We start from the raw sequence: 144,179 nt of genomic DNA on the forward strand, positions 1-144,179 counted from the left end.
GTGTGGGGATCGAAACACAAAGTTTTTTCATGCTACGGCGAGCAATAGACGTAGGAGAAATAGGATTGAAGGCCTTTATGATTGTGAAGGCAGGTGGAAGGAGGATAAAGAAGAAGTGGAAGGCATAATTCTGAATTATTTTCAGGAAATTTTCAGTACTAGCCACCCTGTTGAGTTCGGCTGTAGTCTTGGAGCAATAGAAAGGAGGGTATCAGATGATATGAATGATGATCTCCTTCAAGAGTTCCGAGAAGAGGAGGTTAGGTGTGCCTTGAAGCAAATGCATCCGACAAAGTCTCCAGGACCGGACGGTATGTCCCCTGTCTTCTTTCAATCTTATTGGGATGTGGTGGGTCCCCAGGTGGTAGATTGTGTTCTTAATACTATTAAAACCGGTGTTATGCCAAATGGTTTAAATGATACATTTATCTGCTTAATCCCTAAAGTTAATTGTCCCCAAAAGATGTCGGAATTTCGTCCGATTAGTTTATGTAATGTTATATATAAAATGGTTTCAAAAGTGTTAGCTAATAGGTTAAAGAAAGTCCTTCCAGCAGTTATTAGTGAGGCCCAAAGTGCGTTTGTACCAGGGCGGCAGATTACAGACAATGTCCTGGTGGCTTTCGAAACCATGCACTACATAAATCAAAAAAGAATGGGAAAGAAGGGGTTGATGGCAATAAAACTGGATATGAGCAAGGCTTATGACCGGGTTGAATGGGCATACTTAGAGGCGATAATGCGCCGTTTGGGTTTTCAAGAAAGATGGATCTCTTTGATGATGATGTGTGTGAATTCTGTGTCATACTCTGTGCTCTTGAATGGGGAGCCAAAGGGCAGAATCCTTCCTACTCGAGGCCTAAGACAAGGGGATCCTATTTCCCCGTACCTCTTTCTGTTGTGTGCTGAGGGCCTCTCGACCATGCTTCGTGTGGGTGAAGTTAGGGGAATACCAAGAGGCATTGCGGTATGTAGGCAAGCTCCAGTGGTCTCTCATTTGCTAGTTGCAGATGACTGTATAGTCTTTTGCAATGCGTCTATAGAGGAAGGAGCTAGAGTAACGAAAATTCTTGAGGAGTATGAGAGGGAGTCAGGGCAGAAGCTAAATAGAGAGAAGACTTCCCTCTTTTCCAGCAAGAATACAAGCGAGGAGGTTAAAGAGGAAGTTAAGGACATGTTTGGGGCCCAGGTCATCCACCAACATGAGCGCTACTTGGGGCTGCCCCCTCTGGTGGGGAGGGGAAAAAAGAAAGCTTTCCAGCGTATTCTGGACCAGGTTGGTCGTAAAGTTGCGGGTTGGAAGGGGAAGTTACTAACTATGGCTGGTCGGGAAATTCTAATTAAGGCGGTTGCCCAAGCTACTCCTATGTACACTATGAATTGTTTTAAACTCCCGGATGCTTTATGTAATGAGATCAATTCCTTGATTAGAAACTTTTGGTGGGGTCAACGGGACAAAGAAAGAAAACTAGCTTGGCTAGCATGGGAGAAGATGTGTACTCCCAAAGCTGAGGGGGGGATGGGCTTCAAGGATCTTAAAGCTTTTAACCTTGCTTTGCTCGCAAAACAAGGGTGGAGGCTCATTCAAAACACGGAGTCCCTTGCACATAGAGTTTTGAAAGCTAAGTATTTTCCAAACTCCAATTTTCTAGAGGCCCAAATTGGTAAGAAACCGTCGTATACTTGGAGGAGTTTGATGGATGCAAAAGAAGTTCTTCGAAGAGGATGGAAATGGAATATTGGGAATGGGCAAAAAACAAAAATATGGGCAGATAGGTGGATCCCAATTCCAAATTCCTTCATGGTTGTTAGCCCTAAACCCCAAAACTTTGAGGGCGAGCTAGTGGAGACCCTCATTGACCGGGAAGTAGGGGGCTGGGATATCAATGCTGTGAAGAATATTTTCTTACCTCATGAAGCGGAGGCAATCTTAAGTATTCCAATAAGTCCTAGTTTCCCGGAGGATGCTTTGATATGGGCTTGGTCGAAAAAAGGTAACTTCCTGGTTAAAAGTGCTTACCAGGTAGCGTTAAGGTGGCTGATTGAAAACAGAGGTAGGGGAGCAGGGGGTGAGGTGTCAAATCCGAGGAGAAAGAAGGAGTTTTGGAAGTCTATTTGGGGCTTAAACTGTCCAAACAAAGTTAAACACTTTATGTGGAGGGCATGTAAAAACATACTACCTACAAACTACTGTCTTTGGAGGCGAAAGGTGACTACGGAGGATAAATGTATTTTCTGTGGCCTGAGTGAATCTTCGGGACATGCTCTTTGGGATTGTTGGGTAGCAGAAGCTGTTTGGAAGGAATCAATGCTATCTTTGCCAAAGGTGAGTCACCCTAATAAAGACTTTATTGATATAATATGGAAGTTTTGGGTGGAAGGGAAGGAGATAGAGTGGGAACGATTAGCGTGCACAGCATGGGGTATATGGAAGAATAGAAATGCTGCAAAGTTTGAAGGCAAGACTAGGCAAGCAAAGGAAATAGTCGCTGAAGTAAGTGTGCTGGTTGAGGAGTTTAAGGGGCTGCAGGATGTTCCAAGACAGAGAGCACAGCTGAGATTAGTAGGATGGAGTCCTCCTTGTGAAGGATGGTTTAAAGTAAATGTTGACGGAGCGGTGTTTAAAGAGTTGGGCAGTTGCGGAATAGGGGTTGTGATAAGAAATGAAAGGGGTCTTCTAATGGGAGCTATGAGCAAGAAGCTGGATTTACCCTTGGGAGCGCTGGAAGTGGAGGCGAAGGCCTTTGAAGAGGGCATTCAGCTAGCAGGTGATCTCGGTTTGAGGAACATTATAGTGGAAGGCGACGCGAAGACAGTGACAGATGCTCTGGCTGGTCGCTGTGCCCCTCCAAGCTCGATTCAGATGATTATTGAAGGATCTTGGAGGGGGAGTCATAATGTCCAGGAGTGGCAGATTTCTCATGTTTGTAGGGCCGGCAACTGTGCTGCCCATTTGATGGCAAGAAATGCTAAATTTGTAAATGACAGCATTGTGTGGGTGGAGGATACTCCACCCATCCTAGAATGTCAGTTGTTCAAAGATGTATCTGGTTTGGACTTATTGTCCTTTTAATGAAAGTTTGCTGAAAGTTGGATTATCAAAAAAAAAAAAAAAAAAAAAAAATTGTGTCCCTTATACATATTTTGTAACTATTTTGTAAGGGTCCAGTTTACGCGTGAGGAATTTTGCTTGGAAAGACTCAGATAATTTTGGTTTCACTAGTAAATTTCCATGATATTGCAATGTAAGAAGTGCAATTAATTGGCCATAGTTCACACATAAAGCAAGACTACGTTAAAATCTCCTCTCGCTTGTATTCACTTATGACCAGCAAAGTAACATTTGAAACAAATAACCTTCTTCTTCTTTTTTTTTTTTTTTTTTTTTTTTTTTTTTTTTTTTTTCACATTTTGGGACGTTACAAGTTTCCTCCCATTATTTTATTATTAATGAAAAATTAACTCTCTATTTGCCCTAAATCTGTACATACATGACTCAAAACACCATTGTTTCTTAATACATTACAACAGTGGCGACTCCAGGAATTTTTTTCAGGGTGTTCCTCAATAAGCATAAATTAAACAATCTAATAAAAAGAAAATTTTCTATATTGACAACAACAACAATAAAAAAACACGCAAATACATAAAGTTTACAATTGTCTTTTACGTGGTTTTCTTATCAAATATTTATCCATAATTCTAGTAAAAGAATAAACGATAAATTATAAGTTCATTTGAAATATTAATAAAATTATTAATTATTGTTGTTTAGTTGTTTCATTAATTTGTTTGTCTTTTATAAACTATAATTTGTTATATTGTTGTTTCATTAATTATAAAATTATTAATTATTGTTTAGCCTAACATAATTTAATTTGTTTATCTTTTATAATGTATTGTTTCATTATTGTTTAGCCTAACATAATTTAGTTGTGTAATTTGTTTATTAATTGTCTTCTATAATTTGTTATGTGTTTAATTAATATGTATAATGTAATTAAAAATTGAGTGGGCCAATCAAGTGATAAACCCAAGCCTTAAATTATACCCATGTCATAACCCAAACCATAAACCAAGGCCCACCCTTTAATTTAATTTAATTTTTAATAACTTTTTTTTCCATTTTCCTTTGTTTTCTCCATCAGGTCTTATTTTAACTTATGTGTCATTTTTGCTTTAACCTTTTTCTCTTATTCACATGTGCTTTACATCTTATCTCTATCCTATCTCTTCTAGATTTTTCTTCAGATCTACTTTCCTCTTTTCTTTCTTCATTCTTATTTCTTAGTCACAGCTTTTCTTCGTCCTCAAGCATCATTTTACGCCGCCACCATGCTTCTTTCAACAAGCATTGTTCATCCCTAATAGAACCTCCATGCCCCTCTCTCAAGCCGCCTCTACCCAGCACAACGTCTCCTCACCTCCATTACTGATCTATATCTGTTTTGTTTGGATTATAGGTTTATATTTTCATTATTTTGTATGGGAAATCAAGAGTTTTTGTTTCGGCCGGGAATCCCTTTTTGGTTGAGGGTATTCCTAATTTTTTTTTTTTAAGAGTAAACAAATAAAAAAATTTTAATTATTATATATAATTTTTTTTTTCAAGTCAGGGTGTTCCTAGGGACACCTGGGCTTGAACGTGGCGTCGCCACTGCATTACAATGCAGTCACTTATAAAAAGGGAATTTAACATCTTTTAAATCCTTGAAAGTATTTATAATTGAATCTAAACTAAATGTTGAAATTGTTGTCCCTTTCAATGTATAACATCAAAGACTAAAAAATAAAAATAAAATAAGAATTATGTTTATTATCTTACAAAAGAAGCAATTGTTATTTCTGAGTAAAAGCGAATACAAGAATGTGGGTGATATGCATGATGCATCAATTATAAATTTAAACTTCTCAATTTATAGATTTATTCATAAATTTATCTTAGTTCAAAATAATAGTTAAAGCATTATGATGTGCGACATTTTTATTTTATGATGTATTTGTTTATCTCTCTATATTGGTTTTTGTGATTTGTCTTTTAATTTATTACTATTTTTTTTTTGTCTCAAAAATGATATCAATAGCATATTAAATTTTCAACTTATACACATTGTTGCCCCACTAACACCACTATCAATTTATTATCCTCTGCCAGCACTATCAATCTGATGCCCTCCCTTTTTATACTTGAATCAAAGAGATGAATTTGGGCTAAAATAGTGGTTTGTTAGGCTGGGTTGTAATTTATAAAAATGGCTGAAGATTGTTGTTTGGGCTGGGTTTTTTTTTGGGACTGATAATTAGTGTTGTTTTGACTGGATTATGACCTTGTTTGGGTTTAATGTTGTTATTTGGGCTGGGTTAAGATTTTAGTGTTGAAGGGGGGCAAGCCTTTTGAAGCAAGGGGACCCAACTAAAAAAAAAAAAAAAAAAACTCTTCTAATGAAATTTGGTTTCAAGAGCTTTGATCATGCTCAAGACGACTTCTAATGAAATTTACAATACATTACTTCACATGCTCCACAATGCAAATCTCATCAGTACGAACTCCTCAAAAGTCAAAAGGATTATCAAAATTACAAATCAAACAAATGGCACTTGAATTTTAGCTGCACTAGCTAGCCATTTAGGCTTTTTGATCATTTGATTACATTTACAGGTCCACACAAAAGCGCAACATATGTGAACAACATAAATATATATAAACAACCTGCTTCTGAAGCCACCTTGTTGATTTGACCTTTAACAAACTGGCTGATTCAAGATTATTAAGACTCCATTGCGTCTTTCAGTTACAATGTTTCATATTTGGTTATTCATGGTCAGAAAAATGAAATTTGACAGAAGTATAGCTTGACATCCATGGCATGTACATTCACGATGTAGACTGGAGCTTCATCTTCAAGCATTTTTGCTTCACGGAGGAGAGAAAGGGAGCTTTGTTGTTCTACAATAATGAGCTTTGCCATTCTGCCTATGAAGCTCTCTCATTTAGCTATCTTGCACCGGAACACAAGACATGAAGGTGCATCCTTGCTTAACAATTTTCACCAGTATAGACTGCTTCTCCGATAGGTTTAGAGTGCATTAGTTTAACAAACGAAGTCATTGATTTAGGATGAAGAGGAGAAAAATGAAAAGCTTATGAGTAAAACTTGAGAATTAAAAAGTTTCAACTACAGGTTTATTACGGCGAATATAATGAAATTTTTTACTTTAGAAATCAAAATGATTCTATCAATTGACAATAAAGAGAAAACTTCTCTTCTATTTCCCTTTTCTATAAAAGAACAATTATACTTGCAATTTTTAAGCTCTTCTAACCTCCAACCATCCAAAGATCATTCTGGTGTTTGATTCCCAACCCATCGATTCTAACAAATTCTCAATAAGAAGTACAGCATATTGACAATTCATGTTTCTGTATGCTGGATATAACTTATAAGACCATTCTTTCAATTAAACATTGTATGTAGACAAAATTTAATCTGAACCTTGTATAAAGAAATCTTGGACTAGCCCTCTTAATTCCCTGCAAATCGCAACTTATTTACTATGATTTTAAACTCACATGGACACAGCAGATTTACAATTTTACATTGACCAATACTTGTGGTAATAAATAAAATTTATATTGACAATTACATATTTATATTGCTCTCCTTCTATAGATAATATGAAAAAGCTAACAGGAAGCACCTTAGTATGAGAAAAGGAGGAAGAAGAAATAGGTACCTGTAGTAGATGAGATATGCAGAACCAGTCTACCAGAACCCAGAGTTTATATGGTTCACGTTCTTTGAAAAATTCATGGTCAATAACACATATGCCAGACAAAAACAAAGGAAAAAAAATACAAAAATCAGAGAAGCAAGTGAGAGTTGCTATTTCAATTGAAGCTACTGTTGTATGTTAAGAGTACAAAAAAGTTGATGAAAAAAGTACATAACTCTCAATATATCCTTCTTTTAACTTCAATTCTCTTACCAAGAACACCGATGCTACAACTGCTTGGCAATTGTTATATCATAGAGGTCATATTAAGCCCCCTTCTAAATATATGTTCAAGTCAAGGGAAAAAAAAAAGAATTCAAACCTTCCTGATGGTGGGGAGAAAACAGAGGGCATAAAGGCTGCAAAGAATGAAATTGGGGGTCAATCTTTCAAATCATCATCACTATAAAACTCACTACTCTAGTGCACCATTCTCCATGCTTAATTATAACTTTAAGCGCGAGTTGTTTTACTACGTAAATGACCCTTGTCTATGGTTTAAATCACATGTAGTCTATACAAGAAATCTGTAATTAGTAATTACACTTAGATACTTCTTTACAGTAAATGAAGTTGAACCTTTGTGTCACTTCCAGTGTGGCTATTCCATTTCCATTCCTAGAAGTGTTTGTTATTGTCTAATAAAGTGGTTTCAACAGTCATGCACTAATTGCCTCATTGGTTATATCAAATATTATTGAATATATAATATATGGTCTTAACTTGGCAAACTATGAAATGGGAACACGATCGTATTGTAGAGTTTGTCTCTTTGGTCAGTTGGTGTAGAGTTTGTGTTTATTGCTAACAGCCTACCACTACAGAAGTATAGATCACATCTCATGCACCGCATGACTTATTGTCTAGATTCATTTTAGTTGTACTATACATATTTAATTTATTCTGTTTCTCACCAAAAAAAAAAAGAAAAAAAAATTCTAAACTTTAGAGTTAGTTTATAATAGCCTTTTTTTGGATAGAATGTAATAGCCCAAGGTTAGTCTATATATGTATACCCCCGATTGTCTCGTTGTATATATAATACATATCGCAAATAGTAAATATGTAACATCAAGAGACCTTTTGCTCATTCTCAAAAAAAGAAAAAAGAAAAAAAAGAGAGACCTTTCGCTATGGATGTAAGCTTCTAAATCCATACCACGTTAATTATGCTCTCTCTCTGTGTGCCCATAAATTATAATTACTAGATATCAAAAAGTGGTTATCACAGTTTGAAGGAATATTGGAGAAGAACTGTGATGCAACAGTTGTGAAGACTATAACACGTTTTAATTAAGCTCTAGTTTTGAGGGATTTCCAAGGAAATTTGGTGGGAGCGGCTGAGGTAGAACTGTAGAAGCAATCAGATGGGCAGTTACTCGGAAAAGTAGGAAGAATATTGGCCGATTGCTATCACAAGTGATTCAAAGAATTGTGTATGTACGTTTTATCTAGCCAAGAATCACCAAATGTATCATATTTTGGTACAATTCAAATTAATGTCTTAGAATTTTGTTAATTGCTCCTTTGGTTTTGGTTTATACTTTACAGTGGAGCTAATAGAGCTACCCATAAGCTATGCAAGTGAGCACTAAAAAATGTTGTTGGGATATATGTTTGTAAACTTGGAGTCTCTCTCCTTGTATTTATAAGGTCTCTATGAGAATAAGGTATCTCTCGTGCCCACTTCAGAGAGCAGGCCTTTGGCAAGTTTATTGTAGCATGGAGCTCATAAATATGTGAGAGTACGAGGGACCCATTACATGAAAATGACTTATGAGATATTTTTGGTTGATGGTGGATACATAATTGTTATTTTGTTTAGATTTTAATGTTACTTTTCATTCGAGAGGGAAAAAAAAAAAATCCATTTTTCTCATTTTAAAGTTGGTATATATGGAAACTTTTTTAAAAAAATAAATTAAAATTTTATTATTTTTATTTATTTATTTTTGTTATTTTTTTTTGAGGAAATACGTTGTCTAATTATGATAAAGCTATTGTTTTGAGTTACAGCAACGTTTTTTTAAAAATGTCGCTAAAATGGAAAAGGATTAAAGAATTGGCATCGTCGTATGGTTGAATCGTGCCCTCTAGGTCATCGTCATTGAAGGCAATAGGCTCCCGAGTGTACTTCAACTTCTTTTTGGAGGGTTGCTCACCCGTGCAACTTTCCGCCAATACCATAGCCACCACCCCCTTCCTCTTGGACACCTGAGTGCCCCTTGGAGCTACATGGATGACTTCTATTACTCCCAATGGGGGTGGAAGAGGATTCCCCCGAGGCTGAGTACCCTGCTCGGCCTCTTGATTCCTTGGGTCCACTATGAACTCTTTCAAATACCCCGCCTTCACCAACTGCTCTAGATGGTCTTTTAACACTCTGCACTGTTCAGTGGTATGCCCTTTATCCCTATGATAAATACAGTACATGTTTTGATTCCTCCTTGAAGGGTCACCCCCCATCTTGTTTGACCACCAGAAGTACGGCTCATTCTTGATTCTATCCACAATCTTGTGCACCGGCTCCTTGAACGTTACATTCACCTCCCCCATCTGTGGCCCTGGCTCTCGAATCCTCAAGTCCTTCCGGGGCCTTGACTAGAAACCGTTTTGCCGACGATGATTTATGACCAGGGCCTTACCACTACTTTGCAACTGGTCATCCTCTAACCATTTATATTCTTCAATACGCCTTATCAACTGCCTCATATCCTTGGGAAGCCTCCTTGTTAAGGACTCTCGCAATTCAGAATCCTCGGGCAATCCCAATTGAAAGGTACTTGCCATGATTTTTTCGTTACCTCTGCCAATCTCGTTGTACAGTTCCTAATACCAATTAGCGTAGCTATGGAGGGTTTCCCCAGCCCCCATTTTCATTAATAGTAGGGCATCCACGGGTTGCGAAACTTAGCTGCAAGTCATAAACTAGACTCCAAACTCTTGAATCAGCTTGGAGAAACTGTGAATTGAGCCTTTCCTTAATCCATTGAACCACCTTGGAGCGGTGGGCTTGAAACTCGAAGGGAATACCTTACACATTAGTGCATCGTTATGAGTGTGCAAAGACATCATTTGAATATAATGGCTTACGTGCTCTACCGAGTCCGTCTTTCCATCATAAGAATTGAATGGCAGTCGTGTGAATCTGCTCGGCATTGGGGCCTATTCAATGTTCCTCGAGAATCGTGATCAGGCAGCTCTGCACAATGCACGACTCATAGTGTCCATGGCAACATTCCGGGGTTGTCGCTCCTCTAGGGAGATCGAGTCCTGATCTGTATATTCCCGTGAGCGATCTCGGTGTCGGTGAGATTTTAACTGATGGGACCTTACTCCATAGCGACCTCCCGCACTTGTCGACCCTTCTTCACGTTCTTCGTGGTCTCTTCTCCGACGCCTACCTCTTGCTTCAAACTCCAAATCCTTTACCAACCTATGCAAACACTCAAGTTCCTCGTCCCTCCTTTCACTTTCCTTGTCCCTTCTATCAAAACGACTGCGCTCCGAAGCGCCGAACATCATTCGGTATGTTTGAAATGACTCTTTTCTATGGCCGAACTGACCTTTCTCTTGCTCATACTCCTTATCTTCGCGTCTCTTCTGTCTCCTCTCCCACCAAGTAGACCCCGGAAAAGATCTCCTGGAACCACTTTCAACATAACTCCCTGCTTGACTTTCGGACATTTCCCCTGTACGTGTCTCGGCAGAATCACAGCTACGTAGGAGATTTCCCACAGACGGCGCCAATTGTGTTCAATCAAAATATGGCTAACGAAGTCAACCTATATTTGGGCTCACAATCTATTTATATAATGGGTTTCATGTTTCCTACTATGGGTAATCCTTTGCTCGGAGACCCAGTTGCGCACTCGTTTTCGTAAACCCTCTTTTTCTCTTGATATAGTCACTCTTATTCTCTCTATTTTCTCTCTGGAGTTGCCAACCCCTCTTCTCAATCTATTCTCCTATTTATAGCTTGAAGCAAGTGGAGGTGTCATGATTACTTCATTACTTGTGCAAAGGGGGGTCCAATCTTATCGTTTCTAAATTGATGTTTAGTCGGGAAAGGTGGTAATGGCATTGGAATTGATTCTCACCTTCAAAAGACTGCTCGGCAGTGATATTCCCTAAGGCACTTCCGAGTAGCCGAGTACAGGGCGTCTCCAAGCTATGATACTCCCGACCAGGTTACCCAAGACAGCGCAATCTCATTTCAGCTATTGGGCCCGGATTGGGCCCCAAGGTGTCCGGATCGAGGTGATAGGTCCAAAAAGGGACGAGGTGGCGTATTGGGCCGCCAATAGTGATCAAGTTGATTGTGACCCCAAAATGTGTGGACCAAAATAGTATTTTCTTCAAAAATTATAATATAAAACACTATCTAAATAATATTTTAAGTGATATCTACTAATTATATAAAAAGTGTCAAGAGTGAGAGACCAAAACAAAGATATGGAGGCATTTCTACAGTGCTTTTGGTTTAGTTAATTGGACTATAAGTTTAATCAAAATTATTTTCAAGTCTTTAACATTACTTTCTTTCATTTCAGTCCTTTAAGTTTCAAGCTTATTCAATTAAGGTCTCCCCATCAACTTTTGTTAAATGTTGCGGTTAATTGTCTAAATATTTTCCTTCAAATTTTTTAAATTGAAAAAAAATCCAATTTATGATTGAAAAATATTTCCATAATTTTTTTAATTTATTTATAAATTTTAATGGAAGTTGATGGAGAGGTCTTAATTGAATAAACTTGAAACTTAAAGGATTGAAATGAACGAAAGTAAAGTTAGAGTATTGAAATGAATTTTGATGAAACTTAGAGTGTGAGTTTTGCATTTTTGTTTTTTTTTTAATTTAAAATTTTTTAAAAAATCCACATGTATTTGTGTTAAAAATCACCATTCATACCAGTTTGCTTTGAGCTTATTTTTTTTTTTAAACATTTATATGTAGTGATATATATATATATATATATATATAGCATTTTAGTTTAGGAGGTGTTATACTAACACAACAAATTGTCATAATATTTTCACAATTATTGAGATGCCAGTTCTTTATAGGTCAAAATAAAATATACTCCATCCATCCCAAATTGTTGGTCATGTTTAGAAAGTATAGCTTTTTAAGGGAATATCATTTAATGTATCGTTTGTTAGGTAAAAATGTAATAAATTTCCAAAACTACCATCATTAATTTAAACTATAGAGAAATAATTGTATTGATTTTTTAAATAAATTAAAGGGTAGAAAAGAATTCTATTCATTTTGGGATAGAGAGGATAATAAAGTAATAAACTATCAGAGTGTGACCAACCAACTGAAACTTTTGGGAAAATGTTATGACATTTTAGTGTTATCACAATATTTTTTACAATTTCTTAGGTGTCAATCGAACATAGATCAAAATAAAATAATAAAATATCATACCAGGTGTGAGGAACCGCGCCCCTGGCCATAATCTAAAAATTTGTAGGTTTTGGCTATGTTTCACGCTGTTGAGGGCCATTTGTGAGAATCCAGATGGAAAGAAAGAAAGCCCAATAACAAGGGCAACAAAGAATTGACAAAGCAGACAGCAAAACCATTAGGCCCAAGCGGCAAAAATAATAGATTACAGGCCCAAGAAATAAACAAATGGGTCTTGAAGAGGCAAGTGGGCTCAAAGAAGCTCGGAAAGAGAGAAATAGCATCCCATGGGCAGTGTATGAGGTAGAAAAGCGAGAAAGAGCCGCCGCAGGCCCAAAGTAATGCAAACTAAGAAAGTAAGGGGTTTATGGTAGGCCCATAAACCCCAAGGATGAGAATAAGGTTATTTGACCAGGGAAGCCCAATGAAGTTAGTAAAAAGCCCATGGGAATGTAGAATTAGCAAAAGGACCGAGGAAGCTCAAAGAAAGCAAACGGGCCGAGGATGCCCAAAGGAAAGCCAAAAGGGACATAGGAGCCCATAAATAAAAGCAAACCAGTGGCCATGCCAAGCTACTGAGAGAAGGAATAAACGGCTAACCTAAAAGAGGCCCAGCAGGATTAAGTTATTACAGTAGGAATAACAGAACAACATTGCAAGAAATAAAGGAAACCAAGGAATGGACTAAAGAAATGTAAGACCCATCATCAAATAAAGCCCAGCTCCTGAGAGGAATGGGAAAACAAAAAGCAGCCCACATAAGAGGTCAAAAAACACGGACGGCGAGCCTCCAGACCATGGCAGACGAATGGGCAGCAGGCAAGTTTTGGATACATATGGAATGAAGGCATGTGCAAGGCGCCTAGGCACCACCAGCCTGTACCCAACCAATACAAAGCATGGTAAGGTCGAGGGGTCAGAGGATCAGAAGGCATGGTTTGGTGGTGGGGAGAGGGGAAAAATCTATTTTTATGGTTCTGGCTCAGGCTCTTTCGGGGAGGTGTCCTGCTGGGATGACTTACTACCCAAAAGAGGCAAACTGAGTTGGAACCATTAGATGCATGCCATGAGGGATAGGGAGAGAGAAATAACCTAGACCGTAGCAGGAAAGGGTGCCACGACAGAATAGCAAACAAAATACTCTTCCTTGTCTGGCGATGGGAGGGTGACACACAGACGGAACAGTGATGGTCGGCCAGTACACCCAGACCAGACAAAGGGAGTTAAGGGTTAAAACAGTAAAATCAGGTCACGGTAGGCACTATAAAAGGAGGGTCTTGCCGTGAATAGAAGAAGGGGGAACAACAGGAACTTTGACTAAGAAATAGAAAACTTAAAAGAAATAGCAAAGAAAACGAAGTGAGAAGAAAGAAAGAAATAGTGAGAATTAGAAAGGTGGGCATGCACTGGTAGATTGGTCCCTTCTCTCCCTCATGAAATCCAGCCCTATGTAAGAAAACTCGAGAGTATCTACGTAAAAAACCACTCAGACCCGTTTCTCTCAGGGCAGTTAACTTCTATAGTAGGACTCTTTCCTGAGAGATTGACTGCTTTGAGGAGGAACGTTCTTCCTTTTGTGGTTCTACTCCTGCGGATTGGATTTCCAGTCGATTTCTTCTAATATTTCGACTAACCCATGCTTATTAACATTTGATGTCCTCTGTTATGCCTTTTTTTTCTCTTCTGTAAAAAAAGAAAACAATTAGTATTGTTGTTGTAATTGATTTTAAGAGCTATTTGGTCAATTCCCCATTAAAATGGCTAGATATTTTCTGTTTATTTTATTATTATTATGTCTGCCTGCCCCGATTTGTCTAAAACAGTTACAACTGCCGTGAACACGTCTCTGGCAAACTTGGCCTAGTTTGCGCACAAGCCGGACCAACTTAAACTGAAGCTGGGCCGATCCCGACTCTCTTATCCAGAAAACTTGGGCTTAGTGTAGCAGGAGGTAGCCCAACACCACTAGCACAACCCACCCCCTTACACACGCGAATAGGTGGAGTTGTGTTATTGCCTTTCAAGAGACAGTGAAGAGAATCCTACAACTGTTATTCTCCCTCCTAGGTAAAAGATTTTACAATAGAATTGCCATGTATTTAATTGGAAAATAAGAAAACCAAATTGAAAAGTGTATCATTCTTATTGATGAATTGAAAAAGGTACATCTCTTTGATAATAACTAGAAAATTACATGGTTTTGGTCCTAGATACAATCTAAAATAAAGCTACATTGCTTTGATTCTTAGTTACAATCTAAAAAAGAGAAAATTACAAGGATGAGCCTAATTTACTAACCCTTGATCCAAGTTAGGAGGCTAAGTTACAAGATTGAGAAGGTGTTAGACACACAACCTACTCAGTGAAATTGGTCTTTTAGACTTTGGTGGTCAATAATCATATCACATCATTCAAACAGTTATAGCATCCAAGACCAAGTAATTGAAGGGTGAAACAAACATTGATAAGCATGATGAAATCCTAGTCTAGGCATGCAATTAATTGATATTGAAAGACATGGTGAATATGTGTGTGATGCATGATACACCCTAATCTAGAACAAGTGAACATGCTATTGAGTTCTTACACCTAGAATTAAATTAGAGACTAAGGTGGAGTTTGGATAGCGTTTTCAGCGCTTGCGTTCCGCTTTGCATCTGTCAGTGGGTCTAGTGCATTGTTCACAGGATCCACAAACCTCTTTTTTCAGCAAAATTTTCATTAAAAATGGGTCTCACCGCACTATTTACACATTTAAAAATTATTTTGCTACAATGTTTTTAGTTTTCAGCAATAAGCGATATCCAAACAGACCTTAAGATTATTTCATAGATCCAAATTGATTTTGAAAACAAACTTTAATTTGAAAAGAATCTTGAGATTTGCGAAGAGATTCATTTTAGGAAAGAAGATTTGGTTTTGAAACATATTTCATTCTTGAAAACAAGTTTGAGAATTTTAGATCAAAAAAAGATATTCTCGGATCTTTTTAGCAAATTGGATCTATGAACCAAACCTTAAGCAACAAAAAAATACCAAATCTAGGATGCAAGAACATGTGATTCTAGTATTATAAATCAAAATCGTGGAAACATATTTGCAATTAAAAGAAACCCTAATCCTAAACATGTGAACATAATATTTGAATTAAAAACCCTAAAGCCATAGAAAATATGAAAAATTAAGAAAAACCTATATCTAGTATAATGAACAAACAAGAACAAAGAGCATAAAAATAAAACATGCTTGAATCTAAAACTAGGGCATAATAAAAAATGAGAAGGTTAGAAACCTTACCTACACGCACAATACTCTGTGTTGAACAACACCTTAAGAGGGAGAGAGAGAATTATCAATTTGCTAGGAAATTTTGAGTTTTTGGGGTTGTTTTGAACTGAGGGTGAAGGAAGGGGGGATATTTATACTAGGACTAGGAGTAGGGGAGGTAGGATTAGCTCTCTAGGGAATGTTGGACTCTATAGAATATTGTTTTATGAAGGAAAAACATAGGGGTCAAAGTTAAACTGAGTGAGGAGCAAGCCGAACTTGAAGTGGAAGGAATTTTGGAAGGTTCTTATCCAAGTGCTGATCAGAACTTCGTTCTAGGTCCTCCAAATTCTTCACTTTTTCTTTTCAACTGTTTCTGTTTTCAATTCAAACCTAATTTCCTCCAAATTTTAACTTCTATTTCTAATTTTCTTGGTCCTCAAGGTCAGCAAATTAATAATAAAAATGTCTGACCAATTGATTAATTATTTAATTAACCAATTTTCAATTAATTGGTTTGAAAACTCACTTAGTGCATAAAACACTTGTGAATGTTTAGACCTCCAAATACAAATTATCCAATACAAGCTTATATTCAAACAATGTATGTGCGGAATATGAAATATAAGCAATACCTAAATATGCAAACTACTCTAAGCCATATTTTAATCACAACTCAGCAGCAATTAAAAGCAAAGAGTAAGGGATAGAAAGAAGCAAACACAAGATAACGCTGGCATGTGTTATCGAAGAGGAAACCGAAGAACTTGGCGAAAAACCTCTCCACCGCCCTCAAGTGGTAAAATGATCAACTAGAAAATTAGTTGGGATACATGAATAGCAAAAGACCCTCCAAGCCTAATCTACCTGATGCACCTAAGCCCTTCAAGCTTTTTGCTCTAACAAGGTTACGCCTAACCGTGTCTTTTCTAACTTACCGGATCTCGCAATTAGCCCATTGCATCAACCAATATGAATTGGTTCTCTCTTGAACTGCTTCCCAAACACCAAGAACCTTCTCACTACTCTGAATTTGGTGAGGTTAGGATTTGGCTTAAGATCCTCTAATAGGTATGACAATGGAGAGGGTGAGAGTAGAGGAATTTGGAGAATCAAATGTATAAGATTGTGGATGAATTAATCATGCTGTTCTCTAGGGTTTTTTCTCTCAAAATTCTCTGCGGAAGCTCTCTACATTTCGTGGATATAAGGGTATTTATAGTAGGGTATGAAATGGAATGTGAAAAGTCAGTTTTCAGCAAAACAGGGTGCACTAGTGACTCACTTCGCGACTGGGATGAGTCGCAAGTTCCAATCGCTAGTTACCAAACTGGTTAGACTGTACTTTTTGTTTTGTAATGATTCAGCTGTTCTGACCCTTCAATTTCCTGCATGCTTCACACGTGTGTTACATTTTGGCAAGTCACCACTCGCAAGTTAGTCGCAAGTTCCAGTCGTGAGTCACTTCTTGTTACACACTCTTGATCAAATCTTCACACTCTCTCACACACAACCCTTACATTATTCCCATATAAATACAGGGTTTCTAAATGCTAAATTACAAGTAAATTTGGTACGGAATAAAGTCAACACATAGTTGAATAAATATTCAACTTTACAATTAATTGGTTAATAAATTAACCAATTAATTTATTTAATCAATCTAAAATTGTGCACGATTTGTGCAATGTAGGCATATTTTGTTACTGAGTAGATGGTTAGAACCAAATTAACTACAAGTTAAAAATAAAAAGGCCAAATTGACTCCTACTAAAATGTAAGGATTAAATTAACTATGATCTCAAAATGTAGGGACCAAAATTATGTTATTTTCATAAAAAAAAAATTATAATATATAAAACACTAGCTAAATATTATTTTAAGTAATAATTAAATATAAAAATGTTCATTTAAAGTTAACGCATCTGGCCTCCAAATGTGTTTAGCCGGCCTGCTATAGTGATTGTAGTATTTCGAGTTATCATAAAAAAGAACTTTTAAGTCCTCTAAACTTCTTTTTGGAATGATGTCTGTTTACAACTTACAAAACAAAAAATAATAAACACATAATCTAGTGAGCTAATGAAAATGGATAATTCATAATTGTGAATGTACAAATCTTATATCCTACTTTTTGTGTTTAAGTTTCCAATACATGCTTTACCAATTACAACTTGTCAAATATAACAACTTTCTCCAAACCTTCAAGAAAAGCATGAAATTTCCTAATTAAATGTTATACACTGAAGAGTTTCATATTTATTGGCAAACTAAAGTCCACCAATTGTTTCTTTCTATATTCCATTACAAGTTCTTAATGTGGAGAATGGTTATTGGTAAGTAAAAAAGTGATTTTAATGGTAGGTGCAAATAAGAACCCATAAAAAATTTCCACATCAATAGTTTGTAAAAAAATCCAACAGGATTATAAACTTCAATGCAAAACAAATTTTAAGGATAGTAAGCCAGATCAGTAATAAGCTATAGGGTTGGTGCACCTATCCCATCTTCATCTATAAATATATAGATTAGAAGCTGATTAACACATATCCTTGTATCCCATCATCCCAAAGATTAGACTACATATATCTTTTATTCAAATTCCTTTCCCACAAAGACAAAATGGTATCTACAAAGTCTCAAGTAGCAACCATATCCATCGAGTGCAATTCTGATGATAAATGCTCGTTGGCCTCAGCTAATGGCACAAGGACTTCCAGTCTTAGCTCTTCAGACTCGGTTCTCAATCTTAGTTTGTAAGTCTTAATTATCACCCTTAATTTGCTTCAATCCAGTTCGTTCTATTACAATGAAGCCTTTGATTTCATGAAAATTATTGGAGTGCAGTGTCGTCAATGAGCATACTCCCAAGTGGTTTGGTGGGTGGAGGTACATGCTAGGGTTGAATCCCATAATTGGTAATACCCTCGTGGTAGAGATAAAACTAGGAATTTAGTGGACCTAGCATAAACTTAAAATTTTTCATAATTCAAGAATTAAAAAAAATATTATGATTAAGAATAAATATAATATGAAAAATAAAACTGGTATTCATTCAACATTAACAAAATATAAATAAAACAAAAGATACAAAATAATTTCTTCTTAATACATTTTAAATCAATTGTTTATAAAAAAACGGAATTCGACGTTTTTTAAATCCTCAAATAATCATTGAATATGCACAAATTCATAGTAAATTCTTCTTTAGTGTACAAAGTCAACTGTCATTTAGAAAATCATATTCTTTTTTGCTGCAAGCATGTGGGTTTGAGAACAAAAAATGAAAACAAGTTTTTGTGTTTGATTTAGCAAAAATTAGTTCAGTGGAATTTTTGTAAAAATCTCAACTCAAGTGGGGCCGAGTACCAACAATTCTCTCTCTCTCTCTCTCTCAACAATGGTGTCGGCGCCTCTGTTTTTTTGGACTAAGCCGATTAAGTTGTAAAAGAAAATGTCTCTAACATTACTTATTGTTAGATGTATTGTGGCTAAAGCGGCTTGTACCAATTGTATGTCCATATATTTATAGAACAAACAACTTACGTTTGGGTTAGCATATAATTAGTCTCGGATTAGTCAAGCTCTCTCTAATATACAAACCCTGCATAGATTGGGTTCATTGTGACACAAGTTATTAATAGAATATGTAGTTGTTTATAGTGTGAACTTTTTATTTGTAGACGTAAGCCATCAAGTTAAACCACATAAATTTTCATGTTCACTCCCTTTTTCATACTTTCGCTCATCATTCAATAATCACACAAAATCTTAACACTCATATTGTCCCAAACTATTCTTTGCCACTACAATTAGCAGGGTTAGTCTCCTTACAAGTACTAGTTTTAAAACTATCATGCAACTGAAATATTTTGATTTTCTCTTAGAAGTGCACGGTATTGAGTTATTACTTATATTGATTTTTTTCTCTCTAATATGAAAGGGGTGATCCAATGATGTTTGAGCCATTCTGGAAAAAGATGAGTGATAAGTATAATGTGACAATTGGTGGGGGTGACTTGATGAGCTATTTCAGTGATGGTAACAATGTATGCTGGTTTTTGGAGCCTGAACTGGGCGCAGCAATAAGGAGATTGCATGGTGTGGTGGGAAATGCAGTGACTGATGATAGGTACATTGTGGTAGGGACAGGATCATCACAGCTCTTCCAAGCTTTGCTTTACGCTTTCACGACTCCTGGTGGCCCTGAGCCAGTCAGTGTAGTGTCTTCTGCTCCTTACTACTCGGTTAGACCCCCATTGCTTAACATCTTAATTTGATGCAATTATTTGTGTTATTTTTGCTAGACTAATTAATAACTGATATATTACTTACATTGAAAAAGGAAAAACATTAATATTAAAGGGGTTTAATGATAGATCTTATATGTTGCTGCTTCAATATTTTTGTGACGTGTCTCTAACCTTCTTGGGAAAATAGTGTTAATACCTTAGCAGTTACCAATATGATTTCTTGGCATTGTTAACTGTAACTGAATTTAGTATGATACTTGAAATGGTAACTAATTATTGGTTGTAGGCATATGCTGAAGTGGTAGGTTTCCTAAGGTCAGAGCTGTACAAATGGGAGGGTGATGCATATAAGTTTAACAAGAAAGGAGCATACATAGAGGTGGTGAATTCACCAAACAACCCAGATGGAACTCTTAGAGAAGCTGTGGTGATGAACCGTACTGGCAATGGAAATGGAAAACTAATCTATGACTTTGCTTACTACTGGCCACAGTTCACAGCTATTACTGGCGCAGCTGATTATGATAACATGCTCTTTACGATTTCCAAATGCACAGGACATGCTGGTTCCCGCATTGGGTGAGCATCTTAATCTTAAGTGTATAAGTCAGTTTTAAAATTTTTTTAACAAAGAGAAAAGTATTCACTACAAATTTATAGGTCTTTATTATTTATTTATTTTTGATAGATTTTTATATACGTCTTTATTGATGTTTACAAATGTTTTTCCACAAAATAATCTTGAACTTTTCCCCCCTTAGGACATTTCAAATTTGGTTGGAATTTGAAACTAATAAGTTGAATAAAAAAAAAAAAAAACATTCTATTTAAGATTTGTACTTGAGTGCTTCTATCTTTTGAGAATTTTTTTAATATAAAAAATGGCAAATTATAATTTTTCTCCAAAATTTGGTGGGTTTGATTTTGTCACATCATTTATTTTTTCTTTTTATGTGACTATTGGGATATTAAGACGTCTCATTGAGGAACCAAATCAAATGACCACATATATAAGCTAGGTAACAAAATTGAACCAACCCTATGCTTTGGGACCAAAATTGAACTTTATAAATTTAGGCTAAAATATTGTTTTCACCCCAAAAGTTTAAATTGATTTTGCTTTTTCTCCCTATTAAAAATGTTATATTTTCAATCCTTAAAATTAAAAAATAGAATTCTTTTTTCATCAAACTTTTGAGAAAATTTAGTTTTTACTTAGTCCCTATTTTTGCCTCTAAACTAATGAAATAGAAGGCTTTAATTAAAAAGTTTAGAGACAAAAAAACAAACTTTTTAAAATTTAGGGACAAAAAACCGTAATTCATGCAAACTATAAGGATAGAAACAATACTTTAACATTTAATTTATATGATCAAAATCCAGCTTATTCCCAATTTTAGAAACCAAACCTATAATTTAGACTAATTAAATAGAGATAGTTGTATTATATTTCGGTGGTACTACCTCAATTGTTAACTAATTAATGCTTTGCCATTTCTTTGTATTAAAGTTGGGCTCTTGTTAAGGATAAAGATATTGCTAAGAAGATGACTGAATACATAACGATCAGCTCAATCGGCGTATCAAAAGAATCACAGTTCAGGGCTGCAAAAATCATAGAAGTAGTTTGTAATGGCAGCCAAAAAGTTGGGTCTGTCAAATCAGAGAACTTCTTTGAATATGGGCGAAAAATACTATCTGAAAGATGGGAAAAATTAAGGGAAACTATTCAAAATAGTGAATATCTGATTTTGTCCAAGTATCCACAAGAGCACTGCCTCTTCAGTGGCAAGCTTGCTGAAACATTGTCCGGTACGTATATATGTTATGTTCAATTTATATGAAAATGCAGCATATAATATATTCAATTCAAGCATTCTTTCCAATTTTGTTAAAAAAATTTCATAAAAAGTATTATTTTCATATAAAAAATTGTATAAAATTAATAAAAATATTTTGTGAATTTTTTATTTGAGAATTTATTTTTTCAAAAAATATTTTTTTCATTATTTAATTGCATAATTGAATAAATTTGAAACTAATAGAACAAAATTGAATGAAAGTGAAGTTATAGGATTGAAATGAATTTTAGTCAACCTTAGAAGGTGCAATTTGCATTTTAGCCTAATTTTTACAAAATAAACATTAAAAAAAATCAAAAAAAGAAAAAGAAAAAGATTAAAGCTAAGCTACTATGAATTTTATTGCAAAATACTTATAAATTGATGTAACAATAATGTGATTAGTTCCATATCTACAACACAATAAATTAATTTTTAATTAATTTTTTTTTATTTTAAAAATTGATGAATTAGTTTATAAAGACATGTAAAATGTAGCTATGGCATCATTCGTTCAAACTAATTTATTATATTTTTGAAGTGACAACAATCATATTCATTTTCATTTATAGGTATTTTATAATAAAATAGATAGTAATTTTTAGCATTTTCCTTTTTTTCCCTTTTTATAAGAAAACATAGAGAAAAGGCATATCTTCTAACATAATTGTTTTCTTGTTTCTCCAACAGCCTATGCATGGTTGGAGAGTAAAGATGACACAAAGGATTGTAACGAATTTTTTAGAGGATTAAAGATCGTTGGAAAAAGTGGGAAGATTTGCGGTGCCCATCAAAAGTTTGCAAGGGTTAACTTGATGTGCAGGGAAGAGGAGTTTAACCAATTCATAGAAAGACTATCGGCCACTAGGGGCAAGGAGGTTATCAATGGACATTAGAGCTTAAAATGCTAATTTGAATTCTTATAGTTGTTATGGAAATAAATTATAAGACCCTCTACTCTAAGGGCACGTTTGGTACATTGTAATAGTGATTGCATAAGAATAGAAATTAGTATCACAATAAATACAAAAAGTTATAATATAATAATTTTTCCTTTATTCATTAGTTTGGTGACAACACATAAATAGAACTTGAATTGTATTCCAGAGTTTGGTTTAACATAATAATATGATGGAGTGGAATTTCAATCAAAGTTCTTAATATTGGTAAGCATAATTTTTTTTTTTTTTTAAAGAGAATTTCAATCATAACGTCTACTCTTGATGAGAACTCTTTATCATCTAACCAAGATATTTAATTAATTTTTGGTATAAGCAAGGATCGCCACATATCTCTTATTTGACTATAAGAATTTTACAGTTAAGCTAATTAACTGGAATCTACTATTTGTTAAGCATAATAATAAAGGCGTTTGGGATTAAATATTGATTGTTGTTTCATAACAATAAAGACATTTAATAAAATTGAAGTTCAACAAAATATTATTACAATTATAAAGTATTAATATACCTTAACAAGAGTTATATCTTTTAATTAGAAAATTGAAAGAAAGCAGCCAATACTTGGTTGGATACCTTGCTTTACTATTGTTGCAATTTCCAAAATTAAAATTCTTTTTGACAAAATTGAGAGAGAGAGAGAGAGAGAGAGAGAGAGAGAGAGAGAGAGAGAAAGGTGAATAGTTGCATCAGTTGGGATATAAATACCAACAATTCAAAAGTCACTTCAAATTTTTTTTTTCAAGAATGGGGATTCAATATGGGAGAGACTAGATAGAAATCTAGCAAATAATGAGTGGTTAATCAAGTTTGGAGGATCCTTGGTGCACCATCTGAATTGCAGCACCTCTAACCACTCCCCTTTATGGATTTTACCCAAAATCCTAGACCCAACAATTCAAGAAAAACCGTTTTGGTTTGAAGAGATGTGGCTTGCCGAGAAGGGATGTATAGATACTGTTAAAACCAAATGGGATAAGCACAAAATTCACAACAATGCAGTAGGTATTGTTTCTAAAATTGAGAGCTATGGTTCGGCCCTAAACAGAAGGAGTAGGAGAAATTTTGGTAGCATCCGAAGAGAGTTACAACAAAAACAGAAACTTCTACTAATAGGGGTTAATTTCCATGCAAGAATGCTTAGAAGTGAGGTGAATGACCTCCTAGATAAGGAGACAAGGATGTGGTTTCAACGATCTCGCTCTCTATGGGCCATGTTTGGAGACAAAAATTCCAAATACTTCCATAGTAGAGCCACTCAACGTTATCGGAGAAACAAAATTGAAGGAATAAGGGGTAGTGAGGGGTAGTGGAAGTTGGACCCGAAAGGAATAGCTAAAGAGTTCCTAAGATTTTGCACCAGTTTGTTCTCCACTTCAAATGATTGTCAACCCAAGTTGGCATTGGACTCAATCCAAAGCTTAGTGACGGAAGACATGAACAGAAAATTGATTGCAGACTTCACTAAGGATGAGGTAAAGGTGGCTCTAAATCAAATGGTACCTCTAAAATCTCCGGGTCCAGATGGGATGCTGCCACTTTTTTTTCCAACACTATTGGTATTTGGTGGGTAAGGATATCACAACTTTTGTTCTATCCTTTTTAAATTAAGCTTCACTTTCTGAAAATTTAAATCACACATTCATCACTTTGATACCGAAAGCAAAAAATCCTATATTGGTTTCTGAATTTCGCCCCATCAGTTTGTGCAATGTATTGTATAAAATCTTCTCTAAAGTTCTAGCTAACAAGTTGAAGAAAATCCTCCCACATATCATAACTGAGCACCAAAGTGTTTTTACAAAGGACCGTCTAATTTCCGACAATATCCTTATAGCTTTTGAGTCTCTCCACTATTTGCACCACCACAAGTCCTCTAAGGAGGGTTTCATGGCTTTCAAACTTGATATGAGTAAGGCCTACGATGGTGTGGAATGGGTTTTCCTCGAAAAAATTATGAGGAAATTGGGGTTCAATGAAAAATGGATTACACTCATGACGCTTTGTGTGTCAACAGTCTCCTATTCAATCCTCATAAATGGTGCACCAAATGGTTTTATTCGACCAACAAGAGGCATAAGACAAGGCGACCCCCTTTCCCCATTTTTGTTCCTTCTATGCTCCGAAGGACTCCATGGCATACTCACACAATCAGCCTTGAGAGGAGACATTCACGGTTTCTCTATCAGCAAGAGAAGTCCCACACTAACTCATCTCCTATTTATGCAGATGATAGCTTGTTGTTTTGCAGGTCTAATGCCAAGGAATGTGAGAAGGTATTAGAAGTTTTACAAATATATTGAAAGAGTTCAAGCCAGCAAATAAATAAGGCAAAGACCATAGTGTTCTTTAGCAAATCCACTACAGAGGAGAAAAGACAAAAGATTAAAAATATCTTGGGGGTAGAGGAAATCCAAAGCTATGAAAAATACTTGGGGTTGCCATCACTAGTTAGAAAAAATAAAAAAGCTAGCTTCAATTATATAGAGGAGAGAGTGTGGGGGAAGTTGCAAGGGTGGGAGGAAAAATTACTATCTCAAGCGAGTTGAGAAATCCTTATCAAAGCGGTTGCACAAGCAATCCCTACCTATACCATGAATTGTTTCAAGCTTCCTTTGGGTTTATGCAACGACATTGAAGGTCTAATTCAAAGATTTTGGAGGGGACAAAGAGGTGAGAGGAGGAAAATCCATTGGGTAAGATGGGGGGGGGGGGGAGCTTTGTAAACCCAAAGGTGAAGGAGGAATGGGCTTCAAAGACCTAGCTTTATTCAACAATGCTCTTTTGGCAAAACAGGCATGGAGGTTACTCCAAAACAAGAACTCTCTTTTCTATAGAGTTTTCAAGTCTAAATTTTTTCCCCATTGTTCACTTATGGAGGCAGCAAAGTCACCAAGTGGGTCTTATACTTGGAAAAGTATTTTAATGGGAAGAGAAGTGCCTATGGAAGGGATGAGATGGAGGATGGGAGATGGGACAGCCATTCGGGTATTGTCAAACCCGTGGCTGCCCTCCAATTTCCTCCCATTTGTCTCTACACTAATAGTCCAAGGGATGGAAGATACTCTAGTGTCCTCGCTAATTGACACAGCTTCGAATAGGTGAAACTCCGAAATTCTATAGAACATTTTTCTTCCAAGAGATGTTGAGATGATTGAATCAATTCCTTTGATTACCATTCCAACAGAAGACAAATTGATTTGGCCCTTTACTCCATCGAGTTCTTATTCAGTAAAATTTGGGTATAGCTTTCTGTACAGGTCCCAGAGTTTTGACACTAATGAATACCATCCAGAGAGCAACAAAATGTGGAAAAAGGTATGGGGATTGGAGGTTCAACCAAAAATTAGAAATTTTTTATGGCGAGCCATAAGAAATTCGATACCAACCAAGGTCAATCTCAGGCATAGGTAGATTATCACAAATGACACTTGTGAGCACTGCCAAATTGAGCCTGAAGACGTGGTGCATGCCCTGTGGTCTTGTCCGTTGTTGTCACCGATGTGGAACCAGGATTCAGAGTGGAGCTTTCGATCAACTTTGCATGTCGTTAGTTTCAGGGAGGTTGTGGAGCATATCATGGAGGTAGGAGCGGACTTGGCTCTCTTTCCTACCATTATTTGGACTGTTTGGTCCCATAGGAATACCATTCGGACAAGCTCTCGACTGTTCCCTGTCCAGCAGATTATGCAAGAAGCTCGGTTTACTAGAACGGCCCATCTCCGAGCCACCCCTCAAAAACCACCAAATAGGACCACCAACGACTGTCGAAACATCAGATGGAAACTACCACCTTGGCCGAACCTCAAAGTTAACTTCGATGGCTCTGTCTTTCGAGATGGAAAACAAGCAGGGGTGGGAGTCATTATCCGAGATTGGAATGGCAAGGTGGTTGCTTCCATGGCAGAAGTATTCCCATTTTAGTCAACCTTAGAGGGTGCAATTTGCATTTTAGCCTAATTTTTACAAAATAAACATTAAAAAAATATCAAAAAAAAAAAGAAAAAGAAAAAGATTAAAGCTAAGCTACAAAGAATTTTATTGCAAAATACTTATAAATTGATGTATCAATAATGTGACTGGTTCTGTAAGGACTCAATTTGTAACGATCCCAAAATGATATTGGGTTCGCACGTTAAGGGCCCAAACAATATAATTTGTAGAGCGTGGGTTTGAAAGGCTAGGCTTTGGTCACCGAACGGTGGTTAGTCATGGTACTCATACAGTAACAAACCATGTTCGCTCGAGAAGTCTTTCTCCACGACACGGCCTGAGAGGCTCTAGTTCTCGAGCGAACATAGTTTGTTACTGTATGAGTACCATGACTAACCACCGTTCGGTGACCAAAGCCTAACCTTTCAAACCCACGCTCTACAAATTATATTGTTTGGGCCCTTAACATGCGAACCCAATATCATTTTGGGATCGTTACAAATTGAGTCCTTACAGGTTCCATATCTACAACACAATAATTTTTTTTTTAATTTTTTTTTTCATATTTTAAAAATTGATAAATCAGTTTATAAAGACATGTAAAATGTAGCTATGACATCATTCGTTCAAACTAATTTATTATATTGTTGAAGTGACAACAATCATAATCATTGTCATTTATAGGTATTTTATAATAAAATAGATAGTAATTTTTAGCATTTTCCTTTTTTTCCCTTTTTATAAGAAAATATAGAGAAAAGGCATATCTTCTAACATAATTGTTTTCTTGTTTCTCCAACAGCCTATGCATGGTTGGAGAGTAAAGATGACACAAAGGATTGTAACGAATTTTTAAGAGGATTAAAGATCGTTGGAAAAAGTGGGAAGATTTGCGGTGCCCATCAAAAGTTTGCAAGGGTTAACTTGATGTGCAGGGAAGAGGAGTTTAACCAATTCATAGAAAGACTATCGGCCACTAAGGGCAAGGGGGTTATCAATGGAAATTGGAGCTTAAAATGCTAATTTGAATCCTTATAGCTATTTCGGAAATAAATTATAAGACCCTCTACTCTAAGGGCACGTTTGATACACTGTAATGGTGATTGCATAAGAATGGAAATTAGTATCACAATAAATACAAAAAGTTATAATATAATAATTTTTCCTTTATTTATTAGTTTGGTGACAACACATGAATAGACTTGAATTGTATTCCAGAGTTTGGTTTAACATAATAATATGATGGAGTGGAATTTCAATCAAAGTTCTCAATATTGGTAAGCATAATTTTTTTTTTTTTTTTTTGGAAGAGAATTTCAATCTATAATGTCTACTCTTGATGAAAGCTATTTATCATCTAACCAAGACATTTAATTGATTTTTGGTGTAAGCGGGGATCACCACATATCTCTTATTTGACTATAAGAATTTTACAGTTAAGCTAATTAACTGGAATCTACTATTTGTTAAGCATAATAATAAAGGCGTTTGGGATTAAATATTGATTGTTGTTTCATAACAATAAAGACATTTAATAAAATTGAAGTTCAACAAAATATTATTACAATTATAAAGTATTAATATACCTTATCAAGAGTTATATCTTTTAATTAGAAAATTGAAAGAAAGCAGCCAATACTTGGTTGGATACCTTGCTTTACTATTGTTGCAATTTCCAAAATTAAAATTCTTTTTGACAAAATTAAGAGAGAGAGAGAGAGAGGTGAATAGTTGCATCAGTTGGGATATAAATACCAACAATTCAAAAGTCACTTCGAAATTTTTTTTCAAGAATGGGGATTCAATATGGGAGAGACTAGATAGAAGTCTAGCAAATAATGAGTGGTTAATCAAGTTTGGAGGATCCTCGGTGCACCATCTGAATTGCAACACCTCTGACCACTCCCCTCTATGGATTTTACCAGAAATCCTAGACCCAACAATTCATGAAAAACCGTTCTGGTTTGAAGAGATATGGCTTGCTGAGAAGGGATGTATAGATACTGTTAAAACGAAATGGGATAAGCACAGAATTGACAACAATGCAGCAGGTATTGTTCCTAAAATTAAGAGCTATGGTTTGGCCCTAAAGAGAGGGAGTAGTAGAAATTTTGGTAGCATCTGAAGAGAGTTACAACAAAAACAAAAACTTCTAGCTAAGGCAGAATTGAAGGCATTACTGACAGGGGTTAATTTCCATGCAAGAATGCTCAGACGTGAGGTGAATGACCTCCTAGATAAGGAGACAAGGTGTGGTTTCAACGATCTCACTCTTTATAGGGCATGTTTGGAGACAAAAATTCCAAATACTTCCATAGTAGAGCCACTCAACGTTATCAGAGAAACCAAATGAAGGAATAAGGGGGAGTGAGGGGTAGTGGAAGTTGGACCTGAAAGGCATAGCCGAAGAGTTCCTAAGATTTTACACCAGTTTGTTCTCCACTTCAAATGATTGTCAACCTAAGTTGGCATTGGACTCAATCCAAAGCTTAGTGATGGAAGACATGAACAAACAATTGATTACAGACTTCACTAAGGATGAGGTAAAGGTGGCTCTATATCAAATGGTACCTCTAAAATCTCCGGGTCCAAATGGGATGCCGCCACTTTTTTTTTCCAACACTATTGGGATTTGGTGGGTAAGGATATCACAACTTTTGTTCTATCCTTTTTAAATTCAACTTCACTTCCTGAAAATTCAAATCACACATTCATCACTTTGATACCAAAAGCAAAAAATCCTATATTGGTTTCTGAATTTCGGCCCATCAATTTATGCAATGTATTGTATAAAATCTTCTCTAAAGTGCTAGCTAACAGGTTGAAGAAAATTCTCCCACATATCATAACTGAGCACCAAAGTGCTTTTACAAAGGGCCGTCTAATTTCTGTCAATATCCTTATAGCTTTTGAGTCGTTCCACTGTTTGCACCACCACAAGTCCTCTAAGGAGGGTTTCATGGCTTTCAAACTTGATATGGGTAAGGCCTACGATCATGTGGAATGGGTTTTCCTCGAAAAAATTATGAGGAAACTGGGGTTTAATGAAAAATGGATTACCCTCATAATGCTTTGTGTGTCAACAGTCTCCTATTCAATCCTCATAAATGGTGCACCAAATGGTTTTATTCGACCAACAAGAGGCATAAGACAAAGTGACCCCATTTCCCCATTTTTGTTCCTTTTATGCTCTGAGGGACTCCATGGCTTACTCACACAATCAGCCTTAAGAAGAGACATTCATGGTTTCTCTGTCAGCAAGATAAGTCCCACACTAACTCATCTCCTATTTGCAGATAATAGCTTGTTGTTTTACAGGTCTAATGCCAAGGAATGTGAGAAGGTATTAGAAGTTTTACAAATATATGAAAAGAGTTTAGGCCAGCAAATAAATAAGGCAAAGACCATAGTGTTCTTTAGCAAATCCACTACAGAGGAGAAGAGACAAATGATTAAAAATATCTTGGGGGTAGAGGAAATCCAAAGCTATGAAAAATACTTGGGGTTGCCTCACTAGTTGGAAAAAATAAAAAAGCTAGCTTCAATTATATAAAGGAGAGACTGTGGGGGAAATTGCAAGGGTGAGAGGAAAAGTTACTATCTCAAGCGGGTAGAGAAATCCTTATCAAAGCGGTTGCACAAGCAATCCCTACCTATACCATGAATTGTTTCAAGCTTCCTTTGGGTTTATGCAACGACATTGAAGGTCTAATTCGAAGATTTTTGTGGGGACAAAGAGGTGAGAGGAGGAAAATCCATTAGGTAAGATGGGGGGAGCTTTGTAAACAAAGGTGAAGGAGGAATGGGCTTCAAACACCTAGCTTTATTCAGCAATGCTCTTTTGGCAAAACAGGCATGGAGGTTACTCCAAAACAAGAACTCTCTTTTCTATAGAGTTTTCAAGCCTAAATTTTTTTCCCCATTGTTCACTTATGGAGGCGGCAAAGTCACCAAGTGGGTCTTATGCTTGGAAAAGCATTTTAATGGGAAGAGAAGTGCTTAAGGAAGGGATGAGATTGAGGGTGGGAGATGGGACAGCCGTTCAGGTATGGTCAAACCCATGGCTGCCCTCCAATTTCCTCTCATTTGTCTCTACACCAATAGTCCAAGGGATGGAAGATACTCTAGTGTCCTCACTAATTGACACAGCTTCGAATAGGTGAAACTCCGAAATTTTGTAGAATATTTTTCTTCCAAGAGATGTTGAGATGATTGAATCAATTCCTTTGATTACCATTCCAACAGAAGACAAATTGATTTGGCCTTTCACTCCATCGAATTCTTATTCAATAAAATCTGGGTATAGCTTTCTATACAAGTCCCAAAGTTTTGACACTAATGAATACCATCCATAGAACAAAAAAATGTGTAAAAAGGTATGAGGATTGGAGGTTCAATTAAAAAGTAGAAAGATTTTATGGCGAGCCATAAGAAATTCGATACCAACCAAGGTCAATCTTAGGCATAGGAAGATGATCACAAATGACATTTGTAAGCACTGCCAAATTGAGCATAAAGATGTGGTGCATGCCCTGTGGTCTTGTCTGTTGTTGTCACCGATGTGGAACCAAGATTCAGAGTGGAGCTTTCGATCAACTTTGCATGTCGTTAGTTTCAGGGAGGTTGTGGAGCATATCATGGAGGTAGGAGCGAACTTGGCTCTCTTTGCTACCATTATTTGGACTATTTGGTCCTGCAGGAATACCATTCGGACAAGCTCTCAATTGTTCCCTCTCCAGCAGATTATGCAAGAAGCTCAGTTTACTAGAACGGCCCATCTCCGAGCCACCCCTCCAAAACCACCAGATAGGACCACCAATGACCGTCAAAACATCATATGGAAACTACCATCTTGGCCGAACCTCAAAGTTAACTTCGATGGCTCTATCTTTTGTGTACGTTTTTAAACCCCTTAAAACACAATCAGATTAACCTAGTCAATTAGCCAAGTGATTACTTAGTCAAATTAATCAAATCTAGGTTAACACAAATATATCATATCATTGAAACAGTGTGGGAAATAAATAACACAACGATATGATAACCCAGAAAAACCAAACCGATAAAAAACCTGGGAGAATTTAACCTAGCTATCATCAAGGTAAAACAAATCCACTATGAAAGAATTAAAGTTTATACAATAGTGACTTAGACCACTAACATCATATTGCTACCTCGAGTAGGAAACTTACTATCACGACCACGTGACAGCTCCGAGTCCATAGACTTCTTCTTTCTTAGATTCACAGCAAGCACAAGTACTCCCACTTGTATATCTTTAAGCTCTTTATGCAGCAACCAAACTGATCATCAAGTTCTTGATATAATCTTGATTCTTGATAACCCTAAGTATATGTGAAGGCAAACACCTCTAGATCTCACAAGAGAGTCACATACACAACATAAACAACAACACTAAAACGTGGCTAGGGTTTTTCCTTTTATACTAAAGGCAAAACATAAAATCCTACACGTTAAACGGGCTTGGGCTAAGTTGGAAAATTCTGTAGAAGAACAATCTGCACAAGTTTCGATCGATCAAGTCTAATTCTAGATCGATCAAGCTAGGCAGATTTACATAGTAAATCCTGCAATACACTTGATTCAAACTTTATACATAAACATACTTTGAGCAAGTCTAAAACAAGACTAAACGTTCTAATACATATAAACCTAAAGTCTTAGAACCCAACATTTCGAGATGGAAAACAAGTAGGGGTGGGAGTCATTATCCAAGATTGGAATGGCAAGGTGGTTGCTTCCATGGCAGAAGTATTCCCATTACCTTTCTCGATCATAGCAATGGAGTCATAGCAACTTCTAAAGTGCTCAGACTCGCACGTGACCTGGGCTTGTCATCCATTGTGCTAGAAGGAGACTCCAAGACTACTATTGATGCCCTTTTGTGCGAAAGCCCTTCCCTGACAGACTATGGACACTTGATTGACAAAGCAAAGGAGTTAGCTAAGGAGTTTACAAATATTGAGTTCAGTTATGTGTTGAGACAAGATAATAGTGCAACCCATATCATTGCTAGACATACAAGACATGTTAGCAAGTATTCAGTGTAGATGAAGGATGTTTCTCCACATCTATTATTTGTAATTCAAGTTGATTCAGCTCACTTTCAATAAAATTAAAGTGTTGTTTCTATTAAAAAAAAGGTATATTGCATACCAGTCAACAGTACCAGACATAGAAGATGTGAAATATTATTGAAAAATATTTTATCCTAATTATTTATCAACCTGTTGAATAATTATGTTATGTCTAGCCACACTTATTTTGAATAGTACTTGTTAATATTCTAGGTAAATTTTGGTTTAGTTTATTAAACATGTCATTAATTTTTTCATGTCTACTTTAATGAATCCTAATCCTATGTAATTAAGGGAAAAAATGATAAAATTTGGCAACAAACTTCGTTGTAAGCTAATGCTACAACTTCCTTTAAAAAAAAAAAAATAATAACATTGCTACAGATTTAAAAAATTAATTGTTAGATTGTATATTCTTTAAACTCTGACTTAACACACATCAAATTTTTTGTCAACTGAATTTTATATACAAGATTTTAGACTACAAAAGTTTGCAATTTAAACAATTAATTGATGACATAACTATTGATCTTATACTTTTTGGAAATTTTGCAAACATATAGGATATAAAAAGAAAATACAATCCAATGGTAGATTTTTCAAAATTTAAATCTAATTAAAAGATAGTAAGTGAAGTTGTAACTTTAGGCTACAATCAAATTTGTAGCCAAACTTTGTTTGAAAAAAAAAATAGACAACGTATTTTATTGCTCTGTAAGTGTAACTGCTAATAGTTGCGCTTACGAGACCTTGGTCATAAAGTGCTTTTGGGAAACACATCACGTAATATCCCTCGGGAGATTTTGCTTATTTTGAACAGAATATAATTGCAGCCTCGAGTTGATAGAATGGCATGAAAGACTCATGAAAAAAATAAAAAAAGACTGCATCGTATCCATAGAGAAGAGGAAAATAACTACTACTAAAAAACCAAAATTGATGTTACATATTACTATCTATCATCCATCGATGAACTCCTCTGCATGTATTTATTGGAAGTTCTATAAACAGAATGCAGAGTCAAAATCCTCAAGTAATGGGATTGGACCATAAACAATAAATAATTTTTTTTTTTTTTAGCACAAACTGGAATATCATTGCCAAAAAGAAAAGGGAGTACAACAAAGCACAAGAAAAGAAGCACAACACAATACAATCTAAGTACAATCTGCCTGGATAATGTGAGACACCATAGGAGGACATGAGAAACTTCATTCTGCCTTGCATACTGCGCAAGCTCATGAGCTGCTCTGTTGTATTCTTTTTTCACATGGTTGATTCTCCAGCTGCTAAAAGAAGAAAGCAAATTAAGAATTCCTTTATACACATGACCAAGACTGCCATTTGTTTTAGCTGTTGTGACTCTATTAACAGCTGTTAAGGCATCAGATTCCAAAATGATTTGAGGTAGCTTTTGCTCTCTGATAAGAATTAGACCACAATCCATAGCTAGCGCTTCGCCTGCCTCCACCGAGTACTGTCCCTGAAGATATTTATAGCAAGCAACATGAACTATACCAGTTGCATCTCCTATAACAACTCCCACACTTGAGTTCCTTTCATTTTCAAACGTTGCACCATCAACATTGATCTTGAACACCCCCAGAGGAGGCGCTGTCCACTTCTCTTCTATCAGAGTCAAGTGTTGAGAGCAAGCTATTGAGGCACTCTTGAATTCTTGTATATATCTCTTAGCAAAGCTCCAAATATGTTTGGGAAGCTAACTTGAGGATTCGTGCACTATTTTGTTCCTATTATACCAAATTGCCCATGCAACTCCAAAGAAAATCTCCAGGTCTCTTGACGTACCAGACTCATATATTTGCGTTGCAATGTCTATAACTTCCATGTTTACATTCAGTAAGTCAATGGGACCATCCACCCAACATCTCCACACTCTCTTAGCCACTTCACACCTAGCTAGAGCATGGAGAATTGATTTTGGCTCCTTCCCACAAGCCGGACAGATTTCACATAGATTAATTCATCTTCTTTGCAAGTTCACAAGTGTTGGAAGAGAATTCATACACATTTTCCAAGCAAAGATTCACATCTTGGATGGAATGTTTAAGTACCATAGCTCTTTCATAGAGGACTCCTTGGATCACCCGAAGAACTTTCACCTTCCTCCATTGTATCTAGTACCCCAACAGCTATGTAATAGGCACTCTTCACAGTGAATTCTCCCTTTTTATTACCCACCCATATGATTTGGTCTTCTAGAAGGTTGTGGTTGAGAGGAATATTCAGAATAGTCCTTAATTCAAAAGGCAAAAATAAAGATCTTACTACATCAGCTTTCCACCTCCTCGTATCTCTGTCAATTAGTGCCGAGACCCCAGGATAATCATGAAAGGGTTTTCGGGGGGAGATTATTTTGTACGTTGTTGGAGTAGGCAGTCACTTATCTCCCAAATATGTATCCTATTGCAATTGCCAACTCGCCACTAGGTACCTCTCTTCACAACTTCCAACCCATTCAAGATGCTTCTCCAAGCATAAGAAGGGCTGGACCCAAGTTTTGCTCTAAAAATATCACAATGCGGATAATATCTATCTTTGTAAATTTGGGCCACCAAAAAGTTAGGATTCGAGATTAACCTCCAACCTTGCTTAGCTAGCATAGCAAGGTTGACAGCCTGTAAATTTCGAAAACCCACTCCTCCATTCAACTTTGACTTACACATTTTCTTCTAGCTAACCCAAGCAATTTTTGATTCTTGACCCCTTTGACCCCAACAAAATTTTCTCATCATACCTTCAATCTCGTCACAAAGACTTTTTGGGATCTGGAAACAACTCATAGTGTATGTTGGAATTGCTTGGGCAACATCTTTAATAAGGATCTCTCGACCACCCACTGATAGAATTTTCTCCTTCCACCCCGATAGTTTTTTCCCCACCCTCTCTTTAATTTCTGCAAATATTTCAACTTTTGACTTACCAATGATTGAGGGTAGGCCTAGTTTTTTTTTTTTTTTTTTTTTTTTTTTTGTCGGGTATCCTGCATTGGACCCAACATATCCAACACTTCACATCTTCTATTATCTGGGCTATTGTTACTAAAAAAGACTAAAGACTTATCCGCATTGATTTTCTGACCCAAGGCAGCTTCGTATAGCTGGAGAATATCAATAAGATTTTGGCATTCTTGGAGGTTTGCTTTACAAAACAATAGGCTGTCATCTGCGAAGAACAAATGTGTGATCTTGGGACTGCCTTTACATATTGATACTCAACTAATTCTTTGATTTGCATCATTAATAAGGGAAGAAAAATCATCTGCACACAATAGAAAGATATAAGGTGAAATTGGGTCTCCTTGGCAAAGACCCCTAGTGGGAATTATACTATCATAAGCAACACCATTAATTAGATACCAAGTTCTTCTTTGGGTCTAATTTATGTATTGTAGCCACTATTCATTGGCAAATTTTTTTATATTAATGTCACTCCCTCTCACAGTCTCTTTCTTCAATTCTTGCATAGCTCTCTCCTTAAAAAGTAGTAGAGAAAAAAAATTAATAATTAAATAAAATAGTTATAGAGTATCAAGGCTGATATAGTACTTAAAATTTAGCAGGATATATTGTTTTGCTTTTGTTACAATTTCGAAATTCAAAATTCCTTTTTACAAAATTAAGAGAGAGAGAGAAAAAGAAGAAGAAGAAGAAGAAGAAGAAGAAGAAAGCAGTGAATAGGTGCAATAGTCGGGATATAAATACCAACAATTCAAAAGTCACATATTCAGAAAACCAGTATTGGATAAGATATGATAGTTTTGAGATTTTGGTCAAGATTGTACAATGAATGAAGTATATTGCATACTGGCTCACAGAACGAGACATAGCTAATGTGAAATGTAATTGAAAAATATTTAATCCTAATTATTTATCAACCCGCTGAATAACTATATTATGTCCAGTAACACTTATTCTGGAATATTACATTTTTTAAAAATAAAAACAAAAACATTTTAATATTTCAGGTCTATTTTGGTTTAGTTTACTTAAGATATCATTAATTTTTTCATGTTTGCTTTAAGGAATCCTAATCCTGTATTATCTATATATAAAAAGTGCGTAAAGCTACAGTGGTAACTACAGTTTTATTTTTATTTTTTTGCACTGTTCACTGGCCTTCCTCTTTTTTTTTTTTTTTCCTCGTGAATATCCCCGTTCAACTCTTTTTTGTTGTTTAATATATATATATATATATATATATATATATATATATATATATGAGTTGTTAGTTACCCTGTTTATATATATATATACATTAACACAATAAATTATCACAATATTTTCACAATTGTTGAGGTGTTAATTCCTTATAGGTCAAAGTAAAATATCATATTGAAACCAACCACAACTAAAATTAAAGGTATTGTGAAAAAAGAAGTACAACATCCATAATATTTTTTACAACACTTTCATAACAAATCATAAGTGGTAATAAATTGTTATTGGTTCTAATTTAAACTTACCAATGAAATTACTTTTTTGCCTACCAATAACAACTCGTAACAACCTACTAATTATAATTTATTATGAAAATATTGTAAACATAGTACTTTTCTTGAGAAAATGTTAAGACATCTTGTTGTCATCATAATATTTTTACAACTGCTAAAGTGTCAATTCTTTATAGGTCAAAATAAACTATAACAAAAATATAAAAATGTTATGAAAATGTTGTACCATTCTGTTGTGTTTCTAGAAATTTTTTTGGTTTAATTAGTCAACTTTGTTGAGTAAAAGTTTATTGTTTCACATACAGTTTTCTTAGATTGATTTTTTGCATTTTTTGTTTGTATTTTTATTTTCAAGCACCATTTTAAGTAAAAACACATAGTTTTACACACACCAAAAAAAAACTTAGGATAAAAACACTTTTCATCCTTAGTATTTGTTTGGATATGCGTTGCGTCTGTGCGTCTATGTTTCCTGCATTTTCATCTTTTTCTTTTTTTTTTTTCTTTTTTTTTCTTTTTTTCTGCAGCAGCACTCATTTCAGGGGACAACGACTACTATTCATGCACTGTTTATGAACAATAACTGTAACTTTTGACTTTTTTAACCCGCAAATCTCACTTTTCAACAACTTTTTTATTAAAAATGGGCCCCACAGCACTATTCACACATTTAAAAATTATTTTGCTACAATGTTTTCAGTTTTCAGTTTCAGCAAAATAAGTTCTATCCAAACAGACCCTTAATGTTTGGGGTAGATCGCAATTCCTTATTAAATTTTAAAATCAAGTAATTTTTCCCTTAATATTTTGATAATTAGCAAATATGTCATATTATTATTCTCTCAGTTAAACCCTAATAAAAGCTTACATTCTTAAAATATTTCATTGTGTAATGTCTAAAATACTCCCTCTAAATTTTAACATCCCAAAAATTTTCTTAATGTATTTTGAGTTTTAGATGGTAGTAATTCTTAGAAAGTTGGAATTGTGATATAAGGAGTTTTATTTATTACCTAGAGAACATTGATTTTTTAGGTTTAAATCTTCGAAACTTATAATCTATATATATATATATATATATATATATATATATATATATATATATAATAGGTGAAGCTGAGAGAAACTCAAATTAGAATTCCAAATTAGAGTTCCAATTTTATGCCATGTGTCCTAAATTATTTATTCTTAAAGAGTTTTATTTCTTAATTTTAAAATCAAATGTGGGACCATATCATAAATATTCATCCAAGTGAGTTATTAAGTACAAAAACCAAAAAGTCTAGAATAAATGAATCGTAAAAAAAAAAAAAAAAAAAAAAAAAAGTGCTTCATAATAATTTTTTAAAACAAACATGGACAATTTGATAGGCAAAAAACGTATTGACCCCTTGTGATGAATTAATTGATTAATTAGCCAAATTTATTAATTAATCAAATTAACATGCAAATGCGTGGTAGTACAAACAAATCACCAATTAAACTAAGTGCAGCAGAAAATAAATTGACACGGTGATTTGTTTACGAATAGGGAAAACCAACACGGCAAAAACCCCATCAAGTGATTTTAAGGTCACCACTCCCGAGAATTCACTATTATCAAAACAAGCGGTTACAAGTAAAGGAATCCCAATATCTTATACCTACCTACAGTTGAACCCTTACCCCAATACTCAATTGGACTTGTTCTATAGTGACAATCTCTCCTTTTGATGCATGGCTCCCAGTACGTGACTAACTAATTGCGCGGATCCTAGTATGCAACTTCAGTCACCAACTAGAGAAGGTTGTTGGCTGCAAAGTTCTTCAGTTCATCCAGACGATGAAGATCGAGAAGATACTTGGTCACAAAACCCTATAGTGCACAAACACAGCAGCTTCTTCACAAGAGAGATGAATTATGGCAAATTCTGTCTCCAATCACAATTTGCTTGAACAAACTTTGCTCAACACTTGTGCAACTTTTGTCATCTTTGACGGCCCATAAAATAATCCTTTTATATGTCTAGGGTTGTGAGAAAAGAAAGCTCAAACACATAATCACGGATTGGAGTCAAAACAGAATTGAAACTCTGTTTTTCATAAACCTCGACAAATAGCTATCTGTTGAGCTGCTATCAAGCCACGGGACTGGAACAACTCTTAAAACTCGATAGATACTAGCTGTCGAGATTTAATGACAGGCACTTTCTTAGCTTGAATCTTGGACAAACTTGCATGACTTTAACACTTGATCTTGAAACAAGGTTTCTTGAAGTATTAAACACATTCTAGATCTACCCAAATACAAGTAAAGTGCATTTTGTCAAATGATTAACCAATTACATAAAGTAGTGACATATGTTCCTAGCAAGTGACTCACATATGTCCTAACACAATTTACATTTTATATCTAATAATATCCTTACAAAATTTTTAAAAGAGTTAACAAGATATAAAAATGACTATCAGTAGTATTTAAATTATATATATAGGAATTATATTATACATCTTATTATAAATCTTTAACTGTATCCATGCATATGCATGGAGTTACTAATTAGTTTATCTAACGGAAAAGCCTTATAATTACCTAGAGAACATTGATATTTTTTTTCAGGCCTAAAATGAGTGTTCATTAAAAAACTAAGTTAAACATTGCACCTCGACTCATGTAGAATGGTAAAGAAGAAAGTATGAATGACAAAATTTTCATTGTATATGGTTGAAGGTATTTGATGAAGAGTTTCAATTGTAGCATATGACATTATTCATTACGAAAATTTAAATATTGTGACAATGTCTTAGCAAAAACTAGTTGCTTATTGTTGGAAGATGATGATATTCATTATCATTCTTAAAAGTTTTTAGTGAGTGGATATTACCTTTAGCAAATAAGTTATAAAAAATCTATTATAGTAAAATAAATATTTATATGTCAAATAGTTACCATTTATGTTAAATAGCTACCATAACTTTGTATGACATACATTTTTTATGTATAAAGTTTCAAACTTCTTAAAATAAAAATTTTATCTTAATTTTCTCACTCAAAAGATAGCATGTGCCACCCTAACTAGTTAGGAAAAAAAATTCAATTTTGATCATCATAATTAGACAACGTATTTCCTCAAAAAAAAAAAAAAAAAATGACAACGTCTTTTATTGCTCTGTAACTGCTAATAGTTGTACTCATAAAGCACTTTTGGGAGACACATCACTTAACGGATAAAATTTAGATACAAACTTGGTTGTAACTTAAGTTATAACTTTCCTTAAAAAACCTAACACTACTACATATTTTGAAAATCCAACTGTTAGATTGCATATTCTTTACACTTTTAACATAAATGCCAAATTTTGTGTTAATTGGACATTGTTTACAATGTGATCTGTAAACATATTTTTCACGCATAATTTTAGACTACAAAATCTTGCAAATTAATCAATTGATTGATGACAAAACTATTGATTTGATCTATTGAAAATTTTACAAGCATAGTAGAAGATAAGAAAAAAAAATGTGATCCAATGGTAGAATTGACAAAATTCACATTCAATAAAACGATATTGAGAGTTGTAACCTTATGTCACAACTAAGTTTGTAGCTAAACTTTGTCCTCACGTAATGTAACGTAACATTTCTGCTTCATTTTGAACAAATTATTGAAAAGAATATAGTTGCTGCCTCGAGTTGACGGAATAGGATGAATGGCTCATGAAAAAAAAGGGACTACATCGTATCCAAAGAGGAGAAATTTGACTTTATTCCATTCTATAGAATGGGTCTTTGTAGAGTTCTTTATCTATATATACTATAAAACTGAAGCCTAGGACTTTTTGTTGACTTCATTATATGTTGACTCATAAGCTTTGGAAGCCTCACAAATTTCCACATCATCAATCGTTTTATTTATTATTCTTCTATTTTAAATTAAAACTCACTAAAAAAAAATTAAAATAAAACATGCTGCTACTAAAAAATAAAACCCGAGACCTAGAACAATATAATCGACTTATTCCATTCACTTCCTTCTCACCCATGCCTCTCTTCCCTGCAATATCAAGATCTCTCTTAATTTCTTCTGTCCAGTTTCATTAAAGCATTTGGTATTTGATGTTTGGTGTGCCAACCTCAAGCTAAGTTATCTTTTTAATTGAAAGAGCTAGAAATTTTAGTAAGTAAGATTATGGTCAGTATCTCTATGCTATTATTTTCTCACATTTTTCAGTATGGTGCAATAAGAGTCTTGAATTTGATCATTCGTATTATGTGTCGTGGAGTGGTGGGAACTTTGAAAGTTAGATGGTTCTCACTGGGAATATTGTTGTTAATTTATTGACTTCTAGGATCATCATGTTGTTAATTTAGTGTATTCTTTTGGCAATATATTGTCTCAGACTCCTCCGTTTAGGGAGAGGACATGGTTAGAAAATTTACCTTTCAATTGTGATTATCTTAATTATGTTTGTTGACATCGCCCTCTTCAAGTGATTTCTCCATCGACAAACAGCTTAAAATGGAAATAGGAACAATCTTCTACTCAACCTATTCCTTCTTTTCCTTTGTCTTTGGTACATTAACAATTCATTTTTTTATTGTTATTTTTTTGGTTTCAAAAAGGTTAGTTTTTGTAGCACAATTTTGGACCTTTATATTCTAAACACAAAATATGTTTCATATTGTGTTTTTGAAACTTCAAATTATTGTTAAAATAACTGGTGTATATTGCAGGAAAAGTAGAGTTACATTGGAAGATGATGCATAAATTGATAGGAATTCTCCTTATGTTGCTTGTATAATCAAATACGGTATTTTGGATACCCTTTGAGCAATTGCATGCATTGATGTATGATTGAGAAGTTTTTTTTTGTTTTTTTTATTTTTTATTTTTTTTATTTTTATTATGTTCGAAGCAATGCTTCAAATTAAATGTGATTGATACGGCTCCACTATTTGCTATAGCTATCTTCACCAACACTACCATGGATTATTCTTTGGAGGGTAACCAATCTTTCACTTATATTTCTCTATTGTATAGTCATATATTTCTTTAGGCTCTGATGATGCCAAAAATCATCAGTGAGCTGCACAGTCCTCACGTGCTCTAGAAAAAACCTGTGAAACAGAAACAAAGAAGACTTTGCAGAGAGTATTGGTGTGGTACCAGCCAAATACCCTCCGAATGTTAAGTTAGAGAGAATTTCTATATCTCTAGAGTGCCAGAATTGGGCGAATTACATGTACCTTGATTTGTGAGGGTTTTGGGATTTTTATAGTAGTATAGAGCTGACCTTCATTTCTTGGTGGAGAAGGTATTTCCTTGTAGAGAAGATTCTCATTAATACTCATATTTTACGGGATCCTTTCTTTGTAGAGATTCCTCTGATTAGGGTTGGGCATTGAATACAAGATATTTCCATGTATAGACATTTGTGGAGACCAAGCTAAGCCATGCTAGACCCGTCGGCCTCTTCACTCCCATTGGCCACCTGCTTCGTTCGAAGGTTCTCCATTGACTTATGGAAGTGCCCGTCGGGTATCATGGTGGGGTCGTCAGCTGATGGTGTCGCTTCTTTTGTCCTTCCGTATATGCACATGAAGCTCATGGGTCCATAGGAACCGTCGGCCTCCTTTTGTGTCATACATTAAATCTTTTCCAAGAACACCCATATCAGGCTCTGAATCTTTTGATTTCAACAGCTATAGTCATGGATTATTCTTTCGAGTGTACCTTATCTCTCCCTTATATTTATTTGTAGTGGTCTTATATATTTTGTTTTGTTTCGATAATTTTTAGGCTTTGAATCTTCTGATTGGCTAATTTTTATGGCCTTTTGAAAGTTTTAACTTCTAATTTATTGGGTTCATTTTTGTAACATCTTAAACTGGTATCTTGAGGGCGTTTGGGCTCTGTGTCTCACGTTTGCATTTTCTCCTTCTTCTTTTTTTGGCCCGCGTTTGTTGACTTTGGGAGACAAATTTTACTGTTATGAACAGTGTATGCACTGTTCACGCACTGTGCTGACACTGTGTACGTATTAAAAAATATTAAAAATGGGTCTCACGGTACTATTTACACATTTAAAAATTATTTTGCTATAGTGTTTTCAGTTTTTAGTTTCAGCAACAATAAGCTCAATCCAAATGGACCCCTTATCTCTTATATTTCTCTTGTAGTCGTGCAGCAACGAGTTAGCCAAATGAACCTAAGTGTCAACTTATAAGATTATGTCACATGGAAATTTTAATGACTTCATTTCTAGTGTGTACAACTTAGGTATGTAAGGAACCCAAGCCAAGCCTAGCTAGTCCAACCTACTAGCATCACATATGCGTGCATGCATGTCAATTCAAGGATATGATCAAAGTAGACAAGCAAGACTTGCATAGATAATTAGTTACCAAAATAATTTGTTACATATTGATTTTATAAGAGTTGATATATCATCAATGATGCAAGTTTCTGGACTTCTTCTCTAAAGTTCTCTTCTTCTTTCTTTTTTCATTTTTTGGGAGGATAACTACCTCAAATTAAGTCAATTTTTCACTCACTGTCATTCATTTTCCTGTTTATTCCATTCATCACCATTGGAACTCAAGAGGTTCATTATCAAGTATAGTTCACTTTAAATTTTCCAATTAAATTCAAAGATATAGTTGTATTGGTAAATTGTCCTTAGAAAGAAATAATATTTCCTATGTTTCATTGATCAATGCATATATGTGTTTGAATTTAATTAGGCAATCTAATGTATTACACCTAAGGAACTATATATTACTTGACTTTCTCTTTATTCCTATATAGAAATAGATTTTCTTTGTGTGTGTTTGGTTGCCAAAAAAGTGCAAGAAAATTTGGCAATATTCCTGAATTTTTCTTTTCTGCCTTTAAAATTTGAGAAAGAAATTTTTTTTATAATTTCTTTTTCAATTTAAAAATGATGATGTGGAATTTTTATAATTTATTTTATTATTGTTTTATTAGTCATGTCAGCGTCAGTTGTGCCAACTGTGCACAATGTGTGCAATGTAGGCATTTTTCGTTATTGAGTAGATGGTTAGAACCAAATTATCTACAAGTTAAAAATAAAATAGACTCGTACCAAAATGTATGGACTAAATTAACTATGATCCAAAAAATGTAGAGATTAAAATTATGATATTTTCATCAAAAAATAATAATATATAAAATACTAGCTAAATATTATTTTAAGTAAGATTTAAATATAAAAATGTACATTTAAAGTTAATGCATCTGGCCTCCATATGTGTTCAGTCCATCAAAAAAAAAAAAAAAAAAACTTTTAAGCCCTCTAAACTTCTTTTTGGAAGGATGTCTGTTTAGAACTTACAAAACAAAAAATAATAAACATATAATCTAGTGAGCTAATGAAAATGGATAATTCATAATTGTGAATACAAATCTTATATCTTACTTTTTGTGTTTAAGTTTCCAATACATGCTCCACCAATCACAACTTGTCAAATATAACAACTTTCTCCAAGCCTTCAAGAAAAGCATGAAATTTCCTAATTTAATGCTATACACCGAAAAGTTTCGTATTTATTGGCAAGCTAAAGTGTACCAATTGTTTCTTTCCATATTCCATCACAAATTCCAAATGTAGCGAATGATTATTAGTAAGTTGAAAAGTGATTTTAGTGGTAGGTGCAAATAAGAACCCATAAAAATTTTCTACATCAATAGTTTGTAAAAAAATCTAGCGGGATTATAAACTTTAATGCAAAACTAATTTTAAGGATAGTAAGCCGGATCAGTAATTTGCTATAGGGTTGGTGCACCAACCCATCATCATCGATAAATATATAGATTAGAAGCTGATTAACACATCCTTGTATCCCATCATCCCAACACAAGCTCTGAACATTAATTAAAAGCTAGACTACATATATCTTTTATTCAGATTCCTCTCCCACAGAAACAAAATGGTATCTACAAAGTCTCTAGTAGCAGCCACAGCTAATGGCACAAGGACTTCAAGTCTTAGCTCTTCAGACTTAGTTCTCAATCTTAGTTTGTAAGTCTTAATTATCACCCTTAATTTTCTGCTTCAATCCAGTTCGTTCTATTACAATGAAACCTTCGATTTCATGAAAATTATTGGAGTGCAGTGTCGTCAATGGGTGTACTTTCAAGTGGGTTTGGTGGGTGGAGGTGCATGCTAGGGTTGAATCTCATAATTAGTAATGAGTAATGCTACAACCACAAATTATTTTACAATATTTTTACAAAATATTGATGTGGCCAACCTCATATCGGTTTTTATCTAATCTCATCATTAATATCACTTTTTCATTTACCAATAATTACTCACCACATTAGCAGTTTGTAAATTTTTTTGTAAAATAGTTTGTATCTCTAACATTATTCATTAGTAATACCCTCGTGGTAGAAATAAAACTAGGAATTTAGTGGACCTAGCATAAACTTAAAATTTTTCATAATTCAAGAATGATAAAAAAAATATTATGATTAAGAGTAAATATAATATGAAAAATAAAACTTGGTATTCATTCAACATTAACAAAATATAAATAAAACAAAAGATACAAAATATTTCTTCTTAATACATTTTAAATCAATTGCTTATAAAAAATGGAATTTGACGTTTTATAAATCCTAAAATAACCGTTGAATCATGAATGTATATGCACAATTGATAGTAAATTCTTCTTTAGTGTAAAAAGTCAACTGTCATTTAGAAAATCATATTCTTTTTTGCTGCAAACATGTGGGGCCGAGTACAAACAATTCTTTATTTCTCACCACACAAACTCTCTCTCTCTCTCTCTCTCTCTCTCTCTCTCTCTCTCTCTCTCTCTCTCTCTCTCTCTCTCTCTCTCTCAAAAATGGTGTGGGTGACTTTTTTTTTGGCTATGTCGATTAAGTTGTAAAAGAAAATGTCTATAACATTACTTATCATTAGATATATTATGACTAAAGTGGCCTATATATAACAATTGTATTTCCATGTACTTAAAGAACAAGTAACTTAAATTTGGACAAACAATTTAAATTTGGGTTAGCATATGATTAGTCAAGGATTAGTCAAATTCTCTCTAATATACAAACTCTACATACATTGAGTTCATCGTGACACAAGTTCTAAATAAAATATGTTGCCGTCCACGGTGTGAGCTTTCAATTTGTGGACAAAGGCCGTCAAGATGAACCACATAAATCTTCATGTTCACTCCCTCTTTCATGCTTTCGCTTATCATTCAATAATCACATAGAAATTAACACTCATATTGTCCCAAACTATTATTTGCCACTACAATTAGGGTTAGTCTCCTTACAAGTACTAGTTTTATACTCTTTTCTTAGTTATTGACTTATTGTACCAAATGCCAATGAGTAAAACTATCATGTAACTGACATATTTTGATTCTCTCTTAGAAGTGCACGGTATTGAATTATTACTTATATTGATTTTTTCTCCTTAATGTAAAAGGGGCGATCCAATGATGTTTGAGCCATTCTGGAAAAAGATGAGTGATAAGTATTATGTGACAATTGGTGGGGGTGACTTAATGAGCTATTTCAGTGATGGTAACAATGTATGCTGGTTTTTGGAGCCTGAACTAGGCGCAGCAATAAGGAGATTGCATGGTGTGGTGGGAAATGCAGTGACGGATGATCGGTACATCGTGGTAGGGACAGGATCATCACAGCTCTTCCAAGCTTTGCTTTACGCTTTCACGACTCCTGGTGGCCCTGAGCCAGTTAGCGTTGTGTCTTCTGCCCCTTACTACTCGGTTAGACCCCCATTGCTTAACATCTTAATTTGATGCAATTATTTATGTGTTATTGTTGCTAGACTATAATTAACTGATATATTACTTACATTGAAAAAGGAAAAACATTAATATGAAAGGGGTTTAATGATAGATCTTATATGTTGCTGCTTCAATATTTTGAGACAAAGTGTGTCTCTAACCTTTTTGGGAAAATAGTGTTAATACCTTGGCAGTTACCAATATGATTTCTTGGCATTGCTAATTGTAACTGAACTTAGTATGAAACTTGCATGCATATATACATAGTCAAATAATTGAAATGGTAACTAATTATTGGTTGTAGGCATATGCTGAAGTGGTAAGTTTCCTAAGGTCAGAGCTGTACAAATGGGAGGGTGATGCATATAAGTTTAACAAGAAAGGAGCATACATAGAGGTGGTGAATTCACCAAACAACCCAGATGGAACTCTTAGAGAAGCAGTGGTGAAGAACCGTACCGGCAATGGAAATGGAAAACTCATCTATGACTTTGCTTACTACTGGCCACAATTCACAGCTATTACTGGTGCAGCTGATTATGATAACATGCTCTTTACAATTTCCAAATGCACAGGACATGCCGGTTCCCGCATTGGGTGAGCATCTTAATCTTATGGATGTTCTATGCTATTGGTAGCTAGCTAGTGTATAAGTCAGTTTAAAAGTATTCACTACAAATTCATTGGTTTTTATTATTATTATTTTTCTGATAGATTTTTATATAGATCTTTATTGATGTTTACAATTGTTTTCCCAAAAAAATTCATCTTGAACTTTCCCCCCTAGGACATTTCAAGAGTGTTTGGATTGCTTCTGTGTTTTCATGCAGATGCGTTTTTGCCGTCTTCTTTTTTAAACCATCACCTATTGCATTGTTCATGAACAATGCAAATAGGCAAATGAACAGTGTTTTAGGTGAGAACAATAATCCGAAAATTATTTTTTTATTGTTTTCAATTTTCAGTTTTCGACAAAATAAACGGTATCCAAATCCACACTTCAAATTTGGTTGGAATTTGAAAATAGTACGTAGAATTAAAAAATAAAAAAAATAAAAAAAAAAGAAATCTATTTAAGATTTATACTTGAGTGCTTTTGACTTTTGATATATATATTTTTTTTACTTAAAAAATGGTAAATTATAATTTTTCTCTTAAATTTGATGGGTTTGATTTTGGACCTTTAAATTTAAATTTTCAAAATGGAAGAATTTAGTTTCATCATTTATTTTTCTTTCTATGTGACTATTGGGATATTAAGATGCCTCATTTTGAGGAACCAAATCGAGTGACCACATATATAAGCTAGGTAATGAAATTGAACCAACCCTATGCTTTAGGACCAAAATGGAACTTTATAAATTTTGGATAAAATATTGTTTTCGCTCCTAAAGTTTGAATGGATTTTGCTTTTTATCCCTATTAAAAATGTTATATTTATTTTCTATTCTTAAAAATTGGAAAGAAAAAAAATCTTTTTTCGTCAAACTTTTGAGAAAATTTCTTTTTTAATTAGTCCCTATATTTTCCTCTAAACTAATGAAATTAAAGTCTTTAATTAAAAATTTTAGAGACAAAAAATAAACTTTTTTAAAGTTTAAGGACAAAAAAACTATAATTCGTGCAAACTATAAGGATAGAAACAATACTTTAACATTTAATTTATATGATCAAAATCCAACTTATTCCCAATTTTAGAAACCAAACCTATAATTTAGACTAAATAGAGATAGTTGTATTATATTTCGGTGGTACTACCTCAATTGTTAACTAATTGATGCTTTCTTTGTATTAAAGTTGGGCTCTTGTCAAGGATAAAGATATTGCTAAGAAGATGACTGAATACATAACAATCAGCTCAATCGGTGTATCAAAAGAATCACAGTTCAGGGCCGCAAAAATCATAAAAGTAGTTTGTAATGGCATCCAAAATGTTGGGCCTGTCAAATCAGAGAACTTCTTTAAATATGCACGAAATATCCTATCGAAAAGATGGCAGAAATTAAGGGAAACTATTCAAAATAGTGAACATCTGATTTTGTCCAAGTATCCACAACAGCACTGCCTCTTCAGTGGCAAGCTTACTGAAACCTTGTCCGGTACGTATGTTATGTTCAATTTATACAAAAATGCAGCCTATATTCAATTCAAGCAATCTTTCCAATTTTGTTAAAAAAAAATCATAAAAAGTATTATTTTTATAAATAAAAAAAAAGTAGAAAATTAATAAAAACATTTTGTGAATTTTTTATTTGAGAATTTAAAAAAAAAAAATTTTTTTTCATTATTTAATTGCATACTTTAGAGAAATTTTTTTAATGGAATTGGACAAAAGACCTAAATCGAATAAATTTGAAACTTATAGAACACAATTGAGCAAAAGTGAAGTTATAGGATCGAAATGAATTTCAATCAACTTTGAAGGGTTCAATTTGCATTTTAGCCTAATTTTTACAAAATAAACATTAAAAAATAATATCGAAATAAAAACAAATTAGGAAAAGATTAAAGCTAAGCTACTATGAATTTTATTGCAAAATACTTATAAATTGATGTAACAAGAATGTGTTGGTTCCATATCTACAACACAACAAATTAATTTTTGATTAATCTTTTTTTTTTTTGTATTTTAAAAATTGATGAATCAGTTTATAAAGACATGTATAATGTAGCTATGGCATCATTTGTTCAAACTAATTTATTATATTGACAAAGTAACAACAATCATATTCATTATCATTTATAGGTATTTTATAATAAAATAGATAGTATTTTTTAGCGTTTTCCTTTCTTTTTTTTTTCTTTTTTTTTTTCCCTTTTTATAAGAAAACATAGAGAAAAGGCATATGTTCTAACATTTTTTTTTTTTTTTTTTTTTTTTGTTTCTCCAACAGCCTATGCATGGTTGGAGAGTAAAGATGACACAGAGGATTGCAACGAATTTTTAAGAGGATTAAAGATCATTGGGAAAAGTGGGAAGATTTGCGGTGCCCATCAAAAGTTTGCAAGAATTAACTTGATGTGCAGGGAAGAGGAGTTTAACCAATTCATAGAAAGACTATCGGCCACTAGGGGCAAGGGGATTATCAATGGACATTAAAGCTTGAAATGCTAATTTGAATCCTTATAGCTGTTTCGGAAATGAATTATAAGATCCTCTACTCTAAGGGCACATTTGGTACACTATAATGGTGATTGCATAAGAATAAAAACTAGTATCACAATAAATACATGAAGTTATAATATAATAATTTTTCCTTTATTCATTAGTTTGTTGACAACACATGAATAGAACTTGAATTGTATTCCAAAGTTTGGTATAACATAATAATATGATGGAGTGGAGTTTCAATCAAAGTTCTTAATATTTGGTAAGCTTTTTTTTTTTTTTTTTTTTTTTTTTTTTTGAGAGAGAGAGAATTTCAATTTATAACGTCTACTTCTGATTAGCGCTCTTTATCATCTAACCAAGACATTTAATTGATTTTTTATGTAAGCGGGGAGCGCTACATATCTATTATTCGACCATAAGAAATTACGGTTAAGTTAACTAGAATACCTTGGTTGGATACCTTAAATTTTGTTGCAATTTCCAAAATTAAAATTCTTTTTTACAAAATTACGAGAGAGAGAGAGAGAGAGAGAGAGAGAGAGAGAGAGAGAGAGAGAAGTGAATAGTTGCATCAATCGAAATATAAATACCAACAATTCAGAAGTCACATATCCGAAAAACCAATATTGGGTAAGATAGGATAGTCTTGAGATTTCGGCTAAGATTGTACAATGAGGTATATTGCATATTGGTCAACTGTACAAGACATAGAAGATGTGGAAATATTATTGAAAAATATTTTATCCTAATTATTTATTAATCTGTTGAATAATTATAATATATCTATTAGCAATTATTCTAAATAATACACATATTATGTCTAATAGCACTTATTCTAAATAATACATGTTAATATTTCAGGTCAATTTTGGTTTAGTTTATGAAACATGTCATTAATTTTTTCATGTATGCTTTATTGTATCCTAATCCTATATAATTAGGGGGAGGAAAAAATTTGACAATAAACCTCATTGTAGGTTAAGGTTACTGTACAATGTACTGTTATAGGCCCACTTATCTCGAGCCCAAGAAATATAGGTCTATGAATATTACCAAGCCCAAGCCCAACGTCATGACCGGCCCATTATTCATAAGCTCGGCATGCAAACACAACCCACGTATAGAATGGTTAGTAGGTATCCCTATGATGGGCGGCAATATCTCAACAGCCCGAGAGTGCCCTAGGGAATCACGCCAGCGAGCAATTTTTGGAGGTTAGCACCAGTTCCAACATTCTCAACTCCATTTCCAATGGAGTATATTCCTTGTCAGGAATAATCAATTTGGGTCCCACCCACACGAGTGGAACCAAGGGGTAATCATGACTCCTCCATTATCCTTATGCTATAAATAGGAGGAAGAAAGAGGATATGGGGTTGGCCATTTTGGAGAGAGAAAAGAGAGAGAGAGCAAATTAGTAACTAAGAAAGCTTAAGGAGAGAATAAGTGAGGTTAGGCTGAGGGGTAATTCCTTCTTGAAGCTCGTCTGGGAGATATCCATAGTAAGAAACCCATTAGCCATTATATAAGTAAATTGTGAGCTCAAACACTAGATCCAATTCAGTGTGGAAATTTGGGCACGTACAGTTACAATTTCCATTTTAAAAAATTAACTTTGCTACACATTTAAAAATTTAACTGTTAGATTATATATTCTTTACGCTCTTAATATACATATCAAATTTTGTGTCAATAAGATTTTATATACAAAATTTTAAACTATAAAAGCTTACAATTTAAACAATTGATTGATGACATAACTAGTTATCTTATAACTTTTGGAAATTTTGCAAATATAGAGGATATATAAAAGAAAATATAATCTAATAATAGGTTTTTCAAAATTTAAATCCAATAAAAGATATTAAGAGTCTGTTTAGGAACCGCTTATTTTGCTAAAACTGAAAATTTATTTGCTGAAAATATTGTAAATAAAGTTAAAAAGTAGTTGAAATAATTCAGTAGGACCTATAAATAGCACCAAAAAGTGTAATAAGATCTATGTGCAATGACAAAAATAAACTGAATAGTAGCAACAATAGTAGCAACCTAGGTAAACTTGTAACCTTAAGTTACAATCAATTTTAATCATCTTAATTAGACGTCGTATTTCCTCAACCCAGAAAAATAAAAAAAAATAAAAAAAAAAAAAAAAAAAAAAAGAAGAAGAAGAAGAAGAGAGACAGGTATTTTATTGCTCTGTAAGTATAACTGCTAAAAGTTGCGCTCAAGGACACCTTGCTCATAAAGTGCTTTTGGGAAACACATCACGTAACATCCTCGGGAGTTTCTGCTTATTTTGAACAAAATTTTGGAAAAAATATAGTTGCTGCCTCGAGTTGACAGAATGGCATGAAAGACTTGTGAAAAAAATAAAAAAGACTTCATCGTATCCATAGAGGAGGAAAATAACTACTATTAAGAAACCAAAATTGATGTTACATATTACTATCATCCACCGATGAACTCCGCATGTATCTATTGGAAGTTCTATAAACAGAATGCAGAGTCAAAATCCTCAAGTAATGGGATTGGACCATAAACAATAAATAATTAGACACCACGTTAATTCACATACAGTGAAAGGGGAGGATATAAATAAAATTGAACAGGCAAGATTACCAATCTTAACCTTGTTCACCGGATGATTGTCCACGTCCAAGACGACCGCGCCCACGTGCACCTCGGGCACGTGGGGCAGCTCTTCCACGTCCTCCTCTAACCACTGGAGAAGAAGCCACACCTAATCTTTTTGCAGCATTCTGCCTAGCTCGCTCTGAAAGGTTTATAGTAGTCGAAGTACTACTCACAGGTGAAGCTTGTCTTACCACTTCTGCTTCTGTGGTGACAGTTGAACTGCCTTGTTTTGAGACAGGACTACCTTGTTTTGAGACATCAATTTCTGAAGAAGCGCTGGCTGAAGCGCTCTCAAGTGGAACAGAGAGAGCTTCCATGACCTGATCAGTGTCCGCTGGAATTTGATCATTTCCATCATTTGACTTATCAGAACCCTCAGCAGTCTCTTCATTTACATCACCTTCATCATTCTTTTCATCGTTTAGAACCTCCGGAGAATTTATCTCACCAACCTCCAGTGTTACAGCAGCTAGAGATTCATCATCAGCCCTAGTGGGTGAAGCCAGAGGGCTTGCAACAGGCTCAGGTTGACCTTCCCCTGGTTCCGGGCTCCCAATAATGTTGGAAATATCACCACCACCCTCAAGCTCTGTAACATCAGGCTCAAGCTCTCCCTCCTCTCTCTCACTTCCGGATTCTGTCATTAACTGCTGGTTATCTGGCTCAGCTTGATCCTTTGGCCCTTCATCAGATACCATCTCTGATCCACCAGGCCTATCCAAATTCTCTTCTAGAACATTGTTCTTCTCACTCAGCAATTCATCTTGACTCACGCCATCTGGTTGTTCTCTTCCATCCTCAGCTCTCTCCCCAGTAGTCTCAATCTCTTCCTTATCAGCTTCCATTGCTTCCTCATTTGAAGCTTGTGCCAACTCACCAATATTAAGAGTTTCTTCAGGGGCTTGTAGAGTTCCAAGATTTTCCACAGGAACAGCAAATTGTCCTTCAGAACTCTCATGTGGGGGTTCCAAACCCTTGGACTTCTTCAGCAAGGGTGCTGCTACATCAGAGCCAGTCTCTCCTTGGATGACTGACTCATCATGCAAATCAGAAGCAGATGCTGATGCTATACGTTTGCGGACCAATGGTTGAGATATTAAAGTAAGATTTCCCTGAGCTTCAACGTCACTAGAAGGTGCAGCTTTGCCCACATTGCGAGCTCCATCCACCTCAGACATCTCTATATCACCCTGTGGCTCTTCAGGTCTTACAAGGCGTGGCCGGTTCAACTTCCTACCTGTTTTTCGAGTTTCAACAATAGCTTTGGGCAAAGTAAATCTCTTCTCACTCTCTTCAGTTGCTTTAGCAGGCAAGCCACTTGTTGCAGGTCCCACTGAGAATGCAGTACTAGGGGCTTGAACAGACACTGCAGGACCTGCAAAGGGGATAAAGCTTTTTAATATTCAGCTAAAAAAAGGGGTTAAAGCTTTAATGAAATACAAAATCAAGACTTCTACCTAAATAGTTTCAGATGAGAGAGAGAGAAGTGAAAAGAAAGCAGCAGACCTGCAGTAGCTGTTAATGCAGTGTCCGCAATTGAAGATGGTTCAACAAGAGAACCACGGGCTCCAAGTTCACTGAAAACTAAATGAGCTGTCTTTTGAAAATTTTCCACAGCTGACACATAAGCAGCAGCAAGATCATCAAGGACAGTTCCAGAAAGAAGTTGAACTACTGAGGTACCCTGAAAAAGAATTAATGAAAACAGAGCTTGAAGTTCAGGTGAAAACACATTATGCAAGTCTTTTTACATATGTTTCACCTACTTGCATCATGAGTACTTTGGGAAAAAAAAGGCTGCTATTTCCAATTTTCAGAGCAATTAAACATGGAAGGTATAAAACATCAAAAATAAATAAATAAATAAGAGAGGACTAGTTTTGGAGCCAGGTGGGGGAAATTTTAGATAAAGACCAATTAACATAAATATTTGTGTATCATAGCATAATGATATATCCTATAGATTCTGCAAACCCTACCCATTCCACCTCTTCCCCAGCAGTGAATGAGAAAAAGGAAATTGCAAGTAATAGATTAATAAATAAGTAACATACGTACCTCTGGCAAATTGTCTTTTGCATGCTTAAGCTTTTGAAGTTCATCTGAAATCCGCTTCAGTGCCTGCTTATGCATCTCTAGTTCATTTACAAACTTTGTTTTATCCTAATGTTGAAAAATAAAGGAGATATCAAATACAGTACAACACAATATATCAGAAATTTAATTTGTAGAGAAACAATCAACCATGACCCTAAAAATAAAGCAATTTTTGCTGATCTTAAAAATAAAGCACATTGACGACCATTTGGATATAAGGGCCTCCAGGAACATACTTAGCAATATTATTTTAAAACATATATTAACAATTTCAATTACTTTCTCTCACACAAGGGACTCCACTAGTAAAACCTCCCTACTGGAATTCATAGTTGCTGTACTTACGTATAAAATTCTTCTTTTGTAAATCTTTAGACTTCTCCATATTCCTTGAATATGAAGTGGTCTCTTTGCAATAAAAAATAAACAAAAAATAATCTTACTAAAAAAAATATATTAACAATTTCTTTCTCTGTTTAGCAATTTCAGCTTGATTTAAATGTGCATTTGGTTTAGATTAGTAGATAAGAAAATATACGAAACTCAACTATTTTCATCAGATGCACCTAATTTTCTATGTTGATCAAAGAGGTTGACAACAGGTGTATAAGACTTGTGATTAATTGTGATCAGCATGGAGAAATACCAATTTTACAGTCTCAAAAAAGGAAAAACCAATGATCAACATAATAATGATTTTGCAACACAAAACATATACATCAAATGCTCTATATCATATTTCATGCTTAGGCTAAATGTCAAGGCAGGAAACACATTCATGAATTTCAAACACAATGAAAACCTGGTCAACGTTATTATAAGAATCCCTTATTGCCTTCTCAATCTTTAAACGCCTGTCCTTCTCCTTCCTTAATTCCTCTCTCAGCCTTTCCATATGTTTCTCTAGAGTCTGGGCAAACATTGTAGATAAAAAAAAATTAACATATGATAACAACAGCAATCAAACAGGAGGGGGGAAATTTTGATTGTTGGATGAACCTGTATCTTGGTGTCTTTCTCCTCCTTCATAGCCTGTTCACTAGTTGTATCAACAATTGACCTTTTCCCTATAATGCATTAGGGAACAAATTAAAAAACTTGATGGTCAAATAGTGCTACAAATTCATATTTAAAAAGAGAGAACTAGTTGGCTACCATGTTTGGACTCCTCCAACTGCTTAGAAAGAGTTTGGTTCTCTTTGCTCAGTTCTTCCTTTTCCTTTAGCGCAATCTCATACTTCCTCTGCAGGATGAAATAGATAAGAATGGTAATGAACTAACAGAACCACACAATTTACAAGCAACGTGTAATATAGGTATGCCGCAGAGCCTCAATCAAATTTGTTAGATTAATAAAGAAATCTATAATTCCTAATATTAGGTGACAAATTTGACCATCTCAAGCACAATATGAAAATTTTAGAACCTTAAATTGAATCACAATCTTCCTTTGCCTCTCCACATCTTGCTTTGAATTAGCCTGCACATTTCAACAACAATAAGGAGCTAAATGGAGGACAAAGGAGGTCTCATGTCTGCAACTTTCAACTAACAACAAGACTAATGACTAATGACTAATGACTAATGAGAAGTGTACCTCAACTAGCAAAATATCATTTATCCTCTTCTCTCTCTCATTCAGATCCAGTTTGCATTTAGAGAGATCTTGCTCCAATTTTGATATTAGATCCTGCCTTTCAGAAAGAAGCTTTCTGATCTCAACTATCTGAGCATCCTTATCTTTTAGTTTCTCCTGGTGGAATCAAAGCAAACGGCCAAAAAGATAGTAAGAATAACATGCTGTAAGGGCAAGGATTGTGAGAGAATTGATAAAAGAAAATCCAAAAAGCAACTGATTCTTACAAATTGGAATAGTCAATCAAAAACCACAGCTGATAAAATAAGCATGGATCACAAAGTTAATAAATAAACTGAAATCCAAAAACAAACTTAATATTTAAGTACTTTCTGCACTTTATTTTGATATGTAGTTTCCTTCAAGACCCTATACATGTATCATGCTCAAACCCAATAGCATTTTTGAATATCAAATACATACTGAATTGAAATTTTGGATTGAACAGAATAAAGTAGGCATGATGTTATTTATGGCCCATAATATTCAAGACAATCAATGGGAGAAACCAAGCAAATTATAAGACTATAACAAATAAAAAATGGAATAAAGAAGAACTCAACATTTTTTTTTAATAGAAAATACTGCAATAAGTCAAATCATGAAACCTTTTTATCAGATCAATAATTTTATAACTCTTTCTGACATAATACCCAATATCATAGTTTACTAGATCCCTGGGGATGATGAAAAAAAAAGCCTCTTGATTCACGTTTATACATTAAAAAATCTATGTAATTCCTTCAGAATGTTTTATACAATTAAAATTTTAGCTCTATGCTCCTTAATTAACTCACTTTATAAATTAGAATGACATGCACTGTTGCTCACATCATGTTCCATAGTTAGTCATGTCAGAATAACAATTTCTGCAAAAGAAGAATGAAAAATGCCTAACATGCACTTGCAATCATACTAAGTTCCCTTGAGATTAAACAACATCAATGGAAACTCCACTCTTTCAAAAGTATAACTATTCTTTTTCTCCAAATCATGCACATAAGACACAATAGAATGGACTTCCAAATTTCACTACTCTTACAATGACCATAATTGCATCACCAGCAAGCGAACAAATCAACCACTGCCTTTGGCATCACCCAACTAATCTATAACAGAGAATAAACTGGTGACCAAAGTAGTCTTGCCACCAAATAGTGAAGTAAAATATGATCTTTCCTACTTTCCTTGCAAATACAACACCAATCCCCTAAAAGTATACTCTTATTTTCAAAATGTTTTCGATGTCAAATTATACCCCATGCAGCTGTCAAACCAAAGAATACATTCATTGGCACCATTCTTACCCTCCAACATATATTTCCAAGGGAATCCAGAACACTAATTTTCACTGAAAGCTTCACAGAATAAACTAAAACCAAGTTTACAAGATTGTAGTTCCCATAGGGAAAGCTTAAGTACAAATTAGAATCCTATACAAGTAGGGTTGTACCAGACTACAACACTCTACCCACTCTTCTGACCTACATAAACAAAGCAATAGAATCTCCATACCACACATCAAGTCAAAATCAAATTCTCAACAAACTTAATAAAGCTTGAAAATTGATTCGAACCACATCTACTGCCTTTCAGCAAACTCAAATTGCTCCGGCAATGTAGAATCTCCATGCTGCATATCATGCCAAGATTGAATGCTCAGCAAACTTAATAAAGCTTGACAATTGACTCGAACCACATCTGATGCCTTTCTGTGATAGAATTCTAAACAACCCAAGACTTAAAAGATGACCACAGAGTTGACTCTAGATAAGTCAAAGGAACAAGCAAACTCCAGCCAAGTCTGATGCCCCTATCAATCGATAGGTTGTATAGTTTCTTTCCTTCAGCTGTGTGCACTGCAGACAATATAATTGTTTTATTTTATTCCCCTTATATTGTTGCCTAGACCCTATTTTCCTAACAGATTTCCCACACTAGTTAATAGGAATCCTAATGGTTTTAATCCTGCCCAACAAATTTCCAACTCCAGTAAACTTAACATTAGCATGCCCAAGCCTATTATGATGCTATCCCTTCTATAAACCCTTACAACATTTCTCTGAAATACATAAACTCATACCATGAAATATCCTAAACTTTACCTGGCAAGTTTCACTGGTTTTGGACAGCATCACTTTTCTAGTCTGTGCTATACTACAAATTAGGTCCATAATCAAAACTAGTAATCATTAAACATAATTGCCAGATTGAAGGCTCAATCTAAAGCTAATTCTATCAAGATTACTTCCAGTGGCATGCCTGAAACCAGCTTGTGGCTCTTGCTGATTTCAAGGGATGGCCAGTAATCAAAGTAAAACTATAGATGAAATTTTATGTCTTCTAAATATCATATGCTAAAATAACACGAAACAGAAATGTTGGAGACAAATCAGTTAATTGACAATTAAAAAAAGAGAACCAAAGATAGGAAGCTAGATGTGATGTCAATAGCGAACAACTAAGCACATTGTACGTAACCAGCTCTAATAATCCAGTAATATACCCAAACCTTTTGCAAGTGCTATTACGATAAAAAATTTAACCTACCTGCATCTGTTGAACATCATCCTTCATACGGTTATAATCGTCCACATCTATATTTTTACACCTTTCAAGTAACTTCAGAAAAGAGCAAGTTTTAGAATACTGATATAACATGTGCGTCAAAACATAAAATGCAGTTCCTATTAACATATATGTATTACCTCACCAAACCTTGTTTCCAGGTTATCTCTCTCAACCTTTTGCATTTCAATTTCTTTCTTACAAGCTTCCACCTCAATTTGTCTCTCTCTCAGTAGACTCTCTAGATTCTCAGTCTCAGTCCTTGCTTTTTGAGTGATTTCACGCAATTTCTATGATCAAAACAAAATAATTGGCTTTTAGTTAGTTAAAACCATCAATGAGCATATGACAGAACCTTAAGAGGACACTCAAACACAGGAGTTAACTCAAGCACCACACCTGGCATTCCTCAAAATTGTGCTTGTTTTCTTCTCTGAGCTGCATGTTGCTTTCACGAAGTAAATTCATTTCTCTGACCTGCAATTCAAAGTATACAGCATACTGTTAGGAGAACTTGCTGTTTCTGCTTATGCTGGTAGGTACAGCATTCAAGCTTGGCAGGCATTCAAGGCAACACCACCAAGACCTTGAATGCACAAATTTTATGATGATGGCTTTCTAGTACTCCACTAAAAATCAAATTTTACAGGGGAATATCTTAAGCACTACAACAGCATGCTAAGCAGAGTTTGGGAAAATTGGCATACCAATTTGAGTTCCCAACAAAAATAACATTGTCATGTTATAAAAAAGAAGAAATTATATGAATAACGGAAAGCAGATAGACAATTCCCCTACTATTCTACAGATGGAAGTTCCAGAATGAATGTAACTTAACCTGAAGCTGCAAAGATTTGATTTCTTCCTCAGTGAACAACAATGCTCTTGAATTTGCACGATTAGCTTGAAGTGAGGCTTGGGAAGTCTCTGCAGCTTTAAGAGCACTCTCAAGCTACACAGCCAGCAAAAGAGATTTGAGTAAATCAATTCATCCAATGAGAGCCAAACTTGAAACAGACCAGAATTATCTCAATATCATATATAAGTTCGAGTTTTGCCAGATAAGTAATCATGATGATGGTGGGAAAAAAAAGCATTAAAAACTTATCATAAAACCAGACTGCAAGCTCAAGAAGACTCAAACATATATGTGAAAGCACAAACATTAATGCATGCATAGCTACATACCACACACAAATAGGCATGAAGGTATGTAATAAACGTAATAAGAATACAACAACTAATAAGATGCCTGATGAGTTGAGAAAGTATTTTGGTATCCATTTAAAATGATATGGGGATATATCAAATCATACCAATTATCAACCCAGCAAAAAAAAAAAACAAAGACTTACAATGACACTTTGGAAGAAAGAGATTGAGCATATGCTAAGAAATGTAACAATTATAAATTTAAATGTATGCCTTTCTTAAAATATAAACAAATTGGGTCTATGCCAGGACAATCTAATAAGAAAATATTTTCTTAGTAAGCCTAGTAAAAAAATAAAGAGAAAAGACATTCGCATGTTTTTCCTTGACAGAAAAAAAAAAAAAAAAAAAAAAAAAATGATAGGTTTCCAGGAAGATATTCTGGTTGGTCTTAGAAACAAGGGGGTTCCGGTTAAATATATTAAAATCATCAAAGAGAGGTATGACAGATGCGAAAGGAACCATCACTAATGTAAAAACTGCTGGAAGAATGCCGTGTAAATTTCCAATTACAATAGGGTTACATCAAGGATTGGCTTTAAGTCCCTATCTATATACTTTGGCTAACTAATGTAAATACTATTGGAAGAACGTCAAGTAAATTTCCTATTACCATAGGATTGGAAGTTTGTTTGCTGGATGAGAAGTTTGTTTTTCTCGCCTTGTCTCTCTCCCCTCCCCTCTGAATCCCGAACTCCAAAAAAAAATCATTGATACTAAAAATCTCAAGATCAAAACTTCACAAATCCATCCATTACTATGAATAATCCCCTAGCACAAGTTAGTTTTAACGTTTTGAGCTTTTGGGTTTCCGTTTTTGAATTCAAATGTATGAACAAAGGGCAAAGATAAAGAAACTTCTGCAAATGATGCTACCAAGACTGAAAAAATTTTACAAATGTATGAACAAAAGGCAGAAATTTACGCACATCTCTATCAAAAACGCAAGGCTCTATAACAAATTTGGCTTCGGCTACATATGAATCAAGAGAAACTATAACATGGGTGTTATTAGTTTGATTCAAGTTGGGTGGATAGTCACGGCAGTGGTGTGGATTTGGGTTTTCTCAATTGTGATTGTTTAGGGGAGAAAAAAAAAAATTAGGAACAAAAAACACCAAATAGATTCTTTTGAGGCTTTCAATCTAACAGAGCATAGCCGAAAACTAAAACAACTCCACCATACATTTTTATGTGTTGTTTGTCTACCAAGATGCTTTCTTAATACCAGCAAGAGCACCTTTGTAAACCACTTGACCCACAAACCCCCAATCTCCACCACTAACCTCCATCCACACCACTAGCAAAGCACTACGACCCACAAACCCAAATAAACAAATACATCCCATCAATTACACCCCAAAAATCCAAATCCAAATACAAAGAAATAACTACCACCACCCTTTCCAAAAACCAACCAACGCAGAACCCCAAGACTTCCAAATCATCACTGTGAAGAGATCGAGACGAAATAAAAGAACACACAGCCACTTGGAGAACGGCCAGGGCAGATTGGTCAGAGAGAACTTCAAAATTGTGGGTTTCTTGTGATGAAAAAGATTGAAAGATGAGATCAGTTCCAACGGCACCACCAACAAAGATTACCGGCAATGATAAATGGTGGAGCAACCAAGCCTGTGGTTGGTCATGGCAGTTCGAGATCTGGGAGTGAGGAGAGAAGAGAAAGGCAACTTTGGTTTATAACACCCTAACTTTAGATCTTGATTTTTTTTTTTTTTAAACCATGAAAATGGTGAGGTGGGTTACGGATGTCTAACGGAGGGCACCTCAAGTGGATTAAGTGATACTTTTTAAACTACAAGTAGGCTTAGTTAAAACCAGCCAAACCATAGATAGGTTAACTGCAATTACCCCTAAATATAATCTTACTAACCTATCCAAAAAAGAAATGTCAAGTAAATTTCCAATTACAATAGGATTACAAGAAAGATCAATTTTAAGTCCCTATATATACTTTGGTCGTGGATGAGCTTACTAAGCCATTCAAGATGAGTTCACTTGGTGCATGATGTATACATTCAATATTGCATTAAACAATGAAACTAGAACAGGGGCTAGAATCTAGATGGTTATCAAATAACAGTTACCACTTACCATTTTCAATATCTTAGTTAAATTATCCATAAAAACAGGGAGATTTGAGGGGATTTTTCTAATAGAATTAGGGTGGGCGGATGAAGTGGAGTGGTACACCTAGAGTATTATATGATCACAGTTAAGAGGCACACAATTGTATTAAATCTAGATGCAGATATAATTTATGGAAAAGAGAATTGTAGCCTGCCTTCTTCAAGAGAGGTAGTCCAAATCTGAAACAGAATCCACTAAATGAAACTTTATATTGACAAGGTTCAACAGATAAAGAATATTGCCTTCTCGGCAATACATATGATAAAGCACGACATCACAAAAAAGGGAAATAAAAAAATAAAAAATAAAGAAAAAACACTCGTGCATAAAAGTTTCAAGATAAACATAAGTTGTAAGATGACCCAAGATAAACTTACTTGTGATTGTAGTCGCAGCTTTTCCTGTTTTAACAAAGAAATCTCTGTTTCTGCCTGTTAAATTTTAAGCCAAAAATTAAAATTTTTACACTAAGGTTCATGCGTGTGTCAGTGTGTGTGTGTGTGAGAGAGAGAGAGAGACAGAGAGAAGTAGAAAGGAAAAAGAGACTTACAATTTCTTTTGATCGCCGAAGATAATTGATAACGTTCTGTAAGCCAGAATCACCAAGTGTATCTGTGCCAGTGCTTCCTGAAGGCATTCCCGCAGAATGACGATCCCTCTCGGCCAATTGAATATGCAAAGCCTCAAGTCGACTGTGTAGTATTTTGTTCTGAAGAACATAGATGAAGCCCCAGATAAAGCTAACAACAAAATGCATGACAAGAAAAAAAAAAAAAAAAAAAAAACAAAAACAAAACCAAAAACAAAACCAAAACATACAAAAAGTTCAGAGAGGGCAAAAATTAGGTACTGTCCCTTAAATATTACAGCCTATGTTCCCCAGATACAACATGAAGCAGAAATGACTTGTTACACTGTTTATCAACACACGCTCATAGAGATCACCTAATAGCATCTGGATAGCTCATGATTTGACACAGGAAAATCATTGATAGATGAAGTATTTAATGTGGCAAATCATTGATAGACAAAGTATTTAATTGCTCTTCACTGTCTTTAGTGGAGTTCCAGGATCATTGTTCTATTAGACATCAGTTATTATTTTTTCTGTTGATGTCTCCTATGCATCCCACATAATAGAGTTACAGCCTTTTTTGACATATTTTTATTCAACAAGGGCAAATCACCAAAAAAAAAAAAAGATTGGAAATTATATACCTAAATAGGGATGTGTGTGTGTGTGCGTGTACACAAGCATGGGCACGTGTGTATATTCACACACCCTACAAGATTGAACCCATGACCTTACCCTCCACCACTTATGGGAGCCAAAAATGAAATTAGGTCTATAGACCATCAGCAAATTTAAATTATTTTGACCATGGGTTATCCACAATAGAACCAAATTGATTTCACAAGAAAAAAAAAGCAGGGTTGAACCCATGACCTTTCCCTCCGCCACATATCTATGGGAGTCAAAGATGACATTGCATCTAAAGACAATCAGCTAATATATATATTTATTTGGCTACAGGTTATCCACAATGGAACCAAATTGGTTTCACAAAAACACAATTTATCGTTACAGACCACTCTCAAGGTCTTAGACATCTTTAACACACTATTTTAAAGGTACAAATAGAAATTTACTCTAAACATTAAAAGGAAAAAACAATAATAGTCAATTCAAACCCGCTAATTCTGCTTTATAATGATACTGAAAGTACTTGAACATGACACCAAAAAGGTAAGAAATATATTTAAGTAATTAACTTGAAGAGAGTTGACCATATCAGCATATTACATCATAAAGAACTGACCTGTTCATTTATTTCATTGTACTTTTTCTCAGCATCATTCTTTGATCCCTCAAGCATTGCCTTCTCCACTTCCCACTTAGCTTTCAATTCATTCTTTAAAGCACAAAAGGGATACTCATATCAACATTTGAGTTAAACAACAAAGCTAAATAATTTGAGTGAAACAAAACGTTGGACACAAGTAACAATGGATACTGCCTAATAACAAAACATTTTGGTTGAATTACCAAGATAAAAAATTTAGCAGAAAAACATATTGCTAATCCTTTCTACAGAAAGAAATTGTTTATGGTAGCACCTGCAATTCTATCCCAACAATTTCTTTTTTAAGTTCAGCAACAGCAACCTATCAAACTTATGTAGCACATTAATCCAGCATTAATTCTCCAAATTTCTGTCTCACCCAGCTTCATGAATTTCAGTTGCCCAAAATATGTACCAAAGAGCTAACACCACAAAATTTTGGTACTAAGAGTCCATTTGGTTTGGGGAATGGAAAAGTGGGAGGATAAAAAATAGGGAGGCATGAAAAAGTGGAAGGATAGACGAGATTTTAGTTTTCTCTCATGGTGTTTAGTTGGGGGATGGGAAAAGTGAGATGGAAAACTCTTTCGTTTGGTTGAAAAAAAAAATGAGAATAAAAAATAGAGTTCGTATAAATTTACTATCATGTCCCTATAAATGAGAGAATAAAACAAAAAATAACACATTATTTTTATTAAAAAATTATGTATAGATGGTACTTCATTTAACAAAAATTAAAAAAAAGGGCAGGAACCCAAAACTTTTTTCTCAAAAAAAGAAAACCCAAAACTGTAGAGAAAAGAAAGAATAAGAACAGAAGAAAATAAAATAAAAAACCAAAGAAATGATCAGCGCAAAAGGAAAAAAAAAAAAATGGTATGATAGCATAGAAAAAAAAAAAAGGCAAAGAAGTCAAAAAAGTTCAAAAAATCTGAATGTTGGGATGGGCAATTTTGTCCAAAACACAGCCCCTGGTTTTCTCTCCAGTTTTCTCCTTGATTTGGAAGAAAACATTTTGGTGGACCCAAAGAGAAAACACCCAAGCTCCACCAATTTTCCCTTCTCTGTTCTCTCCAACCAAACACCCACAAAAAATACTCTCCATTACCCCCTAAAATCTCCCCAACCAAATGGACCACAAGGCTTTGTTTGTTGCTATTGTTATAAAATACATACCAAAGGCAAATTATTTCTGTACTGGTTGCACAATGACTTTAGAACAAGGCATGAGCTCATGCTGTTGACATTAATTGTGAAGCCATGAATGTTTTTAGGGTCAGCATTACAATTCATTGTGCTTCACCATGTTATAAACCTTGTAATTTCCTAAGAATAACAGTAGCATCGGTTTGTCAATACTAAAAATAAGGAGTAAAAATAAAGATGAATTCATCAATGCATAATTGAGAATAATCAGTATTACAAGGAGCACGATGGTCAACAAAAGCTCTTTTCCTAGTCTTCCAAAACAGAAGAAACCAGGGGGGAAGAGTGTGGAAGGCGAACATTAGGATCCAAAGATACTTCCAGATCTATTGCCACAAGACTAACTAGTTTCAGCTTATAAGTGATTTCACAAATTAAAAAATAATAATAATAATAAAACCCAACAAAGATGCCCTTAAAACCAAAATAAAAAAATGCAAAACAAAATCAGTACAGAAAAGGAAATATACATTTTCACTTCTGTGTGCATCTGCCAATTTACGCAACTCAGATGCTTCCTGTTGGAGTGACGCCAAGGTTTGTGATGTTTTTGTCAACTCCTGAATAGTCTCAGACTGGAGGATAACCTGCAAAAAATAGAAAACCTTAGCAACAACTAAGAACTGATGTCAATCCTATGAATAATAGTGAGCACATGCAATATGACCATTCTAACAGCTAGTATACTGTCCTTGATAGAATGGCCACTAAAATACATCTTCTGATAACACATAGCTAAATTAAAAATTAATCATGGGAACAGACTAGTATCTCTATTAGAAATATGCGAGGGCCATGGGATAGGTGATGAAAATCTCCAAATGTTGATCTTGGGAAATGGCCAAAAGCCATGTAACTCAGTGACATTTCTCGTTTATTCCTATGAAAAGAACCTCATTTTGAGTCCCCCATTAGATTACATAGTCTCCTTATACCCCTCCATGCTTCCAAAATATCAAGATCTTCAGAGATCAATAATTATCTCATGTATATAATATTTAAATCTCAATCTTTTTCTACTCTAAATTATATATAAAACATAAATTTATGAATCGGATAGCATTTAACATTGAATTAACGAGAAATTTGGAGTCAAGCAGTGTAGCTATTGATCCAATAAAAATTTAGTCAAGCAGTGTAGCTAACAAAGAGTACCACCAAGTTTTACTTGCAGCAGACCCTATATGTATGCCACAGTTGAACACGCAAAAAGTAACCTGTCTTTCATAATTGGCTTGAGCAGCACGCCATCGCTGATGTTCTTTCTCCAAGTCCTCTTTCACAGCAGAAATCTGAATTTCCATTTCTAAAACTTGGGAACTACATGCAAAGACAAAGCATGAGACACCAAATGTGATAGTCAATCGAGATTATACAAAGCAGAAAGACTCACGTTTTAACTGATATTTCTTCCTTTAATATAGTAATTTCAGCCAAAGAAGAAGCAAGAGTCTCCTCATTCCCTGCAGCCACAGAAGCTACTTCTTCCGACTTCAAACCAGACTCATATTCAAGTTCAGAAACCCTCTCTCTAAGGGAAAGAAGTTCAGCTTCTAGTGATTTCTTTAGTTTGTCAGCCTGTACAAAATTTGGAATGGGCAGAACAAATTGTAGACACATTAATACAAAATTTTAACCCTTGGTATTTTTCAACTCTCACATAACAGCACAATACCTCAATCTTGAAGGTTTCATGGGCACATTCCATCTGTCTTAACGCATCTTCATTCACCTGAGCAATGCTCTTATACTGCAAAATGTACTTAACCTATTAGTTCACTAGGCATTCAAAAAATTAAGAACTTCAAGGAATAAAATAAGAACCTGTTGCATGTGATCCTTGTTAGCCTGTGCTTCCACTTTCAACTTTTCAATCTCTTCCTTTGCCATACGCAATTCTACAACCACCTACAGAAAATTCAACCAAAATGTTAGAAGAAAAAAAAAGGTATACATTCAACACAATAAAGATGTCTTGACATGGCAGGAATCTCAAGAATGACAAGAACATGGCCATAATCCAGTAACTACATGTCAATTTAGAAAAATTACAGCAGGACATTCCAGATATAACACCTCAACGAATGTTAGAAAGAATTGATGAATAAATATTTATTACCAAAAGCTTCAACAAATCCAAATTATTTCGAAGTACATCTACGACAAAAGACTAATAAGGAATGACCACAAGTATTCTTTTTCATCATTCTATTCTATTTGAAGTCATACAATGATATGTCTTTAATTGACATGTCCTTTTTCTTTTGACTAATCTACTAATGTATCTTTCGGCATTCCTCGACCTTTTTTTGTTCATTTGACTTGAATCAACTCATTTTTTACTCATTGGTGCATTAATCACTCTCCCCTACATGACCAAACCATCTCAAGTGACACTTCCTAATTTTTTCCTCCAACTTAACCATCTTAACATTCTCATTTCAGCTACACTCCAATGAACATGGCTCCTTAACAGCCTAACATTTAATACCATAGAGCACAGCTGGTCTTATAGCTCCACCACATTCACTCTAATCTTATCCTATGATTCATATGTTCTTCAATCTCTTCATCCTTATGAATTATTGACCCAAAATATCAAGAGCTCCCACTTTTTGGTATCCTTGACCTTCAAGTCTTACTCTTACAACCCCTTCATGTTTCTTTCTACCTTTACTAAACTTACATTCCATGTACTCTATTTTAGTCCTACTTTTTCAAAAGCCTTTTAGACAGGTATCCCTCCAAATTTCAATTTTGACAGCCTCTTCATGTTTGTTTCTACTTTTACTAAACTTACATTCAATGTACTATGTTTTTGTCCTACTTTACCAAAAGCCTTATAGACTTTAAAGCATCTCTCCAAATTTCAATCTTGACACAAACTCCATGTCTAGTTTCATCCAATAAAACTATATCAGCAACTAAAACATAATAAAGTGACTACAATTTACATTAGCCATCAAACTACCACAACTCTCCTCCCTCCTTTTTTCCCAAGTACATCTATCTAGCAATTAAATTCATGTCTAACTAGAGTTGGTACATGTTGCATACAGTCTAATATTGAATATGGCATTGCTATGTTGGCTTCTTAAAAAGAAACAAATATACTAAATAAGGATACATGCATTAGTATCATTTATTTAATAAGTAAATAAGCTTAATTGCAAAAATGATAAACTATTCAAGGAACCAAAGCCCACAGGCAGTGTACTAAGGAAACGACAAAGAAAAAAGCTTTAAGGGCATTAAAGTTACAACTATCCAGCAAAAGGTCCAGGCTCCTACACTATGTAGCACCTAAATAATGCACAGACTCTATCCACAAGTCCTCAGAATTTAGAGAAAGTGGCCACAGGAATCTGGAGATTTACCCATATCATGTAGCCCATTGTTGTCTCCACAACAGTCTTTAACAGAAATAGTAAATAACTGGCATCAGATGTTATCTAAACATTGCCAAAAATGCCCCCTCGTTATTTTTCATAAATGGAAGACTTTCAACACTTCCACAAGTTTGTGTCTTTATAAACACATTCCCCCTTCAACTCTTGTAGGAAGTAAAGACCTACAATAATAAGATGCATAAAACAAAAATCCTCACTTATTATAGTAGTTAGTTTTTTGTTTTTTTTTTTTGAATCTTCACTTATTCATTATTCTATTCTATTTGCTGAGGGCTCCAACACCTCCATAAAAAATTTTCATGACTTTTATGCATCTTTACAAACATTGCCGTTGCTAGGAAGACCAGAGAACTATCAAAACACATAGAAAACCAAAAACCAAACAGGAAGCAGTAGTAGCTAAGCAATGTAGAAAACATAAAAGAAAAAAATGAGAAACAGGTGCCTCCAATGAGATATACTGGAGAACAGATGATAGGGTTCAATTCTCTAAATTATAAGACAAAATAATTCCCCCAATAAAAAAGGCACAGAAGACACATAAGTCAAAGTTAACAGGTCAGACAAACACTAGCTGCACATCCTAAAAGTACTATTCAAAGATCAATTAGATAGATAACAAAAAACACTGACCTCATTGCTCGAGAAAGACGAGGGTTCATTCCCACCATCCACCTGAACATCCTGCATCCACACAAAAGACAGAACAAAATTAAATAACAAAACATAGTTACTGAATTATATTTTTCCATGGTAACGCCTATCCCTTATAGGATACTTCAACTAAGGGCCTGTTTGGATGTTTAAAAAAGAAGGGAGAGTAGAGTAGAGGGAGGGAGAGTAGTTCAATTACTTTGCTTGGAAGTTTTTTAAAGGAGGAGGGAGAGGGGTTTGGAGGGGTTTCAACTACCTCTAACCCCTCATTTTTAATTCCTCCAAATTGGAGAGATTTGGAGGGAGAGGAGAGTAAATAAATTATTGACCAAATGAATTTTCCAATTTACCCTTTTTAAATTAACAAAATTACAAACCATTTATATAAATAATTTTTGTTTGTTTCCTAAGAAAATTTAAACGTGAATGAAAAAAAAAATTGAATACAAATCATTCTCTTCTTCTATTCTCTTTTTATCTATTTCTCTCTCTCTCTAATCATTCATCAATTCGGGTCAAATACTAGAAGATCCATTGTTTTTGTATTCGGAGCTCGGTTCCAAGTTCGGATTCTAGGGTTTGTATTTGGAATTTCAAGAATGGCTCAGGGAACAGGGAGGGGCAGAGTGGTCGGAGACTACTGGGTGGGTCGGCAAATCAGGTCCAGGTCATTCTCGGTGGTGTGGCCGCGAGGCACCGAGTTCATGGAACCGAGGTAGCAATCAAGGAAATCGCTATGGGTTGACTCAACAAGAAATTACAATTTCTTGCACGATATCATTGATGTTGAGGATGAAGATCTCCGACATGAGAGACTCTTGCAATTTCTTGAGGTTCGGAGATCTTCATCCTCAAGCGGATTAAGGTTATAGAAATTGCAATCTAATATTATCCACTTGCACGATATCATTGAGGTTCGTTGATTTTTTTTTTTTTTTTGGTTGGGTACTGTTTGGTTGGTGAGAAAATTGAGTAAAGTAGTGGAAAAAGAATTTTGAAGTTTGCTGTTTTATTTGCTTAAACCTTTGGTTTTGCTCATTTCGATGGGAATTTATGTAAGGATTTTTTTTATAGGGATAGTTGATGCGTTGGAAATAGTTTTGAAGGGAAAAGATTTTACAGTAAAGTTGGAATAGTGAAACTCAGAAATTCAATGTTGATTAAATAATTATTTAATCTAACAAATTAATCATAAATCAATGTTACAAGTTTATTTTCAAATAGGGGTAAATTTGTCTATTTAAATCATTTATTCTCATTTCCATCATAATTTTTAAAACATCCAAATAAGGGGAAGGGCTAATTATTCCCTTCCCCCTTACTAATTTTAAAAACATCCAAACAAGGTGGAGAGTAACCATTCTCCTTTACTCTCCTTCCCACTACTCTCCTCCCCTCTACTCCCCTCCCTCTCTAAACTTCCAAACAGGCAATAAGTCAATTTTTAACCTGCCAGCCCTCACTTGAGTCTGCATGAATGAACTGAACCATGTTACAAATGTCCTGACACTATCCATCAAGGACCGGATTTAGATTACGTCCATTGGCCATAAAAATTTCCAGTAATGTATTGGTTCAGACACCAATTACATCAATTAGAATGTTACAATAGTAACCCCCCCCCCCTTTTTTCCCTACTTCAACCCATTAAAACAACACCAAAAGCTGATTCTGCACATGAACAATTCATCTCAAAAGGAGACAAATGGTAATGAAAATCTATGGAATGAAACACCCCTAAATCTCTTTAAGAACCACAACATTGCCATTTCAAATGCATATAGATCTATTATCCACAGCTTTTCAACACTTTTTCTTTAGTAAGAATATCACATAATATCTTCACACAGATAGCAATGTTGAAGACCCAAAAAAAAAAAAAAAAAAAAAAAAAAACCCCTACAAACACAGGGAAAAGAATGCTTCAAGATGCAAAATTCCGATGATAAGGTAATTCTTCAACTTTAAGAAAACCTCAAGAGAATAAGAAGATATACCATAGCTTCTGAAGATTTGCTTTTTCTCTCTAGATCCAACAGTTTCGCCTGAGTGATCATACCAATGAGTAAGCACAAATAAAACGGTGGGCTTGAAAGCATGATCCAGCTCAAATTTTTAAATAACAATAGACATAGAGTTTAGGGTGTAATAACACACTACTATAATAAGTGAGGATTCAAAACAAAAACAAAAAACTAGTAGGAAGTAAAGACCTCAGCAACAGCAGCTCTGGATTCAGCAGCCACGACAGCACGCAAAGCATCAGCCAACTCTTTTCCCATTTCTTCAACTTGTCTCATTGCATTTTTTAGGGTCTGCTCACGATCTACTGTGAGGTTTCGAACGTTACCCCGCTCTTCTTGCAGCTCTCTCTTAGCCTCAGCCCATTCCCTCTAAAAATGCCATTTCAGATAATGTTATATAGTTAAGTCTTATTCTTTATCATCACGAACTTTAAAACAAAATAAATTCACATGAAATTAAGGCATGGGAATGCAACAGAATTAACATTTGCCATCACCATCAAGAGAATAATAATTCCAAGCAACAACCATGAAACATCACTAAAAGGAAATCCAGAGGACAGCGTTTAAATAACAAGAGCAACTGAATGAGAAACTCTAGCTAGTCAACATAGAACAATTGACAATGTAACTCCATAAGTAATGGAAACAAACCTCAACGTGCTTAACATACTCCTCTTGTTTTCTCCTCTCAGCAACTCTTGCCTCCTGCAGGACACAGGAAGAAATCAAACCATATAACCAAATGCCAAGTCCATGTTCCACCATTTATGGAAGGGGAAAAAAGAATACGCAAAAGATAAACAAGATGTGCTACCTCACGAACTTCCTCAGCACTTTGAATAGTGTCCAAGCTAGCCTGCATACAGTTATATAAGAACAAGCACTACACTAAAGTATAAAAAGTCAAATTGCCATAACCTTAACCTGTAGACGATGCACCCTCTCTGACAAACTACAAACTTCAGTGCAAGCTCTCTTCTCAGCATTTGATAACATTTCCTTTTCTTGCTTTAAAATGGATACCTATTGAATTTCAAGATATGATATGAGTATTATCAAAGGAGATATCAAAAGAGAAGTTGAAGAAATTTTTACCTCCATAGTCAGCTTCCGAGAACGTTCCTCAGCAGCATGCAAAGATTCAGAACTTTCACGCAGCTTTCGTTGGTAGTCAACAACTAATTGCGAAAACTCCACATTTCTAGCTAAAATGCCATTCGATTCATTTCTCTGGTATATTATACATCACATGTAACACCACAAATCAGGCATGATATGCAACGCCATGTATGAAATATAATAAATGGGACAAAATCATGGGGAGGGAGGTTGGAGAAACCCACACACACATACACATAGAGAAGGGAAATTTTTTCAAAAAATATGATCACCTGATGCTCAAATTCCTTCATAAAGCTTTCAAGTCTCTCTCTAGCAAAATTAGATTCCAGGGCCAACTTGTCACGGTCCGATCGTAATAATATAATCTCACTCCTAAGAATCAAATACCAAACATCTTGAATGAGCAACATCTTATACAAGGTAGACGGCAGGTAAAAAAACAGACGGAAAGCTACAATCTAATATAATTAAGAAATGATTGTGCTCACAATTATGAAGAGGATGATCAACTAAATTTAACCAATAAAAAATTAAACATCAATCATCAATCACCAAAAAAAAAAAAAGGCTTGAATTGCTGTTTTTCGCTCAGTCATCTACAGATTTGCTGTTTTTCATTCTTTTGTGTTTTATTTTGCTCACCATCTTTGCAATTTTTTAACAAAATTGGACAAAAGGCTTGAATTGAATAAAATTGAAATTAAAGGACCCAATTGAACGAAAGTAAAGTTCAAGGACTGAAATGAATTTCAGCCAAATTAGAGACTCCAATTTGCATTTTAGCCTTAAATATAATAGTATGAAGTTAATAGGATTGGCAAGTCTAATAAAAAATTAGTCTGGAATTTCCTGTTTGACTGGTTTACTAATTACATAGAGGCAGTGTTGGGACTTGGGAGTTCTCTCTTCTCCATATGTTAGGCTGTGCCGACATGAGAGAGTTTCCAGTGCTGCAAAACACAAAAGATCCATACCCAATGATTCATCCAAGGGCCAACTGTCTGTACAAAAGTGGGGTGCAGACTGTTTCACTTGATCCATCAATTGGCAACAGTTGGCAAAGTTCCCCACCCTAAGGGATCAGATAGAGTACTGGTTTGAATCCCAACCAAGCCTGGACTACCCCTGAGCACCTCTGTTCCTATTTTGCCCAGTATGAAACATGTTATACTGACAGTATACAGTGATTTTGGAGATCCAAAACTTTACATCCTTTCTTCCCTTAAGTCATGAAACATGAGTATAGGGATTGGGGGCAAAGACAGACTAAAACTATAATGATCAAGTCATATTATCTTATTACATTCTTTTTTTTTCTTTTTTTGAGAAATTGTATTTCAAAGGGAAAAGAAGACCATTTGATAATGCTTGTGACCAAACTCAAAATTCAAAAACACCACTATTAAGCAAGAAAACAGCAATTCAATCAAGATAACCAATAAGAATATTAATGTAATCAAGAGCAGAAAGAGAAGGTACTACATCAAGAGCAAAATTCTTTTTTGGAAATAGACAATAAAACAAAAATAACAAAGCACAAAATGTTAAATTTTGCTATCAGATTTAGAATTAATTGTAGAGTATATATTAAATTACCTTTGAACCATGCCAAAGAGGAAAAAAGAGCACAAAAAATAAAAAAGCTGAAATTAAAAATATATTCAATTAGCGAAACTAAGCGAGAAAGGACCTTATAGTGCTACAAAGGATTAATTGCACTTTCCCATCTGTGGTTTGGCCTGTTTTAAAGTTGTCTATCCATGGTTTAAAAAGTGTCACTTTACTCACTTAAGTTCAGCTCCATTAGACATCCGTTACCCACCTTCACTATCGCCATTAAATAGATAAATAAATTCAAGATCAAAAGTTGGGGTTTTGAAAAAAATCAAGAACCCCAACTTTTTTATGAAAACGTGTTTATTCTTAATTTGGGAGATTGATCAGGGAAGAATAAATATAGCGAGGAATTCATAATTAAACTCAAAAAGGAAATCAGGAAAATATATATATATATATATATATATATTTTTTCCCTAAAGCGAAAAAATGGTTAGCAGTAGCCGACCATTACTGTGTTTCTGAATTTCCTTTTATGCTTAGCATGACAAGCAAATCTTTTACATGTGGATGGTCGGATCCACTTATAAAATAACTTTGGTCTTCAATGAAATCTCTAAAGAAATCTAGTACGGAATCTGTTTATAAAAAAAAAAAAAAAAAAGTCCTTGACGGTACCTATGTAATTATTTAGATTATTAATCTCTAAGTGTCTTCCACCTCGATAATGGCTGACAAGTGACATCTAGTTTCTGTCTCCAATCTAGATCTAATTAGGCAGATTTAAAAGTTCTCTTTTTATGCTTTTACAAATTTCTTCAAGTTCTATTGAAGAATTGATGATTGCAAAAAGAAACATAACAGTAATGTAAAGCTTCTATATTTTTTTTTGATAGGTAAGAAAAAATATATTCAAAAAACTGCTAGATGCAAAAAAGCACCAGCATAACAAAAGTACAAAAAATAGAAAAGCAGAAAACAAAAAAAAAAAAAAACATTAATTACAAAGAAAGAGAGCTAAGGAAAAGAGGAAGAGAGTCACTAGATGTGAGTCCCCAAGCCCTAACCCAGTCAAAAAGGGAACTAGAAAAAAGAGCAAGCATTTGGTCCTCAGACCTATCCAAATCCTCAAACGTCCGCCAATTGCGTTCCTTCCAAATCCTAAAGCTTCTATAGGTTCATCAAAGCCAATCTATGTAGAGCTCATTAAAAAAAATAGAAGGGTTCAACTTGCTTCCGCACTTACCGTTGTCTCCTTGTTTGAATGGTTTGGTATTAATTAAAGTGTTTTGAATATGAAATAGACAACAAAAACAACCGGATGGATACATAGGGATGTAAAGGATCCAGAATCTATAGCAGATCACAAGTATCAAATGGGATTAGGAGATTGATGAAAACGTGTTTGTACTTTGTTTTTTTACAAAAACCTAACTTTTTAATCTTAATTTCTCTTATTTTTTTAAATTCTTTTTTATTTTTATTTTTTTTGTTTTTAACAATGGAAGTAATGAGGTGGATAATGGATGTCTAACGTAGCTAACCTCAGGTGAGTAAAGTGACACTTTTTAAACCACGAATACTCAACTTAGAACAAACCATAGGTGGTTAAAGTGCAATTAACCCTAATACAAAAGATGCCAAAGCAATATTGTCTGTTGAATTTTTAAAATTAAATAAATAAATAAATCTCTACTACCAACAAGAGAAAGCTTGTGTAGTTTTTTTTTTTTTTATATAATTTATCAAAAGAAACTCCAAAAGGTACTGTAATCACAACTACTTCCCAAAATAAAACATTTACAACATTTCATATCATCATAAGAATTTGGTGACTGCGATAAAAGCAAATAAAATTTTTTATAACCAATTGATCTCTTTCAACACTCCTCTCTCTTTCTTCCTAGAAATTGCCAATATCTATCTGACTTTTCTTGCAATTAATAAAAACCCATTAAGGCTTCTTTTTTTTTAAAAAAAAATTATTTATTCTATTTTGGCATGCACAGTGCACCTACAACTAGTATTTATAAAAAATTTAATTTAAGACTTCTAATATGAAATACAAGCTGAAACTAATGATAAAAGAAAAGGCTGATGCTAAGAAAATGCCTTTTAGAAAGAATTAAGTTACACCTCCTTTTTCTCCACAAAGCAAAATAAATATGAAGTTTCACACAAACAAATCAAAGTTTGTGATACAAAAGTATATGCCGAAGTCAGAAGATAGCAACTGTACCTAGATTTTGACAATTCCTCTTCAAGACATTTCACCCGTTCCACAGCCTGCTCCTGGGCCTTTTTAGAAGCTTCCTATATAATTTGTATATTTTGATGATAATGTTAGAAAGTATGGAGTAATAATCATATCTAATAGGTCCATTTCTCAGATAACATCCTTGGTAACATACCTGAGATCTTTCGAGAAGAAGCTTTAAATCAGTCCTCCTATTGTCTGCAACAACCAATTTAATTATGTAAGCACACACATTAAAAAATATATATAATAGATTGAATTATATACCCAATACAGAAAAATTATAACAATACATATAGGATGCACAGCACTACGAACTTAATCACAGCAGAAGTCAGGCCAACGAATAATGATACAATCATAGATGACCTTCCTATATGCTAGTTGCATTGCAGCTTCCAACTAGATGACAGAATTTACAATCAGAGGCTCAGATTGCTACACCGTTATTAAAGGAATAACAAGATATCCAAAAACCAAAAACAAAGGACAAAAAACAGAAAGAGAGAAATCGAAGATAACATATGATATTATCAACAAAAATCATTAACGATCTTTCATGGTACTGTATTTACAGACAATTCCTTTCTTTTCGTAAGTTCTTCTATAGAAGTTGATAGATTTAGCATAACAGTCGTGCTAGAGCTTTTACAAAGTTTGAATGCAACAGTGATACTTTTTGAGTGGAACTAAAGAAAGATATGGCAGCAGACCCATCCAATCTCAACTGGCATTGGAACTAGCATGTGAAAAATTACTGGAAATACTAACCATGGAGTCATTTTCTTTATTCCCACTTGATCTGACAATTACACAATAGCCAAACAAGACAATTTCTTGCCATCAATATTTGCAACTCTTCCAGAAAGGTTCCTACTTTTATGGATCTCACACTTAACTGACAAATAACAAATTTAAATGCTTACAAATTCTCCCTGCCCAGGCTGAAGGTTTTATTTTTGAGATAACTTGAGATGAACTTAAACTTATTTTTCAATTTCTTCAATGTGGTCTTTGGTTTTAAGATTTTTTGCTGTTTCTTTGGATAATGACTTACTCTACGATAGAGTTGTTATCATGTTGGAAGCGATATTTTGGTAAAAGAATTAATAGAAAAGATCAATTAAGGGTCAATTTGTTTCAGTATAATATTTTTACCAGTAAAGTTTCTGTATTTTCCCATATTTCGGTAGCACTAAACATTGCGACCAAATAACAAAACAAAATGGGAGGAACGAGCCAATTATCCAGGGGGAAAAAATCCTCTTTCATGGAAGGTAGAAGACGCCACACAACATATTAGTAAACCCCTTTAGCTAAAAAAATCCACCACCTCATTACCAAACACAAGAATCTATTTAAGGTCTGTTTGGGATTTACTTATTTTGCTGAAATTGAAAACTTTTTGCTGAAAGTACTGTAAATTAATGTAAAAATTAACTGAAATAGTACAGTAGGACCAATGAATAGTATCAAAAAGTGCAGTGGGGCCCATGAATAGTAGCAAAAATAAGCTGAATAATAAAATAAGCTAACTTTTTAATTTGGAACCAAAGGCACACTTAGTACAATCCAAATTCCATTAATGAAACTACTAGCACAAAAGCCTCTTAGATGAAAATTTTTTATCTCCAAGATCTGGCATATCTCAACATGTAATTATAGAATAATCAAACTCAAACGAGTCGTGCCCATTCCCCTAGACACCTGAAGAAGGAAAGAACCCCAGGCTGTTTGCACTCCAAGAAATCCCCCTGTTTGGTAATAGCTAGCACCAAGCTAACACCCACATTCAACCATGAGTAACTATTCCTCTTCTTTTTCTTTTGTTCTTTTAATAACCAGGATTAATGCACCATAGAAATGGCTTCCAAAACCCATAAATAAGATGCCAAATAAAAACTTAAAGGGGAAAGAAAAACAAAACAGTTTATACCAATAACCTCCATCAGGTTTCACTTCAAAACAAAATTGGAACACCTTTGTGATTAGTAATGCATAAATGTAGGCCTAGAAACTTTGTTTGGAAGTTTAAGAAACAAAATGATTAACAGTCATGTGAGAGAGAGAGAGAGAGAGAGAGAAAGAGAGAGAGAGGGCGTGGGAGGGAGGGAGAACAAAAGCAGAGACCTGGACCAAGCTCTGCAGAATGGGGCAGAGATGATTGAAGTTTATGCTCCTCTTCATATAACCTTTTGTACATTGCAACCTAAGAAGAAAATGGGATGTAAGATATACATTAAAAAAGTTATATCACTAGCAGCTTGTCACAACAGTAGGAGTAATAGCAGTGGCAGCAATAGAGTAGCATTAATAAATAGCAGGCAAGCAACAAAATAAAAGTCGGGCTGTAATAAAAGCATACAGAGGTGTGAAGGGATTCAATCATGCGCCCTTGGTCTTCAGCTCTTTGTAACACAGCAGCAACCTTAGATGCAGCTTCATCAGTATGCTTTTTGAGCTCCATTTCAAATGTTTCCTGCAATTAGCAAACAGAAAAGTATGAAATAGATTTTCAAGTGCAAAAGTACAATTTTTCCAAACAAGCAAAGCATTACATAAACAGACAAGAAGTTTTTCCAACCAACCTTGAACTCCATCTCTCTACGTTGAGCCTGATCAGAAAGACTGCGAACGAGACTCCTTAGTTGGACATTCTGCTCAACTAATCCATTTATGTCCTTAAATGTCAACTGTTTACATTTTTATTCAAAAGCACAGTAAACATATGTCAATTACTTCTACACCAAGGAAAAGCACACAAGTGTAAGAAGTCATGCTGATGAAAGAACAAGCAACAAACTCACAAGGCGTTCTGAAATGACTTTTTCAGTATCAGACTCCAAATTTGTCCCACCAACAGCAGTTGTACCATCATCAAGACCATCAAGCCCTGTAGATCCACAACGAAGTTGTATATCTCGACATTCCTTAAGAAGAACAGTCACCTAAAAAATTATCATCCAACAACATTAGAATTGTACACTTGCACAGAATACTACTATTAAACGCACTGTCAACAGACAAACAGAAAATGACAACGAAATATAGTTCAATTGGCACTTCATTCACCCATTATAATGGGATGGAGGTTGAGGTCATGTGTTCAAGACCCACTGAGTATGAGTATAACTTACCCAAAAAAATTTACAGAAAATTATGTCATATTGTTAGTAAATATAGAACATATTATAAGAGCTAGAGCTCATCCAACTGCAATACACTGTAACAGGCACTTCTAAAGACTCTGTTAGTGCAAGACAAGTCAAAAACTCCAGTATGCCTGGATGCATGTTTGAAAATTTTTTCACTATATCCCAACAAGTTAAAGACAGGCTGTTCAGTTGTAGTTAAAGAAGGTGGGTGGGTGGGTGGGGGGGGGGGGGGGGGGGGGGGGTGTGGTGTTGTTGTTGTAGTTATGATACTTAAAGTATAATGAAGATAAACATATCAAAACCAGGTTCACTTTATTAAAGCACAAACAAAGGGTAATTAATAAAGCAATTGAAGGAAGTACAATCATTAATATATATCATTAATATCAACTAATGCAAAGAGAAGGATCTAACTGTATAATTTTCATTTAACTTAATGCAAAAAAAAAAATATATATATATATATATATATATATCATTAATATCAACTAAATGCTAACATTTATAGCAAGTATAATCAACAATGGAGATAAGACAGAACAATGAAACCATATTAAGTAAATAAACAATCATCAGAACCGAGAATGCTACTTTTACCTGTTTCTGGAGGTCAAAAATCTCTTTCTGAGCAAGATTATAGTCACGTTCATGCCTCCTCAAGTCAGCCTAAAAATTCTAAGGGTCAGAACAACCAATGAAAGATATAATTAGGACCAATAATTTTGCTAAACATCTCACAAACCTTCAATTCTTGGATGGTTTTCTCTAAGTTGGCCTCTTCAGACAGGGAATTTTGTAGTCTTTGGTTGATCATAGAGTATGCCTCTGCCATTCTCTCGTGTTCCACTGCATAAATGTCAATTACTTTAAGTCTTTTGATAAGTAATTTCATTGAAAGATACACGACACAGGATGCACACAAGAGATACATGAAAAGCTATCATCTAAAACTAAAAAAGATAAATAGAAGAACAAATTTTAAGGAATAGCAAGCATTGGCAGCCACCTAATCGTATGAGGACCACAAGAACAAATTTTAAGAAGGAATAGCAGTAATAAGATACACACAAGCAGTATACAGGGGAAGCTACCCAAAAAAAAAAAAAAAAAAATCAAAATGTACAGAAGTCAAGGAACTCCTCCAGTGTGGAAAAAAGAGTGACTAATGAAAGAATCCATCCAGTTGTGAAGATAACAAAGAAAGAATAATTTCAAAACCAAAGACGAGGTTTCAACCCCTTCAAAAGTGTGTTTGTTCCACTCCCTCCAGATGGTCCTCATAATAGACGGGGGAGCTGCCCTCCATACATCAATACAGAGATGTCTCCCAAAACTCCATATCAGCATGCCAACAAATCCACCACTCTATCTGGAATTACCAACTAAATCCCAAACAAACAGAATACCATAGATCATATATCATAGGCACACACACAGTGAAGTAGTAGATGGTCTGAAGACTCCCCATTGATCTTACACAAACAACACCAGTAAACAACAAAAAATTGCATTTTTGAAGATTGTCCATGGTGAGGATTTTCTCTTCAGCTACTGCCCATGTGAAAAAGGCAACCTTAGTTGGAACCTTAACCTTCCACGTACTCCATGGAAGAAAGTGCTCAACTCATAGGGAGAACCTGATAGGACTAAACCTCAAAACTGCCACCCCAATTAGGGATCCATTGCATATGATCTTCACCATCCCTATTAATTTCAATGGAATAGATAAGAACAAAAAAATACTGTTAAGAGCCCCATCATTTAGATCTATAGTGAACAAAACATCCCAATGATGGACACCATTATGCCGACTTAGATAGTCCGCCACCAAAAGCCTCTTTGTTGCAGGCTATACAAAATAGAGGTGGAAAGGCTTCCAAAAGTACCACCTACCCACACTATAAATCCCTCCAAAAAAATGAACATGATTACTGGTGCCCACCTCAAACATAACAAAACTAATGAAGCTCCCCCACCCATTACAAATATGCTTCCAAAGAAACACACCTTACGGTTCTTTAAGCACCCCTGTAACCCAATTACCCACCTCATACCCATATTTCATTGCAATTTTTTTTCCTCCATAAAGTATAAGTCTCCATCACATAACGCCATAACCACTCCCCAAAAATGCATGACTTGAAAGGACTAAAGGCTCTGATACCCAAACCACCAACACAAATCAGCTCACTAACCGTCTTCCAATTGACTAAATGAATCTAACTTTCCTCACCGAGACCACCCCACAAAAAATCCTGTTGCAACTTCTCAAAACAACAAGCAATACTAACTAGTACAGGATGCAGGGAAAGGAAATATGTGTGAAGAGTAAAGAGCATACTCTTAAACAGAGTTACTCAGCCACTCTTTGACCAATATAACTTCTTCCAGCCTGCTAACCTCTATTCCATCTTCTTCAAGATCTGATCCCGAATGGCTTTGGACTTATATCTGGACTAACGGTAAACCCAAATATTATATTGGAGTTTTTCCCAACATATAACCTATACCAACCTAAGAAAAAGGGGCAATGAACAAATCTTGAAACCAAAGATCTTAGCCAAAGCAGGCAAGGCTGGAGCCTCTTCAATTGGGACCATTTCTAACTTGTTTAAATTAATCTTCAATCCAAACACAGTTTTAAAACACAACAAGAAGCATTTCAGATAGTCAATTTGTTCTAGATCATCCCCACACAAAATCAAGGTGTCATCTACAAACAATACATGGGAAATCGTCGGCTCACCTACCCTTCACCCACTGTTAACCGTTGAGTATAATGTCCTTCAACTACCTTTGAAATCATTCTACTCAACGCCTCCATCATAATTACAAATAATGGTGACGACAGGAGTTCACCTTGACATAACCCCCATGAACTATGAAAGAAACCACTTGGGCACTCATTCACTAGAATGGAAATCAAACTATAGAGATACAAAAATAAATCCATCTCCTTCACCACTCTAGATAACCACAACTCCACAGCATATGTGACAGAAATTGTCACGTGATCATACGCCTTCTCTAGATCTAGTTTACACACGATGCCTGGTACTCTATCCACACATTCATTCGCAATCAAAACTGAATCCAAGATCTATCTACCTTAAATAAAAGAATTTTGTGATTGAGACAAAATCCTCCATAATACTCCCCTCAACCTGTTGGCCAAAAACTTGGCTAAAATTTTATACATGCTACCAATTAAGTTAATAGGCCTAAAATTTTTCTCATCACAGGCTCCTCAAAATAATGCTTGCAACTCTTCACACACATCCAGTTTTGTTACTAAAAAACACTTTTAAGTAACTTAGTCTTCCTAACCCCTATATCTCTAAATCTTCTTTGTTCCACTGCTTTAAATCCTGCTTTATAGCTCGTAACTTCTGGGATAAATTAAAACTCAGTTGAAAATGATAGGCTTCCCACCACTACTTTTCTGTATCCACAAAACTACTCAACTTCAACCACATATTTTAAAACTTAAGATGAGACTTACCGTAGTTAATTCCATAGGAGAATGGTCCGAGAACATACGAGAAATCAAATGCTGGACTAAGCTGGGAAATGTATATATGAATATGGTGTAATCAAGAACAGATCAAATCTGAACATGGAAGGAGTTTCCTGATTAATAGACAAAGTGAACCTTCCTCCCAATAATGGTAAATCCACCAACCACTGTTCGGCAATGAAATTACAAAAACTCCCCATAGCCAGAGTAAACCTCCTTTCCATCACCCTCACTCGGGAATCTAGTGAGATTAAAATCCCCACCAAAGCACCAAGGTAAATCCCACCAATTGTTCACACCCACAACAGTTTTACGACAGCCCGCTGGTTGGTGTTGTAAACCTCGGAAAAAACCCACTCAAAGTTTCCTTCCAGGCTTCCACGCATCTAAACCTGCAAGAAAGAGAGTAATCACCTTTGGCAACAGCCATTTTCTCCACAACTCTCCTATCCCACAGTACCGCTATGCCACTCGAAGCCCCATCTGCTTCCAAAAAATCCCAATCCACAAACAGGCACCCCCAAAGACTCCTTACTACAGCTCTGTCAATGAGTTCCATTTTCATCTATCGAAGACACACGTCACATCTCCAAATTATAACACAATTTTGAGCCCTCAATCTCTTATCCTTTTCATTCAGCCCAATGCTTCTTCAGGTTGTCTATCATTAGAATTTTTCCCAACAATTATGCCGATTTAAAAAATAAAAACCACTCTTGTAGTAGCCTTGGCCTTCCAAACACTCTTCAAAGTATTACCATGTGGTATACCTTTCACCAGACCAAATATAAACTCCAAGTATTACCATGTTAATCGTGGAGTGATTTTATAAAAAGAAAAATTAAAAGAATTTCTACATTATGCAATTCACAGGCAGTGAACATAATCAACAATAGACTAAATTCAACCTACATTGTTAAGGTGGGGTGAGGGTGGGTGGGGGGAAAGGTAAGCTTCTCAATAATGAATTCAATGTTAGCAAATACCTCTTTCTTCCAAAATGACTTCCGCTTTCTCCTCTAATTCATATAAGACCTGCCAAAGAACATATTAGCCACACTAAGCCTTAAGTAGTACAGATAGAAAATGGCATTATTCAACAACAAATTCAAATAAAAAACGACATCAACAGTTGACAATAAGGTAGTATATGACACTAGAAAAGCCAGGTTAAACTAACAATAAGAGCAACATTACAAAATTCAAGTAGGACCTAGAATAGGTACATTTGGTATACGAAATAGTTCCCTATAATGGAATAACCATTTGATGCAGGAGATGCAAGAAGATTTTTATTTAGTATTATTTATGTTTGCAAGTCAATTGTATTTTTACGTTTTAGGTCCTAGTAGTTTCTTAGGCTATTAATATTTTGATATTTGGAAGCAAAGTTATTTTTGTAATAAGGCAAATAAGGTTTCCAGCGCCAATTAGAACTAGGGTTTAGCAATCCTTATAAACAACATATTGTACTCCTTGAGGAGACAGTTGATATTTTGATGAATGAAAAAAAAAATGGCAGTTTGGTCACTTGTGGTATGGTGCTGACTCTAGTCCCACCCTAGGTGCTGACTCTTAGTAGTTTTCCCACTCGGTGCTGACTCCAAACCAAGCTTAGGTGCTAACTCCTAGGTCATATCCCTTTATTTTCCTGTTATTTCATTTTGTTCTGGTTGTCCTGCATCACCATTCCTCTAGAATAGGTATTGTATTGTTAGGTTGCACTTGAATATACCACAAATTATTAAAACTAACAGTCCTCAAAAAGGAAAACTCTAATATATAACACTATAAGATCAAAAAATAAAAATAAATAAATAAAAAGGAAAAAAACAACTCTAATCATGAATTATAACTATGATTTTTTTTTTTTTTTTTTGATAGGTAACAAAACTTTTATTGAAAAAAATTGAACATCATGTTCATGATGGTAAACACTTTGAACAATGAAACAAATACAAGAAGATCAAGAGCTACAGGAAATAGAAACTAAAAAATCAGACATAGCAGTACAGTTTGTCCACCCCCAAACACAAGCCCAAAGAAACAGAGTACGAAAAATTAAACATTTTAGATGTTTCAAAGTTCTCGCCTTATCGTCAAAAATGCGGGTATTACATTTAAAACTATGATCCAAATTAACATTTAAAATCTAGGCAAATAGTTAAGAATCATCCTAGCTTGTAGATTATGCTTAAATATATGCACAAGAGAATACCCGCTGCAAAATGGCCTCAGATTGCTTCCTTCCCAACTGCTCATGTCTCTGAGCATCAACAGCCTCTTGATATTTTGCATACATTTTGGCCAGCTAAAAAAAAAAAAAAAAAACAAGCAAAATAAAACAAATTTTACTTTACAATTGAAACAAGTGAAAAGTAAAGTAAGTAAAGTTAAAAACTCACACTCCAACCATCACGCAGAAGTGAAGCTGCCAAGGCTGTTCCTGAAACACCTGCAGGAATCTTGGGGACAATCATGCGATTATCCTCAACCATGTCATTCGTTTCAAATGAAGTCATCCATCTACAACGAAACAATACACTCAATTACAAAAAGTGTATCAGCATAAATTAAATAAACATCAACAGCTAAAGATTTAATCAAAGTGACTTTGTAAAACAAACCATCTTATGTAGCATTTATGCCTAAGGAAGAAAAAAGCCCACTAGTCCATTGTCTTTTATTTCTCAATGTCATGTTTTATTTATTATTATGTCTTTAGTATTTTAAAAGTTCATGTGACTTTTAACGAAATTAGATGCTTAAGATTTAGTGTGTTTGGCTCCAAATTAAAAAGCCAGTTTAATTTACTATTCAGCTTATTTTTGGTACTATTCATAGGTTCCACTGTACTATTTGAACTAACTTTTACTTTTATCTACAGTACTTTCAGCAAAAAGATTTTAGTTTCAGCAAAATAAGCAGATCCCAAATAGACCCTTAATTGTTATATATAAGATGAAGGGCTATAATTTTAGGATTACCATATGCTATTATAAATAGCCTTTTTGAGCCGTTGTAGGCAACCTTTTATTATCTGCTTTATGAAATTTCATATTAGAATATTTCACAAACTCTTTGAGCCTAGAAATTGATGTTTGATTATTCCCACTTCAATCCCATTATCTTTTTATTTTCTTTAATCTTGTTTGTTGCAGAATTTCTTCTTAAATCCTTCTTCAACACTAATCCTATGTTCTCCTCACCACATCAAGAAAACAATATGAACTAAATTATTCAAATATACTGCTCACCAAACCTCCAAAATGTAAAGATGAGGACAAAATTGTATAATTATGAACACTGTTCACCAAACTCAATTATGTTAAAGACAATGACCAGATCTAAATTCTATTATCCAGAAGATCCATACAAGCCATAGGCATTTGCCTTTTAAAAAACAGCTCCAAAGAGAGTTGTTTCTAAATAAGCTTTTTAATTAGGATGCTGCATTAACACACACCACCCCCCCCCCCCCTCTCTCCTCTTCTCCCATTTAATCAGGTCCAAACAAAAGTTGCATGTTTTTTGTACCAATATACTCAGAACAACATTGAAAATTACCAATACACCAAATTAAGCTAGAAAAGATCATGACCAGAAGAGATGAGGATTTACCACTGCGTATGGCAGCATATGGAATAATGCTAAAAGCACATTCACATATCCCACAACATTGAATTATTAAACAGCATCAACATGTAAAGAGTAAAGACATCCCATCTTTCAAGAAAAATAACAAGACAACTAGCAAAAATACTAGTAAATAAATAGCATACGTTTCTGAACTGAAATTGCTGAGTGGAACAAGATTCAGTTCATTTGATTTTCTACTGCTTTCAATATCAGCTTCACACTTCTCAAGTTTTTCTTTCAGCTCTGCTGCCTCCTATAAGAAATAAAACAGAATACAACTATGAGTAGCAAAAACCATTTAAAATGACATAGGTGCATAAGAAACTAGGACTAGAATCCAAATATAAATAACATGATAGAGCATAGCAGCAGAACAAAATAGAAGCATTCTAAAATAAGTATCAGGGAGAGCAAATAATAGGAAAGCGAATGATAAGATATTTGATTAAATTTCAATGACTTCAAAGAGAGAACAAGAATTCTTAAAAATTAATCAAACTTTCAAATCTAAAACAATTTTCACCCAATTGAACCAATTGCTTCAAGATTAAAATAACAATATTATAAAAGAAGACATTATAACATCATCCAAAATAGATGCTTCAGTAACATCTATCTTTTGGAAAATAATACACAAGCAAAAACAAAGTCTGAAAAAATTGATATACAATCACGATAATTATTTGAAAAATAAAAGGAGGGAGTTGGAATCATGACAGTAATTTCCTGATCATTTAAAATATTATTGTTCTACATAGCTAATTCAAGGAGCATACCTTTTCACATTGGTTTCTTGCACCCACTTCCTTTTCAAGCCTCTCTTTATAATCATTTTCAACTTGACTTAAACGTGTCTGATTAGGTTAGCAAAAAGAAAAAAAGACTCAAAATCAATACCAAAGAAAAAACATACCACAAGCAAGTTTTTAGAAAACAACAATCTCACAAAGAACATTTCACCTCTAGAGCTTTGATAACGCCCTCAAGATCTCCCGCCTTTCCGGACCATTCCTCAGAACTTTCTTTGTATAGTTCAACAAGCTTATTAACCTAGAAAGTTGTAAAAAATTAAAAGAAAGAAAAGTTACTGGTAAAGAAAAGTCAAATGGCAGTCCTCATGCTTTGTGAGATGATATCATAAATTATGCCACCTGAAGATCAGCCATACAATAAGGTACATGTGCAACTAGCAAAAGTAAAAACATGTCTTGAAGACCACCAAAATAGTAGATCAATCACAGAACCTGGAGACCTAAGGTATATGATAAGCAAACTGTTTTTCAAAAGAATAAGATTAAACAATTAAGATCAGAGAATACAGAAGTGCACTTTGTTCACAACTTTTGAGCACCTCACCTTACCTCATCACTAATTCCAGGAGAGTTAAATTGCTGTAAATGATCATCTAGTGAACATACACAATATTATTAAAATAAAAACAAAAACTATTAAATCTTGTTTTTTCCATGGAAAACAGGTTACTTCATGTGTGTGTGTGTGTGTATACATGCACAAACAAATTGAGCATATTAGGCATGATCAATTATTAGAGCAATCATAAATAATAAATAAAAATGTCACTGCTAGTGTCCACTATAGGCTCCCAGACCCCAAAGTGCAAAACAGTTTAAATATGGGTCGAAGGAACATGAACTGTAACCAGTGTCATAATATGATCACAAGGAACAAAAGCATTGTTCAACCAACTGCTAAACATAACCGCATTCAGAATCTTCTTTTGTCATGTAGTTAATGATACTGTTCATCCATATCAAAACCCAAAAACCAGACAAATTTTCTTTAAAGCCAGATACATCGGTTGACTTTTAATTCTTATCAAAGAACGACAGGATTAAGTGAGGCTCTCCAAACAGACAGATCAAAATATTTATTTAAATGCTATAAACCTTTTTTTGGTAAGTATTTAATGCTATAAATCTTTAACAAATAAGAATGTTTATTCATTAATATTAGCAAATTCTTGCAAAGCCCAAAGAAATATGAATGTGAAAATCTAAATCTAAATTTTAAAAGTAAATAAATAAATCCACAGATTGTTTTAATAAGCAAAGTCTTCTGATAGAACTCACTGTTGAGAGTTCAGCAGATAATCGCTCTTCATTGGCTGCAGCAGCAGCTTTAGATGAACATAATTCCTACATAAGTGAACAAGAAATCATTGAGGCATCTGCTACAAAATGACTGACATTAAAAAACAATTTTGAAGGCCAAATAGAACATATCACAACCTCTTGCAAGGATGTTAGCTTCATCTCTAACTCCCTAACTCTTTCCTTGTGCCATTGTAACGAGCTAGAACATTCATTGAATTGCCTCTCAACCTAAGAGCATTAACAGAAGATTCAAAACAGGCAAAGCAATTACATTATAATTCAAAAACAGAGAGAGATGCTTTACCCATAGTCAGAAAAAAATAAATTGTAAAGGCATTCTTACATCTGCAAGCTTAGTGGACATATCATCCTCAAGATCATTACTTTTTCTACGCAGCTCAATAACACTGTCAACTTTGGCTGTCAACTCATCATTAAGCCACACATTATGCCTCTCGACAAGTTCCTTCTCCTGCTCAAATCCAAACACAACTTCACTTAGAATGAAGCACAAAAGAAAGTAATAAAAGATAGAAGACATTTGTAGTGGTAGATACTCAGTGCCAAACAGCAAGTACTCAAAGACAAGCCAGTATGGACATGCGCAAATAAATAAATAAAGTGAAAACCATAAAAATTGCTGAAGAATCTTGTTTATCTGTCAGCCACCAAATAATTTCAGGTGATTTAATTGTATGTGACAAAGAATACTGAATACCCCTTTGCCAAATTGCTAGATACACTATTCTTAGTAGTGTTATGTCCAACTAATGGGCGCCATTTGCTAATATGTCAAGTACAATGATGCAGGATCTTTGGAAATTCAGCACTAGATTAGGAATGGTTAGATTATGAAAAAAGATGTTTGGTATTAAAACAGTGGATTTGCCCAGAAGCTCAGATAAGAACCCTGATGGCCCACACGCATGAGAGAGAGAGGCAGCAAAACGAGTAACAGAGCACCCTAATCACAGATTTTATGAGCACGTGTATCAATGTGGCTATTTTAACATTTCAGAAAATTTATAGCTAAAGACCCACAAAAGCCCACGCATCAATCTTGTCCCTAGTCTAAAAACCTTAACAATGAACAGTACCACGCCACAAGTAGCATGGTACTATTCATTGCCAGAGTTAAAAAGTAACATATTTTATTCGTCTCTCTCTCTCTCTGTCTCTCTCTCTCTCTCTCAACTGTCCTCTCCCTCTCATATCAACCCACGGATCGGAGCAAATCAGAGCAGATGCATTGGGTTACAGCTGTCAGTGGTGGTCTAGAGATCGGAGAGCAGCTGTGTTGGGGCTTTCAACTTATATGGGTTATATGATGTGGGTTTTGTGGTTGTGATGGGGCTTTTTGATGTGGGTTTTGTTAGGGTTTTGATGGTGGTGCAGTGGTGGTGGTTGGGTTTTGGTTTGTTTGGTTTTCTTATTGAGTTTCTAATGTGGGTTTTGTGGCTGTGATGGGGTTTCTGATGTGGATTTTGTTGGCTTTGGGTTTGTTGGGTTCCTGATGGTGGTGCCATGGTGGTGGTGTTGTGGTGGTTGGATTTAGATTTGGATTTGCTCATTTTTCTTACAAAGCTTTTGATGTGGGTTTTGTGATTGTGATGGGGTTTTTGACATGGGTTTTTTTGGGTTTTTGATGTTGGTGTCGTGGTGGTGTTGTATACGGTGGTGTTGAGGTTTTGGTGTATATGGTGGTGTTGCTGTGGTATACTGGTATACGCTGAGACAAGAGAGGAGAGAGAGAAAATAAATATTTATATGAAGTAAGAAATAGTGTATTAAGTCTAATGTATGTGTATGAGAAAAATAGATATCTAAAAAGAAAAAAGTAGAGCTTTTTGGGTTAATTTATCTAAATATCTGAGGAGGCTAATGTGAGTGCTCTTAACAACTGTGCCATAGAGTTCTAGCTCTTTACAATTCTAATTAAAATTAGATTCACATCAGTTGTGTCATAGGCTACTTGTAAAATCAAGGAATTAAATTTTGATCCTTATAGAACCCAAGCAGCAGAATAGGAGAGCATCCCACATCAAATTCTGCCCCCAATTCTGATCTTCAATTTTACATTTCTATCATAGTTAAGTATTTGAATAAAACGTTCTAGATTTAGGGTGGTGCAAAACTTTCACAAGAGAAAGGGACATCCATTAAGAAAAAAAAAGTAACTAGAACCAGGAAAAGAAATTTCAAAGCCAGCCCAAAGAGAATATAGGCCCATACAGGACTATGGCATAACAAACTACAGTCAAACCTATTTCAGCTACAAATGAAATGCCTTAAATGTAGACCAGATTTTCATACACAAAAAACAACAGAAAGAAATCAGTCTACCAATGAATAACTAAAGCTTTGTAGATACCTCTTTGAGACGAGTACATGCAGCCTGAGTACGTGCCAACTCTGACTCAAGTTCACTGACACGGACCTCCCTTTGTGAGGCACTGTTGGACGAATTGACCTTCACAATCACCAACCCAAAGGAAAACAATATAAATTAGTGACACCACATTAGCTTTAAAAAAATCCAACCAACATAAATAGCACAGGTAACACGTGCACTCACAATCTTATCAAGATAGCTCTTGATAGTGGCATTCTTCTCACTGATCTCCAAATCCTTCTGCTCCACCAACTCTATCAACTGCCTTTTTGACTTATGCAACTCCGATACCTCTGTTGCTAACCTCTCTATCTCTCCATCCTTTCCAATCTACAAAATTCCAAAAATACCCTAAGAAAAATTTTATCTAAACACATGTACAAATTTGTATGCAAACAAAGATACCATATCACATCATATCGAATGTAAAATAATAAAAATTAAGTCCTCCACTGTGCTTTTGCCATGTGACGCACTAATTGTAATTAAATTATGTAGATTTTTTTTTTTTTTTTGATAAGTAATAAGAGTATTATTAATCAAAATGTAAAACTGAAGAAAGCAAATACAAGGTGTTCATGATGGTGAACACAAGAAAAAGCAACAAACAACAAACAGCAACAAATTATGTAGAAATTAGGTCATATTCACTCTGTTTTTGCCATATGAATCACTAAATATAATTCCTCTGACATGTAGGGAAAAAACTTAGCTACAATTCCTTAGGTACCCCAAAAATAATTCCAAATAGCTTTAGTGGTAGAGTGGCAGTCTTGTAAACTGAAGGTTCATAGTTCAATCCTGTGTGCGGGCATTTCTGGAATTATATTTTTACTTATCTACCAAAAAAAAAAAAAAAAACAAATCCTTAGGCACCCCAAATATATTCAATCACATGATTGTACCCAATTAACAAAGCTCCCACTATTTTTGAGATTTGGAAGAGATGATTGATGGGCAGCCTTACCCCTTCTGTTGCATTTGTCAATGCAACCATGTTTTTAAAGGAGAACCAATGATATAGCAACTAAAGAACTGTATTTAAGTCTTGCCCTAAAAATCATATAGATAATATGCATTGAGATAAACACTATTACCAACGTTATAAGAATTTTAAAATAGTAACCCAATTAAAACTCTACAAACCAAAAAATTTCAAGAAATTAACAATGGAACTTTTTTAAAAAAATTTTGACAAGTAAATAACGTCATTGAAAGATGTATGAGAAAATACAAAGAAAAATCAAGGCACACAGACAATGTGCCATAGCAACAGCAAAAAATCTAAACAAACTAGCAGTGAAAGTACAAAAACCAATTAAATCATGCAGAGAATTAAAGGTGGAAACACCCGAAGCATTTTCCCACTCAAACAGAGTTTGAAAGAAAGAAAGCTTCAAAATCAACCTTCCATTCCCTTCAAAAGCACAAGCTTTCCTTTCCCTCCAAATACCCCACATTAGGCAATGAGGGATCATACTCCAAATCACCTTAGTTCTGTGCCTAAACAACTAGCCAGAAGCTCCACAACACCGCACAGCATGACCCAATGAACCCCACATAATGATGCAAATTCAAACATATGGTTTCATCGAATTTAATTGTCACAGGCAACAGTACATAAGCTAGGAAGCATAGACACTTCATTTCATTCAGGGTGTCGTACAATGTCACCCGCCATGTCATGTTATAATTTTTCAAAAATTGCTCATGTCTTGCTATTACCTAAGTAATGCCCTTAAAATTACCTAAATAATTAGCATACCAAAGTTCTAATAAGTTCAAAACAAGACACCAATTATAACTCTATAAACTAGACAATGATTGAAATTTGATCATATTAGTGGAAAAAAAAATACCTTAGTCCTGTAATTATTAAAAGTACAAGCTTTCCTTTCCCTCCAAATACCCCACATTAGGCCAAATCACCTTATTTCTGTGCCTAACCAACTACCTAGAAGCTAAAAAACACCACGCGGCATGATCCAATGAACCCCCCACATAACAAACACACCATATTTCAGGAAATTTTTTAATATAATGCAAATTCAAACACATGGTTTCACTGAATTTAATTGTCACAAGCAACAATACCTAAGCTAGTAAGCACGGACACTTCATTCAGGGTGTCATACCCGTGTCACCCGCCATGTCAAGTTATAATTTTTCAAAAATTGCTCATGTTGCAGTGTTGTACCATACCATGCCCTTAAAATTAATTAGCATTGAGATAAACTCTATTACCAACACTTCAATCAAAACTCTACAAACTACACCAATGACTAAAATTCGATCAAATTAGTGGTAAAAAAACAAAGAAATCATTTCTTGAATTCACATATGAAGAAAGAAAGAAGTAGCGAGCGTTCGTACGGAGTGGAGATTCTGCTGGTGCTTGTTGGATTGGAGAAGGGCGAGGTCGGCGAGGTGGCGATCGAGGGAGGACTGAAGCTGCGCGTTTTGGGATTCGAGCTTGGCGAATTCGGAGGAGAGGGAGATGTACTTCTGCTCGAGGAGAGAGCAGGTCTGCTCGGCGGTGATGGAGCCGGCGTCGGCCTCGGCCCTAACCGTCTCCACCTGCTTGAACAGCTCTCGTATGTAGGCGTCCGCCTTCTCCGCCACCGAACCGGCGTCGTTCGCCTGAACGCACCGCCGGAACTCCTCCTCCGTCATAAACAGAGGCATATTTTTTTTTTATTTTTTGGTTTCAATACCTAAATCGCAACAACAGCGATCGCAGTATTATCTTTACTACTATGATCAGTGTGTGGAGTGTTGAGTACCATATATGTAGAATAGCTAGGGAAAAAATTGGAAGGAAAGAGGGAAAGAAGGTGAAGGGAATTTGAAGCCTCCAGAGAGAGAAATGAGCCCTATATATCATGAGTCAGTCTTTTCAACTTTTTTTGAATCGGGGTTCTTTGGGCCTGGGCTTTAATCACTCCCAAACATGCTTTACCATAGAGCTAATTTAGGCTAAAATAATATTTTGGTTCTTGAATTTTATTAAAGTCTATTTTTCATCTCTAAATTAAAAATAAATAAATAAATAAATACTTCATACCTAAACCTCAAGAGTTCTTTTCAATAGTTTAGAGATAAAGAAAGAATTTTTTTTCAATAATTTAGGTAAGGTTGTTAGTGAATTGGGTGACCTGACCAAACCGACCAGATTCACCGACTCGAAGCCAACGAGCAAGTCCGAATAGTATGGTCGGTCAAATCCAGGTCTTATGCTATTAAAAACCAAAACTTCGATTTGGGTGGCGAGTTAGGAATTTGAAACCTGTATAACCCAACCTGACCAAAGTTTACAAAATTTTTGAGAATTTTTTTATTATTATTCATCTCTTACCAGTTTTTAAGCAAAGTGATAAGGTTACTGTTTCTTCCCCATGCATCTTCCTCTCATTGGTAGAAAATCCCCCCATTATCTTCATAAATTAATTTTTTTTCCATCTCTCATTAGTCTCTAGGCAAGTTGTAAATAGTTGTAGTGGTTTTTGGTTTTAATTAATATTGAGCGCCATTAGGGTGTGATATGAGGACTAATCTATTGTTAGGGTAGTTATATTAGATGTTTGTATGATTTTGGATTTTTCATCTGATGTAAAACCTGTGGCTCTTGTAGCAATTCAGTTTGCTAGTTTTCTGTTGTTTAATTATTTGTTTCTAGGATTTACTTATTGCTTGTAGATCTCTTTGTTTCCTATAGTAATAGCTAGATTTAAGGGTTGTTTTAGTTATTACTTGAATACCCTATTAAAATGCGAAGGATTCATAGGTGAGTGTGTTCTGCTTAACGACATGAATTTCACTTTATTTCATTTTCTTTATTTTTCCCTAAATTTATGATAGGAGATAAGACAAGTCACAAATGTATATGGAATGCTTTGTATTTTTGTTGCTTTTTATTTTCCTCATATTCTCTTAGCATATTTTTATGTGCACTAAATCTTAATCTTTGTTTATTATGTTTTGTTTGAATGATTATTATTATTATTATTATTATTACTAATCGCTAACCCATACAATGCATGAAAAAGTTATTTATATATTTGTGGACGACTAAATTTCTCGGTTCCAAATGAGTCAAACAAGTAAAATAGGTTCACAAATGCGAATTTGTATTAATGAATGTGTGGTACAATTCTCTGTGATTACAAAAGAGTTATCCTCTTATTCGATCTCCTTAAAAGACTTGTTGATTGGATTTGTAGTAATGTGATTTTGATTTGAACACCCAATATACTTCAATTTGGCTGAGGAATGGATTGAAGATCTTTAGAACATAATTATAATGAATCTCTAGCTATGAGCTTGTTAGAAATCATTTGTTCTTCACGTTCTTCGTGTGTTCTTCGTCTTCGAAGGTTTGTGGTTGAAGTTCTTCGAGGCTTTAGATGCTTGAATCCATGAAGCTTCACTGATTTGTGGTTGTTTGAGGTTTTTGGAGGCTTTTGAGCTTGATTCCAGTGAACTTTGAGATTTGGGAATATGATTTGGATGATTCCTCTTCGAATGTTCTTCATATTTGAAGGTTTGTGGTGGAAGTTCTTCGAGGCTTTGGAGGCTTGAATCCGTAGAGTTTAGTTGATTTGTGATTTGTTGAGGTTTTTGGAGGCTTTTAAGCTGGATTCCAATCAACTTTAAGATCTAGGCAGATAGTTTGGATGATTCTACTTTGAATGTTCTTTGATTTTGAGTTTGAAGTTCTTGAAGGCTTTGAGGCTTGATTCTTGCAGAGCTTCTGTACTTCTGAGTGCTTCTGAATCTTTTCTAATGCTGCTTGTGCTCCGATGGCTTGGTTCTTTTAATGCCTTAGGAAGGCTTCTATTTATAGGAGTTTGGAGGTGGGTGAGCGACATGTGGCAGAGTCTAATTGGTGACACATGTCACAACCTGATTGGTCTGCGTATGTCATCGCTTACACATGCTAGACTGCTTATGTCATCACTTACACGTGCTAGACCACTTATGTCATCGCTTACACGCGCTGATGCGTGATTGGTTTTTGCATGACACTTGCCAAATTTCTGTTGGTTTCTGAGTAGTGATAGCAAAACCTAGCAGCAACACATAGCGCTTTGTAATTGGCTATATTTTGTGGACTTGGTAGTGTAACGTGTTAGCTTGTGATAGGTCGGGAATTTTCCCTCTCTACAATATTAAAATCTAAGAAATTTAGAAATAGAAAATTGGGTCAATAATATGCGTATTATAGACATTTTGCTAGTTAGCATTTTAAAAATGAACAATCATAATTAAATAAAATACAATGGGAAGAAAGATTTAACTTTAATGCTTTTCTATAGTTTAGAAATGTCGTATAACATAGAATGTTACTGGGTTGTAAGAGAGATTTTTGTAAAATGTTAATACCATACATATATGCTTATGTTGTCAACATCTCACTGCAGGTGCATAGTTATCGGAACCTATAAAGTAATTTACAATTCTTAAATTAATAAAGCAAAACTCTCAAAAGTTATATATATACACACTCAAAACTAATATAAACTACAAAGATATAAACAAAGACCATGATATGTGGAAGACACACCAAGTTTTAAATTTGAGCAACAATATGACTTTCTCGATCTTACTTAGTCGTAGTAATAACAATATAGACAATTCAAAATATGGAACAATATCAAAATAACACCTAATTCCATTATCTTTTTATGTTGAATCCAAACAAATAATTAATCGACCAAAAATCCTAACTTTAATTAAGAAAACAAAAAATCACATAAACCCAAATAAAAATTCTCAATAAAGCAAATGCATATAAGGTGAAGAATTAAGTTCAACCTACTAAGACGCAAATACCAAAAACCCCAAAACTTAAAACTTCCAAATTTTATAGAATCCCCAAATTCTACTTCAAAACCAAACAAAACCCTTCAAATTCAAAAAATTTATATATAATATACCAAATAAAAATTTATCATTCCTTAGGCTAGAAGACATAGGTTTCAGCTTTGATTTTTCTCCAAAAATACAGATGCTTCATCTGCCATATACAATATAAAAATTATTAGAAATTTCAACCCAAAAACCAAACCCACAAAAACAATGTCAATATAAATATGGAGATTAACCCAAATATTCAAAAGAAAATCAATTCTAAACGTAACAAAAAAAATATTAAAAAAAAAATCCCAGACATATTTGAAAACAAATAAACAAGAAAGAATGTTGCCTTGTCAAGTTAAGTTTAGGGTTTCAAGGTGGTAATTGCTTCGGTTTTGAGGAGGAAAGAGAGTCCTAATAGGAGTCTCTCTCTCTCTTTTTCTTATTCCTAACTTCTTCTTCTTTTTTCTTTTTTTTTTTTTTTTTTTTTTTTACGTGTGTCTCTCTTGTTCTTTTTTTGAATCCTAAAGAGTTTTGAGGTGGTAATTGCTAGGATTTTGAGGAGGGCAGAGAAAGTCTTAACAAGAGTATCTCTCTCTCTCTCTCTCTTTTTCTTAATCCTAAATTTTTTTTTTTTTTTTTTTTTTTTTTACATGAGTCTTTCTTCTTCTTTTTTTTGAAACCTAAAGTGAGTCCTTTTTTTTTTTTTTTTTTTTTTTTTTTTTTTATAAATTCTAACGTGAGGTCTAATTTAAAATAAAAAAATTTAATCCTAAATCTAACGTAAGTCTCTCTAATATTGCAGTCTAATTTAAAAATATAATAAATTATAATGAGGTGTAAATTTATGAGGCTTATGTGTCAAAATTTTAAAAAGTCAACAAAAAATTAAAGGCTTCGGTTTTGTATTATTATTATTATTATTAGAAGTAGTAAAATGATAATTGTGATTTGCTAATACTTAAATTTGATGTTTTTAGATTATAGAACTCTCCAGTGATGCACCACATTTCCAAGCAACAGCACATGCTGCCCAAACTAAACCTACAAACATTCCAACTATTTCTAAGGTTCCCCAACTTCCACCTAAAGATAAAGGTGAGGTGAGTAAGAAAACTATTGGTTGTGGTACAATAGGAGAAAGTCAGCTACTTAAGATCATTTAGAAAAAAAAAGGTTTGGAGAGGGTCATATTAGGGTTATTTGTAATTATTGTCAAAAAACTTATCTTGTTGATAGTAAGGGTCTGTTTAGTTGTAAGGGTGAAAAAATGAGAAGATAGAAAATTGTGAGAGGATAGAAAAGTGAGAGGATATAAAAAATTTTAATTTCTCTCATTTTTGTTTAATTGGGAGTGGAAAAATGGAATGATGGAAAAAGTGAGTTTGTATAAATTTACTCATATACTCTTGTTAAAAAATGATACCCAAATAAAACAAAAAAGTTACAAACAACCAAAAAAAAAAAAAAAAAAAGCAATCATCCAAATTTATTATAAAAACAATACAAAGCACTATTATGCAATGCTCTAAGAAATCAAGAGAGAGAGAGAGAGAGAGTGTCGTCCAGGAGGACGAAAAAAAGGCCAATGTAACAAAACACATGGGCAATTTGGTCAAATTAATAAATCAAACTCCCCCAATAGTTTTCTGCCTATTTTGGGGAGAAAACTTTCTGGTGGGTCTAAGTAGAAAACACCTGGACCCTACCCTTTTTTTCCCTCTCCTCCGCTCAACCAAACACTCTCCAAAAAGTTTTTCCTCCTCATTTTCTCTCTCTTTTTTTTTTTTTTTTTTCTTCCATCTTTCCTAAAATCCATTCTACCAAACACACCCTAAGGGACATAGTACTACTAATTTATTGGCTCGGATGCCACTTTGTCTCAAGAACCCAAATAGAGATGCATTTAAAGGAAAAAAAAATCTTTGCGTTTGAACCCAAAATGGATGGAGAAAAAGGATTTCAGCTTGTGCCAACAGCCTTTACTGTTGAGACTTCTAAAAATGCACTTGCTGTTAATCGGGTTTACAAGTCAGGTCAAGTTGACCTGTATTTTCTAATGAACTTTTTTTTTTAAATTATAAAAACAATCAATTGCAACCTTTTTAGAGAGAATGAATAAAATCAATCAAGGAAATGAATTGCACCTAATGCCACTTGTTAATATCCCTCCAATTCTGACAGTTTTGAGCATGACTAAAAATTTTTATAGTTATGAATTCATGATGAAAAAGTATTCAATGTTAATAACTCACTGCCAAATTGCTTGTAATTACAAATTTACTACTTCAAAGATAGAGGGATCTTAAGGAGTACCAAAAGGTATATATTTACTAATAATATCATTCCCGCAAAAGAAAAAAAAAAGAACTAAATGTCATGGACCATGTCAAGTTATCAGGCTCTTTAAGTGCGCATGTTCCTGTTACATTTAAAATAATAATAAATTTAGATTATTTAGAAAGATAAATTAAATAAACATTGTTTAAAAATAAACATAACATATTAAGTAAAGAAGAACAAGGAAGAATTTTATAAGAATTACACCTTAATCTCAATTTACTCAATGTTGGTAACAAATTTAGCACTGCAAATATTCATACTTGCGAATTATAGCTCAAGTTGGCCAATTTAGCCAATATCTTCATCTACAATACGATATTTTAATATTACTTAAGTGTACCATGAAAGCAAATCAATAAAGAATTAAAATTGTATAATTATGACTATAAATTGTTTGTTTATGTTTAAACCCCTTAAAAGCATATTGTTTAACCTAATTATTTAACCAAGTAGCTATTTAGGTTGATTATTCAAATCTAGGTTAAACACATACAATCATATCACTAAATGCGGAAAAGTAAAGAAGACAAGGGATATGATTATCTAGGAAAACCAATGAAATCGTCTGATTTCAAGATAAAAAAAAAAAAAAAAAATTGGGAGGATTTGACCTAACTATCCTTAAGATAAACAAATTCACTATGATAGAATGGAAGTTTACAATAGACTTTCTCCCTAAAATCTAAAGCCACCTCTTGTAGAACTTACTCACACGACCACGTGTAGCTCCAAATCCATGGACTCTTCTATCTTGAATTTATAACACAAATATCCACATTTGTGACTTTGAGATCTCACTCAAAGGTTTTAGATCACCGTTAGTAGTTGATCTTTATGCAGCAACTTGTTTCCACTAGTTCTTGATTGTAGATCTCGTTCCGATAGATGCTTGTTGAGTTAAAATATTATAGAAACCTCTTAGATCTCATAAAAGTAACTCACAAGTCTTCCAAGGAATTCTAAAACATAGTTAGGGTTTTCCTTTTATATCTAATAGTGTTTAACTCAATCCCTAAACATTTTCGAGTGCTTTGGGCCTGATTCAAAATCTGCATAATATGACTTTCGATCGGTCAAGCATTTCTTTCGATCGGTTGAGCTTCACAGATTCTAAACCCTTCTTTTTGCAGCTTGAATGTTCTTGAATCTTGACTTGAACCTTCATAAGCAATGTCCAATACTTAATCTAGACATGTTTTGATCTTGGTTTGCCAATGTACATAAAAATAGTAATCTAAATATCTAGAACCTAACATAAGTAAATTAAATTGCCTTCAAATCCATATAACCAACTTTTAATACACAACGTAGCATCTACATTCTTAGGCAAAAAATGTATTCGATACAGAGTAAGAGTCTTCTTTTTTTTTTTTTTTTTTTTTTTAAGTGCTAAAACTTGATTCAAAAGCAACAATGGTTATGGTAATGCTTATGAGAACCTATGCCATTGAAGAGAGCTCTGGAAACTGATTGTAATTCTCTTTCCACCAAGATAGAACTTCCAACTTTGGATTTTTCTTTTTCATAAGTCTAGGCTCTTCTAAATTAAAGTCCAATTGAGATTTATTTTTTTTGCACCACAACCACTTTCATAAAGCTCAAATTCCTAATCGTTAAAAAATATTGCAATTAAAAATAATACGACACAACATCACAATCTTTATTATTAAAAAACATAGAACAACACATATCAAACAAAATGCAATTTACTTATGTCATCTTCCATGTCTTCATCAGGATCATCCATATCAATGCTAGTATAACTAGAACTCCCAACACAAGATGAAACATTTGTAGTGGCCATAGGCTTGGGCATTCATATTCTGAAAAAAGCTTATAAAATTGTGTTTGAATGCTCTCCACCTTCATTTCAACAATGTGTTTAATTGGCTCTATCTTCTTGAAAGTATAGTCCACAAAATATAACTTATACCTTGGATCAAGAACAATGGCACAATCTAGCACCACACTATAACAATTCCAATATTTGTCAAATTTACCTTTCATCTATTCTACCATATTACTAATAAATGAATCTTGGCTCTCCATTTCTACAAGTAAGAGTAATGCAATTTGAGACAAGCAAAAATGGTCAAATACCACATTTTGCCAAAATTATTAATATCTTACCACATTTTGCCTACCGAACTTTTACTATCATTGACTTTGTCTACTTGTCCACAAAAAAAAAAAAAAAAAAAAAACACCCTATAATTGACATAGGTATTAGGTCTTTTTACTACTATTATGGAACTAACTATAAATTAACTTCTTTTTTTCTTCTTTATAAAAAAATAAAAAATAAAAACTACTATCATTGACTTAGATAGTTGATCTTTTTATTAGTAATAATATTATTTGTTACATTAGAAACTCTAATAATATAATCCTCTGATCTTCTTTCTCTCTTCCTTTTGTTCACTCTTCTCTCTCTCTTTCTCTCTCTATGTTAGAAGTTTTACTATATTAACCTTCAAAAATAGAGAAATGTTATGTTCACACAAAATTCTAAGTGGTAAGTTATCATTGGTTGCTATTGATGGGCAAAAAAGTAAGTTAAGTGATGGGTTCAAATTAGAATTGGTAACAACTTATCACTTATAATTTGTTGTAAAGTGTTTGTAAATGTAGCACGTCTTTAAAAAATAAGGTGCCAACTTTTACCCATAACATAAAAGAAAAAAAAATATTATAATATTGTTGTTGTGACATGAGTTGCCTTATTATTTCTTTTTTAAATTAACTTTAATAGCTTATAATTTTTTGTTTTCCTTTTGATATTTTCCTTTTAGATTATTACATCTTAGAGTACTCCCTTTCTCAACCTTAACTTTTCTTTTGGATTAACTCTTTCTCAACCTTTCCCTAAAAAATAAAAATAAAACTCTTTCTCTACCTTAATTTCCATTATATCACCTAATTTTAGATCTCGATCTATTCTTAATTTCTTACATTCTATATTTTTTATAATGTCACTATTAGAATTGTGAAAGCAACTCCATTATATTCGATGATCAAAACTATTCAAGGAAATAGCTTTTATATAGGAAGGCTTATGTATAAATTTGTTTGCAGTACATGTAATATGAGTGATAGACAGCTAACCTAAAGTGGGCCTAGAACTCAATAAATTTGTACAACTAGCAACTTCCCTCAAGCCCAAGGAGGATGAGAGACCAACTTGAGTTTATTGGCTAGAACACAAAATGTCTTGTAGGGTGCGATTTGTGGCTCGAGGTCCTTATGAAGGTGAATTTCATGGGCTTTTATGTGATTACGTCACCACTCAATGATGTTATCTAGTCAACTTTTCAAGAAGTAATAAAGAATTAGACTATAATTAAATAATTTAAATTAGTGATATAAAATGAGATTTAAAATCAAATGTACAAGCTCCTAATGTCCTACCGAACCAACTATCAATCTATCATTGACTTATCCCCCCCCCCCCCCAAAAAAAAAAAACAAAAAAACAAAAAAACCTATCACTAACTTAGGTATTTGGTCAATAGACATATTTTCATTAAATATGCATTTTTTAAGGTCTATAGGCACATTTTCATTCAATAGGCATATTTTCATTTAATAGGAACCCTTAATATATATAGTATGAAAGATTATGACCTTTCAATATGCACCTTTTGGTATATCCAATATGAAAGGTTGTGACCTTTCAATAAGCACATTTTTTGGTATATATATTACAATTTGTCTTGTATATACTTTATATAGAACACTAACTAAACTAGAGATGCAACATTCTATCTCTTATTCCTTCCCACAAAAAACTAATAAATAAAAAAACTATGTTTTCTTCTGTTTAACTAATAAAACTTTGTGCTATTTTTTTCAATATCATTTTTTTTTTTAATTTCATGTATTTTTGCTTACTACTCCAACTCAAAAATATTGGTTTTTTTTTTTTTTTCCTGGAACTCATCCAGTAGTTATTCCCGTGCATACACACACACACACACACGAAAAACTACAACCAAAATCTTTTAAAAAAGGGGGTAAGACCTAATTAATCAATTAACTCAAATTCTATAAAAATAGAACTTTTGTGTACTAGGTACAAGCACATGCTACATCAATTGTGGTAATATTGGTATGATATCTAAGAGAAAATGATTAAGATTGTAAGGGTCATAATTTTTTGTGTTGGCATATCTTTCTACAAAACACACTTTATGTGTATTTGAGTCTTAGTTTCTAGTGTACTCAAGAAGACATTATTGGGATAAACAAGTTTAATAAACAAGTGGTATGATTGAAAACACAAGATTGCTCGAGGAAAATTGTATTTGTAGGTTTTGATACATGGCTCGATACCTATAAATCTATCAAGATTTAATGAACCTCGATACCTAAATGTTTAGTTCTATTTTCGATTATGACTTGGCTTTCTAGGAATTCGTGCACTAAGGTTCCTGAGCATATAAAAGATATATTTTACAGCCATCATCAAAGAGACAGAAAGACACACGCATAATAGGAGTTGCTGAGACATTTGTGAGCCTAGGGTTGTGTGCCAAGCTACTTTCAATTCATCCAAGCGTGGAATAAAAAACTTTGCAAAGCTACAACAATCAAAAATGTTGTTGTGGACTTAGTCATGGATAGGGAGATTCATGCGAAGGATAAATCTTCTACAAGATCAAGTCCAATTGGGGATTAGAGCTAAGACAAGTATAGCTAAGTAGGTTCTAATGTATGAAGGTACTTTAGGAAAGGCTTGTAATGTAAGATTTCTTGTACTTGTAACCGCTTTTTCTTATTAGTGGATTCTTTGAGAGTGGTGACTTGAAATTCACCCAATAAGGTTTTGCCTGTAAGGAAACCTCATCGTGATCAAATTATCCATGTCAAACTTATTTCCACTACATTTAATTTAGTTTGGTGATTTGATTGGTCCTTAATATGATTTGCATGTAATTTGACTAATTAATCAACTTGAAAATTTTGATTAATTAAATAGAGTCAATTTATAACCCCTCAAAGATTCCATAACCAAAAAAAAGGCAAAAGTACAAGCTACACCCCTAAAGTTTGAGTTCTTTGGAATTTTCACTCTAAAGTTTCATAATTTAAATTTTACTCCATAAAATTATTCTCTGTTTGCATCAGCATCACATTCGACCAAATTTTCCATTAAGTGTCACATAATCTTGCCTGAAGCATTTAATTTGTTCAATAAAATGATGAAATGCAATTTTTGTACCATAAAATAATTTTAAACAATTTTTAATTATGAAAAAGTTTTTTTTTATGCTACAACAATGGTGTGGCATAATGAAATTGTTAAGGTGTAAATAAAGTTGTTATAATTCTATTTCAGCCTTCAACAATGAGTTTAGAAGTTAGTTTTAACACTTGTTTTAGTTTTATAAATAAAAAACTCTTTATACATTGTTTAATTTTGAGGAATAGAACATTGTTTACTTAATTCAACACAAAAAAAAAAAAAAAAAAAAAAAATTTAAATGCCAAAAATTTTTCAGTGTCTCTTCTTAAAATGGATGACAAGCTAAAAAAGAAACGGTGGGAAACTAATTATATTGAAGTTACACCTGTTTTCTCAAAAAAAAAAAAGTTACACCTAAACACCTCTGCTTCCAATTCTAATTTTCCTACCTAGCAAAAGATAGAAAAAAGACAACATGACTTTTCTTTTTTTAATATTGCACAATCAAACCTTGTTGGAGTATCATTTATTTAGCAAACTACATCAAATCTCCCCATTCCTTACATTTAGTTAATTAATTAGTCTATGCAAGAATCTTAAATTTTGGAAAAATTCAAAGATTGTTGCATTTGGTGTTGGCTTAAAAAGTCAGCTTATTTTACTATTTAGCTTATTTTTCTACTATTCATGAGTTCTACTGCACTTTTTGATACTATTTATAGGTCCTACTATACTATTTCAACTAACTTTTATCTTTATTTACAATACTTTTAGTAAGAAGTTCTTAGTTTCAGTTAAATAAACTGTTCCCAAACAGGAACATACATTTTAGCCTGAAAATCTCCACCAGACTAGGAAAACACAAAAGAGAAAATCTCTGATTATAAATATAGGAGCAAGAGAGAAAGCAAGACGGAAAGGAAGGAAGAGCGGTAGTGCATACAAAGGAGGAATAAAAAATGGTTCGAATTTGTACGATCACCCTCTTCCTTCTGGCTACGCAACTTCATTGGTCATTCACTCATGGCTTTAGTGACACAGTTAGAAAGGTGAATATATTTTGATAATTTGTATGAACAATAATTATGTATATTATTTAATATTATAATTTCCTTCATATAATCATAAATTTGTTTTTCATTACCACATAGGCGTACATCGTGTATTTGGGAGAGGCATTGCAATCAAAAGCCTTAGCTACTGAGCTTCATCACAACATGCTTTCTTCAGTTATTAGAGAGTAAGTGGGATGACAAAATATCTAAACATTGCATGCTTACATCCACTCATGTTTAATTCAAACAATACTAGTTTTCCATTTGTTTCTTACATGGAATAGTTTTTTTTTTTTTTTTTTTTTTTGTGGTAATTTGTACCTAGAATAGTTCATGTAGAAATTTGTAAATGAGATATAAAGAAAAGAGAAGAGAAAAGAGAGAAAACATTTAGAGTTTACATGATTCAACCTAATAACCAACATCTACGAGACGAGCCTAAAAAACTATATTTTCTCATACACCTTTCATAATAGTAAATTACAATAGAATCCATATTTATAATAGAATTACATACAAAAATAAAATATAATCTTAATTTGAATTGCATATTAAATATTAATTGTTTCAATCCCATAATTTTCTCTAGCAATCAATTAGGGGTGGTGGCATATAGGCCTTAGGGGGTTCAAATCAACCCCCTGACTTGTAAATATATATATATATATATATATATATATATATATATAATATAATATTTTTTATTAGTTCAAAATATCTTTAAAAATATTATTGCATACTTTGATCACAGATTAGTCCAGTCTAAAACCAAACAAAAACACACATTAGTGCATCCCAAAACTTTTAGTCATAAAGTTAGTGGTTCAAGGGAAAAAAAAAAAAAAAAAACTAAAGTTAGGAATGTTCAAGCTTTTTATTGGTTAAGTAGATACTTAGTGTATTATTTTTGCATGAATAAGTGTGTTAATATAGTGAGTTGAGTTTTGTCAATTAGTTCAAAACATTTTTATAAAAACAAAGACAAATGCATAAAAATAAAAATGTTGTACAAATTTAACAAAATAAAATAGTCACATCTACCCATATTGAAAATAGATAATGAACTATCACGTAACAATTTCAAAATACAAAGACTTGTAGAAGGAAATTGTAAAACTTCATGTATTTGTATATATTTTTTATTTCTTATCAATAACTTGATATATTTAAGTTCTTTTTTTATTAAATTTTATTTACTTTAAGTTTCTTAATGACCTTTTTGAAATAAATTCTTGAAACCACCACTGCAATCAATCCCTTAATTTGTTCACTAATCCCAAACTTTTCTCTTCCAATTAATTTTGATTTGGTCTTCACTTTCATGGAAAGTAAATTATGCATTCCAACCGTTCAACTTTATACATATAACAAATTGGGTAGAGTATAATTCATACATGGGTAAAAGATTTGGTGGTGGGGAGGGTTCCATAATGGCTGGGACTTAAGACTTAGGAGCTTATCAATATGTATAGCATCGGGCTTTTCTATGCATATAAAATTAGTTTTAAGGGTGTAATCCATATATGATATGACATCACATCTAGCATGCAATAAATTGTAACATTTGGGTTGACAATTGAACGATTGAGTATTGCCGTTTTTTAGTGACCATATTGCCCAACAGTCCAGAATATATAGCTACACAAAGAGTTTTAATGCATTTGCAGCAAACCTATTGCCACAAGAAGTACAAAGACTACAAGGTGCATATTAAAAACTTCATGCTACACATCATTTCTTTTTTTTCTTTTTTTTTGGGGGGGGGGGGGTGATTGTATTATGTAATTTATTTACATATATGCATCCATTACAGAGAATGAAAATGTGGTGTCGGTGTTTCCTAGCAAAATGCAAAAACTTCATACCACAAGATCATGGGATTTCTTAGGAGTGCCTCAATCAGTGAAGAGAAATCATCAAATTGAAAGTAATATTATTGTTGGTGTATTAGATACAGGTACTAAGTTAAGATTACTTCTCATAGAGTTTTGACTTTTCCATGTTACCTGTCATTGTAGAGGAATTTTAATCACTTTTCTAATCTTTCGTTTCTCCTCCCCTTATTTTTTAGGAATTTATATCGATGCTCCAAGTTTTGACGACAAAGGACTAGGACCGCCTCCATCAAAATGGAAGGGTACATGCCAAGTCAAAGGCAACTTCACTGGCTGTAACAAGTAAACAATCTCAATCTCTCTCCTAGAGTGTGACCTACCACAAAACAATATGTCTAGTAACACAATATTTGATTAATTAATTTTTTTTTCACAATAGTTAATATGGAGATGCACAATAAAAATTATGTTAAATGAATCTAAATGAAATTAATTTTACTCCAATCATAAAGTATCATATCAACCATTTTGAAAAAAAAATGTTGTATTTTTTAATATTACTTCTGTGCATGCATCGGTGTCTCATTTAATTTCCAAGCCATTCACCATTTTATGCAGCAAGGTAATAGGTGCAAGGTTCTACCACCATGGTTCCATCATTCCCAGCCCAAGTCCATCCCCATTAGATGAGGAGGGTCATGGCAGTCACACTTCGTCCATCATAGCAGGTGCCTCGATAGCAGGGGCGAGCTTATACGGTTTAGCCAAAGGCACAGCTCGAGGTGGGGTTCCATCAGCACGCATTGCAGTGTACAAGGTGTGTTGGGAAGATGGTTGCAGTGATATAGACATGTTGGCTGCATTGGATGATGCCATTAGTGATGGAGTTGACTTGATATCAATTTCCATCGGAGGGGATTCAAGAAACTATTTTGAAAATCCCCTTGCGGTCGGTGCCTTTCATGCAATGAAGAAGGGGATTTTGACAACATGTTCAGCTGGGAATAACGGCCCAAGTTTCTATACTGTGGAGAACACAGCTCCTTGGATATTGACTGTTGGTGCTTCTGGCATGGATAGGCAGTTTAGGACTCCGATTGAAGTTGGAAATGGAATAAAAACTTCTGTAAGTTCCTTTTTTTTCTCTTTTTTTTTTTGAGAAGATTGATGTAAGTTACTTCTTTCTAATATTTGATGAGTCTTTGAGTTCTATAATATTTAATAATGAGTCCAATATTTCTTCATTGATTTGTGTATTGGTTTTCTAAATATATCCCAATATATATGATTTTAACATATACATTTACTGGTGCTTTTTATAACAGGGATTTTCCGTCAACACATTTTCACCAAATAAACGGATGTACCCTCTAACCACTGCGGTAATAGCAGTCAATGGAAGTTTACCACGAAATCAAAATCCCTGGTAATTAAAAGGAATTTTAACTGACATGTACCCTTGACACGATGATCATCATTTTACAAGTATAAGTTCTTGTGGGGTAAAGGGAAGAAGGGCAAGGACTAGAGTTCAAATATTTAGAAAAGAGTTTCACACACATACACTTAGATTATATTAGAGCAGGATTATTATTTCAGATTTAATTGAAGATCACCTAAACTAATATATATTCAGAGTCAGACTGCTAAAATTAGTAGCGCTAATCAATTAAAGAATTGGGCAGGTTGTGTGGTGAAGGGAGTTTGGACGCGAATAAGGTCAAGGGAAAGATTGTGCTATGCCAAGGAGATCTAACTCAAGATTACATTAAGGACATAGGTGGGTTGGGGGCGATTATATCTCTCCCACAACAGTTAGATGTGGGCTATACATTTGTCATCCCTGTTGCCTTGATTGACACTAATGTTAGTAATCAAATTGAGAAATATGTTAACTCAACCAGGTAAGTATGGGGAAACATTTTTTTTCATTCTACACATTTTTATTTTCTAATTGATATTTTAACTTTCTTTACGGATTTTTTTTTTCATTGGTAAAACTTTCAGAGCCCCTCGGGCTGTCATATACAAGTCTACAACAGTACGCAATGCCGCGACACCCTTTGTGGCTTCCTTTTCATCTCGAGGTCCGAACAGACTCTCTTCCACCATACTTAAGGTAACCCTTGCAATGATTACCATTATAGGCATAAATTTGTGTATTTTTATTGTTTTTAACATATATACTAGAATGAGGGTTTTAAATTGTGTTTGATTTGCAGCCGGATATTATGGCACCTGGAATAGATATTCTAGCTGCTTACTCTAAACTTGCATCAGTGACTGGGGATCCTGAAGACAACCGATTTGGTGTGTATAATACAGTTTCTGGAACATCAATGTCTTGCCCTCATGTGGTAGCTGCCGCTGCCTATGTTAAATCATTCCACCCTAATTGGTCTCCCACTGCAATCAAATCGGCCTTAATGACAACTGGTTAGTCCCTTTTAATTCTCACATTTTTACTTATGATGTGTTAAAGATTAGTGCCACTTTACAAGAACCGCTACTTAAATGGTGTCAATTTGAGGTTATTAGTGTTTAATTGAAATTCTCCAATGCAATCACATGGCTCGTTGTTTACCAGCCATGTTGTCAATATTTAATATGCCAATTGGTTTAGAGTAAATATTACACATGTTAATATATATAAATATATATATATATATATATATATATATATATATGTTGTGACTATTTAATTCAAATCTTAATTGTGAAATGGAATTTCTCTGCTATTAATGGAGAGGATTATTTTCTAATAAGAAATTAATAATATTTATTTATAAGTGATGTTAGAGATGCTACAAATTTTATTGCACTACCCTTACAAACTAGTGTGACAATGTTAGGCTTTCTAAGTGTTTTATTTATGGTTTCAAAAAAAAGTGTTTTATTTATAATTTTGCTTCTTCTTAATTGATGATCAGCATCTGAATTGAAAATCAAAAATGTCCAAGCTGAGTTAGCCTATGGGGCTGGCCAAATCGACCCAGTTAGAGCATTGGATCCCGGTTTGGTCTATGACATGTCAATGTACGACTACATCCGCTTCCTATGTAATGAGGGTTACGGCGGGACAGCTCTACGATTGTTCACTGAAGGGAAAACAAATTGCTCAAGTGTCCCTAACATTGGAGGACATGATGCCCTAAATTACCCATCCATGTATTTGGAACTTAGTAACACTAACTCTAGCATATCAGCCATCTTTCATAGGACAGTTACAAATGTGGGCTCTAGAAATTCTATATACAAGGCAATTGTCAAGGCGCCAGCAGTTCTCGATGTCACTGTTGTTCCGAACCAACTAGCTTTTAGTCACTTGAACGAGAAAAAATCTTTCATGGTTGTGATAAAGGGGCCACCATTGAACAATGTTACCAGTTTATCAGCATCACTGGAATGGAATGACACTAAACACAGAGTTAAGAACCCTATCCTCCTTTTTTGGACCGTATCTGATGATGAAGGGCTTGGCAAGCCTTTTGTATAAATCATATATGGGTGCAAGCTTGTTATTTAACTCTGTTTTTTATGTGAAGTTTAGTTGATTTCAAATTTGCACACCGCAATTAAGAGTTATTGATACTCTAAAATCTAGATGTATATTTGGCTTGCTATTTAATGTTTTTTTTTTTTTTTCTAAGTAATAGAAAGAAACAAAGTACTTATAATTTTTTACCATTTTATTGTAATATAATTCTATAAAAGTAGGACAGAAGATTTGAACTCTTTATAAAAACTAGTTGAAAAAACACATTAGAAATGGCTTGACATGTGTCATTTATGATAAATCTAACCTTATTTGAAATTTTGGGACGAAAGAGTGCTCCAATGATATATAGCTCATTAGGTAGCTAGATTGAGCAGTAAAGAACAATTGACAATAATTGACAATATATATATATGTGTGTATGCATTTTTTTAGTAGGCATGAAACAGACTTATCTATATTATTATTAACCACTATATCATGCAATTTTTAATTTGTGAACACACACATATGTATATAGTGTGTGATTTCTATTTTGTCCATAAAATAACTAAAGATTACAATTTTTGGAATAAAATTTATTCAAAATTTTTTTTTTATATAGTTTTGGGATATGAATCATGAATGTTTCTATTGGAAATTGAGTTGCCAACCAATTAACCTACAAGATTCTTGACAAACTTATTGAAATATTGGAGAAAACTAATAATAAGTTGCACCGCACATCGTGCCGGAATTTAGCTAGTCTCAAAAAGAGTTGAACTCAACAAGCCTTACCCAGGCACCAACTCTCCCAACCCTTTGAAGCTCTTGGAGGTGCAATGGAAGTACTGTGACATGTAGTGGAAAAGTAGCATATGCAACTCCACACTAATCCAATCAATGTTTTCAAAGGATGGAAGGTAAGACAAGAACACCATATCTCCTGTGCTCAAAATGAGTGCACTCCCCAACATGAAAAGCATTAAGGTTTTGACACACTGAGCCACTCCCAAAGTCAAAGTCGGTTGCCAACATGAGTAATGGGTATAAAACCAGGTTACCTATGCCCATCACCTTTCCCCAAGGGTGGGAGATTTCCAAGTGCTTGCTTAATGGCTTTCTTTTTGACTCCAATGTCATAGTCCATCCTCAGGCACAGCCCACCAATCTTGATTTTTTTAAATGACAGTGAAGATTTCAATCATAAGGACCACTTCACCCAAATGCCGGAAGTGCAAGTTGTTCCTTGTGTCCCAAAAATGCCCAAGAGCGCTCATGATCATAAGGGATTTATGTTTCTGCAGAGTTGGATGCTCTTCATTCTTCAAATTGAATCCAAGAAATGACCAGAGCCCACTTCTTGAATCTTCCATTCAATGGTGGTTTGATTTTGGCCCACCAACTTAAGAGCTTAAAACAAGAGCCTTGGTTCTTACAGGTTTTAGCTTGCCATAGAGTCCAAGAATACAACAGGAGTACCAAGATGAAGCATGCTAGTCATTCCAGCAAGGTCGTAAATCTCAAGCAAACCACTCTCTTGCATGATAAGGCATCAATTCACCATTGCATGAATCATGTCTCAAGTGGTAAGTCAAACAAACATGTCATCATTCATTTTTGCCTAGCTAAAAATCACATGCCCAAAAGTAAAAAAGACTAACCCTGTTCAATGCCAAGCTTAAAACAAACCACATTTGAAAGACAAACACATTAACAATCCAAATAATTAAAAGGCCACTTCATTGAGGCATTTCCACAAATACTTAGGTAAAATGAAAATCACAAGTTCCAAGATGCACTAATATCACACATATCAAGTGCCCGTTTGTTTCAACATTTTCAGCCCAAAAGTCACGTTTTGAAAAAAGCCAACCCTTTAAGTGCGTTTGGTTAGTATAAAACGCAACTCTTTGGAAAATGTTACATTTTATAATAGTGAAGAGAACGCGCAATTCCATTTTGGAGCCTCGAAGTCCATTTTGCCAAAAGTCCATGCGCGTTTTGATATATCCGTTGGGTGAGTGGGCAATTATCAAATTAACCCGAAGAATAAAGGATGCTCATGTCTTTGTCTCACACACAGTTCCTCATTCCTCTCAATAACAAATTTCCAAATCCAAACACAAAAAAATCTATAACAAATTCCCAAATCAGCTAAGGAAAAAAAAAAAAATCAATCCCTTGCAAATTAGGATTCCTCAAAATGCAAAACAAAAAAAACATCAGAATATTCCTCTTAATAACAAATTTCCAAATCCAAACACAAAAAAATTATAACAAATTCCCAAATCAGCTAAGAAAAAAAAAAAAAATCAATCCCTTGCAAATTAGGATTCCTCACAATGCAAAACAAAAAAACATCAGAATATAGCAAAATCTTTCAAATGGAGTTTGTACCCATCTGCATTTGCCCTGCTCTGATCCAATCTTCCCGATATGAATCATCCCATTTGTAAGTGGTTGAATTTAGAGAAAAAGAAAAGAATCAAGAAGATTAGGGTGAAGAATTGCATGGGTGTTGCAGAAAAAGTGCTTAGGGAAAAAAAAAAAAAAAAAAAAAAAAAGAGGAAGAAGGAGAGAACGTTTTGGAGTTTGGAGGAAGTGATAGGGATAAAAAGAGGAAAGAAGTAAAAAAAGAAAAGTGTAAGGGTACGTGTGTGGAGGAGAAAAAAAGAGGGGAAAAAAAAGGAAAAAAGAAGAAGAAAGAAATGCGGTAGTGTGTGGAGGATAAAAAAAGAGGGGGAAAAAAAAAGAGAAGGATATAGTATCACAATATTTTCACAATACTTTCACAATAAATTTTAAGTGATAGGTTATTATTAGCTAATATTGGTGAGAAAAAAAAAAATTTTTAGAAAGAGAAAAAAATAATTTTAATAGTACGTTCAAATTAAAATCAGTATCAATTTTTATAACAATATTTTCACAATACTTTTACACTAAATCTTTTTACAATAAATCTTAAGTGATAGATTATTATTAGCTAATATTGGTGAGAAAAAAATAATTTTTTTAGAATGAGAAAAAAAATAATTTTAATAGTACATTCAAATTAAAATCAGTATAAATTATCATAATACTTTCACAATAAATCTTAAGTGCTAGGTTATTATTAGCTAATATTGGTGAGAAGAAAATAATTTCACAATATTAATTTAAGTATGAAATAAACTTCCTTATATATATATTGTCCTTTTTGGTAATTTACCCCTTAAACTGCCACTTTTATAAGTGCTAGCCAAATACTCAACTTTTTGAAAAAGCATTTTTTAACAGTTTTTACCAAACACTCAGTTTTTTGAAAAAGCACTTTTTCATTATGCACTTTTTAAAACTCAAATTTTTTAAAAAGCTCAACTTAAAAAAGCTGAACCAAACTCACCCCAAGTTCATTGGGTCCAAATCATTCCAAAAGGCACAATACAAGTCTCATACGCACCCAAACACAAGCGTTGGTGATTTGAAATGAAGGCTGGTAACTTCTGTGGAGAAGAACTTTTTGCGTGGGCCATGAATCCCCACTCCTCTACCAGTCTTCCCATTTCAACAAGAACAGTAATAGCTCAAACAGAGGTTGAAGCCTTTGCTCTAAGGGCTACTGATTTGAAGTTTGTGGACTCTCAGTTCCAGTGTCTTCATAGCAAGAAGTTACAGCATATTTTCAGGCAAGTCTTTAAGCTAAGCTTATCAAAATTTTGGATGATTATTGTCAACATTCTCCAACAAAGTGACGCAAAAAAAAAAAAAAATGTTCAGATTTTGTACAAAAAGATGTGGCCATTAATTCTTCGTTTAATTTTAAATCAAAATAACACGGTTATCCCATCAAAATCTACAATGCACCTATCACATTGGATTTCTAAACAAACAATTTTAAAAAGAATATGATATTTTTTCCTTGGTTTGTGATACTCTTTCATTGTTAGAATTGAATATTCATAGCAACTTGAAACTCTAAGACTGGAGTCCAAATGTACAATAAAAAAAGAAAAGAAAAGAATAATTTATATTTTTATACACAATAACTTTTCTGTGCATTGCATAGATTAGCAACTAATAATGATATAGATAGCAAACCTAAGCTATTATCATAAGCCAAAAGTCATGAAGTGAATCAATAATGCGGGCTATGAGCCCATTATATGATGTTGAAGAACATGGGCCATGGGGCCATTACGTGAAGCGAAGAGAATTGTGTGTCACGAGCTTCTTGAAAAGCATGAGGAATTTTGGGCAAAAAGTCTATCAACTATGGTTGGATAGAATTATCAATTATGTACTTTTGGAACTTAAATGAGCTTGGCCTAGGACCCATTCCCTTAACTTTAGAAAAATGTTAAAGGCAAAATATATATATATATATATATATATATATATATATATATATATACACACAAATTGATGTGATAATAAATGTGATTGGTGTCACTTTAATACATATATTACATAAAAACATTGATGATTTTTTTTTTATATTTAATTTTATTTTTAATTATTGGTGATACATCGATTTGTAATACTTACGTAGAAGATTTATAGTGATCCTAACATTACTTTTAATTTTATAAATTAATGCTGCTGTGACATGAATTTCCAATAAATTTGTACCACGTGATCCAAGTAAAAAAAAAAAAAAAAAAAAGTGAACTTGATCAAAGTATTGTTTTTTGGCTCAGTAGACATTCCTAGCTTTCTGATTAAGCAATAAGTTGGGTTGGGGGTGGGAATGTGAGATCATTCCTTTAAAGTTGCTTAGCAATTAACTTTGAGCCGTGCAATTGCAATGCCTAGCACGAAAGCAGTTCTTGGCTGTGCTTGGGCTTTGAGACTCTGTACACGTTGAACACATTTTGCATGTAACATGCCTGCAGATTAAGCAAAGCCAGACTCAGAAAATTGAACATTCACAAGCATCATGTTGGCAGATTATATACATTGCTTACTAAGTGCTCTTTGTACAGACGGTAGCTTTAGTTTCTGATCAATTATTCTTGGATTTCTTTTTTTTTTAACTTTTCATTATTCTTGTACCACTTGTTACATGTGAACCCTGTGCAGACCAATAAATACCACACAAAGTGCCTTCTATCACTTATGTAATGCGATTGCCAATTTGCCATGAGTTTCATAGAACCATATTTCTTTCCGTAGACTTTTGTATGTATATATAAGACATAGAAGCATCACGAGGAGAGAAAAAGTAACGTTAAGGACATAATATTTTTAAAATTGTAAAATTGGCCTGTTGCAATCAGGACAACATTATTTTTAACTGGATTTATTATTAACATTACTTTTATTACGTGAAAAAAAAAAAATTGTAAAATATATTGTGTCCCAGTCCCAGCATTACTCAAACAGAGAAAATGAGGGAGAGGGAGGAATGTGTTGAAAATGAAGAAAGAAGATTGAAGAGACGGGGTCGTTTTGTGTAAATGTATTACAAATTGAAGAATAGAAAATCTGTATTTCCATTAATGAATCAATTGATTACATGAGCTGTATATATATTGATCTGTACAGGTGTGAACACACAAACTAACAGACTAACAGAAATAACAAACTAACACACGTGCAAGCCACAAAGCTAACTACCACTCTCACGTACTAACACTTAACTAAATATACATACACGTTAAGCTACAAGTCGTATGTGTATCATTTTACTCTTGTATTGGCCTGCCGTTTATGCTCTGTTATAGAACCAGTATCTCTATGTTCAGTGTTTTGATCTTCTGCATTGTTGACTTCACTTCTGCTCTTGCTACTGACCTTGGCAGACTCACTTGAATCACTTGAACTCTGATACTCCCCCTCAAGAGCAGCAGGGGCATGTATATTAATCATTCCCATTTTACAAGTAAGAATTGAAAATTGGTTGTAATTCAAAGCTTTGGTAAGCAGGTCAGCTAACTGACAATTTGATCGAACATGATTCAACTTAATCACCTTTTCCAACACCTTATCCCTAACCACATGGCAATCTATTTCTATATGCTTTGTCCTCTCATGGAAGACTGGATTGGAGCCAATATGCAACGCAGCTTGACTGTCACAAAACAGCAGAGCCTCCTTCTCATGATTCACTCCAATGTCCTTGAGAAAGTATAGAATCCACACTAACTCACATGTTGCTACTGCCATGGATCTGTACTCAGCTTCAGCTGAGGATCTTGATACTGTGGATTGCTTCTTGGACTTCCAAGATACTAAAGAATCACCAATGAAGATGCTATAGCCAGTCACTGATCTTCTGGTGTCAGGACATGCAGCCCAATCTGCATCAGCAAATCCTTTCAGGTGCAGGTCTGTGCTAGAAGAGAACATGAGTCCTTTGCCTGGTTCACCTTTCAAATACTGCAACACTCTTTGTGCTGCACTTAGATGTGGTCTTCTCGGTTTGGACATGAACTGACTGAGTTTATGGACAGCAAAAGTGATGTCAGGTCTTGTGATTGTTAAGTACAAGAGCCTACCCACAAGCCTTCTATAATGACTAGGATCCTTAAGCTCTTCTCCTTCAAACTTGCTCAGCTTTAAGTTATGCTCCATGGGAGTCTTAGCACACTTACAGCCAAGTAATCCAGCATCACTGATTAGTTCAAGGGTGTACTTTCTTTGACAGAGAGCAATACCTTTGTCTGACCTTGCAACCTCCAAACCAAGAAAATATTTCAAATCACCCAAATCCTTAAGCTTGAACTTATCATCCAGCATTACCTTAAATTTGTCCACTTCAGCCTTGTTATTGCAAGCTATTAGAACATCATCTACATAGACCAAAAGAATCATGAAGATGTCATCATGTCTTCTGGTAAACAAGGAATAATCAGCTTTGGATTGGATGAAACCAAGCTGAATCAAGGTGCTTGAGAATTTGGCAAACCATTGCCTAGAAGCTTGCTTGAGGCCATAGATGGACTTATTGAGCTTACAAACAACCTCCCCCTGGCTGTGAAACCCCTGTGGAAGAGCCATATACACTTCTTCATCCAAATCACCATGAAGAAAAGCATTATTTACATCCAATTGGCTAAGAAACCAACCCTTAATGGCAGCAACAGCAAGAACAATCTTGACAGAGACCATTTTAGCCACAGGGGAAAAGGTTTCAAAGTAATCAATGCCCTCCTTTTGTGTGAAACCCTTAGCCACTAACCTTGCTTTATATCTCTCAATAGAACCATCAGCTTTATACTTGATTTTGTAGACCCATTTGCAGCCAATGGGGCTTTTACCAGCAGGCAAGGGAGCCAATGTCCAGGTGTTATTAGCTTCAAGAGCTGCTATTTCAGCAGCCATGGCAGCCTGCCATTGGGGATCAGACACGGCTTGATGGTAAAATTGAGGCTCAACAAGGGAAGAAATGGCACAGCAATAGGCTTTATATGATGAAGAAAGATGGTGATATGAGACATGAGAAGAAAGGGGATGAGCAGTACCTAATTGGGAAGAGGATAAAGGCTGGGCAGAAGTAACATAATTGCAATGAAAGTCCTGTAAATAAGAAGGTTTTGTAACAGATCTAGTGGACCTTCTAAGAGGGATAGGAGCTGCAATAGGATCAAGGGATGTGTCTGGAACTTCATCAAGTAGATCATCATCAATAGTATGATGTACTTGGATGATAGAGTGAGGAGTAAGAGCAGGAGTTTTGGACAGAAAGGGTTCATCATGTAGATGAGAAATAGGAGAAACACATGGTAGAGGTAATGAGGTCAAAGGAATAGATGCATTGGAAGAATGAACATAAGGGAAGATAGACTCATGGAAAACAACATCCCTAGAGACAAAAACAGCATGAGTAGCAAGATCATAGAGCTTATAACCTTTGACATTACATGGGTAGCCAAGGAAGATACATTTTCTTGCCCTTGGGGAGAATTTGTTTCTATGATGAGCTATAGTAGAGGCAAAACACAGGCAGCCAAAGACTTTAAGGTGATCATAGGCAGGAGGCTTATGAAAAAGAAGCTCAAAGGGTGTTTTGTCATTCAACAAAGGGGAAGGGAGTCTATTGATTAGATAGGCAGCAGTCAAGACACAATCACCCCAAAATTGCAAAGGAACTTGAGATTGAATTTGTAAAGCCCTAGCAATGGAAAGTAAGTGTTGGTGTTTTCTCTCCACAACAGAGTTTTGTTGTGGAGTATAAACACAGCTTGTTTGATGGATAATGCCATGGGAATTGAAAAAATCAGGCATGGCAAATTCTTTGGCATTGTCGGTTCTAATGGATTTAATATGTTGACCAAATTGTGTATCAACCATAGTATAAAAGGATTGAAAGAGGGGCCTAACATCAGATTTGGACTTCATTAAGAAAAGCCAAGTGGCTCGGGTAGCATCATCCACAATGGTCAAAAAATATTTATAGCCATCCAAAGTAGGAATAGAGTAGGGTCCCCAAACATCCATATGAACTAAATCAAAAGGACAAGCACAAATGTTATTATTGAAGGGAAAAGGTAAACGTTTAAGTTTGGCCATAGGACAAACTTGACAAGTTTTATTACAAAAAGATTGCAAAGATGGAATATTGGAGCCTAAAACTTTAAGCTTCATATCTGAGGGATGTCCTAGTCTGGCATGCCAAAGAAAAGAAGATGCAGAACTTGCAGTGGTGGTTGCAGAGAAAGGAAGAAAGGAATCATTGAACTTGTGATTGTTTAAGTAATCAGCAAGTGAAGAGTGAGGGATGTGTTGAAGACTATCACACTGCAGCAGGTACAGCCCATCAACAGCCTTGCCCATCCCAATCGTTTTCCAAGGTAAAAGGTCCTGGATAAAGCAATAAGTTGAAAGGAAAACAAGGCAATAAGGCTGGGATAAAGTGAGTGTACTGACAGAGAGTAGATTGAAGCTAAATGAGGGAACACAAAGAACATTAGTGAGGGTGAGTGAAGGGGAAAGGACAACAGTGCCTATATGAGTGACTTGAGCTGATTCCCCATTAGGCAAGTGAACCAAAGACTGTATAGTAGCAGTAATTGAAGTCAATAGATCAACTGAACAAACAAAATGATCTGTAGCTCCAGTATCCAAAACCCATGTCCACTTATCATAAACTCTTCTATTTACTACTTGTGCAGAGAAAACACTGTGAGAGAGATCAATACCTGACATTGGAGCACTAGCAGGTGTAGAAGATGATGCTATATTGGCCATGGAAGCTTCTTTGACTGAAGCAGAAGGTATAATGGATGAAGCAGAGGCTCCAAATAGTGCAAAAAGCTGTTGATACTGCTCCGGAGTAAAGGGAGTTTGATGGTGCATTGGTGAAGCAGCAATGGGTGATGCATCTGAAGATACTTGATGAGCCATAAATGGCTTATTCTTGAACTTAAAACCTGGTGGAAAACCATGCTTTTTATAGCATTTCTCCACTGTGTGACCAGTTTTGCCACAATGTGTGCAAGTTGGTCTTTCCTTCCCTTTACCAGCATTACCAAGAAATGAACCAAGATGTTCATTTGACAACTTAGCAGCCAAAGCAGTGGATTCAACCTTAGCAAAGGAGGTGTTGGGTACTGATCTTTGAGTCTCCTCTTGAATTAGCAATGAGTAGACTTTGCTAAGGGATGGAATAGGATCCATAAGCAAGACTTGAGATCGAACTTGGGAGAAAGAGTCATTCAATCCCATTAAAAATTTCATGACAGATTCTCTTACTTGCAGATCAGTAAGCCTCTTGTTGATATTGCAAGTACATTTACCACAAGTGCAAGAAGGAAATGGACTAAGGCTTTGTAATTGATCCCAAAATACCTTCAACTGAGTGAAGAAGTCAGTGATAGACATTTCTCCTTGATGAAGCTCTGCTATATCCTTTTGAAGGTTGAAAACTCTTGGTCCATTTGTTTGGGCAAATCGATTCTTCAAGTCATTCCAGATTTCTAAGGCAGTATCTTCATAAATGATGCTTGCTTGGAGCTTTGGTGAGACTGAATTGGTTAACCATGTCCCAACCATGTTGTCACATCTTATCCAGGCCTGCACATTCGAAGGAGTTGATACCAATGGTGATGAGAGAGTCAAAGTTCCATCAATGAACCCTAGCTTATTCTTGGTAAGTAAAGCTTTTCTCACTGCACGAGCCCAAGCTGAGTAATTTTCACCACCTATCAATGGTTGTGTAACAAGAACCAAGCTTGGATTCTCTGCGTGATGCAAGAACAGAGGGTCATCCATTGGAGATTCTTGTGAAGATGAAGGAGAAGGATTCACAGATGTGGAAGCATCTGTTGAACCATTTTCATTCGTAGCAGAAGCCATAGATGGCGAGAATGAAGAATAAGATTCCTAAGAATTAATTTCTCAAGAACAGAGAGATTTTCTCGGGAAAATTTGAGAGAGAAAGAAAATGCAAAACCCTACAGGAATTTGGGAATTTGCTCTGATACCATATTACAAATTGAAGAATAGAAAATCTGTATTTCCATTAATGAATCAATTGATTACATGAGCTGTATATATATTGATCTGTACAGGTGTGAACACACAAACTAACAGACTAACAGAAATAACAAACTAACACACGTGCAAGCCACAAAGCTAACTACCACTCTCACGTACTAACACTTAACTAAATATACATACACGTTAAGCTACAAGTCGTATGTGTATCATTTTACTCTTGTATTGGCCTGCCGTTTATGCTCTGTTATAGAACCAGTATCTCTATGTTCAGTGTTTTGATCTTCTGCATTGTTGACTTCACTTCTGCTCTTGCTACTGACCTTGGCAGACTCACTTGAATCACTTGAACTCTGATAAAATGAGTAGCTGATAACACTTATTGACACGACACCATTTTGTAGTTTCTTTAGTAATTGTCTTTAATTGTTTTAATGCAACGCTACCGTATCACTTAGATAGTTTAGTTCCCATTTCGGTCATTAACTAACTCCACATGTCAGCTTGTAATTGGTGGATAAGAAGTTGGTTAGTTAGTTTTTCTCTTTTGTTGTTAAAGATCTTGTATATAAGGGACTAGATATTTTCTATTTATTCTCAATTGCTTGTATTCATTTTTCATCAATAAAAGAATTGAGTTAGAGAGAGAGAGAGAGAGAGAGAGAGAGAGAGAGAGAATTCTTAGTTTTAACAGAATGGATGGGATATGTGAAAAAGAAAGTGGACACACCACACATGGAGAATTCTGGTTAACACTCTGAAAGGTATATTAATATCAGTAAGCAAACAATACAGAAGCACATGACAAATTATGTATCAAATAGCACTCAGAAAGCCACACCAAATCCAAGATTACATTAGGGTATAAATATTCCCCCCAAAGCCAAAAGGTTAGAAAATGTAGAGTACACCTCTCAATAAACAAAGCAAAGAAAGAAAGAAAGAAAGATGAGGAGGGAAGGGTGGTCCTACTTTTTTTTTCCCTCTACAACTACAAGTATCCCACACCAGGCTGTTAAAGGAAAACAAATAATGCAAAAGTGTTGTGATGGGTCACATGGAAATAAAAAAGCAATCTGACACCTACACATGCCACTGCCTCCCAGTTGCACATGGACATGCACATGCTCACTGTCTTTCCTTGGCCTCCTACCATTGCACAACACCATCCTACTTTTTCTTCTCCCTAATAATCAATCCTAACTTAACTCTATCTACTTCAAAACACACACACACTGCTGTCATTAAAAATTTCACAGTCACACAAAGTCACAACCTCCTTCTATCTATATAATATTGTACACAAACCATTAATTAACAGTAAATTGTAGTTAGCAAACTATTATGCACTTTGCATACATATACTTTGAGCACTTTTGGGTTATTTTTTCCTTTTCTTTTCTTCTTTCTTTCATTATTCTTTGATGTCATTTTCGAGTCTATAGAGCTGGTTCTTCTGTTGTTGGACGACGGGCTGCAGCCATTAAAGCACATTGGAGATGCCTATGACAAGTGATCAAGTGGTCATTGGTGAGTCCTGCAGCTTGCATGAAGGAATGAACCACTGTTGGACCAACGAACCTGAAACCCCTCCTCACCATGTCTTTGCTAATGCTCTCTGATTTTGATGTCTTTACTGGTATCTTGTGCCCCATTTTGTATTGGGTGGAGATTGGCTTGTGATTGACAAATCCCCATATATATTTGTCAAATGATCCAAACTCCCTCTGAATCTGTAATACCAGAATTTGCAAGACAACAACAAACATTTAGAATCTAACAAAAGTGTAATAATCTAATATACTACCAAAATCAGAAATTAGTGTTCAAAACGTGTAGATTCTAAAATAATAGATGGTAACTTATTCTAAGACACACATTAATGGTGGACCCAAGTGTTAATATTGTCACCTAGGTCCATCAATGACACATCATTTAACCATTATTCTAACATAAAAACATTAGTTAAATTTAGGTATAATGATTAACAACCCATGTGGAGTGCTTAGCAGAAATCCATAAAGAAAGAGCCCATGTGGGGCTTGGTGTTAAAATCAGAACAGGTTGGAACTTGCTTGTCAACTAGTACTTTTTTTTTTCTCAATGAGAAAAAACGAAAAGACTAACAAGATGTTGACAATCAAGTCCTACATAGTTGCATCTTTATTTAATGACGTAGTTATATTGTCCTTTTCATTCCAACTAGAAAGTTCATCTAAACAGAAAAAAATTGCATTTTTTGGGCCTAACAAAGGTCATAACCAAAAGGGTTCAAAGAATATAAAAGTGTGATATATCACAAACTACTCCTTTTGGAATAGACGTCGAACTCACTCTTATGAACCCTTTCATCCACTAATTCTCAATCAATTAATTAATTAACATGAGAAAGAGAAATCTAAGACATCCACTATATCTCTCTCTTTTTATTTTTGCTAGAATGAGGTTAGTATGAAGCTTAATTACCTCCAGAATTCGGCTTGAGTTGTCCACAACACCCCTAACTCGGCTTATATCAATGCCATACCCTAAACCAATTGAAGTCATTTGTTTATCAGTGAAGTTGGCAACAGTTTCTGCATCAAATCCTGAAAATGCACTCCTGCATAAAAGATAAATTTTAAAATAAATTAATCCCATGAGACCATATATAGGGTACAGCAATTAAGTGTGTTTGTTAGCAAAGGAAAGCGAAACCCAACCTGAAATCTTGGCGTTTCTTCAAGATTGTGGTCCAGTCTGAACCAACCTGAGCACCACTTAGGACTAGCAATTCAAACAACATCCTGCAAGAAGATACATAGGAATTAGATAAATGAGTCATATATTTATTTGTGTGGATGTGTCTATGTCTATATGTGTGTAATAGATAGGCTTACTTGTCATCATGGACAGGAACTCCCCATTCTTCATCATGGTAAGCAACATAGACAGGATCTAAGCATAGAAAAAAGACATATTGTTCAGCACAACTAATTTCAACAACAAACATGCACCAAGCTTTGGTGCCAAAACTCTGGACATCAGAAATATTCTTTATATATTGAACTTAACCACATGTCTTTGAATTATTTGGGAAATTTAGATACCTGAATTGAGTGTGATAAAGCTGCATCTCTTCTCTTCCTCAGTAGTCTTTGTTGAAGAGTCAAAGGGAACAACCTTGTCAAAATTGGCAGACTTTGATCTTCCATAATGGGCAATTCTCATCTTTCTTTGGGCCTGTTGCTGTGCCATGTGTTCCCTCCTGACTGCAGCTATGCTTCCTGGTGCCTCGGTGATCAAAGATGAAGAGTAACTCAAGGTTGCTTCAAAAGAAGGAGAAACCCCACAAGAAGTACTATTCATAACAGCAGCTCCATGATGATCACCACAAGTACCCTTGAAACTTTTAGACTTCTTTCTCTCTAAAGTTGGAGTCTTTGTGGTACTTCTTGGAATGAAAATCTTCTCTGCACTCAAACTCAAGCCATTAGTGTCATTTCCTCGCTTTATTGCAGGTGGTCGTGGTGATTTTGAGAACTTTGGAGAGATGGGTGGTGTCAATGAAGTTTTGGTTCTAGGACTAGTAGCAGAGGTAGGAGGTGTTGATGGTGGTGGAGATATTTTCTTTAGTGAGTTACGCCTATCGAGGCTGGGAACACGATTACAAGTAGGCTGAAGGACAGGTCTACCATTGATACGAGCCACTGTGGGGGTTGGGATGACATCAATGCCCATAGTCACTTTGGCCTTAGAGCTGCACATTTTTTTTTTTTGGTATGGTACTGTGTTGTATGGTAATGTAATGTTATGTGTTGAGAGCTTAAGTTGGAAAGGACTTTAATGGGTTAGGAAGTAAGGAATAATTGGCACAAAGATGGAAGGGAAGTGATGAGAAAGTGGAGGAGAGGATAGGGGAGGGTTGTGGGGTTTTATAAAGAGGAAAAAGGTAGGGACAGATGAAGCTGAACTTGTAACATGGGGAGGTTGGGGTTTACCATACAACCTCTTGTGAGGGGCATTACTTTTTGTTTAACTAGGCCACGAGGGGTACTATGATTTGGCATTGTTAGGTTATTATTATTATAATTAGCATCGAATCGAGTAATGTTAGCGACACAATATTTTTTAGGACTATTTTCACAATTGTTGACATATCATATTGTGATTGGAACGACTTTACTTTCACCTAAACTTATCTTTAATAATATTTTTATCATGCATCAATCAAAACATGCCATATCTTTAGTTTTAAAAAAAAAATTGTGAAAATTGTTGTGGTAGATTTAAGACTTATTGTATAAGAGATTATTATGATGATTATTGGGTAAGGAGAGAATCAAGGAAGTTGGTTTAATAGGGGGATTCGTTGGGTGGGATACTATGCTAGACTGCATGGTGTGTTTTTTACTTGGAACTTCCCCTATTTCCACCTTATTGCTGGGTGATACATCATGTATATACCTAGACAACTGCTTCTCTTCCCAAGGATTTAAGCTGGAGTGGTGGATAAGGAAGGTAACAGTGGAAGAAAAAGACCAATCATTGGTCTACTCTTTTTAGCTGGAGGAATCTCTCTCTCTTTCTCGAAGACAGTTGTTTTGATGAGAGGAATATAACATGGAAGATTTTTTTTTAATAACCATTAACAAGCTGAAAAAACACTTTTGAGGTAAGCAAAAACTAATTAACAACCTTATGAGGTTGAAATATGTCAGTCTTGATTTTAGTGTTGCAACTAATCAAAATAAAAGTGATCAAAAAATCCATTCATGATCTTTTGTTAAGTATAATGCTAATTTATTGTGTCTTTTTGTCAATTCCTAATTTATGTAGCTTTTTCAGATGTACTTTCCAGGTAAACTGTGGGGCTCCTGCATATGCATACCATTAGGACCCTTTTTCAGTTTATAACTGAATGAGATTCCTTGAGATTAAGGACTTTTTTATATTCATAATATAATCTAATAATTCAGGGTCCATTTTAGACAAATTTCGCATCAAAAGTAGGCTTTAACTTAAGATGGATGGTCCACGACTAATTCTCAGGCATACACATCTCTTCGATATACACAACTGCAATGTTAAAGTCTTAAAAGATGCAAAATTTTCAACATTTTTTACAACTTGGTAATATAGTAAATCATGATTGAAGTAAATAACTTTTACATGAGTTCACCACTTACGTTACTTTTATTATGTGTCCAATATGCCATGTCGAGTGTGGTAAAAAAAAAATTGTAAAAAATTGTCTTTATACTTATTTGAATAAATCTTTAGGAATGGTTCTAAAAATTCGAATGCATCATATAATTGTTAGAATAGATCCTTAGGAATGGCTCTAAAGAATGATGAGTGAGGGACCATAAAACCAGCCTGCTGGGGCTAAAGTTAGGGATGGTCCTTGTGCAGAACTAGAAAAGTTGTATTTCCAAATCCTACACTGTTTTATAATACCCATTACGCATGCAAATTATATGGCTTTTCACTATGTGAGCTTCAACAATTGTCATACTTCAATTGAGGGTACTGCAGCCCAATAGCAATGTGAAAATGACTGGAGGAGGATAAAGGAGTAGGCAAAATACCATATGTATATGTGTGCAATGTGAAAATGACTGAATATTTTACTGTTCAATTCGTTTTCTTCTTCCGTTATTTGTCACATTAAAGGAAGGAGACAACCTTAAGCTTGAGAGCTCCATAAACATAAGGACGAAAATGAGTAAGTGGAGAGACCCTTGAGGGCTATACCATCACAGGCCTAGGTTGTAACCCTCAGTCAGTCATTTGCTCAATCCTCATAAATATATAAACCAACCGTGATTATAACTATATAAAGCAACTGTCATCATCATTATCTTCTTTTTTGTGCTTAGTAAATTCCAAACCGACCACAGCCCATTTCACTTGCACTTGTTTGTCTATTTCACTATTTTGGGAGTTGGGGATTAGTTAAGGAGTTCATAAATAAGAATACAAATCATCTTTACTATTTTTTGTGTTACACTTTATGTTTTACCAATCACAATTTGTCATGTATTTGTTTAACTTTCCTAATAAAATAGTCAAAGTTTAAAATAGAAAAAAAAATAAACACATGACAAGTTGTAATTAGTGATACATAAAGTAGAACACAAAAAGTGGTACAAAATATTTGTATTCCGTAAGTAAACCTAAAGAACAGGAACAAGTTAAGACATACACGTCCTTCAAACTACAAAAAGGATAATGTCTGTTACATACAATCTTGTGTATAAAATTTTTTTAAACTGAAATTTTTACACACAACAGGGTGTGTATAAGAGAATTTATCCTTTAAAAAAAAAAAAAAAAAAACACACACACACACACACACACACAACCAAATCGATCGAAGATAGAAGCATGGAAATTCTTAAACAAAACAAAGTCTTACGATCACCCATAAGAGAACTAAACTAGGATGAACTCTAGAAGAAATGGTGAAAAAAGAATGCACAACAAGATCATCTAATTCAATAATAACTATAGACCATAGTGATCTCAAATGACCCACCGCCACTAGCTTACCTTGGATTACCAAGGGAGAAACCATATCCATATGTGTTCAACATAACACACCCTAGGCTTGGTTTTAACCACTTGACAAGAGTGGATTTCAGAGGACAAGACTTTGGAAAATTACAATTCAAAGACCCTATGCAAAATGTAATGCCCAAAAATTACAATTAATTTAAAAACTATAGTTAATCCAAAATAGCTAGGAAACCTCCACATCAAATAAATTCAGTCTCAAAATAAAAGCACGTATTAATTCATTTCTAATCTCTAAAATAACGAAATGATATAAACTTGACAAGATTTGAACATAAACAAAAATCTTAGACAACTTCTCACAAAAGCAATCTTTTTAAATTAAAATGTAAAATCCTAACACATATATGAAACTTCTTCCAGAACTAGTCCACCTGTAACAAAGTGATCACGTTCTAGGCTTCTAGCACCCACTTGTAACTACAAACCTGAGCAGCTAAAAAAATAAAGAGGGATATATAGGAGCAATGGGAATGAGCTAAAAGCTAGGAAGCACGGATATGGACATAAACACAAGTACGGGTACAGACATGCATACGACATGGTGACACTAACAATTTCTGAAAAATTATGACATTATAAAATGGTCGATATAGCACTGGTATGACACATGTACAATATGAATGCGACATGGATACAACACCCTAAATGAAGTGATTATGCTTAATTTCTAGGCTAAAAGACCAATAAGTGATTCTTTACTACTTCGTGCACCACATTGGGGAACAACAAAATGTACTAGGTGCACGTAAAAAACAGAAGCCAATATATGATTGACAAGGGCGGCTAAAAAAAAAAAAAGGGTCCATAAATTCAATGAATCTCAATGTAAATATTTTAGACCAAATAGGGAGAACCTCTTCTTCTTTTTTTTTTTTTTTTTTTTTTTTTTTTTTTTTTTTTTTTTTGAGAAAGAAATAAGGAGAACTTTGATAGTTGTATGTACGTAAATGCATGTTTGCTCAATTTAGAATAAAAGGAATATGCACAATGTTGCAAACACAATATGCCATGTCTTTTGTATTGCCCCCTTAGGGTCACAATCAGAGCTTTGATATCTTAATTTGATAAGTACACCTTTAATTTTGCATAAAAGAATTAAGAAAATCAAAGGCACTAAATTTAGACGAGGTCATAAATCTTAATGGCTTTACTTCTTTTATAAATTCCAAATATGTTATGTTTTCGGCCAATTAGTGATACAAAACCCTAATTGGATGTTCCAATTACATATTATTTCATCTGATTTCATTAAATCCCTTGCCATAGGGTCAAATTTAATTAAAGAAATTAAGATATAACATCTAATTAAAAAACTATATTGTAACTAAGTTTTACCTAATTTCAAATTATTGTAACTAAGTTTTATCTTATTTCATTTAATATTCTTGCATAACATTTTAAGTTTTTAACACCTAGAGCAGGTGAAGAATATTAGTTATTGAAAATGGAACTCATTGATTACCTAACAGAGATCAATGGGCAACTGGCTCTTCCTCATTGGTAGCTGATGAGTAGATGACTTAAATTTTTAATAATGTTACTTTGTGGACCCTCTGCTGAGCTCAATTGCAGAGACTATTACCATGTCATAGGGCCTAGTTAGTGTATTTAGGAAACCTTTTTCTTTTTTGCTCAGAACAACTCTTATGAAACCTTGCTTTCAAGTGAGCTCAAAGTAAGAATTGAGTGTCAAGCCTGCTGGCATGGGTACATGATGTCTTATCTGAATTTAATCATTCTACTTTTTTTTTTTTAATACATTTTTTTGGCCGAGATTTCTATTTACCAATTGGTTTAAGATTGTTGCACTACTGTTTTGTGCAGGCATTAGGTACTGTTCCCTATTATTCTCTTATTGACCTCTATGTTCTATCATAGCAAGGTTCCATGTACCAATATTGTCACTATTGTTACACAGTTTTTAATAAGTAAATGAAATAGGCGCCTATAAAAGAATAAAGTGACAAAAAGATCAATTCGAATTACCCCAAAAGAACAAAGTGTTAAGTGCATGCATTAGGCAATTGCATGTGAAATCATAGCTAGGATTTACCTACCGATTGAATACTATACCAAGTAAGTGCATAATCTTTGCAAAAAAAAAAAAGTAAGTGCATAATTTGCATTCACAAGGAACGTATTATCTTTGGTCAAAAAAGGAAACCTATTACCTAAAATAACAAAGCGTTAAGTGCATGCATGAGATAGATATGGTTCCCTATTATTTATTCTCTTGTTGGTTCTTGGCTCAATGGCTTATTAGATATCATTGCTAAGTTTTAACCTAACACTTGATTCCAAATTGTTGTGTAGTGTTGATAAATTAAAGTGCATTAAAAAAGAACCTTAAAAGAACAAAGTGTTAAAGAAAAACCAACTACAACTAGCTTAATTAGGGTTTAAATATTCATCATTTACCCGAGGGTGGTTAAGAAACTGTTTTTCCATTATTCAACCCAAACAAGTTCTATAAATAAATTAAACGGCCCAAATTATATAATTATAGTTGGAAAGAAAAAAAAGATATTCTCTCTTCTCAACTCTCAAACCCACACGTGTACAAAGCTTGTCAACAATTTATAAATAGGAAAAACATAGTCGTGTAAACAAATAACACCTACCCTAAAAACAAATAGATAATAATAGAAGGGATTTGGATCCGGTGCAATATCTAGGATATTGCACCGGGTGCAATTACACTACATCCACTTATGTTAATTTTTACCACTACATTTTTTAACTTTTTTACCACTACATCCACTCATATCTCAAAAGAAACTTTCAATCTCAACCGTGCATTATTAATATTGCATCATGTGCAATACATAGAAGATACAAATTAAAGCATCTTTCTTTTAAAAATTTCCTAAGTGTGTGTGTATATATATATATATTAATTCCATATATATTTAATTTGTTGAGGCTTAATTGATGGATTATTCCACTAATGATGACCACCGGCCACCACATGAGAGTTTCCGTGTGATAACTAGGAAATTAATGGATGAAGGAAACGACTAGGATATATATATAGAGGCAGTATATATATTTTTAATCTCTTGCTTAATATAAGGTTTAAAATTTCTATTTCGGAATAATGTCACACTCACCCTAGCTACCATGTATCAAACTTGGTACGAGAGTAATGGGACACCCCCATGTGATTCTAAGGGACACTTTCATAATTCTAAACCAATAATTTGTAGCAAACTATAGACAAAAACAAGGCAAATATCATGCAAGTGAAATTTGTATTATTCAATCTATTTATTCTTTTGTTTTTAGCTTATTGTCTTTTTTGAGTGAAGTGAAGACCCACTAAATTCTTGTTTCCTAGAGGCTTCCCTTTTGAATTATTCACATTAAACTCTCATTCTTTCATGAATATTTTTTGTGTGATTTGGAGGATGAAAGTTACATATGCCTTTTATTACCTAAAACTAATTAATAAAAAAAAAATTTGGTGTACGTCAACTATCCTAACATGTCAACTGCATGTCAAGTTTCTTAGTGACCTACTATATACTAGAAATAATACTTCATCCATAAAACGTAAAGATCAGAGAAATTTAAGAAATGGTACGTGGATTATATAATAACGATTGTTAGATTATGAAGCCTAAGTCAATTCTTGTGTTTACTGAATTGTTATTACTAGAACTTTATTGATGTAGATGAAGAATGTTCTTTCTCACATTTAAAATATTCTTGCAACCGATTATGGCTAATTTTCTTCATTAATAAAGTTAAAGACTTTGGATGTCTTTCTTCTAAAAAAAATCCATTATATTTGTTCTTTATTACTAGGTTAACTGACATTTATACTCATATCAGTGATTTAGTAATATATTCAATTATAAATTTCTAGTTTCAACAATGATAAAATGACCTTTTTTTCATCCGCATATATATCTAATTATTATTACCATACTTTCCTATCTCAAATGCCAAACATGTGAAATATACATATAGAGACACGTGATTATATATAATCAGAGGAGATTAAAAAAAAAAAGAAAAAAAAAAGAGAAGTGAAAAATGACAAATAATAACATTCCCTAATTATATAATATATAAATTGATAGTAATCAATTGTTTTGGGTTCAGAAAATGGTGCACAAACACCTAATTAATGATTCCTATATACTCCTAAATTGAGTTTAAGAACCTTGTGTGTGTACGGCTTTATTCTAATCACCGTCGTTATCATGGAGGAGTTTCAATAAGCACATCGGTAATCGGAAACAATATGAAGCATTTTCTGACACATTCACTCCCAAGAAAATCATTCATATATGCCAGATATGACTTTGTTCATATTTCTTTTCTTTTTTTCTCTTTTTTCAGAGAGTGAGGATTCACACACGGCCAAATTGGAGGACCCTGATTGTATTATTGTACGTACAGATTGGAGGGGAATATATTTAGTTGTCTTGCATTGAACAAAAAAAGATTGCACTTTGTTTTATAGTTATAATTACATCATGTTGAACATCCGAAGGAAGCAGTGTCCAATTCTTTTCATTCTCTATGTGTGTGTTTATAGATGTAGACATATATATAAGAACACATTTTGATTGTTTTCTTCTTATTTTCAATGAAAAGGGCCAGCCAAAGTACATGTATTTTTGGATAATGTTATATTCTTTTTCTAATTTTATGATTTTTTTTTTTTTTGGGAATTATTTCTTTAGAGGTAGAAAGACTGAAACCATGCATAGGATATGTTGTATGTAATGAGATTAGCTTAAGTATTTATTATATACGTACGTTAAGTAACAAAAAATCTAGAAAAAATCAAAAAAAAATTTGGGTAGCCTTTATTATTATTAACCAATTAAAGAATTAACTACAATTTGAAAACTATGATTATGGACAAGTTGAGTCAAGTGGAGACAAAGAAGGCAATAACAATTAATTGAACTGCAAAGTATATTACTGGAAATTAAATGAACTTGTATATTTATGAGGGAAATAGAAGGCTTTTCAAGTAGGAGTTTTACGTAAAGGTAGGATTAGGTTGTTTATTTATTTTTGTTACTCGAATATAGTAACTGATGTGTGATCATAAATAAACTACATTAAATTTATTTATCTACCTCTTTTCATTGATTTCCTGAATTACAAATTTGAATTACTTTAGATGAGAAAGAATTATGCTTTGAACCATTGTGAGTTCATCAGTTTCTAACATGATATGAGAGAATATTTGGCTGATGGTAAGAACTAATTCTCCGAGAGACACATAAATTATGACATGATCTATCCCATTTTGTTAATTCAAAACTTACGAGTCTCGTAAATTTTGAGTGTGACAATCTTGGGTCTGACAGCCAATAAAATTGTTCAAACATTCAATCTAGGAGGCTATGGACCCTACTCCACTAGTAAAAATAAGCAATTAGGAAAAGAGTGTTTGTCAAGTAGCTAGAAAACCAGCAAAACCCTGTATTCAATCATCCCTTTATGGAAAAATTTCTACAATCTCTTCCTCCTCTTTCTCTTTCTCTTCCTCCTCCTCCTCAAAAGGGGTTTGTAGCTTTTATTTATTTTTATTGATTTTTTTTTATAACTTTGTGATATTAATGGATACCATTTTTCCTCTTGTGTACTAAGGTAGAGATTTATGTTTGGATCAAAGTTCTTACAGCTATAGTTCTATTCGGAACTACTGTTCTCTTTTTCTATAGAGCTTGGAAGGATAGGTGTAGAGCAAACAACAATGTTGCACATCCCTATGCATGTAATAATGAAGATACTATGCATGTAACACTCTAGGGCTGGGATGTCAACTTGCCTAATTAGGCCATTGGAAATTTCCTAGTTTCATCATGTTGACAACTTTTGGTTTGATTATACCGTGATTCTTTTGAGGTCACAAAGTCTGAAATTAGATTCCATTATTAAAATTAAGTTTAAATAGCTTGTTCAAATGTCCAGTTCATATCTTTCTAAAAAAATGGCCATTTCATAATATTAAAAATAGATATTCCAGAAACACACCATTTACACAGACTTGGTCGGAGTCAAATCTAATCCGCTAAATGTACTTTTTTATTGAAGGAACACTTTTTGAAAAATGCAGTCTAAATTTAACAATATGTTTGAAAGTCTATATATATATATATATATATATATATATTTTATTATTAAAATTTTCTAAAATTAGATATGAAATAAAACTAGAAGAAGAAAATGAAGTTAGGAAACACACCTTTACGTTTAAGATTTTTTATTTAATTATCAAAAATTTTATTAATTAAGATAACTGAAACATATCCCTGCTTCTAATTAAGTGTAGCCGACAATGTCAATATCCATCAACGAATGACCATTGCCATTTAACAAAAGAAGAAAAATCCTTGGTACTAAAAGTTGTCATATATAGACGTCGGCACCCAATGTATTCTTCACAATTTTATAAAAAATGTTTTTTGTTCTCTCAAGAAACAAGCACGATAGTGATCACTTCCTGGAGACTTCCTGGACCGTCACCATCATGGAGCTACTTCTTGGAATTCAGGAATCTAGAGAAAAGTATGCATTTTCTGACACATTCAGTTCTGCAATAAAGTCATTAATTCATGCCGGCAGAGATGGTTATTAAAATTTATTGGAAAGAAACCTCCCACATGCGACCAAAATTGGAGGCCACTCATCATAGCATTTTATTGTCCATACAAAATTAATGAATCCCTACTTTCCTTGCATTGGTTAGATCTAAATTCCTTTTTTTTTTTTTCTTTTTTTTTCATATAGATTCAGTTCATGCTTAAGATTTAAATTTTATAAATTTAAAGGTGTGCTACTGTTATGTATGTGATAAATTGGTACTGTTATGGATTGGCAGGTCATGTCAACTTTCGTTTTGGAGATTATGGGTGTGTTTGAATACTGTTTATTTGTTGAAAACTGAAAATTTATTATTAAAAACACTATAGTAAAATAATTTTTAAAAATGTGAATAGTGCTGTGAGACCCAAATTTACTTAGAAATTTGTGTTTTGTTGACTTTTGTGAGTCCGTAAACAGTATCCTTGAGATTCACTAAAAAACGCAGACGCATAGATTGGGAAAAACGCCCAATCCAAACGCACGCTATGAATAGTATGATTTGTGCATTTTATTATTAAAAACGCTATAGTAAAATAATTTTTAAAGATGTGAATAGTACTATGAGACCCAAATTTACTTAGAAATTTGTGTTTTGTTGACTTTTGTGAGTCCGTAAACAGTATCCTTGAGATCCACTAAAAAACGCAGACGCACAGATTGGGAAAAACGCCCAATCCAAACGCACGCTATGAATAGTATGATTTGTGCATTTTATTGCTAGTAAGAGTTGGAAGCTTGGGTATATGTACATTTCATAACTTGAAGATTTGAAAGTTATTATGTACTGCAACTATTTTCATGGTAAATTCCATCAATTGAGTAGTTTAAGTTAAACTTCTGACCTTAAAGAGTTTTTCCTTTTTTAATTTCTCCTCCATAACACGTCTCTATGTATGTGTGTAGTGATTTATTTACAGCTATATTTATCTGCGATGCTTGTAAATTAAATCTTGACTAATTAAACACTTGGTTAAGGGAAAATTCGTTAAAATCAGTAGAAAGCCGTTCTAATTAAAGTCTAAATGCAAAACTTTCATACCTAACCCAAAATAAATAAATAAATAAATAAAAATCCTAAGACATGTTGTCAAATCAAACATGGAACAAAATGATGAACGAAAAGGTTGTAATGCAAAATTGTAATGATTTCCCTAAACTTTATATAATCCAATCAGAAACACCTACAAATTTGATTGCTAACATGACTGTCTTAAAAGTTTTCAGGTGAAATATGGGCCACTTCCTTCAATCAATATTGTTCAGGAACTTAGTAGAGACGCATTTATCTCTGATTTAGTCAATTGCGGTTGGGATTATAAATGCAATTTCAGGTTTATTTGGCAAATAGAATTGTAGTGAATGGACACTTTTTTTCATGACCCATTTTTAGTATTGGGATAAAATCATGTTGCTTTGCAAGTGAGGTGCACATGCAAGACATTCGTCGTGTCACTGTCTAGTGTCTATATATGATTAGACTGTTCAAGCTCAAAGCACATTTATTAGGCAAATGGGTCACTGCTTTCTATTCACAAATTAAACTTACACTTTTATTTATTTCCCTAATTAATTACAATTCACTATTAATTTTTATTTCTGATAGGTTACAAATCATTATGAATTGTTAGTTGTGTGCGGATGTGCAATTAATTAGGGATATGCAAGCTTGAAACTTGCACAAGTAACATCATTCATAATGATCATGGTGTTTACAAATATGACATTAATTAAAGAATACAATTAAGAGAGAAGGTAATTAATGGAGAAAATATATGCTCATCTATTTGTGGAGCCACAAACACTTTTTTTTTTGAGAATGGAGCCGCAAACACTTGAGTGGATGCAATTACCCACTAATTTATTTTTAAGGTATATATAAAACATTGGAAAGATATGAATCTTTTTTACAATTTCACTATCTAAATTTTTTTTAATGAAATCAATTATATGAGGAACTTTTTTAATATTAGATCCTCTATTATGATATATTTATTACTCATTCTTCTCGTTAGTTTTTAATGTGAAACTTTATTATTGTAGATAAAAGGTAAAAGTTAAATAAAATATGTAGGTGGTTCACGTGAGATCTGCAAATAGTAGAAAAAAAAAAGTTAAATAAAATAAATTGGTGACTTACATGGGACTCAAAAATATTAGAGCAATAAGCTAGCTTATAAGTGCATCACAAACAGGCACTTAGTGTCTGTTTAGCTAGAGAGCTTATAAGTTTAGCTTTTAACTTTTATGTACAACTTTTTATAATCTCAATTTTTTCATTTTTTCAAAATACAAGTATACTTTAGCACATTTTTAGCAAAAAGCTAAATAAGCTAAATAAGTATACTTTAGCACATGTTTCCTTGTAATTTTTCAGCTTAATTCATATATTTACTATGTACAAGGTAACCTTTTTTAATTCAATATGTTATATTATTATAGTATTTATAAAAAAATACGAAGAACCTTGTAACTTAAATGCTTATCAATTACTCTCTTTGTCATTGTCTTAAATATCTCTTCTTTTATCTTCCTCTAATGTCACATTTTAGTCTTCAAGTTTATTGCAAGAATGGTTTTTGTAGGGGCCAATTAATAAGGAAGTACTATTAAGATAGTGTTAACTGGGCCTATGGCCCGATCCGAGGACATTAGACCATCCGAGGAGGTCCAGATAAGATTATAAGACGAACGGAATGAAGAGAGGAGTAGAGACAATATGAGATAGGTCCAACAAGCGCCTGAGGATAAAAGCCCTCTCGGCAACATGTGTCAGAGGTCGATCTGAGTGCTATATCATCATGGACTTACTTTGGAGTTACATCATCACTAAGAGTTAGATGTCGGACAAGGGATAAGAAAGGAGAAGGACAACAAATATCTCCAAAAAACTGCTACCTCCACATTAAATGACTCCCAACCAACTCTCTGGCCGCATTAATGTGGAAGTGACACCTGAACAATGATCGAGCAGCCTTATAGCTACTAGTTGATGGTTTTGGGAAGTGCTAGATAGGACAAGAAGGAATTTTCCGAATCTAACCTACACGTGTGTGGTAGGGACGACACCAAGGCTGGAATATATAACATGGAAAGATGTACTAAAAAAGGAGGGGATCTAAGATCAGGACTGTAACTCTTGGACAATTTTATTATTCAACAAAACCATATGATACAAACTACTTGGGCTATTCCAGGGATAGATTTTCTAATCTTACTTGTGTCTTACAGTCTAAAAACATTAAATTTAATCGTTTTTCTTCTGGGATAGATCTAGTTCTTCCATCCACGCTCTACAAATTTATTGTTTGGGCCACTTGGGTTTGAGTCCAATCCATTTCCGTCCTTACAGTTTCTTATTTGGGTCTCTCACTAACATCACTTTTTTAATTGCCAATACATATTTTTCTAAAATTAAACTTTTTTTTTATAAGTACTTTTCTTGAAATTTTTTTTAATTAATATAATTCATAGTTTAATACGGTTCGTGTAAGTATTCTAATTTTTTTAAAATAGTTTTGTAAAATCACTGCAAGAAAAGCACGCTTATTAAAATATGAATGAAATCATGTTTCCTTAAAAATGTTTATTGCAATAACTATTTACCATAATCTTCAAGTTTATTGCAAGAATGATTTCATGTATGATTTTGAAATAAAATAAAAAAATTACTATTTTCTAAAATTATCCATATAAATTTAAATAATAAAGGAATATTAACCTTTAAATAAGTAAAAAAAAAGTGTGAAAATTGAGTCTAAGCTGAATTATATTTTGAGTCATCCTAAAATTAGAAAATCCAAAAATAAATTAATAATAATAATAGACAAATAAAATGAGATATAGGAGCCAAGAGCTTTGTAATTCAACTGGTTTGTGTGATTCAAATCCCTCCATCCCAATTATCGAATTATAAAAAATAAAAATAAAAAGATTGACGAAATATTAATTTGAAGTGGGAATGAAGAATTCAATTGCAGCCAACCGTAAGCCTTTTCTTTATGAGCCGCCGAATTGGTTATTGACAGCCCAATGTTTGTGGCCCGCAGCAAATGAAAAGCCCAAATACAGGTACTCCAGCTAATTCCAAATAATAGTAATTAAAACCTATTGCTTTTAGAATTTACTGCCATGTATTTCTATTTCAATTCATTAATTATAAAGTAAATTGGACAGCTGCCTTGATATTATTATTATTGACAGTGTGACATAGATTCTGGGTGATTTTCAATTGGTTTTACAATTAATACACTCCTTTGGCAGCTAAAACAAATTTAGTTTTAATGGCTATCGGTGTGAAAAGGAACAACCTTTGCCTGAAGGAAACAATATGATCAGTGTGCAGTTTTAATGGGTCCTCCACATTCAAATTTTTCTCCTTCATATTTGATATTTTAGTTATTTTTCCTTTTTAGGATATTAATTGTTGCAATATTTTAACTATATGGAGTGGGTTTCTCACAACTTATGGGCTTTTTAGATGCATGAGACTCACTAGCTATTAGACAATGACTCATGTAATGGATGCATGATATATCACTTGGAAGAGAAACCAAGAGAGTATCTCATGAGACGATCATATAAGACCTGCCTCTCACACCTTGTGTAGAAGATCTTATAAAACTGTCTAATTAGTTATAAGATACTTTTTCCACCTAGAGTGAGTAGATAAAATTAGTTCATTTTATTTTTAATTTAATTTTTGAATGGAATCAAATCCAATAATGTTAATTAATATAAAATGCAAGAAGAGGATATGGTGTTGGTGCCACTGACAACTTGCATCTTATTTTGTAGCTGCCTTTGAATTAATCTTTTTATTTATTTATTCTTGCTTTGAGTTAAATAAATCCTAGGATTTGACCAAAAAACTCAAACAACTGCTGAATTTGAAGGGCCTGAGATGGGGTCTTTATAAGCTTAAGGCCCAACATATACCACCATCTTCTGTTTAAGCCTTAACTGTAGGGCCAAAATGGCCCAATACCACGGATTTTTGAAATATTTTGTAAAAAAAATACTGTTTCGGAACTATATAGGAAAATACCACTTTTTATGGAACTCGAGTTTCTTAAACCCGAGTTCCTAGGAGTTTTGCCACCGTGGCGCTGTTGAGGTGGAAATTGGGCCATTAAAAAATGCTTTTTTTTTTTCTAAGGTACTCGAGCTTGGTGAGCTCGAGTACCTTGTAAGGAACTCGAGTTTAATAAACTCGAGTTCCTTATAATTTTTTTTTTTTTTGGTTGTTGGGATTATTGACAAATAAACATAAACATAAAAATAAGTAGCTTTTTTTTTATGTTTTTATTTATTTAAATAGAAACATTGTAAAATATAGAGATTTTAATTTCAAAATATGAATTTAATTTCTACATTAAGTAAAACTGTTCATTGTTTTCTCATAAAATTTTTCCCGGGGGTGTTGCCCCCGGACCCCCAAGAGGCTTGTCCATAAGCGCTCCAGCTTGGGCCTGTCGACCCAAGCCTCCGCTCCATGGATTAAGCCTTCAAAAATCTCCCATTAAAAACCACACAATATTATTCGAGTCGAGTCGGGTCGGGTCGTCAACATGAATCAAATGATACCCTTAAAGTGTGAATGAAATGTTTTATAATGCTTAAATTTATAAAAGATACTAGTGAAAGTTCCATGCGTTACATGGCTTTAATCCTAAATTTTCTTTATATATTTTTTTGAGAAATTATAACTAAATGAGTTATTATTACATAATTTTAGAATTATTTTCTAACTATATATAAGACAACTGATGATTATGTACATTCAATTTTTGCAAATCTAAAGATTAACTGTTCATTAGCTTTGACTAAGTTTATATGAAATCATTGTGTCATTTTTTTCCCTGCTATTCTTTGTTACTACATATGATTCTTGTGCTTTGGTTGGACAATGTCCTCTGCTTTGTAATGTAAGAAACACCTTAGAAAGTGAAATGCCTCCAGTTAGATATGTTGATGTTTCAAATATTTGTGTAATTTGAAATGTTAAACACATAACACTTATCACCCAAATTAGATTTATTGTACATTACTTGTAGCAAAAATTAATAAATTCAATACATACAGACTCATTCAAACCACACAAACCAACCACTCTTTCACAAAAAAAGAAATATGGCTCCTAAAGTAAGGACTTGCCACGTGAATACACAAATATGCAACCCTTTGTAATGCACCGTTTTCAAGGATGCAGAGCATCCCTATAAAGTTTATGCATCAATTTTGGGGGTGAGCTGTCCACCATTACTACACTGATGTTCATAATGCTACATGTGCTGCTCAACAATTTGGTACGTTCTTTGGTTTTCCATTGAGCTTACACGATTTTCTTCATTCAACGATTTCGAATTTTTCAACAAATTCAGATGATCAATACATTAGTACACAATTTTCCATTTAATTTTCACGATTTTGTACATTTAACGAATTCAAACTTTTCAACAAATTCAGACTATCTGTACATCTAATTTACACAATTTTATTTTGTACTTTCAAGATTTTATACAATCAACGAAATCAAATTCGAACGATCTGTACATCTAAATTTTGTTTTTTACAAATTCGAATGATCTGTACATCTAATGTACACAATAACTAAATGAATTTTCATGATTTTGTACTTTCAACGAAATCAAATTTCTCAACAAGTCCAGAATATTTGTACATCTATACATCTATTCAAATCTGCTTACTACATTCATAAAATTTGTTTTCTGCATTAATTAAAACTATTCATTGTTTTCTCATAAAAATTGTTCACTGTTTTCTACATAAACTATTTCTAGGATTTTGCATAAAATTATTTTCTATTCAGCATTATTTAAAAAATTGTTCACTCTCTTTTCTGCATAAATTATTCTATGTTCACTGCATAAATTGTTCATTGTTTTCTCATAGAACACCTAGTGAAATCATGTTTTCTAAATTTAAACGCCAAATCTGAATGCTTTTTCTTGTTTGAATTTCACAATAATCGAATCTATTTTTCTGCATTGATAAAATCTGTTTCTACATTAATATAATTTGCTCTCTGCACATCATGTTTACTGCATATTCAAATCTGCTTACTGCATTCATAAAATCTTTTTGAGGGGGAGAGAGTACAAAAGTCTTTTTGAGGGAGAAGGAAGGCTATTACAAAAGGCTTTCTAAAACTTGGAACTTAAACGCTTAGAATCTTAGAAACTTAGAAACTTGTCTTCTGTCTTTGTAGTCCGTCTCTTTTATAGGTGAAATGAACCATGGTAAAGTAGGTAAATTTAACTCAAGTTAATCTGTTGGTGGTATGGAAATTAGTACTGATGAGTAGTAGTCTGTCTGCGTCTGTCTGGGAATCTTTCAGATCTCGGGAATCTATCAGATCTCTTTTTACGTATGCTAGTAAACAGTAGTAACTTTTGAACACCTGTCTGTATCTGTCTGAACTGTCTGTATCTATCTAGACTGTCTTGATTTGTCTGGAAGCTATTCACGCATGCTGGTGAATAGTGATCTGTCGCCAGTGAATAGTGATCTATCACTGCGGGAGAGCATTCTGTCTTGGCATATCTGTCTGTCTTTCAATCTGTATATGCGTACGCGTAGTTATCATAACCTAACGGATTAGAGTTATCCTCATACTGCTCATGCTCATGGACTACTCCATAATTACTACATAGAACGCAATATGAAATAGGAAGATAAATAGGAACACGATCTTTTGCCGTCTCGTGGCAAGTCTCGTTTTTTGTTGAATCTTAGGGTGGAGCTTTGAAAAGCTTGTTCCCATAAGATAGCTTTTAGGAGACTGTGATTCTGTCTTTATGGAGCTTGAATCTCCAACCTCCTTGCCAGGGAGTTGACAACTAGATGCTTCAATAAATGCACTGGTGCTAAAAAGATATAATTCCAAAGCCTTTCTGTCAATGTCCTTTTGTAAAGTCCTTTTACAATGTTTTATAAGAAAATCATCTTTAAAATTTAAAGCATATATAATAAAACAAACTTTTTTCTGTACACCTTTGTGCTCTTGCTGAGTAGTGGTATAAGAGTAGCCATGATGATCAATTTTATGCAAAATCCTGGAAACAGTTTATGCAGAAAATAGTGAACAATTTTTATGAGAAAACAATAAATAGTTTTAATTAATGCAGAAAATAGATTTTATGAATGCAGTAAGCAGATTTGAATATGCAGTAAACATGATGTGCAGAGAGCATATTATATTAATGTAGAAACATATTTTATCAATGCAGAAAAATAGATTCGATTATTGTGAAATTCAAACATGAAAAAGCATTTAGATTTGGCTTTTAAATTTAGAAAACACGATTTCCCTGTACTTAGTTTTGGAGGTTTGCCGACCATGATGTGCCCGACACTTCCAAGACTCTCATACGTGTATATTGGCATATTAAGGAAGGCTATTACAAAAGGCTTTCTAAAACTTGGAACTTAAAAGCTTAGAAACTTAGAAACTTGTCTTTTGTCTTTGTAGTCCGTCTCTTTTATAGGTGAAATGAACCATGGTAAAGTAGGTAAATTTAACTCAAGTTAATCTGTCGGTGGTATGGAAATTAGTACTAATGAGTAATAGTCTGTCTGCATCTGTCTGGGAATCTTTCAGATCTCGGAAATCTATCAGATCTCTTTTTATGCATGCTAGTAAACAGTAGTAACTTTTGAACATCTGTCTGGACTGTCTTCATTTGTCTGGAAGCTATTCACGCGTGCTGGTGAATAGTAATCTGTCATGGATGCCATCTTCGGTGGTTCTACCCAAGCCATTAAAGATGTAATGGCTGTCCTGAATCAAGAAATTATGTAACTGTGGTAGTCAATGTTGATGTGAATTTGAATTGGTTCAGAACCTTAGGAACAAATACAACGAGTCCATGGCTTAGGTGATTATCTTGTTTTGTGTTTCATTCTCTTTTCCCTTTGCATACAAATGTCATTCTAGATATGATTCACATTTATTTGTTCATTCTAATGATTTCTGCCTTTATATAAACTACAAAATGAAAATTCTTTGTTTGGGTTCTTGATTTTGAATAAACAGAGTAATATCAATAACATTCTGGTGAATGATCATTATTGACAACTACCCTCTAGGAAGTTGTTTTATATTCAGGTATTTGTTATTTTGTTAGCTTTAACACATTATTAAATAATTTACGCAAAAAAGAGAGTAACCAATTTTTTAAATAATGCTGAACAGAAAATAATTTTATGCAGAATACTAGAAATAGTTTATGCAGAAAACAGATTTTATGAATGCAGTAAGCAGATTCCAATATACAGTAAACATGATGTGCAGAGAGGAAATTTTATTAATGTAGAAACATATTTTATCAATGCAGAGAAAAAGAGATTCGATTATTGTGAAATTCAAACATGAAAAAGCATTCAAATTTGGCTTTTAAATTTAGAAATCACGATTTCACTAGGTGTTTTATGAGAAAACAGTGAACAGAAAATAATTTACGTAGAAAAGAGAGTGAACAACTTGTTATAAAGTTTACACAGTAAGTTGTTATTAATTCTCATCTGGACCTATTAGTGACATTATATTTTTCCCTACCATTAACAACTTGTCATGCAGACTTTATTGTGAAATTTTTGAAAAAATATTGCGTCCATAACTTGCATAAAGAGAGGTAATTAAAACATATATATCTTGTCTTTTTTGGTAATTTACAAATCAAACCGCCACTTTTATAAGTATTAGCCAAACAC

General features: G+C 34.1%; 7 protein-coding genes across 8 annotated transcripts; 3 read left to right on the forward strand and 4 right to left on the reverse strand.

Moving 5' to 3' along the window:
• Positions 1 to 8,784: 8,784 nt before the first annotated feature.
• Positions 8,785 to 9,330, reverse strand: LOC126724545 (uncharacterized). Its single transcript, XM_050429040.1, has one exon. It carries the CDS (start codon positions 9,328 to 9,330, stop codon positions 8,785 to 8,787), a length of 546 nt encoding a protein of 181 aa, XP_050284997.1.
• Positions 9,331 to 18,076: 8,746 nt separating this feature from the next.
• Positions 18,077 to 27,463, forward strand: LOC126724551 (L-tryptophan--pyruvate aminotransferase 1-like). Its single transcript, XM_050429043.1, has 5 exons — positions 18,077 to 18,210; positions 19,398 to 19,701; positions 19,994 to 20,286; positions 21,218 to 21,519; positions 27,243 to 27,463. The coding sequence occupies exons 1-5, from the start codon at positions 18,077 to 18,079 to the stop codon at positions 27,461 to 27,463; spliced, it is 1,254 nt and encodes a 417-aa protein (XP_050285000.1).
• Positions 27,464 to 33,490: 6,027 nt separating this feature from the next.
• On the reverse strand, positions 33,491 to 34,387 carry LOC126724553 (uncharacterized). Its single transcript, XM_050429044.1, has 3 exons — positions 34,348 to 34,387; positions 33,704 to 34,167; positions 33,491 to 33,517 (listed from the first exon to the last, which is right to left on the reverse strand). Exons 1-3 carry the CDS (start codon positions 34,385 to 34,387, stop codon positions 33,491 to 33,493), a joined length of 531 nt encoding a protein of 176 aa, XP_050285001.1.
• Positions 34,388 to 44,942: 10,555 nt separating this feature from the next.
• LOC126724556 (L-tryptophan--pyruvate aminotransferase 1-like) lies at positions 44,943 to 49,896 on the forward strand. The gene is made up of 5 exons (XM_050429046.1): positions 44,943 to 45,034; positions 46,472 to 46,775; positions 47,101 to 47,393; positions 48,594 to 48,895; positions 49,691 to 49,896. Exons 1-5 carry the CDS (start codon positions 44,943 to 44,945, stop codon positions 49,894 to 49,896), a joined length of 1,197 nt encoding a protein of 398 aa, XP_050285003.1.
• Positions 49,897 to 52,298: 2,402 nt separating this feature from the next.
• LOC126720282 (nuclear-pore anchor) lies at positions 52,299 to 93,988 on the reverse strand. 2 transcript variants are annotated; one of them, XM_050422604.1, is made up of 48 exons: positions 93,477 to 93,988; positions 91,287 to 91,433; positions 91,083 to 91,181; positions 89,055 to 89,183; positions 88,847 to 88,939; positions 88,688 to 88,753; positions 87,558 to 87,647; positions 87,374 to 87,451; positions 86,741 to 86,850; positions 85,364 to 85,484; positions 85,177 to 85,269; positions 83,945 to 83,993; positions 80,184 to 80,287; positions 80,039 to 80,107; positions 79,094 to 79,234; positions 78,875 to 78,979; positions 78,652 to 78,765; positions 78,417 to 78,495; positions 76,441 to 76,484; positions 76,269 to 76,342; positions 72,742 to 72,844; positions 72,446 to 72,580; positions 72,275 to 72,373; positions 72,165 to 72,206; positions 72,002 to 72,055; positions 71,537 to 71,716; positions 71,321 to 71,368; positions 69,303 to 69,353; positions 67,084 to 67,167; positions 66,935 to 67,009; positions 66,653 to 66,837; positions 66,477 to 66,579; positions 65,730 to 65,846; positions 64,030 to 64,122; positions 62,760 to 62,918; positions 62,587 to 62,640; positions 59,685 to 59,798; positions 59,246 to 59,323; positions 58,987 to 59,136; positions 58,829 to 58,900; positions 56,240 to 56,395; positions 56,069 to 56,122; positions 55,798 to 55,885; positions 55,642 to 55,709; positions 55,478 to 55,552; positions 54,604 to 54,708; positions 54,052 to 54,229; positions 52,299 to 53,920 (listed from the first exon to the last, which is right to left on the reverse strand). In XM_050422604.1, the coding sequence occupies exons 1-48, from the start codon at positions 93,786 to 93,788 to the stop codon at positions 52,536 to 52,538; spliced, it is 6,222 nt and encodes a 2,073-aa protein (XP_050278561.1). In that variant the 5' UTR covers positions 93,789 to 93,988; the 3' UTR covers positions 52,299 to 52,535. The 2 variants fall into 2 exon arrangements, with proteins under 2 accessions (XP_050278561.1, XP_050278560.1); XM_050422603.1 differs by having other exon boundaries at positions 55,445 to 55,552; positions 93,477 to 93,987.
• An 11,458-nt stretch (positions 93,989 to 105,446) lies between these two features.
• Positions 105,447 to 110,873, forward strand: LOC126724560 (subtilisin-like protease SBT4.15). Its single transcript, XM_050429048.1, has 11 exons — positions 105,447 to 105,536; positions 105,639 to 105,727; positions 107,148 to 107,245; positions 107,356 to 107,499; positions 107,614 to 107,719; positions 107,996 to 108,503; positions 108,703 to 108,803; positions 109,063 to 109,281; positions 109,385 to 109,496; positions 109,600 to 109,813; positions 110,308 to 110,873. The coding sequence occupies exons 1-11, from the start codon at positions 105,447 to 105,449 to the stop codon at positions 110,871 to 110,873; spliced, it is 2,247 nt and encodes a 748-aa protein (XP_050285005.1).
• An 11,141-nt stretch (positions 110,874 to 122,014) lies between these two features.
• Positions 122,015 to 125,174, reverse strand: LOC126720283 (uncharacterized). The gene is made up of 5 exons (XM_050422605.1): positions 124,361 to 125,174; positions 124,151 to 124,208; positions 123,974 to 124,057; positions 123,738 to 123,873; positions 122,015 to 123,004 (listed from the first exon to the last, which is right to left on the reverse strand). Exons 1-5 carry the CDS (start codon positions 125,016 to 125,018, stop codon positions 122,711 to 122,713), a joined length of 1,230 nt encoding a protein of 409 aa, XP_050278562.1. The 5' UTR covers positions 125,019 to 125,174; the 3' UTR covers positions 122,015 to 122,710.
• Positions 125,175 to 144,179: the final 19,005 nt, after the last annotated feature.

Source organism: Quercus robur, chromosome 4 (assembly GCF_932294415.1).
Source record: "Quercus robur chromosome 4, dhQueRobu3.1, whole genome shotgun sequence".
Lineage (NCBI taxonomy): Eukaryota > Viridiplantae > Streptophyta > Magnoliopsida > Fagales > Fagaceae > Quercus > Quercus robur.

What these genes read in the sequence shown, in the direction of transcription:
- LOC126720282 (XM_050422603.1), bottom strand. Translation starts at nt 93,788, where the DNA reads ATGCCTCTGTTTATGACGGAGGAGGAGTTCCGGCGGTGCGTTCAGGCG. An exon ending in TTTTTGACCTCCAGAAACAG is followed by an intron (nt 79,235 to 80,038) that starts GTAAAAGTAGCA and finishes ATAATTTTTTAG; the next exon opens with GTGACTGTTCTTCTTAAGGA. An exon ending in AGCTGCGACTACAATCACAA is followed by an intron (nt 59,799 to 62,586) that starts GTAAGTTTATCT and finishes CTGGCTGTGTAG; the next exon opens with CTTGAGAGTGCTCTTAAAGC.
- LOC126724556 (XM_050429046.1), top strand. Translation starts at nt 44,943, where the DNA reads ATGGTATCTACAAAGTCTCTAGTAGCAGCCACAGCTAATGGCACAAGG. An exon ending in CATGCCGGTTCCCGCATTGG is followed by an intron (nt 47,394 to 48,593) that starts GTGAGCATCTTA and finishes TTTGTATTAAAG; the next exon opens with TTGGGCTCTTGTCAAGGATA. An exon ending in GCTTACTGAAACCTTGTCCG is followed by an intron (nt 48,896 to 49,690) that starts GTACGTATGTTA and finishes TTTCTCCAACAG; the next exon opens with CCTATGCATGGTTGGAGAGT.
- LOC126724551 (XM_050429043.1), top strand. Translation starts at nt 18,077, where the DNA reads ATGGTATCTACAAAGTCTCAAGTAGCAACCATATCCATCGAGTGCAAT. An exon ending in CATGCTGGTTCCCGCATTGG is followed by an intron (nt 20,287 to 21,217) that starts GTGAGCATCTTA and finishes TTTGTATTAAAG; the next exon opens with TTGGGCTCTTGTTAAGGATA. An exon ending in GCTTGCTGAAACATTGTCCG is followed by an intron (nt 21,520 to 27,242) that starts GTACGTATATAT and finishes TTTCTCCAACAG; the next exon opens with CCTATGCATGGTTGGAGAGT.
- LOC126724545 (XM_050429040.1), bottom strand. Translation starts at nt 9,330, where the DNA reads ATGGGGGAGGTGAATGTAACGTTCAAGGAGCCGGTGCACAAGATTGTG.
- LOC126724553 (XM_050429044.1), bottom strand. Translation starts at nt 34,387, where the DNA reads ATGGAAGTTATAGACATTGCAACGCAAATATATGAGTCTG. An exon ending in AACGCAAATATATGAGTCTG is followed by an intron (nt 34,168 to 34,347) that starts GTACGTCAAGAG and finishes TGACTCTGATAG; the next exon opens with AAGAGAAGTGGACAGCGCCT. An exon ending in TCACATTATCCAGGCAGATT is followed by an intron (nt 33,518 to 33,703) that starts GTACTTAGATTG and finishes AAATACATGCAG; the next exon opens with AGGAGTTCATCGATGGATGA.
- LOC126724560 (XM_050429048.1), top strand. Translation starts at nt 105,447, where the DNA reads ATGGTTCGAATTTGTACGATCACCCTCTTCCTTCTGGCTACGCAACTT. An exon ending in AACTTCACTGGCTGTAACAA is followed by an intron (nt 107,720 to 107,995) that starts GTAAACAATCTC and finishes CATTTTATGCAG; the next exon opens with CAAGGTAATAGGTGCAAGGT. An exon ending in GAAATGGAATAAAAACTTCT is followed by an intron (nt 108,504 to 108,702) that starts GTAAGTTCCTTT and finishes TTTTTATAACAG; the next exon opens with GGATTTTCCGTCAACACATT.
- LOC126720283 (XM_050422605.1), bottom strand. Translation starts at nt 125,018, where the DNA reads ATGTGCAGCTCTAAGGCCAAAGTGACTATGGGCATTGATGTCATCCCA. An exon ending in CTTTATCACACTCAATTCAG is followed by an intron (nt 124,209 to 124,360) that starts GTATCTAAATTT and finishes TTCTATGCTTAG; the next exon opens with ATCCTGTCTATGTTGCTTAC. An exon ending in GTTCCTGTCCATGATGACAA is followed by an intron (nt 124,058 to 124,150) that starts GTAAGCCTATCT and finishes ATCTTCTTGCAG; the next exon opens with GATGTTGTTTGAATTGCTAG.